This window comes from Crotalus tigris, unplaced genomic scaffold, assembly GCF_016545835.1.
Source record: "Crotalus tigris isolate CLP2741 ecotype Arizona unplaced genomic scaffold, ASM1654583v1 scf7180000020772.518028, whole genome shotgun sequence".
Lineage (NCBI taxonomy): Eukaryota > Metazoa > Chordata > Lepidosauria > Squamata > Viperidae > Crotalus > Crotalus tigris.
In genome coordinates, this window is record NW_024098172.1 from 95,140 (window position 1) to 221,252 (window position 126,113).

The following is a 126,113-nucleotide window of genomic DNA, read 5'->3' on the forward strand; positions in this document are numbered from 1 at the left end:
CTCTTGAAAATATTTGGAGAGACAACTGTAAAGCGCACACCAAAAACACAGTTCAATGCCGAGTCCACGTCACTCAACACACCTCCTTTAATTCATGGGTCTTCTCCATCATCACGCAACCGGAAAAGGGATCAGCCGCTAACATGTCTCCACCCCGACAGCAGCTGGATTGTCGACCCAACAAAGCGCAGAGGTTCAGGAATTCATCACTACAATTTATTATCTACATGGAGATTTTCAAAACTGTTTCTCCCTCTAGCAAGAGATATTTCGACCCGATCGTAATAGCTTTGTTCCCTATGCCACCGTCGCTTCGTTTTCGCCATGCACATTACATCACCCGAACTAAACGGGTTGTTTCTCTGTGTCATATTAATACAGGGGTCTCCAACCCCCAGTCAGGCACTGGACCGGGCCGCGGCATGCCTAGCAACGGAGGCCGACAAAACAAGCAAAGCCCATCCGTTGGGATGCAGGCACACACAAAACAACTCACCTCCGGTCTGCCAGAAAAAAACGATCTCCATATAACCCAGAGGGTAGGCCACCTTGGCTCTTTTATGACGTGTGGACTTCAACTCCCAGAATTCCTGAGCCAGCCATGCTGAGGGGAAAGGGAGAGGTTTCCAAGCTCAGCCATGCTGGCTGAGGAATTCTGGGAGTTGAAGTCTACGAGTCATAAAGGAGCCAAGGTTGAAGACCCCTGATATAGGGCAAGAGTGGGGAACCTTGGCTCTTTTATGACTGGTGGACTTCAACTCCCAGAATTCCTGAGCCAGCATGGCTCAGCATGGCAACCTCTCCCTTTCCCCTCAGTATGGCTGGCTCAGGAATTCTGGGAATTGAAGTCCACGAGTCATAAAAGAGCTAAGGTTGCCTACCTCTGGCCTATATCAGGGATCTTCAACCTTGGCAACTTTATGACTTGTGGACTTCAACTCCCAGCATTCCTGAGCCAGCATGGCTCAGCTTGGAAACTCTCCCTTTCCCCTCAGCATGCCTGGCTCAGGAATTCTGGGAGTTGAAGTCCACGAATCATAAAAGAGCCAAGGTTGCCTACCCCTGACATAGGACCACAATCAAGCCAAAACTGTCCATTACTAGGCAAGTTGTTAAGTGAATTTGGCCCCGTTTTATGACCTTTCTCGCCACAGCTATTGTGAATCACCGCAGCTGTTAAGTTAGCAACATGGCTCTGAACCGTCGTAAATACGAGGCAGCGGCTAAGTGTCTGCATTTTGATCACACAACCCCAGGGATGCTGCAACAGTCCCAAGTGTGAAAAACAGACAGAAGTTACTTTTTTCAGCACCGCTGTAACTTCAAACGGTCACTAAACGAATGATTGTTAACTCGAGGACTGTCTGTCTTCCAATTCCATTCCCAGCTGCTGAACGGACAGTGTTCTGAATCGGCACAAGATTTTAAATCCTAAATCACCCTACGCATCCAGCGATGGAAAATTACCTGGGCTAGTATTAGCCAACCTTTGTTGTGCAGCTAATGCATCCACAAGAGTTTTCAACCCACTTAATTGTGTTGCAGACAACACGGAGAGTTGTACGTGAGGGACGCTTTGGCAACCCAGTGTGTCTCACACACACACAGGAATGTGCTCAGAGTAAACGGAGGCCAAATGACATCATACTGCAATCTGCCGGAACTGGTTCTCCGAGCTGGTTGGGAATGGAGCCGGCTGACAATCAAGCAGTCAGCTTCGCCGATTGACAACAAAAAAAATCTGTTGTGATGGTTAAGTCGAGGCCTACCAGTACATTTTGCACAGATTGGCATCACTTCTTAGCACTCCTTTCATTGGTGGCTGAGACTAGACTCACAAAAAAGGCTCGACTACGCAAAGTCATTTGAGGAGCCACAAATTCGGCTACTGTGAAAACTGAAACGCCTAGGAAAAGTTAAGCCTAGTCGAGACAAATGGTCAATTCGTCATCGCCACCAATTCCCGGGCCGAGTCACTATCCCAGCCTCCAATCTCTTTTAATTATTACCCAGGATAGTTTTCCATAGGTCTTAGCAGGTGAGGCTGCTCTGGGCTCATCGGATTAAAGAGGAATCAATGGATTAAATTGCTCAGCTTATTCTGAAATGATCCAGTCTCCACCTTTTGGCTGCACGTACTCAAGATGTATTACTTTAATCCTTAGAATAGAATAGAGCTGGAAGGGACCTTGGAGGTCTTCTAGTCCAGCCTCCTGCTCAAGCAGGAGACCCTATACCATTTGAGACAAATGGCTGTCCAGTCTCTTAATAATAATAATAATAATAATTAAATAAATAAATAAACTGCTCTGGGACTTCAGAATTCAAACAGACAAGCACCTGCAACATAACACCCCAGACTTAACAATTGTCGATAAGAAAGACAAAAAAGTCTGGATAGTGCACGTGGCAGTGCCTGGAGATAGCAGAATAGAAGAGAAAGAACTGGAGAAGATAACAAAATACAAAGACCTACAAATAGAAATAGAAAGACTGTGGCAAAAGCAAGCAAGGGTAGTACCAATAGTCATAGGCTCCTTGAGTGCAATCCCAAAACAACTGGAGCACCACTTGAACACCATTGGCATTGACAAATTCGCTATTATCAGTTGCAAAAGGCGGCCTTATTAGGAACTGCTTCCATCCTGCGACGATATCTGTAATACCATCAAACATCCATATCTGCCTATCCCAGGTCCTGGGTAAGGACTCGATAGGTAGACAAAATGCCAAATCCAGTCTGAACATCTGGCTGACTGTGCGATGAGCAATAATAATAATAATAATAATAATAATAATAATAATAATAATAATAATAATAGTACAAATTTGCTATTAGTCAATTGCAAAAGGCGGCCTTATTAGGAACTGCTTCCATCCTGCGACGATACCTGTAATACCATCAAACATCCACATCTGCCTACCCCAGGTCCTGGGTAAGGACTCGATAGGTAGACAAAATGCCAAATCCAGTCTGAACATCTGGCTGACTGTGCGATGATCCATAATAATAAAATTGAAAGGGACCTTGGAGGTCATCTAGTCCAACCCCCTGCTCAGGCAGGAAACCCTATACCATTTCGGACAAATGGCTGTCCAGTCTCTTCTTAAAAACCTCCGGTGTTGGAGCATTCACCACTTCTGGAGGCAGGGGGTTCCACTGGTTAATTGTTCTAACTGTCAGGAAGTTTCTCCTTAGTTCTAGGTTGCTTGTCTCTTTGGTTAGTTTCCATCCATTGCTTCTTGTCCTGCCTTCAGGCACTTTGGAGAAGAGCTTGACTCCCTCTTCTTTGGGGCAACCCCTGAGATATTGGAAGATTGCTATTAAGGCCCCCCTTGTCCTTCTCTTCATTAAACTAGACACACCCAATTCCAGCCACCGTTCCTTATATGTTTTAGCCTCTGGTCCCCTAATCATCTTTGTTGCTCTTCTCTGCACTCTTTCTAGAGTCTCAACATCTTTTTAAGCAGTTCCACTGGTTAATTGTCCTCACTGTGAGGAAGTTTCGCCTCAATTTCAGATTGCTTCTTTCTTTGATTAGTTTCCAGTCATCCTAAAGGTAAAGAATCTACATTCCCAAAAGCCATACAAACCCAACATTTGCCTTATCGATCCATTTATTTATTTGAACCCCACCTTTATTTTTTTTTTTAGAAATAACTCAGTGGCAAACATAGAGCCAGTTTGTTCTAGTGGTTAAAGGAGCAGGCTAAAAACCAGGAGACGGTGAGTTCTAGTACCATCTTCAGCATGAAAGTCGACTGGGTGGCTTGGGCCAATCACCAGAAGATAGTGAGATCTAGTCCAGCCTTAGGTCTGAAAGCTAGCTGGATTATTTTGCAACGATCGCCCAGAGATGGTGAGTTCTAGTCCTGCTTTAAGCATGAAAGCCAGTTGAATGACTTTGGGACAATCACGAGGAGACGGTGAGTTCTAGTCCTGCTTTAAGCATGAAAGCCAGTTGGATGACTTTGGGACAACCACTAGGAGACGGTGAGTTCTAGTCCTGCTTTAAGCATGAAAGCCAGTTGGATGACTTTGGGACAATCACTAGGAGACCGTGAGGAAGGTATATTGGAAAAGTTCACCCACTTGACCAATTTGTTAAATGAATAAGGGCGGGAGGCAAATAAACAAACAAAATTAAAGCATGACCACCCAGGCAAATCAGTGAGGTCAATGGTTAACATCAGCATGAAGCAGCTCCTGTTGTCTTTTGCTTGTCATCACAGCTGCATTTAGGCCCCAGAGAAATAGCCTCTGGCCTTTCAGCCCCTTTGACCTCCAGGAACTAGTTCACCCTATCCTGGCCAGAAGGATTCAAGCTGCATCAGACGTGGGTGACTGGAGAAGACAAGCTCCTCGCAAATAAATGAATCCATTCTATTCTGCCTGCAATATTGCAAAAAAAAAGCTACCGAACTGAATAAATCCCTCCTGTCCATTTTTGATAGGCTCCTCGCAACGTTTTTGCAAGACATTTTTAGGTCCAGTGTGCTGTGTGTTTTTTGTGGAGTCCTGGGTGTTCTCTGAGCTGGGTGGCTTTCTTGCAGATGTTTCGTGACCCACCTAGGTAACATCATCAGTGCTACAAGGGAGGGGGGCTTGAGGAGGAGGAGGACTGTGGGGTCCTTGATGCTCTCTCTCTGCTCTCCCTTGGTGGTTTTCTTGCAGACGTTTCATTACCAAACTAGGTAACATCCTCAGTGCTACAAGGGAGGAGGAGGAGGAGGAGGAAGAAGAAGAAGAAGAAAGAAAGAGAGAAAGAGGTCTTTTGGGTTTTTGGTGCTTTCTGACCTTGGTGGTTTTCTTGCAGACGTATCATTGCCAAACTAGGTAACGCCATCAGTGCTGGAAGGGAGTGGGTTTTATGGAGAGGAGGAGGAGGGGGGGGAGGAGGAGGAGGAGGAGGAGGAGGAGGAGGAGGAGGAGGAGGAGGAGGAAAAAGACTGTGGGCTCCTTGGTGCTCTCTGAGCTCGGTGGTTTTCTTGCAGACGTTTCATTACCCAACTACGTTACATCATCAGTGCTACAAGAGGAGGCGCTGGCTCTCTCTTTATGTACAAGGGGCTTCCCTGTCAATATGGATGAGACTATTGTTTTTTTTTTCTTAGTAGTTCTGTTGTTTACTATTTGTCTCAATTGGTAGTTCCTTCATTGGGTTGTGGGGTTTTTGTTTGTTTGTTTGTTTTTGCAGCTCAGTTGTTGGTCTAGTGTTAATCTCGGGGTTAATTTCTGCTTCTGGTTTTTTGTTTTGTTTTCCCTCTCTCCCCAAAATATAAGTGAAGAGGCCAACCCCTCAGCGCACTTAAAGGAGTCCCTTTTGCCCCTCAACTGGATTAGTGCCACTGACGTCAAGGGCTGCTAGGCCAGATTAAATGGACTGCAGATCACAGTGGAAAGTTTGACTTTTCCGGTCTTTTCCCGGTTGGGGGGGGGATGCATAACCCAGGCCCAGTCCTTTCCCCCCCCCCCCACACACACCCCAGAAGAAGAAAAAGGCTGGGGAAATATGGAAACAATGTCCTGGACTTTAAGGCTGGATTTGAAGGAGGAGAGGTCTGTCCAGTTGAAGCAAGAAATCAGTTGAAGCCATTTGGCTTTGGCCCTTGAGAAGCAGACGTTAGAATTCAGCCCAGAGCTGAAAATTAGGGTGAGTTTTTGCAGAAGCATTGGTCAAAGGCAGGGCTGAGTAAAGAGAATTAAGGGTGTATTTTGGGGATTTGAGGGGAACAGGGAGGGAGGGAGGAGGGAAGGAAAAGGAGGGAAGGAGGGAGAAGTGGAGAGGAAGGAAGGAAGGGAAAGAGAAGGAAGGAAGGGATGGAAGGAGGAAGGGAAGGAGGAAGCAATGGAGAGGAAGGAAGGAAGGTGAAGTGAAGAAGGAAGGGACAAAAGAAAGGAAGAGAGGAGTGGAAGGATGAATGGAAGAAAGAAAGAAAGAAAGAAAGAAAGAAAGGGAGGGAAGGAAGGAGGGAAAGAGAAGGAAGGGATGGAAGGATGAAGGGAAGGAAGAAGCAGTGGAGAGGAAGGAAGGAAGGTGAAGTGAAGAAGGAAGGGACGAAAGGAAGGAAAAGAAGGGAGGGGTGGAAGGATGAATGGAAGAAAGAAAGAAATGAAGGAAGGAAGGGAAAGAGAAGGAAGGAAGGGATGGAAGGATGAAAGGAAGGAGGAAGCACTGAAGAGGAAGGGATGGAAGGATGAAGGGAAGGAAGAAGCAGTGAAGAGGGAGGGACGGAAGGAGGAAGGGAAGGAGGAAGCAGTGGAGAGGAAGGAAGGAAGGTGAAGTGAAGAAGGGAGGACAAAAGGAAGAAAGGAAAGAAAAGAAGGGAGTGATGGAAGGATGGATGGAAGAAAGAAAGAAAGAAAAAGAAAGAAAGAAAGAAGAAAGAAAAAAATAGGAAGGAAGGAAGGAAGGAAGGAAGGAAGGAAGGAAGGAAGGAAGGAAGGAGAGAAAGGAAGGAGAGAAGACAGCTGGAAGAGGCACACGGTTGCCACTCTTTGTGGAGACTGATCATCACGTGAATGCAGAGAGCATCTGACTTGGCTCGGCCTCAGCCCATCCCACAGCTGCCCACATCAGCTGCAGAGGTCCAGTCTGCCCTCTCTGGGCCATGGCCCCCCTCCAGCAGCTGTTCGGGAAGCTCCAGATGTGCCCGGCTTGCAGCACCCAGGGCCAGCCGGGAAGCTCTTCAGCGGCCTTGGCTGCTCGGATCTGCAGGGGCTGCGGGCCTGGCCGGGCCCTCCCCTTGGGTCAGTTATCAAGGTCCGCCGATGGAACCGCACATTAATCCTTTCCCTGTGATCCCGTTAAGCCCCTTGTGCAATCTGCCCTTTCCAGCAGATGGAGAGTGGTGGGAATGGAAAAGTCCCAGCTGGCCATCGGATGCTCCCGGTCCTGATTGTCTCCCTCTTTGGCTTCCCTTCTGAGTCTCAACAGCGAGCAGGGCAGGGCAAGGCCAAAGCATTGGCTTGATTGCCAAATAAATGGACAGTCCTTTCCTTCCCTTCCTTCCTTCCTTTCCTTCCTTCCTCCTTTCTCTTCCTCCTCCATCCTCCCTTTCCTTTCTTCCTGTCTCATTCCTTCTTTCCCTCCTTCTTCCCTCACCCTTCCTTCCTTCCTTCCTTCCTCCTTCTCCCTTCCTCTCTCTCCTTCCTCCCTTCCTTTCCTTTCTTCCTGTCTCCTTCTTTCCATCCTTCTTCCCTCACCCTCCCTTCCTTCCCTTCTTCTCCCTTTCTCTCTCTCCTCCCTCCCTCCTTTTTTCCTGTCCTTCCTTCTTTCCCTCCTTCCCTCATCCTTCCTTCCTCCCTCCCTCCTTTCCTCCCTCCCTTTCCTTTTTTCCTGTCTCCATCCTCCTTCCCTCGCCCTTCCTTCCTTCCTTCCTCCCTCCTTCTCCCTTCCTCTCTCTCCTTCCTCCCTTCCTTTCCTTTCTTCCTGTCTCCTTCTTTCCATCCTTCTTCCCTCACCCTCCCTTCCTTCCCTTCTTCTCCCTTCCTCTCTCTCCTCCCTCCCCTTCCTTTTTTCCTGTCTCCATCCTTCTTCCCTCACCCTTCCTTCCTTCCTTCCTTCCTCCCTCCCTCCTTTCCTTCCTCCTTCTCCCTTCCTCTCTCTCCTTCCTCCCTTCCTTTCCTTTCTTCCTGTCTCCTTCCTTCTTTCCCTCCTTCCCTCATCCTTCCTTCCTTCCTCCCTCCCTCCTTTCCTTCCTCCTTTTCTCTCTCCTTCCTTCCTCCCTTCCTTTCCTTTCTTCTTGTCTCCTTTTCTTCCTTCTCCCTCCCTCCCTTCCTTCTTTCCTTCCCTTCTCCCTTTCTCTCCTTCCTTCCTTCCTCCCTTCCTTTCCTTTCTGTCTCCTACCTTCTTTTTTTCCTTCCTTCTTTCCCTACCTCACTCACCCTTTCTCCCTCCCTCCCTCCCTTCTTCCTTTTCCCTTTCTCCCTTTCTCTCTCTCTCCTTCCTCCCTTCCTTTCTTCCTGCCTCCTTTCTTTATTCCTATCTCCCTCACCTTCCCTCCCTTCCTTTCTTCCTCTCTCCTTCCAAACAGTTCAAATAACATTCCATAACAAAACACATCTGAGCCCAGGGATTTCCAGCACAGGTCGTCCTTGACTTAACAACCATTTAGTGATCTTTGAAAGTTACAACGGCTACTGAAAAAAAAAGGGAGATGATTGGGTTTTTTTTTTTTCAGCTTGTACTCAGTAAGTAAGTCAACGGCTACCTGTATTTGCAAAAGAAGCTTTTTTCCCCCTGAATTGTTTTGAGAGGTTGATTCACTCTCTCTCTCTCTCTCTCTCTTAACCAATTTGTTTGTTTTCTTCATTCACTCATTCTGTTATCAGTGAATTAACAGTGCTTAACGTGTTCCCTGTGTGTGTGTGTGTGTGTGTGTGTGTGTGTGTGAGTGTGTGTTGGTTGTCACATTTCCCTGAACTGAGAATGGAAAAAAGAAAGTTTGCTTAATCGCAAACCGGTTGGCTTCTCTGTGTGTCAAGCACTTGCAAAAGAATCTTTTAATATTGAAACTGTGGGCGTTTGAACTCTGGATGTATTACCATGGACGCTTTAGTGGGAATGTTTTGGTCTTGCAAATCAGCAGAGAGCATAAATGCGCCAACCGATGTTACACCATGCACACCGGCAGTCCTCGACTTACGACAGTTCATTTAGTGGGAAAAAAGTGACTTAGGACCATTTTTCACACTTAACGACCGTCGCAGTATCCCCTCCCCCCATGGTCACGTGATTTGGGGTTAAAATACATTTATGGCTGGAGAAGATGACGAAAAAACAAGTAGACCAGTGGTTCTCAACCTTTTTAATGCCGCGACCCCCAACTGGTCGTAAGTCAAGGACTACTCAACCGGTCGTAAGTCAAGGACTACTCAACTGGTGCAGCACCGTTTGCAGAATGGGACTTTTGGCGGGCTCAGCAGGGCAGAGACATCCTGGACAATTCCTATTGGCTTTTGAAAGCCAATAGAATTAGACTCTATTCAAGAGAGTCTATTCTATTGGCTTTCAAAAGCCAATAGAATAAAAGGGATTAGCACAGCTAAGGAAAAGGGGGAAAAAATGGCGGACTGCGTTGTTTGGCGACCCCCGTGAAATGGTCTGACCCCAAATGGGGTCCCGACCCAAAGGTTGAGAACCACCGAAGTAGACTTTAAACCAGAATTGTTTTTCTTAGGAATAATAGGAGCCAATTACGAGAAAGATTGCAGATATCTAACACTACACATATTAACAGCAGCAAGAATTGTATTTGCCCAACGTTGGAAAAATGAAAACTTACCAGCTGAAGAAGTACTAATGAAGAAAATTCTAGAGTGTGCAGAAATGGATCTATTGACTTTAAAAATGAAAGAGAAAAAAGACTCCATGTACTTTAGAACATGGGATAATTTCTCTCAATGTCTAGAAAGACAAATTAGAGAGAAAGAAACGTGGTATGTAATTTTGAATATATATTAGTAAGAAAGGCTATTGAGTGAGTAATTAACATATTGTTTATGATCATTAACTATATCTATTACTGTTTGTTAAATACATGTACCCAGACACTATGCTGTTTGCTAAATATTGAAAATGTTAGATAGACTGTGCAGAAATGGATAGATTAACATTAGAGATGAAGGAGAAAGAGGATTCAATCTTCCATAAAACCTGGGGAAAATTTTATCAGTGGGTTGAAACACGTTAGAATAAGAAGAGATTTTAGAGCTTTATTATATTAAGTATTAAGCTTGATGATTGGAAATAGTTGCTATGCTATTAACATAGTTAATATTTAAAGGAATATTACTGTTTTACCAAATGTCAGTTGTAACTATACCGATTTATTCTTATAAATGTCTAGTATTATATAAACAATAATACTCAGTATGAAGACCCAGACGACAGCTTGTTCACTGAATCACGCATTTACTGTAGTTAGCCACACCCTGTCCCCTTTATCCCAATTTCCCTGTACCTACCCCGACCCCACCTTTTCCCTACCCATATAAAATCTAATAAAATATATTTTAAAAAAAGAAAATGTTATTTAGGAAAACCCCAACCCCAACCCTAACTCAAATCCCAATCCTAATCCTATCCCCACTTTATCCCCAACCCTATAAAAACTAATAAAATCTATACATTTGGGTGCTTGGCAACCAACTCACATTTATGACGGTCGCCGTCTTCCCGTGATTCCGACGCGCAAAATCAGTGGGGGAAATCAGATTCACTGCACAACTGGGTTACTAAGTAACAGTCGCAGCGATTTACTTAACACCGGTGGCAAGAAAAGTTGTAAAATGGGGCAAAGATCCCTTAACCAATGTCTCACTTAACAACATAAATGTTGGGCTCAGTTGTCAGAAGCCGAGGACTACCGGTATAAAAATGTTCCATTAGTTCAGTAATAATAATATTTGTCCAGAATGGTATAGGATGTCCTGCTTCAGCAGGGGGCTGGACTAGAAGACCTCCAAGGCCCCTTTAACCCCGTTATTCTAGGTTTTAAGTTTTAAGAATCTAACAAACGTCACAAGTCAAAGCCTTGTCACCATTAGATCCTAAACTCTGTGCAATAACCAGATCCAAAGGACGAGGGGAGACATGATAGCAGTCTTCCAATATCTGAGGGGCTGCCCCAAAGAAGAGGGAGTCAAGCTATTCTCCAAAGCATCTGAAGCACTGGAGGTTTTTAAGAAGAGACTGGACAGTCACTTGTTTGAGATGGTATAGGTTCTCCTGCTTGAGCAGGGGGCTGGACTAGAAGACCTTCAAGGTCCCTTCCAGCTCTATTCTATTCTATTCTATTCTATTCTATTCTATTCTATTCTATTCTATTCTATTCTATTCCATTCCATTCCACTCCATCTATTCTATTCTATTCTATTCTATTCTATTCTTCTTATTCTCTATTCTATTCTATTCCATTCTATTCTATTCTCTATTCTATCCTAGTTTTAATTCTATTCTATTCTATTCTATTTATTTCTATTTCTATTCTAATCATTATTCTATTCTATTCTATTCTATTCTATTCTATTCTATTCTATTCTATTCTATTCTATTCTATTCTATTCTATTCTATTCTATTCTTCTTATTCTCTATTCTATTCTATTCCATTCTATTCTATTCTCTATTCTATCCTAGTTTTAATTCTATTCTATTCTATTTATTTCTATTTCTATTCTAATCATTATTCTATTCTATTCTATTCTATTCTATCATTATTCTATTCTATTCTATTCTATTCTATTCTATTCTATTCTGTTCTGTTCTGTTCTGTTCTGTTCTATTCTATTCTATTCTGTTCTATCATTATTCCATTCTATCATTATTCTATTCTATTCTGTTCTGTTGTGTTCTGTTCTGTTCTGTTCTATCATTATTCTATTCTATTCTATTCTATTCTATTCTATTCTATTCTACTCTATTCTATTCCATTCCACTCCATTCTATCATTATTCTATTTTATTCTATTCTATTCGGCAGGACAAGAAACAACGGATGGAAACTAATCAAGGAGAGAACCAACCTAGAACTAAAGAAGAATTTCCTGATAGGACAGTTTATCAGTGGGAACATCCTGCTCCATCACTGGAGCTTTTTTTTGGGAAGACATTGGGCAGCCTTTTATGCAGAAAAATATAGGGTCTCCTGCTTCTGCAGGGGGTTGGACTAGAAGACCTCCAAGGTCCCTTCCAACTCTGTTATTCTGTTAGTCCCTTGCATTACACTCCTGTAAGAGGTAGGGGAAAAAAAAACACAGCTTGATAATATTAAAAGAGTTACCATTTTAACAGGAGGCTACTGAAAAGGGGAAGTAAATGGCTTCTGCTCTGGAACAGCTACTTGGCTTTAGAGTTCATTGCAGGTGAAGTCTGAAGGTTCATCTGAAACAAAGATGCAAGGAGACACAAAGATTGGAATGTGACTGGAACTGAAAGTCTCCTACACATACACACACACACACACACACATACACAGAGTTCTCGAAAACAGAAAAACTGGGAACATGCTCTGTTATAAGGCAGCACAATTTGTTCCTGAGAAAATAGTTAGCAAAGTGAGATGTAGGTCTCCTCCGAAACTAGCAGATTGCTAGCTTTTTTTTTTCTTTTTTCTTTTCTTATTTTACCCAATTTTTGCAGCTTGACTTAAAAAGACAGTCTGGATTGGTCTGAGCTGGGAAAAAAAATGTTGAAGCTGCAATGTACAGCTTGTAGGTAAGAAATACCTGTACTTCAAATTTAGTAGATGGGTTGCTGCATTTTGGATCTCTGTCTGTCTGTCTGTCTGTCTGTCTGTCTGTCTCTCTCTCTCTCTCTCTCTATCTATCTATCTCTATATCGGTCTGTCTCTCTATCTACCTCTATCTATCTATCTATCTATCTATCTATCTATCTATCTATCTATCTATCTATCTATCTATCTACCTCTCTATCTATCTATATCTATATCTGTCTATCTACCTCTCTATCTACCTCTCTATCTCTATCTACGTCTATCTATCTACCTCTCTATCTATCTATCTACCTCTCTATCTGCCTACCTATCCATCTATTTATTTCTCGTAAAATTGGAAGTGTCTTGGCGACGTTTCGACGAAGTCCCATTCGTCATCTTCAGGCTGGTGTTTTCAGCTTCGTGCTTCGAGCAGCAATGTGTGGTCTTAGCTGTTTCTTCCTTCCCACTGGCAGTTAAAAGGAAGAAACAGCTAAGACCACACATTGCTGCTCGAAGCACAAAGCTGAAAACACCAGCCTGAAGATGACGAATGGGACTTTGTCGAAACGTCGCCAAGACACTTCCAATTTTGCGCGGGAGAAAACCCGAACAACCAAAGACCTACATATATACATATCTATCTATCTATCTATCTATCTATCTATCTATCTATCTATCTATCTATCTATCTATCTATCTATCTATCTATCTATCCATCTATCCATCTATCTATCTATATCACCTAGCATTCTAACTCTGACGATGTCAGTAGTTTGGCTGATGAAAGCTCAGTAAGTAACTTTTTTACTCACAGGCTTGTTTATATTAAACAGTCCTGTTTATTTTTATCCTGGTGTTCCTTTTTCTTATATTTTTATTGATATGCCCAGGATTCCCATTTTTAATGATATTAAGGATATATATATATATATATTTTTCTGAGGTTTTCACGGGTATTTGTATGTAGGTCTTTGGTTGTTCGGGTTTTCTCCCGCGTAAAATTGGAAGTGTCTTGGCGACGTTTCGACGAAGTCCCATTTGTCATCTTCAGGCTGGTGTTTTCAGCTTCGTGCTTTGAGCAGCAAATATATATATGATATTATATATATATAATATCATCTATCTATCTGTCTGGCTGTCTATCTATTTATCTATCTCCCATCTTTATTATTTTTACGAATAATACGAGGCAAACATACATAATGCTCCTACTTATATTCCCCACAACAACCCTTTGAGGTAGGTTGGGCTGACAAAAAGGGACTGGACCAAGATCACCCAGCTGGCTTTCATATCTAAGACGGCACTGAACACCCAAAGTCACCCACCCAGCTGACTTTCATGCCTAAGGCAAGACTAGAACTCATTGCCTCCTGGTCATTGGCCCAAAATCACCCAGATGGCTTTAATGCTTGAAGCAGAACTAGAATTCACCATCTTCTGGTGGTTAGCCCAAAGTCACCCAGCTGGAATAGAATAGAATAGAATAGAATAGAATAGAATAGAATAGAATAGAATAGAATAGAATATGGAATGGAATAGAATAGAATAGAATATGGAATGGAATGGAATGGAATGGAATGGAATGGAATGGAATAGAATAGAATAGAATAGAATAGAATAGAATAGAATAGAATAGAATAGAATAGAATAGAATAGAATAGAATATAGAATGGAATATGGAATATGGAAAAGAATAGAATAGAATAGAATATAGAATGGAATATGGAATAGAATAGAATAGAATAGAATAGAATAGAATATAGAATGGAATATGGAATAGAATAGAATATAGAATGGAATATGGAATATGTAATAGAATAGAATAGAATATGATAGAATAGAATAGAATATAGAATGGAATATGGAATAGAATAGAATATAGAATGGAATATGGAATATGGAATAGAATAGAAGAGAAGAGAATGGAAAAACAATAGAATAGAACAGAACAGAACAGAATAGAATAGAATAGAATAGAATAGAATAGAATAGAATAGAATAGAATAGAATAGAATGAGTTAGAAGGGACCTTGTGGGTCATCTAGTCCAACCCCCTGCCCAAGCAAGAGATCATACACCATTTCTGACAGATGGCAGTCCAGTCTCTTCTCCAGTTTTGTGGAATTACTATAGCTTTACTCTCCTTTGCTGAATTGTAAACTTCCTTGAGCGCAGGCGCCGTGCCCATTTCTGCAGAGAGAAATACGTGCATTAAAAAGGTTGATTGCCTCTCCGATAGAAGCCTAGGCAGGCTTCCCCAACCTGGCGCCCTCCTGGTCTGTTGGAGGGCACCAGGTCAGGGAAGGGCCTTTGCTCCCTAAATAAACGCGTTCATCGAACGCATGAAAAACAAAAAACCAAAAAAAAGCGACTTTGGATGGTCGAAGTTTAAAAAAAAAAAATTAAAAAAAAATTCCAAACTTCCATTCAGTCAGCAAAACTCGCCCTCGCGCCTGCGCACTGGAAAGGACGAAGCCGTCGGCTTGCCCGTCTCCGGCCGGAGTCAAGGGCGGGTCGGAGAGAGGCACGACTGAAGAGGAGGGGCGGAGCGGTTTACATCCGGGAACTTTTCCCTGCCGTGTCGGGTCTGAGTTGGCGGCGTCCTCGAGCCGAGCGCTGTAAAGCGGCATTGGAACGTTCGCGGCGCCTCAGTGCTCTTCCGCCGGCGCAGGAGCTGGAGCATCTTTTGCAGGTAAGGAGTCCCTCCGGCGGCCCCCTCCCCGGTTTTTCTTTTTAGGGGGGGGCAGGGAGAGGCTTTGCGCCGAGCCCCGCTTGCTTCATTGCGGGGGGGGGGAACCCTTCGGTGCACGCGTGCAAAACTGCCAAGGGAGCCTCGATTCATTGCCCAGACCTTCGCCTTGCGAGAGAAAACGGGGTGAGTGGCCCCGTTTTGGGGAGGGGGGAGGTCGAGAGAAAGGAATTGCGGTGGCTGATCGGCCCCTCCGGCGAGGGGCGTCTTCTCTTTAGGATGGACTGCAATGCCCATCATCCGCGGCTGCTGGTGCTGGTTTTTCCCCCCCCTTCCCTCTTCTTCCTCTGGATTGCGTGGCTGAAGGAGAGGATCAAATTGGTTGGGGGGGGCTTCTTGCAGGGGAAGATGGGAGTTGTAGTCCCACCTGGTGCTGGGGAGAAGGAGGGGTGGGTGCCCAACCTGAAGATAGTTTTAGGGGGCTGGAAGGAAGGATAAAAGTAAGGGAAAGGATCTGTTTTTCTCCTCTCCCCCAAAATCAGAACAAGAGCTGGAAGGGAGGGACCTTGGAGGTCATCTAGTCCAGCCCCCTGCTCCAGCGGGAGACCCTAGAGCCCTAGACCATTTCAGACAGGTGGATGTCCAGTCTCTTCTTTTAAAAAAAAACCTCCGGGGATGAAACACCGGCAACCTTTCTGCCTTTGGGGTAAGGGGATTAGGATGGAAGGGGAGGAGAGCTGGGGGGGGGGGTCTCCTAGCAATTTGGGGCTGATCTTGGCAATTGCAAGGAGGGAGTGGGGGGGGGGGGTCCGTCCGGCTTGCCTTCCAGCCTGAGGTGGCTGAGAAAATGCCCCTAAACTGGACAGCTCTCAGACCACAAAGACTCTCTCCTCCCCCTGTCAAGATGGGGCAGAGGCTGTTTGGCTCCAGGACTTCATAAAATGGATTTCCCCCCCCCCATGACCCCATTGAGGTAGGGTCCCTCTTCTGCTAGGAGAGCAGGAGATGGGGGGGGGGGAGAAGACGCAGCAGATCCGTGTTCTCCTCTGCCCCCTGGAACGATCTTGGCTTGCTTTCTTGGGCGATCTTTCCAAGTGCACCCCATTTCAGGGGTCCCTGGATCTACTGGTGGAGTTGGGGTACCGGGATGATTCCCCCCCCTGCTGGGGGACTTTCCTTTTCTTTAGTTGTACTTTCTTTAGTTGCCTCCGTAGGATCACCGCATTGGCACCTGCTCCGTCAAGTCCCGGACTTGCCTTTTGCCTCTGGGATCTGGCTAGGAAAACGGGGGGGGGGGAGGGAGGAGGGGTCCTTCCAGAGCAATGAGGTGCATCACCCCCACCGGGTCTTTTGGGCAGTGGGGATATCCCAGAAGCTGCGAAAGTGTGGATAGGTTCATTGAAAAGGTGGCTGCGTTGTACTTTTGCAATGCCATGGCTCGCTGTTTTGTCTTGGCTGGGATGTTTTGTAGGGAGGGGCTGCCTTCCCCCTTTCCTTGCCTGGGGAGGGGGGGGTGGACAGGAGAAAGGGAGGGGGAGGGCAGCTCCCCATGGTACTGCCCTAATTTCTAATTCAGTCCTTGCTATTTCATTTGGCTGTTATCCGAGCGTGCTGCCCGTTCAGCTCTGGTTTATATTGATCCGGCCTCTAGAGCGAGAAAGCAACTCAGAGAAAAAAATTCTCCCCCCCCCCACACACACACTTGAAATTCCAAGAGATCTTGTTCTCTTTCCCTCTGTCTGGGCTTCAGAAGTCTTAAAGCAGACCACCCAGCTGTGCGTCTTTCAAAACCTGCTGGAGGAAAGCTTTGGCCACGCAATCTCCTGGCTTTGGGCAAGGGGGGTCAGACACGAAGTGTCCCTTGTGTGTCTGGACACCGAGGAGGCCAGGCGTTGGCGTGGCAGAAGGCATCCACTTTTCTTGCAAAAAAGGAAAGGGAGGGAGGGAGGGAAGGAGGAAAGGGAAAGAAAGTAAAAGAGAGAGAGAGAGAAGGAAAGATGATTAGGGGACTGGAGGCTAAAACATATAAGGAACGGTTGCTAGAATTGGGTATGTCTAGTTTAACGAAGAGAAGGACAAGGGGGGACATGATAGCAGTATTCCAATATCTCAGGGGCTGCCATAAAGAAGAGGGAATTAAACTATTCTCCAAAGCACCTGAGAGCAGGACAAGAAGCAACGGATGGAAACTAATCAAGGAGAGAAGCAACCTAGAATTAAGGAGAAACTTCCTGACAGTGAGAACAATTAATCAGTGGAACAGCCTGCCTCCAGAAGCAGTAAATGCTCCAACACTGGAAGTTTTTAAGAAGAGACTGGACAGCCATTGTCCGAAATGGTGTAGGGTTTCCTGCCTGAGCAGGGGGTTGGACTAGATGACCTCCAAGGTCCCTTCCAACTTTACTACTATTACTAGAAAGAAAGAGGAAAGAGAAAGAGAAAGAAAGAAAGAAAAAGAAAGAGAAAGAAAGAAAGAGAAAGATGAGAGAGAAGGAAAGGAAGGAAAAGCAAGAAAGAAAAAGAAAAAAGTGGAAAGAAAGAAGAGAGAAGGAAAGAAACGGGAGAGAGGAAGGAAAGGAGAGGAAAAGTGAGAGAGAAGGAAGGAAGAAAGAAAAAGAAAGGAAAAGGAACAAAAAAAGAGAAGAGAAGGAAGGAAAGGGGAGAGAGAGAAGGAAAGAACGAAAGGGGGAGAGAGAGACAGACAGGAAAGAAGGAAGAAATAAAAAATGAAATGAAATGAAAGCCGCAGGCCTGGCTGAGAGAGGGAGCTTTAAAATTGCAGCTGGAGAAGAGCTTAGCAGAACAACTGGTTTTGCTCATGGATGTTTGTGCCTCTGGCTGGTGTGGTCCACTCACTCCTTGAGTTGACTCCCTGCTCGTCCTTGTGCAAATACCCAGGGTCCCGTCGCTCATGTTGCGTGCGTTGTGGTGTGTGGATGTGTGAAAAGAACCCGTGGCAAGATTTGGCGATGGCGGGATGCCCTTCCTGCCTTCCTCCCTTTTTTCATCTGCCCTTCCGAAATCCTGCCCAAAACTTTGCTTAACAACCCGCGGGAACACCTTTGGGGGGGGGGGTTACCTGGTGCAGGATCCCTGCTAAATGCTGAGCTTTAGGATCTTAATTCTTGATTATTATTATTATTTGGGGACTTCTGAAGCCGCGTTGCCAGACAGCTCTCCTTCTTTACCTCTTCTGTTTGCTTTGCTCTGCCTTTCTCATTTGTCAGGCTAGTCCAGGGGTAGGCAACCTTGGCTCTTTTATGACTCGTGGACTTCAACTCCCAGAATTCCTGAGTCAGCCATGCTGAGGGGAAAGGGAGTGGTTTCCAAGCTGAGCCATGCTGGCTCAGGAATTCTGGGAGTTGAAGTCCACGAGTCATAAAGCGGCCTAGGCCTAGGCCAGGGGTAGGCAACCTTGGCTCTTTTATGACTCGTGGACTTCAGCTCCCAGAATTCCTGAGCCAGCCTGGCTCAGCTTGGAAACTCTCCTTTCCCCTCAGCATGGCTGGCTCAGGAATTCTGGGAGTTGAAGTCCATAAGTCAGAAAGCGGCCTAGGCCTAGTCCAGGGGTAGGGCAACCTTGGCTCTTTTATGACTCGTGGACTTCAACTCCCAGAATTCCTGAGCCAGCCATGCTGAGGGGAAAGGGAGAGGTTTCCAAGCTGAGCCATGCTGGCTGAGGAATTCTGGGAGTTGAAGTCCACGAGTCATAAAAGAGCCAAGGTTGCCGACCCCTGGCCTAGTCTCTGAACAGAAAAGGCTTTGAACAGGGCTGTCCCAGTAAATTCTGTTTCATCTTTTCCGAGATTTTGCATGTCATGGTTTACTTATTTATCTATTTATGCCAGAGCAAATGTATTTTAATCGTTTTCCAAGATGATCCCTTGGGGCGTGTCATTTATTTATTTATTTATGAGTGGCATGATTGTGCCGGAATATTCCACTTCAGAAGGAATTGATTTCCTTTCCCTTCGCTCTTCCTTCCCCTTCCCTTTTCTTCCCTTCTTCCTTCTCTCTCCCTTTCCTTCCCTTCCCTCTCATTTCCCTTTCCTCTTTCCTTCCCTTCTTTCCTCCTTCCCTTCCCTTCTCGCTTCCTTCCCTTCCCTTCTTCCTTCTCACTCCCTTTCCTTCCCTTCCCTTCTCTCCTTTTCTTTCCTTCCCTTCCCTTCCCTCTTTCTTCCCTTCCCTTCTTCCTTCTCACTCCCTTCCCTTCTCTCCTTTTCTTTCCTTCCCTTCCCTTCTCCTTCCCTTCTTCCTTCTCTCTCCCTTCCCTCTTCCTTCCCTTCCCTTCTTCCTTCTCACTCCCTTCCCTTCTCTCCTTTTCTTTCCTTCCCTTCTCCTTCCCTTCTTCCTTCTCTCTCCCTTCCCTCTTCCTTCCCTTTCCTTCCCTTCCCTCTTCCTTCCCTTCCCTTCTCTCTTCCTTCCCTTCCCTTCTTCCTTCTCACTCCTTTTCCTTCCCTTCCCTTCTCTCCTTTTCTTTCCTTCCCTTCCCTTCCCTCTTTCTTCCCTTCCCTTCTTCCTTCTCACTCCCTTCCCTTCTCTCCTTTTCTTTCCTTCCCTTCCCTTCTCCTTCCCTTCTTCCTTCTCTCTCCCTTCCTCTTCCTTCCCTTCCTTCTTCTTCTCACTCCCTTCCTTCTCTCCTTTCTTTCCTTCCCTTCTCCTTCCCTTCTTCCTTCTCTCTCCCTTCCCTCTTCCTTCCCTTTCCTTCCCTTCCCTCTTCCTTCCCTTCCCTTCTCTCTTCCTTCCCTTCCCTTCTTCCTTCTCACTCCTTTTCCTTCCCTTCCCTTCTCTCCTTTTCTTTCCTTCCCTTCCCTTCCCTCTTCCTTCCCTTCTTCCTTCCCTCTCCCTTCCCTTCCCTTCTCTTCCCTCTTCCTTACTTTCCTTTCCCCCTCTCTGTCTCTCCTTCCTTCCTTCCTTCCTCTCCTCTTCCTGTTGTCATCCCTGTAGGGAGTTTACCTCACACCCCTTTTTCCTGCCTTATTCATAGGATGTTTTCTGCACATATTGAGGACGGGATGTTTTCTTGGAATTAAACATTAATAAGTGGTATATGAAGTAGATGTGTAGCTCTTTTAACAGGGCCCGGTGGGTTAATTTTCAAACTTCTTCCCCACCTCTGGACTGCCCCGTAAATTTACTTCTTCTTCCAAAAGAAAAACTCATTAGAAAAGAGTAATGATAAAGCCAACCAGGCACAGTCTCCAGAGTAGAGCTGTTGTATCCTAGTGATAGGAAGATAATAGCCATACAGGGAGTCCTTGACTTACAACAATTTGTTTAGTGACCGATCGGAATTACAACGGCACTGGAAAAAAAGCGACTCGTGGACCATCTTTTCACACTTACGGCCGTTGCCACATGCCCATGGTCACATGATCAAAATTCAGATGCTTGGCAGCCGGTTCATAAATATTTATGACTGTTGCCGTGTTCCCCCGGACTCACGCGACCCCTTTCTGCGACCTTCGGACAAACAGAATCAACCGGGAAGCCAGAGTCACTTAAACAACCGTGTTGCTAACTTAACAATTGCAGTGATGGGCTTAAAAGGTCGTGAAATGGGGCAAAACTCGCTTAACAATCGCCTCGCTTAGCAGCAGAAATGTTGGGCTCGGTTGTGGCCGTAAGTTGAGGACTGCCTGTAGAATGAACCAGTGGAACAGCTTGCCACCAGAAATTGTGGGCGCTCCATCGCTGGAGGTTCTTAAAAAGAGACTGGACAATCATCTGTCTGAGATGGTGTAGGTTCTCTTGCTTGAGTGAGGGGCTGGATTAGAAGACCTCCAGGGTCCCATTCTATTCTATTCTATTCTATTCTATATTCTATATTCTATATTCTATATTCTATATCCTTTTCTGTTTTCTATATTCTATTCTCTATTCTGTCATTTCGTATTTTATTCTATATTCTATTTTCTATTCTGTCTTTTTGGATTCTTTATTCTCTATTTTCTCTTCTATATTCTATATTTTCTGTTTTCTATATTCTATTCTCTATTCTGTCTTTTCGTATTCTGTTCTATATTCTATATTCCATTCTATTTTCTATTCTATTCTATATTCGATTTCTATTCCTATTTCATTTCTATTCTATTCTATATTCCATTCTATTCTATATTCTATATTCTTTTTTGTTTTCTATATTCTATTCTCTATTCTGTCATTTCGTATTTTATTCTATATTCTATTTTCTATTCTGTCATTTCGTATTTTATTCTATATTCTATTTTCTATTCTGTCTTTTCGTATTCTTTATTCTCTATTTTCTATTCTATATTCTATATTCTTTTCTGTTTTCTATATTCTATTCTATTCTCTATTCTGTCTTCTCGTATTCTGTTCTATATTCTATGTTCCATTCTATTTTCTATTCTATTCTATTCTATTCTATTTTATTCTATATTCTATTCCTATTCCATTCCATTCCATTCTATTCTATTTTCTATTCTATTCTATTTTCTATTCTATTCTATTTTCTATTCTATTCTATATTCTATTCCTATTCCTATTCCATTTCTATTCCATTTCTATTCTATTCTATTCTATTCTATTCTATTCTATTCTATTCTATTCTATATTCTATTCCTATTCCTATTCCATTTCTATTCCATTCCATTCCATTCTATTCTATATTCTATTCCTATTCCTATTCCATTTCTATTCCATTCCATTCCATTCCATTCTATTCTATTTTCTATTCTATTCTATTTTCTATTCTATTCTATTTTCTATTCTATTCTATATTCTATTCCTATTCCTATTCCATTTCTATTCCATTTCTATTCTATTCTATTCTATTCTATTCTATTCTATTCTATTCTATTCTATTCTATTCTATTCTATTCTATTCTATTCTCTATAGGGATCTTGCCTCTCTGCCCCAAACTCATTAAAATGCTTTAGACAAGCTGCTTATTCCCAGCTATGTGTAACCAGTGACTCATCTGAGGTGATTGCAGGGATGGGCAATATTTTTATGGCTGGGCACATCACTTCATTTCCCAGCAGGGAAGAATTGTATTGATGGCACGACACTGCCAGAATATTCTGCCTCAGTAGGGATCAATTCGAGGGGACGTTTTTTGTTTTTAAAAAAGAAAGAATTAAGCTTATCCTAGTGCTTACACTACAATTTTATTATATTCCCCTCTCTAAAACTGGAGAAACTCTCCTGCCGATTTTTGTCAGCAAAACAGTAGTGCGAAGGCTTCATCCTTGCGCTCTAGGCCTGTTCACCTGGGACAGGGGTCTTCAAACTTGGCAACTGTAAGACTTGTGGAAGTCCACCAGTCTTAACGTTGCCAAGTTTTTTAACCTGGGATCATCCAGATATTTTTAGCTCACCGATCTCAGAATTTTCCCATAAGCGGGAGCTGGTTGTAAAACATTGGAATTGTAGTCCTCGACTGCCCCATTTCCTTTGCTGGTTAGAAGAAGGTAGCCAGAGGGGAGCCAGGACACACGGCAACCGTCATGAATGCGAGTCGGTTGCCAGGCGTCCGAATTTTGATCACGCGACCGTGGGGCTGGGTGCAAGTGGTTCCAAAGTGCAAAAAAGTCATGTCACTTTTTTCAGGGCGGTTGCAAGTTTGAACGGTCGCTAAACGAACTGCCGTAAGTCGAGGACTGCCTGTACGGCAGCTCCCAAGGGCCCAGATTTGGAAAGCTGCATGTCACGAACTGAAGTTTGGAGAAGGAAAAAGTTTTCATTATTTTCCTGGAAAGAACGGCTTTACATCAGTGGTTCTCAACCTTTTTAATGCCGCGACCCCCAACCGGTCGTAAGTCGGGGACTACTCAACCGGTCGTAAGTCAAGGACTACTCAACTGGTGCAGCACCGTTTGCAGAATGGGACTTTTGGCGGGCTCAGCAGGGCAGAGACAGCCTGGACAATTCCTATTGGCTTTGGAAAGAATAAAAGGGAGTAGCACAGCTAAGGAAAAGGAAAAAAATGGCGGACTGCGTTGCTTGGCAACCCCCGTGAAATGGTCGTTCGACCCCAAATGGGGTCCCGACCCACAGGTTGAGAACCACTGTTTTACATGGAGGAATTATTTTGAAGGGAAGCACTTGCCAAACTTCGTACCTCAGTCCTGGCAGGACTTAATATTTTATCATCTACTTTCCACTCTCCGCAATTGACATAAGTGGATATGGGTATCGCATAACTATTTTAGAGGGCGCTTATGTGTCCATTTCTGTTGCCTGGCAGCGCGAGGGCGAGCTAAACTGGGGGGATAATGCACAGACGCCTTTCAGACAATACACTCAACCCCAACTCTGGATTTGCACAATGGGTAAATTAACCCAAGGGACCAGATTCGACCCACAGCTGAAGAAAAGAATTATCCCAGGCCTGTGAATTGCTCTGCTGAAGTGCGTTGCCTTTAGTTCTGTACATCCAAATTTAATTTTAGTTGCTGTATTGTGACAGAATCCCTTCCGCCCTAATTCTTAGATGAGGGGTAGGGAACTGTGGCCCCTTTATGATCTGGGGACTTCAACTCCCAGAATTCCTGCGCCAGCCATGCCATGCCACAAGTGATAAAGGGCCATGCCGTGCCATGCCATAAAGGGCCATGGCCATGCCATGCCATGCCACAAGTGATAAAGGGGCCAGAATTCGCCATGCTGGCTCAGGAATTCTGGGAGTTGAAGTCCACGAGTCATAGAGGGGCCATCGTTCCCCCCATTTTGGCTCAGGAATTCTGGGAGTTGAAGTCCACAAGGCATAAAAGGGCCTTAGTTCCCCATGCTGGCTCAAGAATTCTGGGAATTGAAGTCTGTATTCACCAGGCCGAAAACTATAAAGATGGGTGGATGCTGACCAGGGGATTCTGGGAATTGAAATCTATCCATCGTAAAGTTGCCAAGGTTGAGAAACACTCTAGATCTTAAGTGGGCCTGATTAGATCTTAAGTCTTGGTATATAGCAGAGGTGAGGAACAATCACCCCTTTATGACTTGTGGACTTCAACTCCCAGAATTCCTGCGCCAGCATGGGGAACTAAGGCCCTTTTATGACTTGTAGACTTCAATTCCCAGAATTCCTGAGCCAGCATGGGGAACTAAGGCCCTTTTATAATAATAATAATAAAGTTGGAAGGTATCTTGGAGGTCATCTAGTCCAACCTCCTGCTCAGGCAGGAAACCCAATACCATTTCGGACAAATGGCTGTCCAGTCTTTTCTTAAAAACTTCCAGTGTTGTAGCATTCACCGCTTCTGAAGGCAGGTTGTTCCACTGGTTAATTTTTCTCACTGTTAGGAAGCTTCTCCTTAGTTCTAGGTTGCTTTTCTCTTTAATTAGTTTCCATCCATTGCTTCTTGTCCTGCCTTCAGGCGCTTTGGAGAATAGCTTGACTCCCTCTTTGGGACAGCCCCTGAGATACTGGAAGACTGCTATCATGTCCTCCCTCATCCTTCTCTTCATTAAACTAGACATCCCCAATTCCAGCCACTGTTCTTTATATGCTTTAGTCTCCAGTCCCCTGATCATCTTTGTGGCTCTTCTCTGCACTCTTTCTACAGTCTCAACATCTTTTTTACATCGTGGTGACTAAAACTGGATGCTGGATTCCCAGTGTGGCCTTACCAAGGCATTATACAGGATGACCTGTATTACCGCTTCTTCTCTTCCGATAGCATTTGACATGTTCCTTTTTCAAATAAAGTTTTGCAGTTGACTTAATTCATTACCTGACAGATGAGAAACGTCCATTGCTGGTTTGCTGTCACATTAAAGATTAACCATGCCCTCTGACTTCTTGACAGAATTGAAAGTTTAGTTACAATCTGGGATTTGTAATGCAAAGAGTTGTTGCCCAATTTTGTTTTTAATTTCCAAGGAGAATGGGATTGCAGAGACCGGGAGATGAGCAACTAATGAATGTAATAATAATAATAATAATAATAATAATAATAATAATAATAATAATAATAATAATAATAATAATAATAATAATAATAAAGTTGGAAGGGACCTTGGAGGTCCTCTAGTCCAACCCCCTGCTCAGGCAAGAAACCCTATACCAGGGGTAGGCAACCCAAAACACTCAAAGAGCCACTTGGACCCGTTTCCCACCAAAAACAAAACACTGGGAGCCGTAAAACCCTGTTGATATCTAAAATGAAGATAACACTGCATATATCCTTTTTTACCTTTATTATAGGTGTGTGTATGTGTATGTGTGTGTGTGTATGTGTATGTGTATATATATATACACACACACACACACACACACAGAGACACACACACACATATACACATTAAAAATAAAAGTAAAAATATGACTCTTGGGAATATCCATACTATTAAAACAATGATCACCAAGAGAATGCTTTAAGAGAATAAAATTACATATACACAAAGGTAAAAAAAAGGATATATGCAGTGTTATCTTCATTTTAGATGTCAAAAGGGTCTCTCTCTCCCTCCCTCTCTATCTACCCTTGGTCTGCCACTCCTCTTCCCCCAGTCTCTCTCTCTCTCTTTCTCCCCCCCCTCCTATCTGCTGCTCACCTGGCAAGCTTCAAGTTGTTCTCCAACAACCTCCGGGGTAGGCAACCTCGTCTCTTTTATGACTCATGGACTTCAACTCCCAGAATTCCTGAGTCAGCCTAGCTGGGCTAGCTAGCTCTCTCCTGCCCTTCCTGCTTCCTTCAGAGACGCAGCAAAGGGAGGAGCTCCGCCCAGTAAGCTTTTCAGCTCCTCAGAGAACACACACACACACACACACACACACACACACACAGAGAGAGAGAGAGAGAGAGAGAGAGAGAGAGAGAGAGAGAGAGAGAGAGGCAGGGAAGCGCAATTGCCTCTCTCTGTCTCTGTCTCTCTCTGCAAAGGCAGAGGAGGCTGGGAGCCACAGGGGAAGGCTCAAAGAGCCGCATGCGGCTCCGGAGCCGCAGGTTGCCGACCTGTGCCCTATACCATTTCAGACAAATGGCTGTCTAGTATCTTCTTGTTAAGGGAATCTCTGTAGTTGTTAAGTTAGTCACACGGTTGTTAAGTGAATTGGGCTTCCCCACTGACTGTGTCAGAAGGTCGCAAAAGGAGGATCACATGACCCCGGGACCCTGCGACCGTCATAAATACGAATCAATTGCCAAGCATGCTAATTTTGAGCACATGACCCTGGGGATGCTGCAATGGCTGTAAGTGTCAACAATGGTCATAAGTCCCTTTCTTTCCAGTGCCGTTGCAACTTTGAACGGTCACTAAATGAACTGTTGTAAGTCAAGGACTATCTGCAATTGCTCTGTGGGTAGACACAAGGTACCTAATACCTTTTTTTGTGAATGTAGCATAAACGCTGATGTCCTAATATTAAGCATACTTACAGCCTTTCCAATTTTCCCAGTATATCCCTTTGTGTGTGTGTGTGTGTGTGTGTGTATTTATTGCTTGTAATTTTATTGTTTTATTATTGAGATCACCAACCTAGGGAATGCTGAGGTTTGCATACACAACCATTAGGAAAATATAGAGGTTGTCATACAATCACAATTGAACTGAAAATCTCCATTGCTGAGTAAGTTCAGTGAGGTTTTTGCCTCATTTTATGTCCTTTTTTGCCACAGTTGTTAAGTGCATAATGCAGTTCTTAAATGAATCACATGAGAGTTCCACATGCTGGCCGGGGAATTCTGCGAGTAGAAATTCACAACTCTTAAAGTTGTCAAGTTTGGAGACTTCTGCTTTAGAGAATTACTATTAGTGATCTGTTTGGTCAAAGGCAGAGGTGGGGAATTCTGGCCCCTTTATGACTTGTGGCCTTCAACTCCCAGAATTCCTCAGCCAGCAAGGGGAACTGTGGCCCCTTTATGACTTGTGGACTTCAATTCCCAGAATTCCTCAGCCAACAAGGGGAACTGTGGCCCCTTTATGACTTGTGGCCTTCAACTCCCAGAATTCCTCAGCCAACAAGGGGAACTGTGGCCCCTTTATGACTTGTGGACTTCAACTCCCAGAATTCCTGAGCCAGCATGGGGAACTATGATTGCTTTATGACTTGTGGACTTCAACTCCCAGAATTCCTGAGCCGTCATGGCTGGCTGAGGAATTCTGGGAGGTGAAGTCCACAAATCATAAAAGGGCCATCGTTCCCTACTCCTTCTCTACTGATCTACTGTAGTTTCGAAGAGCAATCTCTCTCCGGTTGAATTTTTCTCAACATGGCAAGAAGGAAAAACTCGGGACTCATAAGTCACTTATTTCTGTCAAGCTTGATCTTAAGAAAACAATTAAATCCATATGATCCCCGCGTTTTCACTGGGAAGTGGGTGATGGAGAAGATTCCTGATTTGTCTTGGAGAAACCCAGCACAACAGATGCTTCTCTTCCAATCTTCTCCAGATGTTAGTTCTGGACCACCATATCTTCCCCAGCTGTTTAATCACGTTCCAGCCAGACATGTTGAAAGTTTGAAACACGTCCAGTTGAGTCAAAATTTATTTTACTTGTCTCTCTGTCTCACAGTTCCAGGTAGTCCTCAACTTCATTCGTTGAGTGACCGTCACTGAAAAAAGGAACATTTTTCACACTTAAGACCGGTCACATGATTAGGATTCAGACTCTTGGCAACTGACTCGTATTTATGACGGTTGCAGTGTGCCTGGGGTCACGTGATCCCCTTTTGCGACCTTCTGACAAGCAAAATCAACCGGGAAGCTGGATTCACTTAGCAACTTCACAACTGCAGTGATTCCTTTAACAACCGTGGCCAGAAAATTCGTAAAAGTCACTTAACAAATGCGCAAAACTCATTTAACAGATGTCTCGCTTAGCAACGAAATATTTTGGGCTCAGTCGCAGTCGTAAGTCGAGGACTACCTGTACAAGACTCAGAGGGGTGTGTAAAGTTGACCTCTTGGTATATCCCTGGGGACTGTGAACGGAAGTTCTCCTTGTGACTGGTGTCCACGTTGGATGATGCCTTTTGTAGATATTTCTCCCGTGGTTAGTTATAACCTTTGTTGGTCATCGTTAAGGCAAACCCATGGGGTCATGGATGGTTCAGCTGACCCTGTGGCCTCCTCCTCCTTCAAACTGCTGAGGTCAGTTGTGTGTCAACAAAGCCTGGACTGGGAACGTTTCCAGGGTTTCACCATTCTGGTCAGCAATTGGGACCTTGAACTTCGCCCCCATAGTTGTTCAGTAGGGTTGACACGTACGGCTTTGCCCTGCAGGAGAAGCCAAGAAGCATCAGGGATGGGAAGGCGAGAAGAGAGGACTTTGGGTTTTAACTTTGCTGTCACAGAACCTGTCAACTATTTTTCCTTTCCTATATGTCATGTATGACAGGTCAGCTGCGTTGCAAAGAGATGTACGAGCTTATAAACGAAGCCAATGCTACCTGGGGAATTGTGGAAGTACACACACACACACACACACACACACACACACACACACACATCATATATAGATTAGATGCATATATAGAGATATAGGAAGGTTGGAGGAAAGATAGAGATGGATGGATGGATGGATGGATGGATGGATAGATAGATAGATAGATAGATAGATAGATAGATAGATAGATAGAGGAAAGTCGAAGACTGGATGGATGATGACAGAGATAATGGACAGTGAGATAGAAGAGACACAAGATGATAGGTAGGTAGGTAGGTAGGTAGGTAGGTAGGTAGATAGATAGATAGATAGATAGATAGATAGATAGATAGATAGATAGAAGGAAGTCAGGATGGATGGATGGATAGATAGATAACACAGAGAGAGATGGACAGTGAGGTAGAAGAGACAGACAGACAAGATAGACAGAAAGATAGATGGACAAAGATAGATAGGATAGATAAATAGATACAGTGGGGCAAAAAAGTATTTAGTCAGCCACCAAAATTCTTTCCAAATCAGACAATGTGATTGTCTGGATTTGTTTTCTCATTTTGTCTCTCATAGTTGAGGTCTACCTATGATGACAATTACAGGCCTCTCTCATCTTTTTAAGTGGGAGAACTTGCACAATTGGTGGCTGACTAAATACTTTTTTGCCCCACTGTAGATATATAGATAGACAGACAGACAGACAGACAAAGTCGGAGACTGGATGGATGGATGGATGGATGGATGGATGGATGGATGGATGGATGGATGGATGGATGGATAGATAGATAGATAGATAGATAGATAGATAGATAGATAGATAGATAGATAGATAGATAGATAGGCAGGATATGGACAGATAGGATAGACAGACAGACAGATGTAGATGTACATATAGATTCCTGTTGAAGGAGGCATTAAATACAACAGCCTTCTCTGTATTAATTCCAGCGAAGGAAATGAACCATGTAAACCTATTACGGTATTGCAGTGGTTTTGATGCAGCTCACATCCTGTGTGGAGATAAGCGCATTAAAGCAAGCAGATCATAAAATTTGAGAAATGAACCGGTTGCTTTGTCTTTATTAACTTATCAAAGGTCTTGGGCAATTGATGGGCTGATGGTATAATATGCACCACATAGAAATTAACTATCTTCCGTAGCTCCAGGGAAGCAGAGGATTGGTAAAGAATCCGAGGCGTGCAAGATCACAGTTCTATCGAATACGTCAATAAAATAACTCCTGCGGCATTCTTAAAAAAAACCCAAACCGTGGATTTACAGAATAACAGAGTTGGAAGGGACCCTGGAGGTCTTCTAGTCCAGCCCTAGCACAAGCGGGAGACTCTATACCAGGGGTAGGCAACCTTGGCTCTTTTATGACTCGTGGACTTCAACTCCCAGAATTCCTGAGCCAGCATGGCTCAGCTTGGAAACCTCTCCCTTTCCCCTCAGCATGGCTGGCTCAGGAATTCTGGGAGTTGAAGTCCACGAATCATAAAAGAGCCAAGGTTACCTATCTCTGGCCTAGGCCTAGGCCGCTTTATGACTCGTAGACTTCAACTCCCAGAATTCCTGAGCCAGCATGGCTCAGCTTGGAAACCTTTCCCTTTCCCCTCAGCATGGCTGGCTGAGGAATTCTGGGAGTTGAAGTCCACGAGTCATAAAAGAGCCAAGGTTGCCTACTCCTGATCTATACCATGTCAGACAAGTGGCCGTCCAGTCTCTTCGTAAAAACCTCCAGTGATGGAGCACCCACAGCTTCTGGTGGCAAGCTGTTCCACTGGTTGATTGTCCTCTCTATCAGGAAATTTCTCCTTAATTCCAGGTTGCTTCTCTCTTTCATACACTACTTCTTCTCCTGTCCTCAGGTTCTTTGGAGAATAGGGTGACCCCTTCTTGTTTCTGACAGCTCCTCAAGTCCTGGAAGACAGCTTATCGTGTCTCATCCCTAGTTATTGAGGCTGAGAAAGTCTGCTGTAGAATATCGTTCAACATGGATGCCTTCTTGATAAGGGGACTTCAACTCCCAGAATTCCCCACCAAGATTCGGGCTGTTGCTAAGAATTCTGGGAGTGGAGCTGCACATCTCTGGATGATACTCAGAGGCTAAAGAGAGAAATCAGATAAGACAGTCATTTGTCTGAGATGGTTTGGTTCTCTTGCTTGAGCAGGGGGCTGGACTAGAAGACCTCCAAGGTCCCTTCCAGCTCTGCTCTAATTCTATTTTATTTTATTTTATTTTACTCCACTCCACTCCACTCCATTCTTTATTCTATTCTGTTCCACTCCGCTCCGCTCCATTCTTATTTCTACTCCACTGCACTCCATTCAATTCTTAATTCTATTCCATTCCATTCCATTTTTTCTTTCTTTTTTTTATTAAAAATATTTTTTATTGAATAACAAAAATTAAAAACATTGAACATGGTAAATCAGATTTGACATACATCTCAGTTCATATTCACAATTAATTACTAATATAAAAAAACCCATTACAATTACATCACTCTAATCTCAATCTTAACTTATCTCATTACAATGACTTCCATATTTTTTCCCCCACCATCTATAAAATTTGTTCCAAATTTGGTAAAAATCCGTCTTTTAGTTAACCTATCTAATTCTGTGCAGTGCATAATTTTATGAATTAAGAATTCCTCACTAGGTATAGCCGTAGCTTTCCAATTTTGAGCGAATACAATTCTTGCCGCTGTAACCGCATGAGTGAATAAATACATATCTTCTTTACTAACATTATTTTCAAGAACTCCTAACAACAATGTCTCAGGTTTATACTGGATATTTTGTATACTCATTTCTGTTACCCATTCCCAAACCATATGCCAATATCTCTGTGCTTCCTTACATAACCACCAAACATGAAAATATGTGCCCCTTTCTTTAAAAAAAAAACATTCCATTTTTTTCTATTCTATTCTAGTCTAGTCTATTCTATTCTATTCCATTCCACTCCACTCCACTCCACTCCACATTCTATTCTATTCTGTTGTGCTTGGCTCCGCTCAGCTCTGCTCCATTCTTATTTCTACTCCACTCCACTCCACTCCATTCAGTTCTTAATTCTATTCCATTCCATTTTTTCTATTCTATTCCTATTCCATTCCATTTTTTCTATTCTATTCCTATTCCATTCCATTTTTTCTATTCTATGCTATGCTATGCTATGCTATGCTATGCTATGCTATTCTATTCTATATTCCAATATCTATTCTATTCTATTCTATTCTATTTCTATTCTATTCTCAGAGCTTGAACTGGGCAGGAATGGTATAGCGGGCAAAGGTGGGCGAACCGCGGGTGTCGAGAAGCGAGAACTCCTCAACCATGCTCTGTATTATTTTAAATAAGAATAGCTCAAACTGTTGGGTGGAAGTGCTCCAAAATATTGACATTAGCCTCGAAGTCAAGAAACATGGAAATCGGAACTTCGCTCTTAGCCAAATAGCAGCAGGGAATCTGGAAACGCGGCGAAGATCCAGACTTTCTAAAAACCATCTTAACAAAAGCGGAGCGGTTGGCTTGGGTCAGCATCACAGGAGTTGTGAGGTACCTTAAAAGGAAGTGTGGTTATAACAGGTGCTCACAACCTTTGCATGACCCCCTCCCCATGTTCCAATTTGCTCCCAATTCCTAAAAGCCAAACCTGGAAGACATGATTGACATATCTCTCCTTATACCAGGGGTCCTCAAACGTGGGCACTTTAAGATGGGTGGACTTCAACTCCCAGAATTCCTCAGTCAGCCCCGTTTGAAGACCCCTGGTGTAGAGTCTCCTGCTTGAGCTGGGGGGGGGGGTTGGACTAGATGACCTGCAAGGTCCCTTCCAACTCATGTTATTCTATTATTCTATCTCTCCTTATACCAGGGGTCCTAAAACTTGGGCACTTTAAGACGGGTGGACTTCAACTCCCAGAATTCCCCATGGCTGGCTGAGGAATTCTGGGAGTTGAAGTCCACCTGTCTTAAAGCGGCCATCTTTGAGGACCCCTGCCTCATACAGATGATCCTTGACGTACGACCCCAATAAGAGGGAGTAGGACAGCTAGGGAAAAGGGAAAAAAAATGGCGGACAGCGTGGTTTGGCGACCCCCATGAAATGGTCGTTCGACCCCAAATGGGGTCCCGACCCACAGGTTGAAAACCGCTGCTTTACGACTTTCCTTGCTACTGTTGTTGAGTGAGTCACTGCAGTTGTTAAGTGAGTAACATGGTTGTTAAACAAATCTGGTTTCCCCCTTTGACTTTGCCTGTGAGAAGGTCGCAGAAGGGGATCACGTGACCCGCCAGGGACACTGCAGCCGTCGTAAAAATGAGTCAATTGCCAAGGGTCTGAATTTCGATGAGGTAAATCGTGGGGCGGGAGGAAGTGTAAAAAATGGTCATAAAGTCACTTTTCCCCTTCCGTGCCGTTGCAATGTCAAAAGGTCGCTAAACGAATGCTTGTCAATAGAGTACTAGCTGTATGTGGTACAGGTACATAACCCACCACCTTTGCATGTTTCCTCCCCGTATATTTCATCGCTTGCCTCTTTCATAGACGCCATGGGGTTTGTAGTCACGATGGGCCTGTGAGTTGTCCAGGAAATTGAGTTGTGTAAACCATGATTCAGCAAATCATGGGTAAAAGGGTTGGGAAAACTGAGCTTGCAACTAAGCAGGAAACTGTTAGTAATTTAGGTGTTGCCATGAGGGCTGGGGATTATGGAACCATCTAGTGAGCACATCTTCGGGAAGGCTGGATGATGAACAGTGGCCTGAACATAGATAACAGATGTCAAGGTTTTATATCTTGGCTGATCTTGAAACCAGCTAAGCAGAATCAGACTTCCTGGATACGTGGGTGGGAGACCACCGTGGAAATTTAAAAAAGGAAGGCGTGCCAAACCACTTCTATATTGCTGCCAAAAAAATATTCTCTACGTGGAGGGGTCCCATGATGTCCCAGGAAAGAAGCGGGAGTAATTTTTTTTTTCCTTTTAAACCAAGGCCACCTTGATTTTATTCATCTGGGTATCTTAGTTTGAAAAGTTGCAAAATTATCTTTTAAAAAAACCAGGTTTCCCCCTTCTTTGGGGAGAAAAAACCTTTACAGCTGGATCAGCTGCAACACAAACTCAGTTTGAGTGGATATTTATTTATTTAAATCCTGCCTTTATGATATACTGTGTGTGTGTTGGTGTGTGTGTATGTGTACACACACACACACACAAACAAAACTCAAGGTGGTGAATATACGCAATACTCCTATCTGCCTGCCTGCCTGCCTGTACCTCTGTGCCTATCTTTCTGTCTGCCTATCTACCTGCCATGTCTGTCTGTCTGTCTGTCTGTCTGTCTATCTACGTATCTATCTATCTGCTGTCTATATCTATCTATCTATCTTATCCATCCATCCATCCATCTATCTATCTATCAATCAATCTGCGTATCTATGTATCTGTCTATATATCTATCTATCTGTCTATGTATCTGTCTATCTGTGTCTATCTATCTGTCTGTCTGTCTATCTACGTATCTGTGTCTATATATCTATCTGTCTATCTATGCATCTATGCATTCTGTATCGATTATCGGTATCTATCTATCATCTATTGGTATCTATCTATTTATCTACGTATCTATGTATCTATCTGTCTATATATCTATCTGTCTGTCTATCTATCATCTATCTGTATTTATCGCTATCTATCGGTACTATCTATCATCTATCGGTATCTAGCTAGCTAGCTAGCTAGCTAGCTAGCTAGCTATCTACGTATCTATGTATCTGTCTGTCTGTCTATATATCTGTGTCTGTCTGTCTATATATCTGTATCTGTCTGTCTGTATGTCTATATATCTATCTGTCTATCTGTATCTATCTGTCTAATCCAGTGTTTCTCAACTTTGACAATTTTAAGGCAGGTGGACTTCAACTCCCAGAATTCCACAGCCAGCATTGCTGGCTGTGGAATTCTGGGAGTTGAAGTCCACCTGCCTTAAAATTGTCAAGGTTGAGAAACACTGGCTCTAATCCGTGTCCACTCAGCCGGCTCCAGTTCTCCTGGAACAGATGTGCCCGTCAGTTATCCTGGATTTGCTTTGTCAGGTTTCTTACGAGTGGTATTAATTTCCACGGCCGTTGCCTGGCCCCAGTTACGCTCACGCGGCCAGTGGGGTTGGGGGAGGTTAGTGGAACTGTGTCTCAGCTCCCAGCTCGGTGGTGTCGTCTGGCGAGGTGGCCCCGCCGTAGCTTGGACCATCACAGATGTCCATCTCCATGCAAATGACCAACTTGTTGTAAGTCTTGCTCGGTGCTTTATCCTCTCTCCCCCCCCCCCCCAGAGTCGATGGAACAAACTGGTGGGATGGTAAAAAATTAAACTCAGTGCTTGGATGGGTGAGCGAAGTCACTTGCCACCCCATTCTTTAAACTGGGGGGGGGGGAGAGAAAAAATGTGTGCAAAGGCAAAAGTTACTTTTGCTGTTTCGTGAATTCGTTTGCAAAGAAACAGTTTTGGAAAGGAGAAAAGTCAGATTTAACCACTAGGCAAGGGAGTGGATAGTGGTAAATTCGGCGCGTTTTTCTTTTTAATATATTTTATTGATTTTTTAACATAATCAACCTTAATATTTGGTAAAGAGTGCGTTGTCTGGGATTATATTTATAAAAACAATAACAGTTAGTTTCTATAATTCTATAGTCCACCTAGTAGCTTTGCTTGATTTTTCTCCTCTTCCCATAGTATCTTCTTTTGGCCCGCATGAGGAAAAAAAGACTTAAATACTTAAGTGTAATTAACTTGGAGAAAATCTTAAATCAGTGTTTCTCAACCTTGACCATTTTAAGGCATGTAGACTTCAACTCCCAGAATTCCACAGCCAGCAATGCTGGCTGTGGAATTCTGGGAGTTGAAGTCCACATGCCTTAAAATGGTCATGGTTGAGAAACACTGTCTTAAATGGTAAGAATGTTTTGAGCATTGTGGGAAAACAAATTTAAATAAGGATTTTGTAAACAGGATCCATGACGAGGCCATTGAGATGATCGGTTAGAAAAGATGTTGATGTGGTTATTACTTGCAGAAATATTTTTTAAAAAGTCTATATTTAATTGTTTATCAAAATAAGAAGAATCGTATTAATTCAAGGTCGGTTTTCTTTGTTACCGAATGGACATACCTATGACCTTAACTGGATTCCCAGTACGGCGTTGTTCTGTCGTTGGTATTTTCTTAATCTGGCTGTTGTGATATTGTGTCCGTCGGAAGCAAGGAGCTAACAAAAGGGTCTCACCTTTTTTTCTGCAGACCACGAATATGGCTGTGGCTTTAAACAATGATTTTAATGTTCTTTCCATTTCGCCTCGTTAAAATTCCATTTAAATTTTAAGGAAAGTTAAAAGTCCTGTAATATTTGGTGCCTCGTTGTTACTCGCAGTCTTACTCAACAAAGCAGTACCGATAGCTGGTCACATAGTTGCTAAGTGAATCGGGCTTCCCCATTGACTTTGCTTGTCCAAAGACTGCAAACGTCACACACACACACACACACACACACACACACACACACACACACACCCAGGACACTGCAACCATCATAAATACGAGTCGTTTGCCAGACGCCTGAACTTTGACCACAGGGATGGCTACAGCAGTCGTAAGTGTGAAAAACGATCACAAGTCCCTTTGTTTGCAGTTCCGACATAACTCTGAACAGTCGCTAAATGAACCGCTGTAAGTCAAGGACTGCCTTTGTCGGCTAAACGATTTTCACATCATAAACACTTTGGAGAAGGAGGAATAACCTGCAGCTTCTTTACAGGCTTGATGTGTTGAAGAATTTGGGGGCTTCTGGGGTAGAATAACTTTGCGCAGTTAGGACTGGGGCACTCAGACTGAATTGGGTGTGTGGGTCTGGATGCTCGGCTGATTCTGCAGTTTCGGTGTGTCACTCTTTCCATTGATTCGTAACCTACTGGATTCGGGTTTGTGTGTGTGTGTGTATTTGACGGCGTGCCATCTATTGTGCTGAAGCACAGACAGGTAGACGTGTGACTGGTTTTGTGCATTCAGCTCAGCTATTGAATTGTGTAGAATGGACTAGAAATTTGCCAGGCTTGTCGTTTGTCTTTCTGTGATGCCTTTTACCTGCATACGGAGGAGCGATGTGTTACTGGATTGCTTGTCCTTTTTGCAGGGCACGTAAAACTTTGCTTCTTAACTCTTGCGATTGCAAAACCTCGCTGCACAAAAAAAAAAAAAAAGAAACTCAAATTGAACCGCTAAGTTCTTCTTTCAAGCACCCTGACCCTTCTTTAGGGCATTTAACTTATTTATAAACATTGTTGTTTTTTTAAATATCGCTTTCCTTATTAAAAGAATTGCAAAAGAATTGCAATCTATGTATTCTTACATAGATTTGTCCTCCTTCTCATTTTTATTTGATTTTTTAAAAAAAAAATAATAATGCAATATTTCTGCATTCAGTCTCTTCTCCAGAAAGATAACTTTTAATAAAATATGAACTAAGAGAGGTCCCCAACCTGTGGGCCGCAGCCCATTGCCACCGGGCTGCGGAACCCCGAGTCGCGCTAACGCTACCGCCGCCACAAAAACATGGTGCCGCACAGCAAAAATAGGGCGGTGCTAGTGTCCACGTGGCAAAAACGGGGCAGTGCTAGCGAGTGTCACGTGGGCCTTTGCACCACCCCGTTTGTGTCACACGTGTTTGCAGCCTTGTTTGTGTGCACACCCACGTGTAAAGTGCTTCCCCCTCCCTTTCCCTCCGGTCTGCCAACCGAGAAAGATTGGAGACCTCTGAACTAAGGAGGTATAAATAGGAACCGTCAAGTGTCCCCTTCACCGAGATACAGATCCTAAAACCTTGGTTAACTTCCAGGAGTTGGCCACTTTCTGATGTCCTCAAATTTCCTCGGATAGCAGGGTCTTCCCAAAAGGCTGATGGGCAGACGGATCCTGCTTAGATGTGGGGCATCCAGGTGCTACCTTGCAGGTGGCTGGAGTCCATCCCAGAGACCTTATTCTTTACTTTTGTTTCTTCTTTGTTTTTTTTATTAGCTTATAGTATAGTATAAAATGCAGGAATACAAAAGCAAGTTGTAGGAAGCAAAGGGAAAGAGAAGGGGAAAATAACCATATCCTGTAAGTCTCTGTCTGTCTGTCTGTCTGTCTCTCTCTCTTTTTCTCTCTTTCTCTTTTTCTGTTTCTCTCTTTCTCTCTCTTTCTCTTTTTCTCTTTCTCTCTTTTTCTCTTTCTCTCTCTCTCTCTCTTTCTCTTTCTCCTCTTTCTGTTTCTCTTTCTCTTTCTCTCTCTCCTCTCAAAATATAGAATTGTGTTAGGGTGGAGAAAACCCTGGGGGTTTTTTTGTTTGTGGTTGTTGCTGGTTTTTTTTTTTTTAAACCATCCGACTTGTTTGTCTTGTTTGATTTTATTTCTGGCTGTCACAATCTTAGCTCCGCCGCCCAGGATGTGTTCACCAGCACGGGGTGTGTTGCTTTTCTTTTTTTTTCTTTTTTAAAAATAATATACACACAAAGCAAGGCGTGACGATCTTCAGCAGGGAGGCGTTCGCTGAAGCGCATGAGAAGTCATAATCTAATATCGGAGCTTCCCGATGCCGGGTTATTTTTAGCCACCCTCGTTCCACCAGTTGAAGAACTATGTAGAACATGCCAGGCGCAGCAATGTGGGGCTGATTTCTCCTCCTGTACATTGCCCCAGAGAGGAGCGACCGGGTGATGGTCGTTCCCAACACTGCAGGAACAGGGATGCTGCTGTTTGCTCAGCTAATTCAGTCTGATGGTTAAGAAACCAGGAGACGGTGAGTTCTAGTTCCATCTTAGCCATGAAAGCTGGCTGGTTGACTTTGAGCCAATCACCAGGAGATGGTGAGTTCTAGTTCCACCTTAGCCATGAAAGCTGGCTGGGTGACTTTGGGCCAATCATTAGGAGGCTGTGAGTTCTAGTTCCACCTTAGGTATGAAAACTGGCCGCTGACTTTGTGTCAGTCACCAGGAGGCTGTGAGTTCTAGTTCCACCTTAGCCATGAAAACTGGCTGGGTGACTTTGGGCCAATCACCAGGAGACGGTGAATTCTAGTTCTACCTTAGCCATGAAAGCTAGCTGGGTGACTTTGTGCCAATTAGTAGGAGGCTCTGAGTTCTAGTTCCACCTTAGGTATGAAAATTGGCCAGTTGGTATTCATCTTTCTTTCTTTCTTTCTTTCTTTCTTTCTTTCTTTCTTTCTTTCTTTCTTTCTTTTTTTCTTTCTTTCACATCCATCCTTCCTTCCTTCCTCTTTCTTTCTTTTCTTTCTTTCTTTCTTTTACACCCTTCCTCTTTCTTTCTTTCTTTCTTTCTTTCTTTCTTTCTTTCTTTCTTTCTCATCCTTCCTTCCTTCCTCTTTCTTTCTTTCCTTTCTTTTTCTTTCTTTCACACCTTCCTTCCTCTTTCTTTCTTTCTTTCTCTCACACCCTTCCTTCCTTCCTTTCTTTCCTTCTTTCCTTCATTTTAAAAAAAAACAAATCAATAAAATTTGGGAAAATTGGCCAGTTGGCGTCCTTTGGTGCAAGGCTTCCATCACAGGCAGCCGAAGTCCAGCCCATTTGCAAGAAATCACCCCCCCCCCCAATTGAGAAGGCTGGGGTGTCATAGAGTAGACACTCTTGGGTTACAACCTGACTCAGTTTCCCTAATCCATCCTGACCTTTTGAGAGTAATCTCTCTTGTCCTGCCCCTTGGTTGTCTCCAGTGGGCAATATCATTCCATTTTGGAGCATTTCGAGGTTCCGGTTACATGAAATACACCTGCCCCCCCCCCCAAGGACTCCGGGTGTCAATCCTACTAGGAGCCAAATGGGTCTCCTCTTACAAGGCTTGCAGGCTTGTGATTGGGTTGAGTTTCCCAAAGTTGAAAAACTTGAGTCAAATATTACTCAATCGGTTTAATTTTAACAAGCTGGATTTGAGTTTCCTCCCCTTAGCTGGAGGGAAGAGGGACCGACTTGACTTGCAGGCAAAAGGAAAAAAATAAATACATCTATTTCATTATCAGTTTAATCCTGATTTGTGGATCAGCAGCCAGCGGGTTGAAGTGATCCGTTTGCTCCCCACCCCTGAAAGCCACCAATCAGAGCCCTGGAAAATACACAGAAATGCACCTTGGCAGATCTGCTCCAGTTAGGTGTAAATTCATCCAGTTGTTTCTTTCTGATTCCTTCTTCCAAGCAGCACTGCTATGAGTTATTCCTCTACTGGTTGCAGTAAACATGAAGTATCCTATGCAGGGTATTTCCAGGTACGGTTACCTATGATTTATTGCAAGGTTTGTTTGTTTGTTTTTTAATAGCCACGGGCTTCTGCTGCTGATTTATTTAGTTTTTATTTTTCGAGTCCAGAACACCGTACATTAAAAAAGAGAAAACACGCTCTTTAAAATCCATATAACAATCTAGCTCAGTGGTTCTCAACCTTTTTAATGCCGCGACCCCCAACCGGTCGTAAGTTGAGGACTACTCAACCGGTCGTAAGTCAAGGACTACTCAACTGGTGCAGCACTGTTTGCAGAATGGGACTTTTGGCGGGCTCAGCAGGGCAGAGGCAGCCTGGACAATTCCTATTGGCTTTTGAAAGCCAATAGAATTAGACTCTATTCAAGAGAGTCTATTCTATTGGCTTTCAAAAGCCAATAGAATAAAAGGGAGTAGCACAGCTAAGGAAAAGGGGGAAAAATGGCGGACTGCGTTGTTTGGCGACCCCCGTGAAATGGTCGTTCGACCCCAAATGGGGTCCCGACCCACAGGTTGAGAACCGCCGATCTAGCTAAAGAAAACGTTGAATAAACTGCGCGTATAAAAATTTAAACACAGAATTAAAACCACCTTGCTGATCAACTAAGCAGACATTCCAGAGGACCGAAACAGTGTTAGGAACATGGTTGTTAAGCGAATCGAGCTTCCCCGTTGACTTTGCTAGTCGGAAAGTCACAAAAACGGATCACACGACCCCGGGACGCTGCAACCGTCACAAGTACATGCCAGTTGCATGTACTTGCATGAATTTTGCATAAATTTTGATTACGTGACCGTGGGGAATGCTGCAACGGCTGTAAGTGTGGAAAACGGTCGTAAGTCACTTTTTTGGAGTGCCGTTGTAACTTCAGACTGTCACTAAACAAATGGCTATAAGTTCAAGGACTACCTGTACACACCAATCTTTGTGTAGCGATCTTCCCAAGAAATTCTCCCTGGATTTCCGCCACACGCTTTAGAAGGAAGGCGAATTATTTTGCAGTCGCTATTCTTAAAAGTTTGCGAAATATTATATTACGCTTCCTTACTACCGTAATAGCGATTTCTCAGGAAATCCGTGTTTTGCAGTGCTGGGTGTTGTTGCGTAATCGGACACAATACTTCCCTTCCCTTTCTCTTCTATCAGAGTTGGCTGTGGTGTGTTCCTTTCCCCTGTATTTTAATTTCAACCTTCGGGGAATTATCAGCATATAGATCAGTGGTTCTCAACCTTTTTAATGCCGCGATCCCCCAACCGGTCGTAAGTCGAGGGCTACTCAACCGGTCGTAAGTTGAGGACTACTCAACTGGTGCAGCACCGTTTGCAGAATGGGGCTTTTGGCGGGCTCAGCAGGGCAGAGACAGCCTGGACAATTCCTATTGGCTTTTGAAAGCCAATAGAATTAGACTCTATTCAAGAGAGTCTATTCTATTGGCTTTCAAAAGCCAATAGAATAAAAGGGAATAGCACAGCTAAGGAGAAGGGGGGGGGAAATGGCGGACTGCGTTGTTTGGCGACCCCCGTGAAATGGTCGTTCGACCCCAAATGGGGTCCTGACCCACAGGTTGAGAATCGCTGGTATAGATAAATGTAAGAACAGCCTTAACAGTCTGCTGAAGTCTAGGAGATGAGATTTAACAATTTTCTGCCCTCTCCCTTGCCACTTCTCATGACTGTGAAGAAGTTCTTGGTTTTTAGCCTCCAGGGGGAATGAATGAAAAAGCCAACCATGAACATCTCAGCCTAAAACCTTTGAGATATTGATCAGACGCGGCTCAGACAGTTTCAAGCGTGTCTCGGCTTGCCAGGATGCTCTCTGGATGCTGATATCCTGCATTTTATAGGCTCGCTGTCTCTCTGCAGAATTTCAATGGACAAGTCAATGCACAGCCCGTGAAATAGTAGGTGGAATTTCAGAAAGAAGAGAATATTTGTGGCTCAGAGTTGAATAATAGAGTTGGAAGGGACCTTGGAGGTCATCTAGTCCAACCCCCTGCTCAAGCAGGAAACCCTATACCATTTCAGACAAATGGTTGTCCAATCTCTTCTTGAAAACCTCCAGTGTTGGAGCACCCACAACTTCTGAAGACAAGTCGTTCCACTGGTTAATTGTTCTCACTGTTTGAAGTTTCCCCTTAGTTCCAGGTTGCTTCTCTCCTTGATTAGTTTTCATCTGTTGCTTCTTATCCTGCCTTCAGCGGCTTTGGAGAATAGCTTGACTCCCTCTCCTTTGTGGAAGCCATTAAAATATTGGAACTCTGCTATCCAGTCACCCCTAGTCCTTCTTTTCTCTAGACTAGCCTTACCAATTCCTTGCCAACATTCTTCATGTATTTTAGTTTCCAGGCCCTTAATCATCTTAGTTGTTTTACTCTGCTCGCTTTCCAACATCTTTTTTATAAGGTGGTGACCAAACCAAATTGTGGGGTCCTGGGCGCTGTCTGTGCTCCGTGGCTTCCTTGCAGACGTTTCATTGCCAAACTAACGTCAACAGTGCGAGGTGGAAGTCTGCTTACACACTAGTACTGATAACGTCACCTAGTTTGGTAATGAAACGTCTGCAAGAAAACCACTGACTTCGGAGAGCATCCAGGACCTCATAGGGTGGAAGTTCTGCAGTACTATCAGCAGCAGAAATATCTGTGGTTTCCTGAGAATTTAGATCGAGGAACTTGTGAAATGCCTCCTTTTCATTTGAAAAACTGATTTTTCAACCGAATTTTTCCCTCCGTGCCATTTTGCTGTATCTGCAGATTTCAGTCAGAGTTGGGGTTGAAATTGGTCAAAAAAGGAGTTGGCTGGGAAGGTCTTGAAGCATCTCCTTCCAAGGAGACTCACGTTTGGCATTAACCGCATGGACTTCAATTCCCAGAATTCCTGAGCCAGCCATGCTGAGGGGAAAGGGAGAGGTTTCCAAGCTGAGCCATGCTGGCTGAGGAATTCTGGGAGTTGAAGTCCACCAGTCATAAAAGAGCCAAGGTTGCCTACCTCTGGCCTAGGCCTAGGCCACTTTATGACTCGTGGACTTCAGCTCCCAGAATTCCTGAGCCAGCATGGCTCAGCTTGGAAACCTCCCTTTCCCTCAGCATGGCTGGCTCAGGAATTCTGGGAGTTGAAGTCCACGAATCATAAAGTGGCCTAGGCCTAGGCCAGAGGTAGGCAACCTTGGTTCTTTTATGATTCGTGGACTTCAACTCCCAGAATTCCTGAGCCAGCCATGCTGAGGGGACAGGGAGAGGTTTCCAAGCTGAGCCATGCTGGCTGAGGAATTCTGGGAGTTGAAGTCCACAAGTTATAAAGGGGCCACATTTCCCCATGCTGGCTCAGGAATTCTGGGAGTTGAAGTCCACAAGTCATAACGGGGCCACAGAATTCCCCAGCCATGCTGAGCTTTCCAAGCTGAGCCATGCTGGCTGAGGAATTCTGGGAGTTGAAGTCCACAAGTTATAAAGGGGCCACATTTCCCCATGCTGGCTCAGGAATTCTGGGAGTTGAAGTCCACAAGTCATAACGGGGCCACAGTTCCCCATGCTGGCTCAGGAATTCTGGGAGTTGAAGTCCACGAATCATAAAAGAGCCAAGGTTGCCTACCCGACATTAACCATTGGCCTACATATGGTCCTTGACTGACCACCACAATGGAGCTTTTGCCCCATTTTATGATCTTTCATGCCTCAGTTGTTAAGGAAGTCACTCCAGTTGTGAACTTAGTAATCTGGTTGTTGGGTGGCTTCCCCGTTGATTTTGTTGTCAGAAGGTCGCAAAAGGGGATCATCACATGATCCTGGGACACTGCAAACCGTCATATATACGAGTCAGTTGCCAAGCACCCAAATTTTGACTACAGGATGCTGCAACTCTCTCTTACGTGTTTAAAACATTTATAAATCACTTTTTTCAGCGCCTTGTAACTTTGAACAGTCACCAAATGAATGGTTATAATTCGAGGGCTACAATCCCTTTTCCTTATGTGTGTCAGTGACGCCACATCAAAATGGTATTAAATGCCTTCTTTCAGCCAACCTGATACCTTTTGGGTGGATTGCACTACAAGTCCCATTTTCCTCCACCTCTGGTATTAATGATAGAGGTTGTAGTCTGTCCCATATGTGTGTGTGTGTGTGTATGTGTATAGATAGATATAGATAGATATATAGATATTTGTTTTCTGAGGTTATAGATATTTGTTTTCTGGTGTTTTCGGCTTCGTGCTCCTAGAAGCACGAAGCCGAAAACACCAGCCTGAAGGTGACGAATGGGACTTCGTCGAAACGTCGCCAAGACACTTCCAATTTTACGCGGGAGAAAACCCGAATAACCAAAGACCTACATAAATAGATATAGATATATAATGCTGTAATATCTGATTACTCTCTGATTACTTTGATTGCAAGCCCGTTGGAATCAATAGACTTGTTCCTTTTATATGGAGAGACAGGATTAATTTGTTTTTTTGGGGGGGGGAAAGGAAGAGAGTGTACCAAGGAAATCACAGTTGTGTAGCCTGCTAACCGGAAGGAGGTGAATTTGGGATTCAGCCAATGGGGGATGGGATAGGAATGGGCCTGCCTGGGCAATTCCCAGTATAAGTATCAATTGTAATTTATTATAAATGACGTGAGCAGTTTAGTGGCGGCTTGCCGGGCAGTGGCGAAGTGAAAGTACAACACAGCTGGAGAAATTGCCTTTCCCCTCACCTGTCAGCAAAAGAAAGAAATGGAAAGTGGAACAAGGCAAGGGAGGGGTAGAGAGGAGGAGGAAGACGACGACTGCAGGGTCCTTGGTGCTCTCTCAGCTTGTTCGTTTTCTTGCAGACGTTTCATGACCCAACTAGACAACATCACCAGTGCTAGAAGGGAGGAAATTTGCAGGGAGGAGGAGGAGGAGGAGGAGGAGGAGGAGGAGGACGACGACTGTGGGGTCCTTGGTGCTCTCTCAGCTTGTTCGTTTTCTTGCAGACGTTTCATGACCCAACTAGACAACATCACCAGTGCTAGAAGAGAGGAAATTTGCAGGGAGGAGGAGGAGGAGGAGGAGGACGACTGCAGGGTCCTTGGTGCTTTCTGAGCTTGTTCGTTTTCTTGCAGACTGGGTTTGAGGAGGGAGGGAGAAAGATCCATCCATCATCCAGAGATAGAAGGAAGGAGATAGTTGAGGGAGGAAAGGAAAGGAAGGAAGGAAAAAGGAAAAGAGACAAAGGAAATGAAGAAAAGAGACAGAGGAAAGGAAGGAAGGAGATGGGGAGAGAGGGGAGGAAGGCAGGAAGGAGGAGAAGGAAGGAAAGAAAAGGGAAGGTGGGAAAGAGGAGGAAAAAGGAAGGAAGGAGAAGGGAAGGAGGGAGGGTGGAAGGGAAGAGGACGGAAGGAAGGAAGGAAAAAAAGGAAAGAAGGAATACAATGGGTGGTTGGATGGGGAAGGAAGGAAGGAAAAAAGAAAAGACAAGGAAAGGAAGAAAAGAGACAGAGGAAAGGAAAAGGGAGTGGGAAGGAGGGAGAGAGGGAAGGAAGGAAAGAGGAGAAGGCAGGAAAGAAGGGAAGGTGGGAGAGAGGAGGAAAAAGGCAGGAAAGAGACGGAAAGGAGGGAGGGTGGAAGGGAAGAGGACAGGGAAGGAAGGAAGGAAGAAGAAAAGGAAGGAAAGAATACAATGGGTGGTTGGATGGGGAAGGAAGGAAAGAAAAAAGAAAGAAAAGGAAGAAAAGAGACAGGAAAGGAAATGAAGGAAGGAGATGGGAAGGAGGGAAGGAGAAGGAAGGAAAGAAAAGGGAAGGTGGGAGAGAGGAGAAAAGGAAGGAAAGAAGGAAAGGAAGGAGGGAGAGAAAGAGGAGGGAGGGTGGAAGGGAAGAGGACAGGGAAGGAATACAATGGGTGGTTGGATGGGGAAGGAAGGCATACATCTCTTTCTTCAAACAGAATCATGTTTTAGTTCTGGAGAACAACTAAAAAACACAGCTGCACATACAATCTTTTTCTCCCATTCTTTCTGTTTGATCTTTTGCTTGTTAGCCTTAAACACCAGCTTATTGCCCCAAATCCTCTTACTTTTCCCATTAAAGACCCAATTCCCTTTAAAGAAACTTCCCCATCCACAACACCAAGACCTCTGCAAAAGCCCCCAATGGATAGATTTCTTGTTTAATCTTTACTCTCCCACAATCCTCTCCCCTCCTCTCACTTTCGGTATTTCAAGAACCAAAATAAACACGAGAGGGGCCACCTTTGTTATTCTCCCCTCCCCTCCGCTGAAATCATGAATAGCCTCATTAGTACTATTAGTACTAATTGTTAGTACAACCACATTGGAGTCCTAGTGGACACTCACCTAAATAGGAGCCAGCCGTGTGCTGCAGCTGCCAAAAAGGCCAACACAGTACTAGGCTGCATTAACAGAGGGATAGAATCAAGATCAGGTGAAGTGTTAATACCGCTTTACAATGCCTTGGTAAGGCCACACTTGGAATACGGCATCCAGTTTTGGTCACCACGATGTAAAAAAGATGTTGAGACTCTAGAAAGAGTACAGAGAAGAGCAACAAAGATGATCAGGGGACTGGAGGCTAAAACATATAAGGAACAGTTGCTGGAATTGGGGATGTCTAGTTTAATGAAGAGAAGGACGAGGGGGGACATGTTAGCCGGGTTCCCATTTTTGAGAGGCTGCCACAAAGAAGAGTGGGGGGGGGTGTCAACCTATTTTCCAAAGCACCTTTTCCTTTGTGTGATTGACACCTTTAGTTGCATTTTGGTGGGGTAGAGCTTCCCAATTGCTTCAGTAGCAGTTGGAGAAACCTTTTGGACCCCCTCCTCTTTGTGGCAGCCCCTCAACTATTGGAACACTGCTATCATGTCTCCCGTAGATCTTTTCTAGTGAAAACAAGGAGTAGGGGGGACAGGATAGCAGTCTTCCAGTATCACAGGGCTGCCCCAAAGAAGAGGGAGTCAAGCTATTCTCCAAAGCGCCTGAAAGTAGGACAAGAAGCAACGGATAGAAACTAATAAAGGAGAGAAGCAACCTAGAACTAAGGAGAAACTTCCTGACAGTCAGAACAATTAACCAGTGGAACAACCTGCCTCCAGAAGTGCTGAATGCTCCAACACTGAAGGTTTTGAAGAAGAGACAAGGACAGCCACTTGTGTGAAATGCTATTGGGTCTCCTGCTTGAGCAGGGGGTTGGACTAGATGACCTCTAGGGTCCCTTCCAACCCAGTGTTCTGTGTTTGCTGACAATAGAATGGAGTTTGCCAATAAGCACATGACTGAGAATCTTAGCCGATCCGGGATTGACTGTTCCTAATTCCATATATATTTCTTTTTTTAAAAAAATTAAAATAGATCGATAAGTTCTGTTGCTGGCAGCTTTGCCTGCTGCTTTAACCGGCCTGAGTTATAAACCGAAGATTTACTCCACTGCCGGGATCCAAGTCAAGTCTTTCACTGCTGTTTTGCCTCTGCCCTTCCTGGCCAGCGACAGTTGCCAAGTTAAAAAATAGCAGACGTTGAAATTGCAATCAGCCGAAGCTGCAGAGTTGAACTTTCCCCTTCTTTAAACAACACCCACCAGCATTCCTGGGCCTTTCGGTCACCCATTTTGGAAAGAAGAGACTCTACACCCTCTTTCCGCCTTCTGCTTTGCAGCTTCCCTCTTCCCTTCTCTCCGTTCTGTTGACATCCCTGTAGGGAGTTTACCTCACACCCCTTTTTCCTTGTCTCATTTATAGGATGTTTTCTGCACGTATTCCTCCTTTCCCTCTCTCCTTTATTCCTCTCTTCTCTTCTCTTCTCTTCCTGTTATCATCCCTGTACGGAGTTTACCTCACACCCCTTTTTCCTTGCCTCATTTATATGATGTTTTCTGCACGTATTCCTCCTTTCCCTCTCTCCTTTATTCCTCTCCTCTCTTCCTTTCTTTCTCTTCCTCTTCTCTTCCCCCTTTTTGTCTCTCCTTTCTCCTCTTCTCTTCTCTTCTCTTCTCTTCCTGTTATCATCCCTGTACGGAGTTTACCTCACATCCCTTTTTCTTGCCTCATTTATAGGATGTTTTCTGCACACATTCCTCCTTTCCCTCTCTCCTTTCTTCCTTTCTCCCTTTCTCTTCTCTTTCCCCTTTCTCTTCTCTTCTCTTCTCTTCCTGTTATCTTACCTGTACGGGGTTTACCTCACATCCCTTTTTCTTACCTCATTTATAGGATGTTTTCTGCACATATTCCTTCTTTCCCTCTCTCCTTTCTTTTTCTCTCTCTTCTCTTCCCCCTTTCTCTCCTTTCTTTCTTTCTTTCTTTCTTTCTTTCTTTCTTTCTTTCTTTCTTTCTTTCTTTCTTTCTTTCTTTCTCCTCTTCCTGTTGTCATCCCTGTAGGGAGTTTACCTCACATCCCTTATTCTTGCCTCTCTTCTCTTTTCTTCCTGTTGTCATCGCTGTAGGGAGTTTACCTCACATCCCTTATTCTTGCCTCTTCTCTTCTCTTCTTTTCTCTTCTCTTCTCTTTCTGTTATCTTACCTGTACGGAGTTTACCTCACATCCCTTTTTCTTACCTCATTTATAGGATGTTTTCTGCACATATTCCTTCTTTCCCTCCTTTCTTTTTTTCTCTCTTCTCTTCGTTTCTCTTCTCTTCCCCCTTTCTCTCCTTTCTTTCTTTCTTTCTCCTCTTTCTGTTGTCATCTCTGTAGGAAGTTTACCTCACACCCCTTTTTCTTACCTTCTTCCTTCCTCTCTTTCTCTTCTCTTCTCTTCTCTTCTCTTCTCTTCTCTTCTCTTCCTGTTGTCATCCCTGTAGGGAGTTTACCTCACATCCCTTATTCTCTTCTCTTCTCTTCTCTTCTCTTCCTGTTGTCATCCCTGTAGGGAGTTTACACCTCCTTTCTTCCTCTCTATTTGGCCTTTATTTCATGAGCCTTATTTAATTTAATTTAATTTGAGGAATGTGCTGGTGCCTACCTGTGTTTCCTCTCTATACAACCCAGGATAGGAGAATTTCAGCTCTGAAAGAAATAGAAATTATTCACAACAAATAACCAAAAGGACATTTTCTTCTTGCAAAAATCCCTTACATAGCTGGCCCTGTTTTCCTAACACCCTCTTTCTGGCACCATCCAAGGGAGCCCTAAGCGATGGGAGACATTTGCTGGAAACCCTTTGGAATTTTTTCCAAAGAAACGGTTTCTGGTGAAAATCTGTTGGAAATTTCCATTCATTTCTACTGTGGGATTTTCTCTCTGGGTTACAGTTCCTCTTTTGCTGAGTGTCATGTTTCTCTAGATTTTGGCTAACAAAAGTGGTTTCCTAATCCAGTGTTTCTCCAGCTTGGCAATTTTGTAATGGATGGACTTCAACTCCCAGAATTCTCTGGCCAGCATGCTGGCTGGGGAATTCTGGGACTTAAAAGCCACACATGTTGGCTGGGGAATTCTGGAAGTCCAGATGTGCTGGCTGGGGGGATTCTGGGATTTGAAGTCTATTGCCCTAATTCAGGGGTAGGCAACCTTGGCTCTTTTATGACTCGTGGACTTCAGCTCCCAGAATTCCTGAGCCAGCCATGCTGAGGGGAAAAGAGAGGCTTCCATGCTAAGCCATGCTGGCCCAGGAATTCTGGGAGTTGAAGTCCACGAGTCATAAAAGAGCCAAGGTTGCCTACCCCTGCCCTAATTCATCCTGCTTGCTCTCTTCCTTAATAGAAATTTTGATGACGAACATTTTTTTGCTAAAGGGGAAAATAGACGAAAACTGGTGAATATAAAGGCCAAACACAAGCCAAAAACTGGAGGAAACCTCCCAGAAGAGGCCCTTTGAGTGCACTGGATGCCAAATATGGATTTTTAATGGCCCTGGAGCTGCTTCACAGACCAGTTCTTCCCGTTCCATCATTAGACACGGAAAAAGGCTTTCGAGGCCAAAGGATCCCAAATTCAACTTTCACATTTCCAGTATAATGCTACAAAAAGGAAGATTGTCTATTGTGTCAGGCGCTTAATTGATGTAAGCCTTGTTCTGCATTCTTGAACCTAAATAGAAAAGCAGCCCCTTTGCAAAATTCTCTGGGCTTGGCATCGAAGTAGAGGCAGTCATGCAAGGTTCTTGGATAGAAAACCCAACAGGGATTTTCAGGATTGTAGGAAATTGGAAAAATATTTTGGAAAAAGCAATGAAATTGTTTCTGCATTGCTCCCCAGAAGACTGTCTGGACAGATCCATGTTCTCATTAGAATTTTCCTTTCCTTTCTTTCCCCTTTCCTTTCCTTTCCTCCCTCTCTTTTCTAACATCCTTTCCTTCCCCCTTTCTTTTCATTTTCCTTTCCTCTCTCTCTTCTTTCCCTTTCCTCTTTCCTTTTCTTTCTTTCCTCCCTCTTTCCTTTCTTTTCCTCCCTCTCTTCTTCCTTTCCTTTCCTTAATTATGGATGGTTACAAACCAACAGTAAACAAGAGCATGTGCAGAGTGAACACGCCTACCAAATCTTCCACTAACCTACATTTTATAAGCAGACTCTTTATTCATAACTTGTCTAACTTTGTCATCATTAGCAACAGCCATGTGAGAAGTACAGTGGTGCATGACGCACACACACAGGCATCTCCTGGTGTTAACCCACCTCTTGTCAAAGTCCTTGGCTGGTCTCCAAAGTCCTAGCCCCCCCTCCCCCACGCGCCTTTTTTCTTCCCACAATAGGGTCCACGTGGCTCGACCATCCATTTGCAGAACCCACGGCTTTCCCCAGCTTTTTTTTTTTTTTGCTCTGGATTCAATCCAAAACATTAGCAACAGAGATATATTTGGTTCCTCGCTAATCGGGATTTATATATATTATAATAATAATAATAATAATAATAATAATAATAATAATAATAATAATAATAATAATAATAATAATAATAATAATAATAAACTCCCCAAACAGCAGAGATACCCAGTTGCAAACTTTGGGAATGGCCTAGAAAACATGGGAGAATAATCTTAGAAACGCAGCGGGTGTATCTTTGTGATGGAACAAAACAAATAAAAAACACTGCTGCTTCTTATCAGTCGAAAATGAAACTCTCAGAAGTTTATTGTGTTTGCAGTTTCTCACAGCTGTTTGGAGCTTAGCTATCTGAGAATCAGATTAGAAGGGAGCTCAAAGGCCACCTAGTCCAACCCCCAGCTCAGGGCAGGATCTGCAAAAACAAGGGATGGAAACTAACCAAGGAGAGAAGGAACCTAGAACAAAGGAGAAATTTCCTGACGGCTAGAACAATTAACCAGTGCAACAACCTGAAGTTGTGAATGCTCCAACACTGCAAGTTTTTAAGAAGAAATTGAACAACCATTTGTCTGAAATGGCATAGGGTTTCCTGCCTGAGCAGGGGGGTGGACTAGAAGACCTCCAAGGTCCCTTCCAACTCTGTTGTTCTCTTCTATCCCTCCAGGAACATACCCACATGTTACCTGGCAGAGCTTTCTTGTGCGTTATTTACTAACTAAGTTGTATTTATCATGCTTACTTCATTCCTTCTCCTCCTCCTCGCCTTAAGCCTCTTGGCTTTCAAACCCGACATTTGTTCCCAAATGTAAAACTAGCTCAGCTTGGAATTTGGGTTGGCTCCAGATTCTGACATAATATCTCCTTCCAGGTGCTTCTGTGTTTGAAACCGTGTGCAAAACTGCTAATAAGCAACAAAGAGTATTTTCCCCCCCTGTTCCTGCTATTAAAACTTTTAAAACTTGCATGAGTTCGAAAGACATAAGTATATAAATTTTTGCATACGCATTCCTGCTCCTAGTCAAGCCGCTTTTGTGCCAAACACTGAATCTGATTTATGATCCTTTAAGTTTAGGAACTAGGGAGAAAAACGCAGTTTATTTCTACCAGATGTTTGGGCAATATGTCTGGGCAGTCCTTGAATTATGGCCGCAACTGAGCCCCAACTTTCCACCGCTAAGCAAGGCAGTATTTTAAGTGAGTTTCACCCCATTTTATGACCTTTCTTGCCACAGTTGTTAAGTGAATCACTGCAGTTTTTAAGCCAGTAACACGGTTGTTAAGTGAAACCGTCTCCCCCCCATTGACTTTGCTTGTCAGAAGGTCACAAAAGAGGATCACACGAACCCGGGATACCACGACTGTCGTACGTATGAGTCAGTTGCCGAGTAAGTGGGAAAAACGATCTTAAATCACTTTTTTCAGTGCCGTTGTAACTTTGAATGGTCACTAAACAAAGCTGTTATAAGTCGAGGACTACTTGCAAATCCTTGTTCGTTTTCATCTCCGGCCTGAGACGAACCACTTCAGTTAGAGCAGTGTGTGCAGTTCTTCTACAAAAAAATAAGAGAGGTGTTTTCATGGGCTTAAAAAATACAAAACTGGTTAAAACTGCAAGTAATGTTAGCCACACAGATGTTTGTGAGGGTCAGATGGCTTTGCACCTGACTAAAGCAATAGTGGCCTGTGAATGTGTGGTGCGTATGTGTGTATATTTGTATAGGTCAGGAGTAAGCAACCTTGGCTCTTTTATGACTCGTGGACTTCAACTCCCAGAATTCCTGAGCCACCCATGCTGAGAGGGAGAGGTTTCCAAGCTGAGCCATGCTGGCTCAGGAATTCTGGGAGTTGAAGTCCACGAGTCATAAAAGAGCCAAGGTTGTCTACCTCTGGCCTAGGCCTAGGCCGCTTTATGACTCGTGGACTTCAACTCCCAGAATTCCTGAGCCGGCATGGCTCAGCTTGGAAACTCTCCCTTTCCCCTCAGCATGGCTGGCTCAGGAATTCTGGGAGTTGAAGTCCATGAGTCATAAAGCGGCCTAGGCCAGAGGTAGACAACCTTGGCTCTTTTATGATTCGTGGACTTCAACTCCCAGAATTCCTGAGCCACCCATGCTGAGGGGAAAGGGAGAGGTTTCCAAGCTGAGCCATGCTGGCTGAGGAATTCTGGGAGTTGAAGTCCACGAGTCAGAAAGCGGCCTAGGCCTAGGCCAGAGGTAGGCAATCTTGGCTCTTTTATGACTCCCAGAATTCCTGAGCCAGCCATGCTGAGGGGAAAGCGAGAGGTTTCAAGCTGAGCCATGCTGGCTCAGGAATTCTGGGAGTTGAAGTCCGGGAGTCATAAAAGAGCCAAGGTTGCCTACCCCTAGTATAGGTGCCCATACATCCACAACCGTCCACTTAGCTTTGTGTTGGTTTGTTCCGTTCAATTAATTTTCTGTGTCAAAATTGTTCCCTCCTCCTGTTGCCGATAAGATGGGAAATATTACAGAGAGAGCTGTACTCAAATCTTTTGTGGCAAATTATCAAATTGAACCGCCCGTGGAGCAGCGGATACTCATAATTATAATTTAAAACGCCACTAAATCAAAAGCAGGATTAAAACAGACCGAAGATCCTGCGACAAATAAAACAGAATAAAACATGAAGGCAAATTCTCAGGGCCGGTTTAAAAAGATGCACCTGGGCGCATTTTGTGAAGGGGAAATGAGACCCCCGTGCAGTTTCTTTTCTTTTTTTCTTTTATTAGTTTATAATATAAAATACAAAAATGTAAAAGAAAATAAGAGGAAAAATGGGGGAGGGAAAAGGGAAAGGAAAAGTGTGGAAAAGAGGGGAAAAAGAAAAGGCATTGACTTTTTGACTTCCTTTGCTTGCAGTAGAATAAGATAGTAACATCAACCTCAAAGGAAGAAAGGAAGGGAGGGAGGGAGGAAAAAGAAAGAAAGAAAGAAAAAGAAAGAAAGAAAGAAAGAAAGAAAGAAAGAAAGAAAGGGAAAAGGAAAGGAAAAGGAAGGAAGAGAAAGAAAGAAAGAAAGAAAAGAAAGAAAGAAAGAAAGAAAGAAAGAAAGAAAGAAAGAAAGAAAGAAAGAAAAAATTACCCAGACACGGTTGTTTCTGCAAGGCCACACAATTCAACACTCCCCACAACAAATTGTTTTAATCCTTGCACCATATCTTAGATTGTGCTTCCACGAAGAGTCAGTCGGTCCAATGCTTTTCTAGACAGGAAGTCTGTGTAAACACTAAGGATGATGTTGTTGTGGGTGTGGGCGTGTGAGTGTGTTACTTCCACATTTCCTGGAATTTGCCACTAGGCCAGGCTGTCAGCCTTTCTCCTTTGTTTTCCTGCGGCCTCTTCCGTTTCCTTCTCGGGTGGCGCAAAATATGTGTTGAGTAAGGAAGGTGACCATACTGCTTCATGGTGACTGTAGTCACCTTCCCCCTGAAAACCTTTTCCCCCCACGTTACACACACACACACACACACACATACACACACACACACACACACACAATCCTAGATTGCATTAACAGAGGGATAGAACCAAGATCACATGAGGTAATAGTACCGCTTTATAAAGACTTAGTAAGGCCACACTTGGAATACTGCATCCAGTTTTGGTCGCCACGATATAAAAAAGATGTTGAGACTTTGGAAAAAGTGCAAAGAAGAGCAACTAAGATGATTAAAGGCCTGGAGACGAAAACCTATGAAGGACGGCTGCAGGAATTAGGTATGTCTAGTCTAGTGAAAAGAAGGACTGGTGTGTGTGTGTGTGTGTGTGTGTGTGTGTGTGACTTGATAGCAGTCTTTCAATATTTGAGGGGCTGCCCCAAAAGAAGAGGGAATCAAGCTATTCTCCAAAGCTGCTGAAGGCAGGACAAGAAGCGACGGATGGAAACCAATCAAGGAGAGAAGCAACCTGGAACTAAGGAGTAAAATTCCTAATGGTTACAGCAATCAATCAGGTGGAATAGCTTGAAGTTGTGGCTGCTCCATCCAACACTGTTATTCTGTTCTGTTCACATTTTGTATAAGGACAACAAAAAATTCCTCTCCTATGAGGCGAGCCACATTTATTTTATTTTATTTTATTTTATTTTATGCTGTGGGTGAGTTCCTTGGTCTTGCAAGCGACGCCTCGGGACGATGTCGCCTCTTTCGTTCTTTCTTACATCCTAATTTTACTTTTCTTCGGGCGGAAATAATTTTTCGCCACGTTGTTTTCTCTTTGAACCGTGTGGGAAACTCCGTAGATCTGCTCCTAGATCGATAGGAAATGAGGGGAGGCTGAGGAGCAGCTGGTGGTGATCCTTTTCACCACAAAAAGAGAGAAGCAACTTAAAAAACTAAGGAGAAATTTCCTGACAGTTAGAACAATTAACCAGTGGAACAACTGCCTCCAGAAGCGGTGAATGCTCCAACACTGGAAGTTTTTAAGAAGAGACTGGACAGCCATTGGTCTGAAATGATCTAGGGTTTCCTGCCTGAGCAGGGGGTTGGACTGGATGACCTCCAAGCTCCCTTCCAACTCTTATTATTGCTGTTGTTATGATGTTGTTGCTTCTCCCAAGCTGACTCGATCTGTCTGTCTATCTCCCTCTCTACATTATAAAATCAAGTCTCCATGGCTGGCTGGGGAATTCTGGGAGTTGAAGGCCACCCGTCTTAAAATTGCCAGGGCTGGAAACCCCGGCTCTAAGATGCTAGATATCAATAGGATAGAAAAACCTGTGGGATCGGCATCCCCGTGGGAGTTCGTTCAGAAACGTCTTTGCAGCGGTGTGCGTTGTGTGTTCCCAGCCCCTGGCATCCATGAAGCCGATCTGGGCATCCAAACCGTATCATATTTCCCGGGTCCTACTAGTCCACGTCTTCTGCTTCCCTCAAGCAAGGCAGGACATTGGGGTGGTGAAGATGGAGACTGGTCAGAGGGGAGCGTTCTGCACCGACCCCCCAGTTTATCCTGTTCGGGGGCTGAATAAGGAATTCAGTCTAAAAGCTGCTGAGCAACTGTGTTGGGGAAGGCAGGCGCCCTGCGGGATAAAAGTCTATTTTTAGGGTGGTTTGGAAATTTCCTCTGGCTACTTCACCATGTCCAGTGGAACGCTCCTCTCCTCTTTCCTGCTTTCCTTTCCTCCTCCTCCTCCTCCTCCTTCTCCCTCCTCCTGCAAACAGCACATAGCCAGGGCCACAAATGGGGAGACCACGCCTAGCAAAGACAGGAATGCTCGCAGCTTCTCGGAGGGAAACTCAGCCAAGTTAAGGAGCTCATTCAGAAGGGGACAGCCAGTTGGGGAACAGCCAGCCCAAAACAGCCGAAAGCACACTCGGGAGGGTGGTGTTTCTCGACCGGATGCAAAGCTGTTCCCTTGCCACGCTGACAAGAACCGTGTCGTGCTGCTGCTCCTGCTGCTGCTTTGCTGGAAAAGGCACTTTCCCTGGAGCTTTGCAGAAAAAGCCACTTTTGCCGGAGCTTTGCAGGAAAAGCCACTTTCTCCGGAGCTTTGCAGGAAAAGCCACTTTTGCACCGTTCCCGGTCTTGGCGAAAAATTGCTGGTTGGGTCCCGGGCACCATGCCGCACAACATGTGAGTGTCTTAACTGGTTTTCGGCACCTGCGGGCAGCCTTGCCAACGAGGTGATGGTGTCGCTTCCCCCCGAAGGGGAGCTGGCCTACGTGACAGGTGGCCCAAGGCTGCCGCTCGGGGTCGGCCTGTGCTGGGTTCGAGCGATGCTGGCTGCCTGCAGGTTCCCGCGTTGGGCTGCCACCTTCAGAGCAAGGTCGACGAGATCGGTTTTCCCTTTTGGCGTGCCCTTCTTAGAGGGGCGGGCAACTCGGGTAGTTTTGATGGCCTGGGGACTTCAACTCCCAGAATTCTATGCGCGCTCAGGAATTCTGGGAGTTGAAGTCCGCAGGTTGTCAAGGGGTTATAGTTGCCCAACCCTGCTCTACTTTGGGGTTCATATTGGGGGGTGGGGGGTGAAGGATAGGAGGCCTGGGGAAGCTAGGGGGAAGCCCATGAGTCTGGGACATGTTTGGTATGCTGTGTGTGGGTTCTGGAGTCCTTTGATTTGATTTGATTCCTTTCCTTTCATCTTTCCTCTCCTTCCCTTCCTTCCTTCCTTCCTTCTTTCTTTCTTTCTTTCTTTCTTTCTTTCTTTCTTTCTTTCTTTCTTTCCCTTTTCTCTCCTCTCCTCCCCTCCCCTTCCCTTCCTTTCCCTATATACTATTACAAACTTTAATCAAACCAAAATAATAACACCTGTTACAGAAATGGCTTTTCTTTATTAAAAATGTAAAGTAAAATGCTGAGGCTGTAACTGTAATTTTGTACTTTACCTCACCAAAAAAAAAAAAAAAAAAAATTGTAAGTCTTTCTTCTCTTTTTCTGTTTTACCCTGAATTCTTCATTTCCTTCCCCTTCTGATCTTTATTTCTATTTGTATTTTATGTTACCATAAATTCTAATTTAAAACAAAAACCTTAAAAAAAAAGAGCTGAGGCGTGAAAGAGGTCATGTTAACAATCCCTTTCTCCCACGCACCTGGTGTTGTTTCCCCTAACAAGTGTGTATCTCTTTTTCGTCTGTCACAATCCGACACAATTTCTATCTCCATTCACTATCTTGGTGCACCCATCCCTGTCCTTTCTTAAAAACGATGTTCAGTTTTTCAGAAACAGAATCAACCCTGTCTCCTAGTCTTTCATTGTGGCCTTTGTGTAGTTGTGCGTACCTCTTTCTGTTGTGATGCACATGCTCTTCTGTGTCCGCTTTCATTTTCAGCCTTGTGCATGTGTGTGTGTGTGTGTGTCCGTGACTTACAACCAAACTGAGCTCAAAATTTCCCTTGCTAAGCGAGACAGTTGTTAAAGTGAGTTTTGCCCCATTTGTACGACCTCGGGCGTAAAGCGAACCCCTGAAGTTGTTAAGTTAGTGACACGGTTGTGAAATGAATCCCTCTTTCCCCATTGACTTTGCTCGTCAGAAAGTCGCAAAAGAGGATCACATGACCTCGGGACATTGCAACCGTCCTAAGTACATGCCAGTTGCCGAGCCTCTGAATTTTGAACACCTTTTCACACTTTTACGACTGCAACGGTCGTTAAGTGTGAAAACTGGTCCTACATCACTTTTCCCAGTGCCATTGTAACTTCGAATAGTCCTAAGTGTGAAAAAAACCGTCCCAAATCCCTGACACCGCGACCGTCATAAGTATGAGTCAGCTGCTGCGTGTCTGAATTTGGATCACGTGACTGCGGGCATGCTGCAACGGTCGTAAGTGGGGAAAATGATCTTAAATAGATTTTTTCAGTGCTGTCGTAACTACGAATCGGTCGCTAAACAAACGGTTGTAAATCGAGGACTACCTGTACCCTGTTTTTTTATTATTATTATTGTTTTGTTTTTCTCCTTAAGAATGATTGAGCTGCGTTAAATGTTGGGATGTTAAACTCCCAACAGAGAAGACACAGAATACTATGTAACATGGAACAAGTGGTATGACTGGTTGGAGACTAGAAATAATAGAGGAGAATAAATATGGAAAGGTCAAAAGTGAAAATATGTGTATAATAATGTATAATATGAATTATGCTTAGTAAGAAGTAGAATATGAAGGAAGAAAAATGTAAATAAGAAACAACAGGGCAATAAGGACCAATATTCTAAAGAAGAATAAGGGGGGAAATGTAAATAATAGAAGATTACTGTTACGTAATCGCTGTTAAAAAAAAAGGGAGAGGAGTATATACTGTGTGTGTATGTGTGTTATGTTTTGCTTTGTTTTGTTTTGTTTTGTTGGTTAAAAAATAAATAAAACAAAAAATAAAAAAAATAAACTTCCAACAGAGAAGGGAGTCGTGGATTCTCACCATGTGGTGTTTCCCCCCCCCTCTTTTTGTGGTTTCTCCACAGACCATCCATGAGCTCAGATTTCCAGCATTACAGTTTCAGGATGCCAAACATTGGATTCCAGAACCTGCCTCTCAACATATACATCGTGGTCTTCGGCACCGCAATTTTTGTCTTCATCCTCAGCTTACTTTTCTGCTGCTATTTGATAAGGTAAGAAACAAACACACACCCCTTTTCCCTTTTTTGTGGAGAAAAAAAATTATTATTATTTTTAGTTTACTCAAAGGAAGTTAAGCACGGGTAAAGATTTTAAGGCTGTAAGTAGATGTAGTAGTTCAACCACTTCGAGTTCTTTCTCCCTCTTTCGCAAGGCGTGAGAAACTTGACGTTGTTAGATTATATTGATCAGCATTCAGTTGGCGAGAACGTTGTTACGTGTTAGGCTTCTCTTTTTTTATACGGTACTTGAGAGTTCAGGAACTTTAATAGGTTTGAAAAGTTTGGCTCAGCTTATTCATCCTTCACATTCTTGGGGGGTGAGTGAACACTTGTTCAAATTCTTCAACCTACTCAGGACAATTGATTGTTCTGAGAAAAATGGCAAAATGGAAACAAACGATCTAATCCAAACCGTAGATGTAATGGCGAAGTTAGTCTTGGGTCTAATTGCAAAACTGCAAAGTTAGTCTGGAGTCTGATCCAAGACCTGGGTCTAATCGCAAGGCTAGTTTTAGATCCAATTGCATAATTGTAAAGTTAATCTTGGGTCTCATTGCAAAATTGCCAAGTTCTTCTTCGCTCTAATCCTAGAACTAGGTCTAATGGCAAAGTTAGTCTTGGGTCTAATTGCAAAACGGCCAAGTTAGTCTTGAGTCGGATGCAAAACCTGGGTTTAATTGCAAGACTAGTTTTAGGTTTAACTGCAAAACTGTAAAGTTTAATCTTGGGTCTAATGGCAAAATTGCCAAGTTATGAACGATTGCTGGAATTGGGTATGTCTAGTTTAATGAAGAGAAGGACGAGAGGGGACAGGATAGCAGTCTTCCAGTATCTCAGGGGCTGCCCCAAAGAAGAGGGAGTCAAGCTATTCTCCAAAGCACCTGAAGGCAGGACAAGAAGCAACAGATGGAAACTAATCAAGGAGAGAAGCAGCTTAGAACTAAGGAGAAACTTCCTGACAGTGAGAACCAGTGGAACAGCTGGCCACCAGAAATTGTGAATGCTCCAACACTGGAGATTTTCAAGAAGAGACTGGATAGCCATTTGTCTGAAATGGTATAGGGTTTCCTGCCTGAGCAGGGGGTTGGACTAGAAGACCTCCAAAGTCTCTTCCATCATCATCATCATCATCATCATCATTATTATTATTATTAATTGTTTGCTCTAATCCCAGAGGTAGGTCTAACGGCAAAGTTACTCTTGGGCCTAATTGCAAAATTGCAAATTAGTTTTAGGATCTAATCCAGTGGTTCTCAACCTTTGTAATGCCGCGACCCCATAAGACAGTTCCCCATGTTGTGGTGACCCCCAACCACTTATACATCACCGGGTGCCAGGGGCGTGGCCAAAGGGGAAAAAAATGGCGGACAGCCTTGTTTGGCGACCCCCGTGAAATGGTCATTCGACCCCAAATGGGGTCCCGACCCACAGGTTGAGAACCACTGATCTAATCCAAATCCGATCCCACCTGCGCAGGGCAATTGGATCATTGCTTTGCGAAAAATGGCCAAGTCAGTTTTGGGTTAATCTGAGCTTGGTCTTAAGAGGGAATGCAGATGGGTGATGGGGGGGGGCAGGATTTTAGCAGGGATCCCACTGAAATTGTTGGTCTGCAAAGTGATTGGGTCACTTACATTTTTGCCTCTGGCTTGCCAAGTCCCATGTTTGGTGTTTCAAAGAAGAGGGGATTAAGCAAGTGTTGTGCTTGCTAAGTGTGCGACTGCACAACGGGGGACCAAGGTAAAGCAAAGCAAGCGGCGGCCCATGGTGGAACAGATGGGGAAGTATAAAAGAAAGCCTTTATACTTAGCAGGTACAACAGAAAAAAAAAAAAATGCACGTTTCATTGCATTCTAATCCAGATGGTCTTCGGGTCCCTGGGGTCTTGGGACATTGTAGACCCTGCCTGTTCTGGAAAACCCAAGAGAGACAATTTATTTATTTATTTATTTATGAGGCTTATATACCGCTTTAAGTGCAAGCACTCTCTAAGCGGTGTACACCAGTAAGCAATGTATATATATATATATATTTACATTGCCCCCAACAATCTGGGTCCTCATTTTACCTACCCCGGAAGGATGGAAGGCTGAGTCAACCTTGAGCCGGTGAGATTTGAACCGCTGAGCTGCTGAACACAGTCAGCTAAAGTGGCCTGCAGCACTGCACTCTAACTGCTGCGCCAGTGGAGTCCTCTTCCCCAAATGGATGCCGGCTCCGGGCCCCCCAGGAACGAGCCTTTTTGGAGTTGACCCATCTCTTCAAAGCCATCTTGGAGATAAGGATGGGCTTTCTCCATTAGAACGTTGGAAAGCCGCAAAGGCCAGCTTGTTAGGAAGAAGTCAAACATGAGCTGTTCTCCTGGAAGGTTGTAGGACGTGTTAGTGAGAGGATGGTTGCTGATCCTGGGAGGTTAGGGTTTTTAATCTTCGCTATGGTAGAGTTTTGGAAGCTTCTTGGAATTGATGGGAGGAGCACTGAAACAGAAGTGGGCAGAAAAAGAGAAGAAGATGGAGATGAGATGGAGAGGAAGTTGAGAGGGAGGAGAGGTTGAAGGAGGTGATGGAGGTGAGAAGGGGAGGGAGAGGGAAATGAAGGAGGTGGTGATAGAGAAGGAGATAGAGATGAAGGAGAAGGTGATGGAGGTGAGAAGGTGATGGAGGATGAGGAGAAGGAGATGGAGATGAGATGGAGGATGAGAAAGAGATGGAGATGAAGGAAAAGGAGAGGGAGATGGAGATAAAGGAGAAGGTGATGAGATGGAGGATGAGGAGATGGAGAAGGAGGGAGATGAAGGAGGAGATGGAGAGAGATGAAGGAGAAGGTGATGGAGATGAGATGAAGGATGAGAAGGAGAGGGAGATGAAGGAGAAGGAGATAGAGATGAAGGAGAAGGTGATGGAAATGAAATGGAGGATGAGGAGATGGAGGAGGAGAGGGAGATGAAGGAGGAGAAGGAGATAGAGATGGAGGAGGAGGAGATGGAGATGAAGGAGGAGATGGAGAAGGAGATAGAGATGACGGAGAAGGTGATGGAGATGAGAAGGTGATGGAGATGGAGATGAGATGGAGAATGAGGAGAAGGAAATGAAGAAGGAGATGGAGATGAAGGAGAAGCTGATGGAGATGAGATGGAGGATGAGGAGAAGGAGACGAAGAAAGAGAAGGAGAAGGGAAGACAGTTGGTTTTGCTCATGGGGTTCGTATCTAGAATTTGGAAGGGCCCAGTCCCAAAGCTTCAGCTTCAACGCATGCTGTTGCTGCTTAACAAGATCTAGGACAGAGGGAATCTTTCAAAAACAAATTCAGATCCAACCGAGACGGTCCAATTTTGTCCGTTCCGTTGCAAATGGCCCCGCACACCTATAACTGCAACCTGTCTCTCTTTTAATGAGTCTGAAGCTTCTTCAGCTATTTATAAGAGCCGGCTCCTGTGGTATTTCATCACGAATCTCTGCCCGAAGGAGCATGTTCTGTTGTTGTTGTTGTTGTTTTTTTAAAATACATAATTGAATTCCGTGTTTAGGGTGTGAAAGAAGACAAGCGCAAAAGTCACCGACTCGGGAGGCTTTTATTTTATTTTTTAATTTAAAGATTTTAAAAAAAACACTCTTTACCTATTATCTCAACCTTCGTAGCCTCTTTGTACTCTGTGGTACTCCAAAGCCCATTATACTTATTATTCACTTTTTTTTGCATCTTTCAGTCAGGCTGACGCTTTCTTCTTTATCCTTTTCCTTAAAACAAAGCCCAGTGACTCACACAATTACTTAGTGAAATCTTTCTCTATTGTTCTCCAAGGTGATGTCTGCGTTGCACAGGTGCAGGAAACGTTTGATGTTCCAGGCATGGCCCTTTGTCCTGAAGAGCGTGCAGTTTTTGGCAGGGTGCGCGCGTGCGTTTTTATTCGTGCAAGGGGAAAACCGGAGCCATACATTCCATTTACACTTAACGCTGAGTTTCACGGATCGGACCGTGCCCCCCCCCCAAAATGGTCCCTTATCTTTTGAGGGAAACCTTCTGCCTCCCCACCAGCGCCTCAACCGCGGTTATATTTTCTCTCTCAGGAAGAACTGGTACATTTTGAGGGCCAGAAGCTTTTGGTATCTCATTGGGTCACCTGGAACCTGAGATCAGAAAGTTAGGAGGTCCTTGGTGCTCTCTGAGCTGGGTGGTTTTCTTGCAGGCGTTTCATGACCCAACTAGGGAACATCATCAGTGCAAGAAGGGAGTGGGGATTGAGGAGAGGAGGGGGAGGAGGAGGAGGATCTTTGGTGCTCTCTGAGCTTGGCAATTTTCTTCTTCTTCTTCTTCTTCTTCTTCTTCTTCTTCTTCTTCTTCTTCTTCTTCTTCTTCTTCTTCTTCTTCTTCTTCTTCTCCTCCTCCTCCTCCTCCTCCTCCTCCTCCTCCTCCTTTCTTCTTCTTCTTCTTCTTCTCCTCCTTCCCTTCCTCCTCCTCCTCCTCCTCCTCCTCCTCTTTCTTCTTCTTCTTCTTCTTCTTCTTCTTCTTCTTCTTCTTCTTCTTCTTCTTCTTCTTCTTCTTCTTCTTCTTCTTCTTCTTCTTCTTCTTCTCCTCCTCCTCCTCCTCCTCCTCCTCCTCCTCCTTCTTCTTCTTCCATATCTGTTATCGGATATTGGTGATCCTGTTTTTATCAGCAGCTGCACAAAAAAGTGCTGCTGATTTTTCTCCAACCCAGTCCCTTCGATTTTGAAGCCACGATGTTCTTCTTCTGCCTGGACCTCGTTTGCCTTCAATCCTTCCCTGGAGGATTAAATGGAGTGTGCCGCATTTTTCTGGGTGTCGCATATTCTTGCAGATGTTTAATTACCAAACTAGATAACATCATCAGTGCTAGAAGAGAGTGGGGAGTTTGAAGGAGGAGGAGGAGGAGGAGGAAGAGGAGAACTGTGAGGTCCTTGGTGCTCTCTGAGCTTGGTGGGTTTCTTGCAGACGTTTCATGACCCAACTAGGTAACATCATCAGTGCTAGAAGGGAGGGGAGGAGGAGGAGGAGGATTGTGGGGTCCTTGATGCTCTCTGAGCTGGGTGGTTTTCTTGCAGACATTTCATTATCTAACTAGGTAACATCATCAGTGCTAGAAGGGAATGGCGTTTGTACAAATGGGTTGCCATGTCGGTATTAATGGGAGTTTTCCTGGTGGCCTCTTGATTAGACTGTTGTTTACTGTTTGATTATTTGTGTAGTATTAATCCTGATGTTAATCTCCGCTGAGTTGGGTGCTGATAGCTGGCCAGGAGGTGTTTTATCTTTTTGATGGTCTCTTTTAAATGGCACATAAATGTTGTTTATCTCTATGTGCTTGTCGATGACCGATTTGTCTGAATACCAAACTTCCAGGAATTCTCTATTGTTTGGAGACTTGGTTTCATATAGGATGCTCGGTTTCCCAGTTGAAGGAATCCCCCCCCCCCAAGACCACTCCCAGGGCAAGCCATGAGCAAGTTATGCTAAACCAGGGGTAGGCAACCTCGGCTCTTTTATGACTCGTGGACTTCAACTCCCAGAATTCCTGAGCCAGCATGGCTCAGCTTAGAACCTCTCCCTTTCCCCTCAGCATGGCTGGCTCAGGAATTCTGGGAGTTGAAGTCCACGGATCATAAAAGAACCAAGGTTGCCTATTCTGGCCTAGGCTTAGGCCGCTTTATGACTTGTGGACTTCAACTCCCAGAATTCCTGAGCCAGCCTGGCTCAGCTTGGAAACCTCTCCCTTTCCCCTCAGCATGGCTGGCTCAGGAATTCTGGGAGTTGAAGTCCACAAGTCATAAAAGAGCCAAGGTTGCCCATCCCTGTGCTAAACCAAGAGTTGCTTTGAATGAATGTGGGTGAACCCATCTCTTCTCTCCTTCAGCCAGGAGGAAGAATTCCAACCCCCCCCCCCCGTTCTTTTTCTTAACATGTCCACATCTTGCTGCCTACAGCAACAAACTGTGGCCAATAATGATGGCTAGTTACACTGATGACACATTTGGAAGATTGAGTTCTAGCTGTGGTTGCAACCACAGACCCACCTCACTGATTTTGGGGGAAATTGTGCTCAGAGGAGATTCAGAGGGACGAGACCAAGATGAGCTGTTAACGTTTTTCTCGTTTCCAGTGTGCTTTTTTTGTGTGTGTATGCGTGGCTGTGTGCGTGTGTGTCTCCTTTTGCATATATATATGTATATTTGTTTTTGCTTTCCAGATTAAGACATCAAGCCCATAAAGAGCTTTACGCCTACAAACAGGTGAGCCCGGGGTCCCTTTCCCTTATCCAAGTAATTTACAGTAATTTCTCATTATTTGTGGCAGTTATGTTCTCTTGGCTTGGTATAAGATCGCATTTGGAATATGGCATCCAGTTTTGGTCACCACAATGTCAAAAAGATGTTGAGAGTCTAGAAAGAGTGCAGAGAAGAGCAACAAAGATGATCAGGGGACTGGAGGCCAAAACATATAAGGAATGGCTGCTGGAATTGGGTATGTCCAGTTTAATGAAGCGAAGGACGAGGGGGGACAGGACAGCAGTCTTCCAGTATCTCTTGGGCTGCCCCAAAGAAGAGGGAGTCAAGCTATTCTCCAAAGCCCCTGAAGGCAGGAGAAGAAGCAACGGATGGAAACTAACCAAGGAGAGAAGCAACCTTGAACTAAGGAGAAACTTCCTGACAGAACAATTAACCAGTGGAACAACCTGCCTCCAGAAGCCGTGGATGCTCCAACACTGGAAGTTTTAAAGAAGAGACTGGACAACCAGTTGTCTGAAATGGTATAGGGTTTCCTGCCTGAGCAGTGGGTTGGACTAGATGACCTCTTAAGGTCCCTTCCAGCCCTAGGATTCTATGATTCATTTCTCTCCGGCAAGGAGAGAACCACTGGATGACTCTGCATTTCTCTTGAATAAGCAAGAAGGCCTCAGTGAGGGAGCCACATCCATCTGCCACCAGATTCTAAATTTTAAAACCTCTTTCATTTAGTCAACCCTGGATTTCAATTCCCAGAATTCCTCAGCCCAACATCACTGTTGCTGGGAATTCTGGGAGTTGGTCCACATGTCTGGAGATAGACTTTCTGCTTAGGGAAAGTTTGTTTAAAGACTTTGGAAAATTCCGGGCTTGTATTCTGGGTTTTTTGTTTTGTTTTGTTTTGTTTTGCAATGCTAGCATTGCACCTCCACCAACATATTATTCTTTTATTTTCAGGTTATCCTAAAGGAAAAGGTCAAAGAACTCAATTTGCACGAGGTAAGCTGGTGTTTCGGTTGCTTAAACTACCATTGATTAAGATCTCAGCATTGCAGGCTAAACCGTACAGTAAATGATTGAGAGAAATAGATACATGTCTAGTCTAACAAGAAGGCCGGAGGGGGGGGGGGGTGACAGGATAGCAGTCTTCCAATATTTTGAAGGGATGCCCCAAAGACAAGGGGGCCAACCTGTTCTCCAAAGTGCCTGAAGGCAGGACAAGAAGCAACTGGATGGAAACTAACCAAGGAGAGAAGCAACCTAGAACTAAGGAGAAACTTCCTGACAGTGAGAACAATTAACCAGTGGAACAACCTGCCTTCAGAAGCGGTGAATGCTCCAACACTGGAAGTTTTTAAGAAGAGATTCAGCAACCATTTGTTTGGAATGATATAGGGTGTCCTGCTTGAACAGGGAGTTGGACTAGATAACCTCCAAGGTCCCTTCCAACCCTATTATTCTATGTTCTTGTTCTATTTTGTTATAAGTCAAGTTGCACCTCAGTTGTCACGTCCAAATCTTCATTGTAATTTAGCCTGCATTTGGAGTCCGTCTGTCTATCATGTAATCTATCTCTATCATTTATCTGTCTGTTTATCTCTCATCTATCATCTACCTAATCTATTTATATCTATCTATCTATCTATCTGTATATCTACCTACCTACCTACCTACCTACCTACCTACCTAATCTACCTACCATCAATATATCTACCTAACTTTTCCACCTACCTACCTCTACCTACCTACCTACCTACGTAGCTACCTACCTACATCCATCCATCCATCCATCCATCCATCCATCCATCCATCCATCTAATCTACTTACCATCAATATATCTACCTAACCTACCTACCTACATCTATCTACCTACATCTATCTATCTATCTATCTATCTATCCATCCATCTATCCATCCATCCATCCATCCATCCATCCATCCATCCATCCATCCATCCATCCAATCTACTTACCATCAATATATCTACCTAACCTACCTACCTATATCTATCTACCGATCTACCTACATCTGTCTGTCTGTCTGTCTGTCTGTCGGTCTGTCTGTCTGTCTATCTACCTATCTACCTACCTACCTACATCTATCTATCTATCTATCTATCTATCTATCTATCTATCTATCTATCTATCTATCTATCTATCTCTATCATGTCTCTCACCTCTCTGTCTATCATCTGTCTATCACGTCTGTCCTGTCTACCTGGCTGTCAAACGTAGGAACCCACCATCTTATTCCCCATAGCAAAACAATGGAGAATTCCTGCCCCCAAACCAGTCGGACTGGGTCTCCATCAAAGCAGGCTTTAATCCTAGTTTATGGGGAGATGTCGTCACCCAGCTGACCTTGGGTCACCTTGAAAAAGGAGGGTTTGATCTGGGGCGTACTCAGACAGGAAGCCCATGAGTAAAATCCAGAGTTGGAAACAAGATAGCGAGAAGTTGGAAAAAAAAACATTGTCCAATGACTTCTGGACGATACTCCTGGCCAAAACAACACAGTTCAACTACAGGCTGGTTTTCCGTTTTACTCCAACTCCGTAGCAATGCCCAGAAACACTTTTAAAAGTAGGATTACGAATTTGAGAAAATTCCCAGCCAGTTTAAAAATAAAAATAATTAAAAAACAACCATGAATAATTTTTCCTCAGAAGCTGGGGGGAAACCCTTGTACCTAAAATGTAATTTTAATGAGTTTTTCCAAGACTTTTCGATCATATGCCCGGTAGGTGTTTTCATTGTGCACAAAAAAGAAAGCAAGTTTCCGAAAAGAGATATCTTTTTATAGATGCAGGGAGAATTTCCTCCAAAGCCGGCTTACTGGAATTATTTATTATTTTTCCAGAAAATTCCTTTCGGCTATTTTATTAACATCCCTCATCCCTTCTTGTCCCATTTCTGTGCTTTTGACATGCCCTTGCAAACTCTGGTTGTCAGTGAAATCATAAAAAGACAAGATTGATTTTAAAAAGAAAACAAAGGGGGGAAAGGAAAGAAGAAAGAAAGAAAGAAAGAAGGAAAGAAAGAAAGAAAGAAAGAAAGAAAGAAAGAAAGAAAGAAAGAAAGGAAGGAAAGGAAAGGAGGGAAGAGAAGAGAAGGTAAGAAAGGAAGGAAAAGGAAAGAAAAAGAAAGAAAGAAAGAAAGAAGAAAGGAAAGGAGGGAAGAGAACAGAAGGTAAGAAAGGAAGGAAAAGGAAAGAAAAAGAAAGAAAGAAAGAAAGAAAGAAAGAAAGAAAGAAAGAAAGAAAGAAAGAAAGAAAGAAAGAAAAAGGTTGAATGAAGGAAAAGAAAGAAGGGAAGGGAAGAGAACGGAAGGTCAGGAAGGAAGGAAAGAAAAAGGAAAGAGAGAAAGAAAGAAAGAGAAAGAAAGAAAGAAAAAAAGGTTGAAGGAAGGAAAGGGAAGAAGGGAAGGTCAGGAAGGAAGGAAAAAGGAAAGAGAAAGAAAGAAAAAGAAAGAAAGAAAGAAAGAAAGAAAGAAAAAGAAAGAAAGAAAGAAAGAAAGAAAGGTTGAAGGAAGGAAAGGGAAGAAGGGAAGGTCAGGAAGGAAGGAAAGAAAAAGGAAAGAGAAAGAAAGAAAGAAAGAGAAAAGGTCAAAGGAAGGAAGGAGAAGGAAAAAAAAAACTGTCTCCTATTACAGGTAGTCCTCCTTACAAACACAATGGAGCTCAATATTTCTGCTGCTAAGCGAGACAGTTGTTAAGTGAGTCCTGCCCCATTTTACGACCTATATTGCCACAATAATTAAGCGAACCACTGCAGTTGCTTAGCGACATCGTTGTTCAATAAATCCGGCTTCCCCATTGACTTTGCTTGTGCGAAGGTCGCAAAGGTTCCTCACGTGACCCCCGGGGACACTGCGACCGTCACAAGTAGGAGTCAGTGGCCAAGCGTCCGGATTTTGATCCCCCTGACTGCAGGGATGCTGCAGCGGTCATAAAGTGTGAGTCATTTCAGGGCCGTTGGAATTTCGGTCATTAAACAAAACCGTTGTAAGTCGAGGACTACCTGTATCTTTGGATATTTCATGACTTCCCAACCTGGCCTATAAATCCTGAGATTTCTCATTCCGTTGAGAACCAGACCTGACCCTGCTTAGCTTCCACCTCAGACACAAGGCAGGCGTTTCTTGTTGCCGTGTTGGCCATCTTGTGATGTCCCCTCAGATGTCCCCATATATCTCCTCAAAATGGCTTTTAAAAAACGTTTCTTTTGCTTATTTTTTTTTTCCAGATCTGTGCGGTTTGTTTAGAAGAATTCAGACCCAAAGATGAACTGGGAATTTGTCCCTGCAAGCATGCGTTCCATAGAAAGTAAGTTCTGATCGGCTAGGATTTCCAAATCTGGCAACTTTTAAGACTTGTGGACTTCAACTCCCAGCATTCCTCAGTCAGCCATGCTCAGACAGTCAATCATTTCAGCCAGGGGTCTCCAAATTTGGCAACGTTTAAGACTTGTGGACTTCAACTCCCAGAATTCCCCAGCCAGCCGTGCTCAGGCTGTCAGTCATTTAAGGCAGGGGCCTCCAATTTGGCAACTTTTAAGACTTGTGGACTCCAACTCCCAGAATTCCCCAGCCAACATGTGACCACAGGGATGTTCAGAATTCGGGCACTGGCACGTATTTATGACAGTTGCAGTATCCCATGGTTGTGTGATCACTATTTGTAACCTTCCTGGGTGATTTCTGACAAGCAGAGTCAATGGGGGGGGGAGAGGGACACTGAATTCGCTTAACGACTGTATGATTCACTTAATGACTGCAGTGATTCGCTTAACTGTGGCCAAAAGGCCGTAAAATGGGGCAAAAGTCACTTAGCAACCTCTTTGCCTAACAATGAAAATGTGGGGCTCAATTTTCATCCTAAGTCAAGGACTATCTGTATTCCACCTTTATTATTTTTATAGTTAACTCAAGGTAATGAACCCATCCACATTAAACCCCCCCCCCAAATTATCCTGTGGTAAGATTGGCGGCCAATAAATTTAATAAGTAAATAAAATATCCAACATGACCCCACCTCCTTTTTTTTCCTGCAACCCGCCACGTTCAGATAACACTTGCCACGTTTTCCAGCGGACCCTTTTGTCCGTTCATCCCTCTTTCCTAAAGTGGCACGTTTAGGATAAAAATCTCTCTCTAATCTACCACCGAATGGCTTTGCTTGCGATTGCTCCCCATCCAGATTCCAAATTACAGGTAGTCCTCGACTTACAACGGTTCGTTTAGTGACCGTTCAGAGTTGCAACGGCCCTGGCAAAAAGCGACTGAGGGCCGTGTTTTAGATGCTGCGGCCGCGGCAGAATCCCCAGGGGTCACAGGATTCAAACTGACCCGCTGACTCGTATTTACGACGGTTGCAATGTGCCGGGTCCTCCTTTTGCGACCTTCTAACAAAGTCCCTTAAGCACCGGGTTGCTGACTTAACCGCGAGGATTTATTTAATGGAGTGTGGCAAGGAAGGTGGTAAAATGGGGCCGAATCGACTGGACGGATGCGGAAATATGGGGCTCTGTCGTGGTTGTAAGGCGAGGATTATCCGTAAAGCATTTCTCAATCTCTCTCTCTCTCTCTCTCTCACTCTCTCTCTTCTGACAGATGTCTCATTAAATGGTTGGAGGTCCGGAAAGTTTGCCCCCTGTGCAACATGGCAGTCCTGCAGCTGGCCCAGCTCCACAGCAAGCCGGATCACCCTGGACCCCCCCAGGAACCTCTGCCTGGGACGGCCAACCTCGTATAGCTCCCTCCTGGCTCCCCCCTTGTCCTCCCGAACGGACTCCAATTCCCGCAGAGACTTGTTACTCTCGGTCCCTGCTACTCACGGTCTCGGAGCATTTTCCCGGACCCCCTTTATCTCATGAAACACGCCCGGGATGCACCGAAGGGCAACAGATGCTCCAACGAGGGAAACATCAACAAGACGGAGCTTGCAAGGACGCAGGAACGCCGGCGAGGCTCCCGTTTTGTTTGTCTCTTAATTTTTTTTTTTTTTTCCCTTTTTTTTTTAATACATGCACTTTACCCAGGTCAGCTGCCGGGCTTGGATTCAAATCAGGCGGCCGACAAGAAAAAGAGAGAGAAAAAGACTCCAAAGATAAGGAGACTGCCCTGGGGAGCAAGCATCCATCTCCACAGAGAGGGGGGGGGGGAATTGTGGTTTTGGATTCCAGCAGTTGCGATGATCTTTTTTCAGCAAATTGCTTCGTGGGTCCCAGAGCCGAAATGCAGCAAGAGAATCCTCGCCGGAAGAGGAGACGGGATAGGAAACCATTCCGTGCAGTTTGTTGCAATTCCCGCCATCTCTGAATCGGTTAAAGGAATACCTTCAGAGGAACACGGTGTTGGTTAAAAACGAGAATGGGGAGGGTAGTCTGCCCTGAATTGTGACTTGTGGACGGGGGGCCGCATTGCCGGTCCATCCACGCCTCGGTGGAAAAGGGAAGGAAGTAAGGAAGAGGTTCTCGCCAACGTGGGCTACTCTAGGAAACCCGGAGGAACTGATGAGAATCCCCTTTAGCCGAAGTAAATTCTTTGGACTTTGCAGGGACGATGCGACAGGACGCAACCTTTGTCTCGTTCCCCTAATGTGAATCCTTTTCGAGCGGTTTGCCAGCACAGATCGGCGTCTGCCGGATTGGTGTGGATTTGATTTTCTTTTCCCAATGTAACGCGAGATCTATTTTGGGCCCCAGACTGCATGTTTTAACGGATTTTGCAAGAGTGAACAGGCAGATTTGGGTGGGAGGGTCTCACGAAGTCTAGAGCAATGGTGGTTAAAAAAATCTTTCCAGCTCAGCCTTAGGTTGCACACGCTGGTCAATCACGATGGAAAATAAATAAAAGGAGTGAAAGCCAGTGGAATTGTGAACACGCCCTTGTTGTGCCTGAAATCGGGCGATGTTGCTAAGGATTACGTTCCCCTCTTGGGCAAAAATCAGCCAGAACTTGTCAGATTTTAGCAAAACATTTTGTTCGAATTGGGTGAGCAAGAAGTTGGGGTGACTTCTTCCCGTCGCACTTATATCCCCCAATCTGGGGATTGCCTGGCGTGGGACTACAGCTCCCAAAATCCCCAGCCAGCCTGGCCCTTCTGAAACTGAGAATTCTGGGAACAGCAGCCCCCAAACATCTGGAGGGCAGCTTAGAATGACAAGCTACCGAAACATGGACGCTTCCTGTTCAAATTTTTTTTTTTTAATTTTCGCTCACAAAAATCTGGACTTCCATCCGACTTACGCACTTTTTTGTTCTTTTGTTAGAAGGAGGTCAGTCCAGACAAGACTGATGGAGAATTGACCTTAGCAAAATTGGACTTCTTGAAAATACCTGCGTGTGTTAGAATGAGCACGTTTCTAGACCTCATTGTCCCTGTGAAAATGTGGAGGCTGCTCCGTCAGGTGCATTTCATACAACCGAGGCAGGAAGCGACCTCTTTAGTTTGATCCCCTCTTTTTTTTGCAGGGAGGTGTTATTATTTGTCAATTGTTTCAAATTGTTCGGAGGACGCAAGCAGGGGCTCCTTATCCAGTATTGCAACCATCAGTGTAGTTTTTCTAATATTGGTATATAGACCATCGGCGTCCAACCTTGGCAGCTTTTAAGACCTGCGGACTTCAACTCCCAGAATTCCCCAACCAGCTATGGTGAGTGGGGAATTCTGGGAGTTGAAGTCCCCAAGTCTTCCTTGTTGCCGTGTTTGGACACCCTGACATAGACTGTTCCTTCAAGCCCACACATATAATAAGATAACTTCCTGATTTCTGGCAGAAATTTTGTGGTGCTGGCGATAACGGCTGAGGTTTACAGATTTCTTGAGAAGATCCAAGTTCAGTTGTACCCCCTTCTGTTTTTTTTCCTCCCCCCCATTATTTTGTAAATTGTGTGACTCTTGAGAGTTTATGAACCTTAGGGATCCGACCTGGATTCATAGACGCACTTGTACACTAATATATATATATGTGTGTATGTATGTACGTACATACGTACATACGTACATATACCATATATATGTGTGTATACACACATATACGTGTGTGTATGTATATATGTATATGTGTGTCTATATATATATATACACGTATATATACACACACATATATATATATAAATTCTGCAGCAGAATTTTTTTTTTAAAAGAAAAGGACAAAACAAGTCGCTGGGGTTTTATTTTATAAGCTCTATTTTTGTATATTTAATTGCTGTTTTAAAATTCTAATGCATCTTTTTTGCTAATCACACTCTTCTTAAAAAAAACAACAATGGGGCGGGGCGGGCGTTCGCATGTGATTTGACTTGAATTGTAAATAAAAAGCAAATTTTGGACATCATGCAGTTGCCGAATCTGTACAGCAAAGCCGCTTTGGATAATCCGCTAGGGATAATCTTCCTCCGGTTGTGGAAAAGAGAAGAGGTGGGAGGGTTGCTGCACGCGGATTTCCCGACCAAAACAAGGGTTTCCCAGATTTCCCAATTTAGTAACAATCGTATTGGGGGGGGGGGAAGAGGAGGGGAATTCTGCTCACAAACGTAGTAGTACCTCGGTCATTTTCCTAGCGTCATTCCCGCTTTATGGCAGCGTCGGCTTGTTGGCAAAACTGTCTCCAATGAAGGAGAATATCTGTGGCTCAGGATTGAAATGAGGGATGCTGGGTGCTCTCTGAGCTGGGTGGTTTCCTTGCAGACGTTTCATGACCCAACTAGGTAACATCATCAGTGCTAGAAGGGAGTGGGGTGTGCGGGGACGAGGAGGAGGACGACTGTGGAGTCCTTGGTGCTCTCTGAGCTGGGTGGTTTTCTTGCAGACGTCTCATGACCCAACTAGATAACATCATCAGTGCTAGAAGGGTGTGGGATTGAGAGGAGGAGGACTATGGGGTCTTTGGTGCGCTCTGAGTTGGGTGGTTTTCTTGCAGATGTTTCATGACCCAACTAGGGAACATCATCAGTGCTAGAAGGGAGAGAATTTGCAGGAAGGAGGCAGAAAAAGGTCGGAGTCCTTGGTGTGCTCTGAGCTTGCTTGTTTTCTTGCAGACGTCTCATGACCCAACTAGGTAACATCATCAGTGTCAGTAAGGAGTGCTGTTTGCTGTCGGTTTACATTAATGTGTACATAGACATTAACAACATCTATAGACTATGCAAAAGAGACAATCAACAAGTTCCAAAGTGAAAAAGACTCCAGCATCTCCCCACCAGCAATCAACACCCAGATCAGCATAGATTAACTCCAAGGTTAACTTCAGACCAACACAGTCATTAGTAAGCAGCCTAAGCAGAGAATCCCTAAGACTGCCCCCCCACACACACACAGAGACAGGCCAGACACTAGAATATAAACAGACAGCAAACTGCACTGATGAGGTTATCTAGTTGGGTGATGAAACGTCTTCAAGAAAACACGCAAGCTCAGAGAGCACCAAGGACCCCTCAAAGCTGTGTCCGTTTGGGTCGATCCGGGGCGTCTCCAGGGCTGATGCTCACGTATTTCGTGTCCTTGATGCAGTCCATCCACCTTTCCTTGGGTCTGCCATGAGGGGTCGCTGGCCATCGGGATCCAGATGCGTGGCTGTCTTTAACACCGGGTCTTCTTTACTGCGTAGAACAGTGGTTCTCAACCTTTTTAATGCCGCGACCCCCCAACCGGTCGTAAGTCGAGGACTACTCAACCGGTCGTTAAGTCGAGGACTACTCAACGGGTGCAGCACCGTTTGCAGAATGGGACTTTTGGCGGGCTCAGCAGGGCAGAGACAGCCTGGACAATTCCTATTGGCTTTTGAAAGCCAATAGAATTAGATTCTATTCAACAGAGTCTATTCTATTGGCTTTCAAAAGCCAATAGAATAAAAGGGAGTAGCACAGCTAAGGAAAAGGGGGGGGGGGGAAATGGCGGACTGCATTGTTTGGCGACCCCTGTGAAATGGTCGTTCGACCCCAAATGGGGTCCCGACCCACCGGTGGAGAACCACTGGCGTAGAATGTCTCTGTGCCATTCCTTCCCACATTTTTGCTACAATTGGCATGAGCCCTAATCGACGTCGGATATTGTCATTCATAGTCTGGTTGAATCGCCATCAGAGCGTTCGCATGTCCATTGCATGTTGTGCTGTCCCGCTCGCTCACACGCACATGTTAATGGTGGCTCAGTGGGCTTATTAATATTCCCCAGCAATTCCCTTTCCTCAAAAACCAAGAACTGTCCCAATTAAGTCCGGCCAAAAGCGGACCGAGGCTAGTCCACAGAGCAACGGCCCATGGGTCCACAAGGACCCTGAAAGTTTCCCAAATGAGATAAACCCACCAGGCAAAATGAAATCCACAACGTAAGAGGGTTCACGAGGAGGAAAGAAAAGTTCAGAGTTCACAAGGCACGGTCCAAGTCAAGGCACGGTGTCAATCCAAAGCAAGGCAAGCATCACAACAAGCAGAAAACACCCAGCTAGGAAATGAACACATTGTTCCCAGCATCGCCTCCGTCTGCCTGCTGTGCTAAAGAGCCAGCTTCTGGTGCAGCCCATCAAGAAGGGCGAGGCCTTCTCCTCCTGCGTAATCTGGCTGACCTTCTCTGCTCCGGCCTTTTCTCTGCCTGTTCTTGAATCAGGTGCAGCAGGCAGTTCCTCTTCCTCATCACTGGCCGGTGGCAGCTGCATGCCTTCCCTACCTGAAGCCTCAGGGCTGTCCTGCTGTGGCTGTGTTTGAGCCAAATCCCTCTCAGATGGCTGCTCGGAGCCATTCACCAACTCCCCTCCAGACGTTCCTGGAACCGGTTCATCCTCCTCTGAACTGACATCTGGAGAGGTATCTGGGGAAGCGTCCGAGGGAGTCATCACACATGTATGGCCTGCTCCTGCTTTGCCATTGCTGGCCAGCACTCCAATCCACAGTATCATAGCTGTACCTCGGTACTCATTGTTAATTGCTTCTGGGAGGCATGGTGAGTACCAAAAACAGTAAGCAACAAATCAATTTTTCCTAGAAGGAATAATATACAGTATTGGCCAAAATTGTGGAAACCTTTTGGGAAAAGTGTACAGTAGAAATGCCAGCTTTGATTAAGTTTCCACCCATTTTTCTTCTCATTTCTTTGTAACTGTAGCCTTGTTCACCTAATAATACTATTTTACATTGCTTTCTGGGCAACCAGTCAACTCTTTGCACCATGACTTTAATTTTATTACGTTTTACAAGCTCACTAAATAAAAGAACACAAAAAACCCCAGCCAACCTGATAGCAATCATATAACACACTGACAAATGTCCTCCTCTCAGCTTCAATACAAGACATCAATCACTGAATCCTACTGTGATCTGATTGGCTCATGGCCAAAACAAGATGACACCTGATTGGCTCTCTAAACACTCATGCTCATTGGCTACAATCAGATGAAGGAAAGCTACCTGATATCAATTTGAGCAAGTTGTGCTTCCTTTTTCTGGTTCTTTGGCTGTAACGTTTCATAGAATACAGTACAGATAAATGAACCAACTTTGTTGCATTATGTTCTTGATTAAATTATCTTTCCGTCGATATGTAATTTTATGGTACTACTCCAAAAATAAGTGGTGTTATTAGCCATCAAACCTCACAAATACACTTTTCCAAAAGGTTTCCACAATTTTGGCCACTGCTGTAGCGAGCCGCAAGGAAGCCAACAGCGACAAGTTGTAGCTTGTGCGTTAAGTACCAAACAAACAACGAGGACGGGACAAAATTTTTGTCTCAAAATGTGTTGAGTGCTAAATTCGATGAGTTTCAAAGCAGTTGAGTGCCAAGCATTTGGAATCAAGACTGTTTTTTATTTCCTTAACAATGTCTGCAGACCATCTCAACTGTAAGGCCAGGATAGAAAGCAATAAACTTGCAATAAGCAAGCAAAAACGACAACGTGGAATTCAGGCAGTCCTTGACCGACAAACACAGTTGAGCCCCAGGTTTCCACTGCTAAGCAAAGCTGTCGCTAAGTGAGTTTTGCCCCATTTTAAGACCTTTCTTGCCACCGTTAATTAAATCATTGCCATTGTTAAGTTAGTAACCCGGTTGTTAAGTGAATCCAGCTTTCCCATTGACTTTGTCAGAAGGGTCACAAATGCGGATCACGTGACTCCAGGCCACGGCGACCGTCGTAAATGTGAGTCAGCTGCCAAGCGTCTGAATTCTGATCAGGTGACCCAAGGGTCGTAAAAGTGAAAAACGGTCGCAAGTCACTTCTTTCCGTCCCGTTGTAACTTCGAACGGTCACTAAACAAACGGTTGTAAGACGAGCGTTACCTGTATGTTGTCCCAATCCAGCACATCGCTTTAATTCAGTAACCAGTTAAGCCCATGGTGTGAATCCTGCCAAAGCCAGCATCAAAAGCAGATGTCTTTTTTTTTATTAAAACTTTTTTTCTTTCCTTTTTATATTATTATAAATTTTGTTATTATTAACCCTGTATTCTGCTCTGGGAAGTGAAGGGAGGGGAGTTGGGGGTGGGAGGAGGGCAAGGGGGGGGTAAAGGTAGTATAGACAATGGTTGCTTATGAATTTATTATACTTTAAAAATTTTATTGTATTTTTATAATATTTGTATGTTAAAAAAGCAGATGTCTTTGATTTCGTTCCGTTTCCCTTCCCGGCTGGGGTTTTTCCGTATCCGTCCATTCCTTGCACAAGGGTGTTCCAAGTGCATTTACTTGGGGGGGGAAAAAAAACTTGCAAATACTTGCAAAAAAACCCAGAATTAACTGCAAAAGGAGGCTGGCGGTTGAAAGAACCTGGAAATCTTTCCAAGTCTGGAGCGAGGAGACAAGCCATGTTTATGCTCTCCCATCGCTGGAACACCTTGCTAGCGGAGTACTTTGTCCTTCTCCCGCACGTACCTTGCACAGAACTGTCGATCAGGCAAGTACAAAAGGTTTCCTACACCTCTCCCACACGCAGCCAAGGGCAATTCCTGGAACACAGGTGGTCCTCGACTTAGGGTTCCAATTCAGCCTAAATTTTCCCTTGCTGGGCAAGACAACCGTGTTGCCCCATTTTACGATTTTTCTTCCCACGGTTGCTAAGTGAATCGCTGCAGGTGTTGAGTTAGCAACACGCTTGTTAAAAGGAATCTGGCTTCTCCATTGACTTCGCTTCTCGGAAGGTCGCTGAAGGGGATCGTAGGACCCCGGGGCGGGGGGGGGACACTGCAACCGTCGTAAGTACATACCCAGCGTGCCAATATTGATCACATGACCCCCGGGATGTTGCGGCCGTTATAAACGTCAGTAGCCAAGCGTCCGAATTTTGATCAAGTGACCACGAGGATACTGCAACAGTCATAAGCATGAAAAACGGTCGTTAACTCGCTTTTTTTCAGTGCTGTAACTTTGAACGGTCACTAAACAGTCGTTAAGTCGAGGACTATGTGTTATCCATAATGCAGGTAGCGACAAAACTGGTTACCGATTGTGGCCTGGACAGGATTTCCAAGGAACGTCCTGTAAGCTGCTGGTACAGTCGCCTAGAGTTTTAAAACCGACCTTTGGGCCAACTAGTTTTGTAATACAGGTGGTCCTCAACTTATAACGGTTCATTTAGTGACGGTTCAAAGTTACAACGGCACCAAAGAAAATAACTTATGACCGTTTTTCACGCAACTTTTGCAACATCCTCGTGCTCACTTAATCAAAATTCGGACGCTTGGGCAACTGACTCATATTTACGACGGTCGCAGCATCCCGGGGTCACGTGATCCCCCTTTTGCGACCTTCGCTCACCAAAGCCGAGGGGGGGATTCACTTGATGACCCACACTTACGACCGTTGCAGCATTCCCCATAGGCAATTTACATTCGGATGCTTTGCAACCGACTCGTATTTACGACGGTCGCAGTGTCCCGGGGTCATGTGATCCCCTTTTTTTCGACCTTCTGACGAGCAAAGTCAAGGGGGAAAGCAGGTTCACTTAACAACCGTGTTACTAACTTAAGAACTGCGGTGATTCGCTTAACAACGCTGAGAAGAAAAGTCGTAAAATGGGGCAAAACTCACTTATCATCTGTCTCGCTTAGCGACAAATGTTGGGCTCCCCTTGTAGTCGTTAAGTCGAATACTTCTTTCGAATAATCTTTCTATTAATATTTGAACTATTTAAAATAAATGAAAGGGGGGGGGGTGTATTTAGGGACCAAGAACTCCTAGTCAAGGCTGTTGGGAAAGAACTAGCCTGCCCCCTACAGGCCATGGATGAAAAGTATTGAGATCCACAAGTGATGGAATCGCTTTAAGCCGCGCATAAACTTTACGTTGCTGTTCATTCTAGCACAGTGGTTCTCAACCTGTGGGTCGGGACCCCATTTGGGGTCGAACAACCATTTCACGGGGGTCGCCAAACAACGCAGTCCGCCATTTTTTTCCCCCTTTTCCTTAGCTGTGCTACTCCCTTTTATTCTATTGGCTTTTGAAAGCCAATAGAATAGACTCTCTTGAATAGAGTTTAATTCTATTGGCTTTCAAAAGCCAATAGGAATTGTCCAGACTGTCTCTGCCCTGCTGAGCCCGTCAAAAGCCCCATTCTGCAAACGGTGCTGCACCAGTTGAGTAGTCCTCGACTTACAACCGGTTGAGTAGTCCTCGACTTACGACCGGTTGGGGGTCACGGCATTAAAAAGGTTGAGAACCACTGTGCTAGCAGGACAGCCCACCTTCTTTCAAAATACAAATTGGATTAAATATCAAACTTAAACCCTCCGCTCTGATGAAACAGTCGAGGCATTTGGTTACAGGAAGTCCTTGATTTACAACCGTCCATTTAGTGACCGTTCAAAAGGGCACGACAGCACTGTAAAAAAATTTATGGCTGTTTTTTCAGCCAACCGTTGCAACGTCCCCATGGCCACGTGATCGAAATTCGGACGCTTGGCAACTGACTCGTATTTATGACGGTTGCGGCCTCCTGGGGTGGTGCGATCTCCTCTTGTGCGACCTGCTGACAAGTGAAGCCAAGGGGGAAAACTAGATTCGCTTAACCGCCAGGTTAGTGAGCCGTGGTGGCGCAGTGGTTAGTGTGCAGTACTCCAGGCTACTTCTGTGCTGACGGCCAGCAGTTTGACTCTCTCCAGGCTCAAGGTTGACTCAGCCTTCCGTCCTTCCGAGGTCGGTAAAATGAGGACTCAGATCATTGGGGGGCAACAGGCTGACTCTGTAAACTGCTTAGACGGCTGTAAAGCACTGTGAGGCGGTAAATAAGTCTAAGTGCTATTTCTGCTACTAACTTATCAACTACACTTTACTGTGGCAAAAAAACGACAAATACTCTCTATTCTATTTTCCATTCCATATTCTATTCTATTCTATTCTATTCTATTCTATTCTATTCTATTCCACATTTTTTATTCTATTCTGTTCTATTCTATTCTATTCTATTCTATTCCACATTTTCTTTTCTATTCTATTCTTTTTTTCTATTCCACATTTTTTCTATTCTAGTCTATTCTATTCCATTTTTTCTATTCTATTCCACATTTTTTTTATTCTGTTCTATTCTATTCTATTCCACATTTTCTATTCTATTCTATCTATTCCACATTTTCTTTTCTATTCTATTCTTTTTTTCTATTCCACATTTTTTCTATTCTAGTCTATTCCATTCCATTTTTTCTATTCTATTCCACATTTTTTTTATTCTATTCTATTCTATTCTATTCTATTCTATTCTATTCTATTCTATTCTATTCTATTCTATTCTATTGTCTATTCCAGTGATGGCGAACCTTTTGGAGATCGAGTGCCCAAACTGCAACCCAAAACTCACTTATGCATCGTCGAGTGCCGGGTGGGTGTGGCCCATTGGCTGGGTATTGCCCATTGGGTGGGCATGGCTGCAGTGGTAACGGCAGACTGGGTGGGACTAAAACATTCAATCAACCAATTCCAACTTTACAAGACCTTTTCTTTCCCCGCAAGAAGTTGAAATTGACTGATTGAACCTTTTTTTTTTTTTTTTGCACATAGCGGCAGAGGCCTAAAGCAAAAAAGTTTTATAAAACCCAGCTGAAGGCCTAGGACTGGGGCGATGGCGCGCGTGCCCACAGAGAGGACTCTGAGTGCCGCCTCTGGCACCCGTGCCATAGGTTCGCCACCACTGCTCTATTCTCTATTCCATTCCACAAACTTTCTTGTTGGCTACAGTGGTTTCTGTGGTCAGTTTTGGTCTATGGTGAAGAACATAAGCGCCAAAACATTTAATCATCCCCTCGGTTTTTGGTAGGAGAAAACTCATAGTTCGCTGTAGCATTGTAAACAAAACTGTGAACCCATGGTTCATTTCCTTTTTTTCTTTTCTCTCCTCTCTCGCTTCCCAATTCTTTGGCCAGGGTTTGTGACCTGAAGACCAAGGCCTGTCGCTCGCAATCAAGGGACGAGAACTGCTCTTTGTAAGAAAACAGATTTAATATTGTAGGTGGGCTTCCACATCCTGACACATCCTGACGCCCTGATGAAAAGGCAAGCCAGCCCTTCCAGAGTCCATACAAAATAGAACAACCCTTAAAATAATTCCGAGAAGAGCACGAACTTGTCTTACGTGACAGCTGCAGCCGTTTCCAAGTCCCCGAAAGAGACGCGGCTTAACACACGAGCGGGAGCAAACGCACATCTTAACGTTTGAGATCTGTGCACTTGCACACGGTTTCATACACAAAGAAGTGTTCCAACCCACTAGCCTACTTTGTTACCTCTGAGAACAAAAAAAAACCTCCTCCGTTTGTTCTTCTCGGCAAAGACGGGTGACGTCGTTCGCAATCCCTTTGTTCCGGCTGTTAATAAGCAGTTGTTTTTGCACATGAAATCCACGTGAGCCTAGAATGTTCCGCCTTAGCTAGAAATCCCCCGTTTGAACCCCGGAGTCCCGACTCTGAAGGGATTCAGGAAGTCTCCAAAAGCTCAAGGAGTGCTCCCACTGCTCCGAAATATCCCTGTTTTAAAAGAACAACAACAAAAGTAAATGATTAAATGCATCATTTTAAAAAAAATGCTACATTTCATGCTATCTTCTCCCAACAAAAGTCACTCTTGGAGCGGGGAAACGGACAGCGTTAAAAATGTAACAAATAATAAAACAACAACGATAATAGTAATAACGACTCTTCTCCTGTCTTTATCGCTCTCCTGAGAACCCTCACTAAATTGCAAAACTTTCAGGAGACAGTTAAAGGATATAAATCCATCTATCCATCTAATCTATTATTTACCTATGATCTATCAAGTCCATCCATCCATCTTTCCATCCATCCATCCATCATCTATCTATTCATCCATCTATCCATCCATCATCTATCCATCCATCTGTCCGTCTATCTATCTATCCATCCATCCATCCATCTTCTATCTATCCATCCATCTATCCACCCATCATCTATCCATCATCTATCTATCTACCCATCCATCCATCTATCATCTATCTATCTATCTATCTATCTATCTATCTATCCATCCATCTATCATCTATCTATCCATCATCTATCCACCCATCCATCCATCTATCCATCCGTCCGTCCATCCATCATCTATCTATCCATCTATCATCTATCCATCCATCATCTAGCCATCCATCTATCATCTATCTAGCCATCCATCCATCATCTATCTATCCATCCATCATCTATTTATCCACCCATCTATCTATCCATCCGTCCATCCATCTATCCATCCATCATCCATCCATCATCTATCTATCTATCTATCCATCCATCCATCCATCCATCCATCCATCCATCCATCATCTATCTATCCATCCATCATCTATCCATGCCTCCATCATCTATCCATGCCTCCATCATCTATCTATCCATGCATCCATCCATAATTTATCTACCCATCTATCCTTTATCTATCTATCTTTCTATCTATCTATCTATCCATCCATCTATCCACCTTTATTGTTTTTCCATAAACAACTCAAGGAGGCAAACACACCCAATCTACCTTCCTCCTCCAAATTTCCCCACAACTCTGTCAGGTAGGTTGGGCTAAGAGAGACAGACTGGCCAAAACTCACCCAGACACCTTTTCATAACTAAGGCGGGACTAGAACTCACCATTTCCTGGTGACAAGTCAAAATCACCCAAATCACTATTCATGCCTAAGGCAGAACTAGAACTCATGGTGTCCTGGTGATTGGCCCAAGTTACCAAAGCCACCATTCGTGCCTAAGGTAGAACTAGAACTCACAGTCTCCTGGTGACTGGCCCAGTCACTCAGCCAGCTTTCACCCCTAAGTCACAACTAGAACTCACAATCTCCCAGTTTCTCGCCTGGTGCCTTAACCACTAGATCAAACTGGCCCTCTTAGTACAAGAACTAGGATGCAAGTTTTAAGTTTATTGCCTCGTCCAAGTTGTATTATCAAAACGAAAACGGGGGGGGGAAAAATAGGCTTTTTTTTTAAGAGAAAAGGAAGAAAAAGAAGTCTCTCTGTGTGTGTGTGTCTGTGAGAGAAAGAGAGAGACTTTACCTCATGTTCCAGGAAAAGAGCCTTCAGTTGTCCCTTTGACCAGTAATCCAAAGCGTAGGCCAGAAACTTCATGGAGATGGTGTTGATTCGCAAGAAGTTCCCCACAAAAACCACTTTATTAATGTTCTGCAAAAAAGAGGGGGGGGGAATTAGAAGCCGATGCTATTGAAGAATAAATTAGGGACCGGCTGTTCATTTAGGTCAAAAAGAAGAGGACAAGCCACAGCAAGATGGATGGATCCGATTACAACAGCTGGAAGACCTGAAGCAGCTGCAGGTCACATCCATCCTGCAGAAAATCTGCCTCAGTCAGGGGTAGGCAACCTTGGCTCTTTTACAACTCGTGGACTTCAACTCCCAGAATTCCTGAGCCAACCACGCTGAGGGGAAAGGGAGAGTTTCCAAGCTGAACCATGCTGGCTCAGGAATTCTGGGAGTTGAAGTCCACCAGTCATAAAAGAGGCAAGGTTGCCTACCCCTGGCCTAGGTGGTTATTAAAAGTGGACGCCAATTTGATGGCATCTAATCCATCAGGCTAGTGCCAGCACGAGTGGGGGTGAGCGTGCGCTGGCCAGCATTTACGCAGCCCAGTGGCCAAGAGGCCACGGCCTGGTACTGGCCCGCGGCCCATAGGTTGGGGACCTCTCGGTTAGTTAGAGAAACGGAATCTCTCCAGTTCTACGGAAGCTTGCCGAGAGTCGGCAGCCTGGAACCCTTTCAAGGACATTCTAGCAGGTGTGAAGAAGAGAGCAGACGGTTCCCATAACAAAGAGAACTTGTTTGCAGGAGCTCGGTGGCCATCTGGGTGGGTTTGGCTGGGAAAGTCACTGTTATATGCTGTGGTCTAACGCCTTGGGATTTTATAGTTTCGCCTTTATCAGGCCACGTATTCAATAAAACAGGAAGCTTTTCAGAAATGAAAACAATCCTGGACTTTTCTTGCGGGATACTTGAGCTGGAGGTTGACACGGACGAGCACGGAAACAGTGACGGGACGGAGACGATGGGCTTGGGTTCTTTCATAGCCCTGTACAATGCTGCTTGACATGGTTGCAACAAGGCAGCACTGTAAAGAAGCTGGAAGCACCCAGCTGAATGCCCACCCTGCAAACAGGCGCGGGGACTTCCTGCTGTCCTAATAGACCTCAACTTACGACAGCAATTGGGACCGGAAGTTCTGCCTCTAAGGGATGTGATCGTAAAACGAGAGGCACCAGTCGGGAAGGGGATCCCAAAGACTGGCCGTAACTCCTGGTTCAGCACCATCGCAATTTCAAAGAGCGGCCGCGTGGATGGTTGTTAAGCCGAGGACTGCTTAGTACATACCTTGTCCTCAGCTTGGCGTATCAGCCCTGTCCCCTTCTGGATCGAAAGATGCAATTTACTTTTTTTTTTTTTAAATAAAACAAGCAAACAAACAAAACGGAAGTGAACTTACATCCCACCTATCTGTTCTGTCCCAGCCTACGAACGTCCTTGTTACTTCACAAAGACAACCCCTCTTTTAACAGTAGACTGGAAAATAAACCCTTCTTATTTGAGTTACAGACCTGATAACTCTCCCAGAAAAACCAAAGCAACAGAACACTTTTCCAACGGGAGACCTTGTCCAAAAGCAAAACGGAGCACGAGTCAAACAGGCAAAATAGACAGACCATGATCTCTTGACACTGAAGTTCTTTGCAAACGGCTGCCTCCAGCAAACAGCCCTGCCCACACATTCCCTTTTTGTTGCACGGGCCCCCAAGGCGTGGCTTCTCACTGCTTTCTCCTCTTCCTCTGGAGTCGCCCCATTGCCTCCCTCTGGCCTACTCGTGTGACCTGCTTACGTTTACGAGCGTCTCTGAGGTCTTCCAGCTGTGCTTCCTCTGAGTCCGACTCAGCTTCCCAGCACAGCTGGCTTCCAGCTTGATCACGAGTGGAAGGACCAGCCTTTTTATTAGTTTGTATGTCCTGCAGCTCATCAGAGCCTCCCTCCGACTCTGTGATGGCTCTACAGGCCCCTCCTCCTCTTCCTCCTCCTCTGATTCCCCAGACTCAACTACTAGGAACACAGGCTGGCACGGAATCACAACATTATCGACCGTCAAGCTATGTCAGCAAAAAAAAAAATGGGGTTGAGGTACTCACAACCATGATTACACTAAGCTCAGAGAGCACTTAGGACCCTACAGTCCTCTTCCTCCTCCTCGTCCTCTCTACAAACCTCACTTCCTTCCAGCCCTGATGATGTTCCCCAGTTGGGCAATGAAACGTCTGCAAGAAAAGCACCCAGCTCAGAGCGCACCAAGGACCACAGCTCAGCCCTGAGCTACAGAGATCCTGTACCTCGTTTAGGGCGCACATCCGCGCGATGGAGCCAATGTTGTTGGTGATGGTGATCAAGGCTGCCCGGGCCAGGTCTTCTTTACTAGCTGCGTCTCGCTTCTCTTTGCTCATCATGTTGCCAAAGCTGGATGGGAGAAGGGAGCAACAGGCAGTTTTTGGGAGAAGAGTTGAGCCACACCATGTCCAACACACCCACATCCACACGCAAACACAGCCACACCGTCAAAGCACAAAGGCAACTCCGGCTGAAGCTTTTTAAAGCAGAGGTCCCTGACCTTTTGGGCACCAGGGACTGGACCCCCCCCCGTTTTAAAGACTCACTAATTAGAAGGGCTTGATGCTGGGAAAGATGGAGGGCAAGAGAAGAAGGGGACGACAGAGAAGGAGGTGGCTGGATGGAGTCCCTGAAGCAGGAGGCATGAGCTTAAGTGGATTCCAGAAGATGGCAGAGGACAGGAAGGCCTGGGGGAACATTGTCCGTGGGCTCGTGATGGGTCAGACACGGACTTCACAACTAACAACAAGAACAAATCAGAAGAAGCTAATGCAGCTGTCAACGCTGCTAACATCAGATGTTTTCGCTTCGACAACAGATGGAGATGTAGCCATTTTCTTCATTTCGCTTTTAGAGTTAGAAATTTCAGTGTTTCTCAACCTTGACAATTTTAAGGCATGTGGACTTCAACTCCCAGAATTCCACAGCCAGCACTGAGTTAGATGATGCTGGGGAAGGGAGGGGAATGTACATGAGAGTCCAGCTAGACATAACAACGCTGAACCTAGCATGAGAATCAAGGTTGCTGAAATAAGAGATGATAAGAATTGGCGAGCTGGAGGGAACGCCTGCGCTTCAAACTAATTGAGGAATGTGATTTATGACTGTTAATTGGAGGAGGGAATTGTGCTTTGATACTATATGCTCAGGGGAGGGGAATTCAATTTTTGGCTTCGGCTGTGTTAGTGCTGATGCTATGCTTCTTGAATAAAGATTCTTTAAGGTAAACAATGCCTCGAAGTTCTTTGAAGAGTTTCATCTATCGGAACCATGACACCAGCCATGAGGCTGGCTGGGAGAGTGCTACACCTGCCTCTGCTCGGAATCAATCTAAAACAATCACTGCAAAGATTTCTGGATAAAATGGCGCCACCGCTGAACTCAAAACGTCAAGGGAAAAATGAAAAGTACGGGACTCCTTCGAACCCCAATTTGAGAAGCAGAAAAAGGTCAGAGCTAAAGCCTGCAAAAAAAATGCCAGGAAGAGTCTAGGCCAGGGGTAGGCAACCTTGGTGGACTTCAACTCCCAGAATTCCTGAGCCAGCCACGCTGAGGGGAAAGGGAGAGGTTTCCAAGCTGAGCCGTGCTGGCTCAGGAATTCTGGGAGTTGAAGTCCACAAGTAATCAAGGAGCCAAGGTTGCCTACCACTGATCTACATAATTTTTTTTGTACACAGATAGTCCTTATAGCCATTCATTTAGCAACCATCATTTAACGGCCATGGCAAAAAAAGTTCATAACATTGGATGCACCTCACTTAGCAACAGAATTTCTGGTCCAATTGTGGTTGTAAGTCAGGCCTATTTATTATTATTATAATAATAATAATAGTAATAATAATGCCAAATCCAGTCTGAACATCTTGCTGACTATGCGATGATCCATCATCATCATCATCATAATAATAATGTGGGAAGAGACCTTGGAGGTCATCTAGTCCAACCCCCTGCTCAGGCAGGAAACCCTACACCATTTCAGATAAATGGCTGTCCAGTCTCTTCTTAAAAACCTCCAGTATTGGAGCATTCATCGCTTCTGGAGGCAGATTGTTCCACTAGTTAATTGTTCTAACTGTCAGGAAGTTTCTCCTTATTTCTAGGTTGCTTCTCTCTTTGATGAGTTTCCATCCGTTGCTTCTTCTCTTGCCTTCAGGCGCTTTGGAGAATAGCTTGACTCCCTCTTCTTTGGGGCAGCCCCTGAGATACTGGAAGACTGCTACCATATCCCCCCTCGTCCTTCTCTTCATTAAACTAGACATTCCCAATTCCTGTAACCGTTCCTTGTGCATGTATCCACATAACTGTTCAGCCAAACAAAGGGAAAATAACTTTTTTTTAAAAAATCATATTACGTTAAGCATCAAGCACTAGGAAATGCCTGGCTGAGGAATTCTGGGAATTGGTCCACAAGTCATAAAAGGGCCAGGTTTGAAGACCCCTGGTCTAGACTCACAACCCACAGGATTGCCCGGATGTGTGATGCTCTCAACTTAACAATCTTCAGAGGGCTTACCTGGATGCTATGGTCCAGCCGGGCAGCCCAAAGCGCTCGTAGTCCCCTCCGTAAATATCCCGCACTAGTTTGTCCACTTTCGTGCTGTCTCCGCGGGATGCCATGTCGAGAGCCTCTTCAAAGGTGGAGCAGCCCGTCAGCAGACAGCAGAGGCCGAAAAAAGTTCCTCCCCCAAGGCTAGCAAAGAAGACATACCCATCAAGGCTGGTGAACACAGCAAGGGGACGTGAGGGAGAAGAATCTGCATTTGTTTTATTGATGAAATTTACTTGCTGCCCGTCGTGCGGTTCAGGCCACTTATGTAGCTGCCGCTTAGTCCTCATTAGCTAATTCTGGATATCGTGATAGCTGCTGCACATCTACCTAGTTCAGTGTTTCTCAACCTTGACAATTTTAAGGCATGTGGACTTCAACTCCCAGAATTCCATAGCCAGCATTGCTGGCTGTGGAATTCTGGGAGTTGAAGTCCACATGCCTTAAAATTGTCAAGGTTGAGAAACACTGACCTAGTCAGCTTTGCACGAGGTGATGTGGACAGGAACAAACCTGTTCTTGCAATTTCATCTCAAAAAGCAGGCCAGGAAATAATTCACACTCTTTTAACAAGTTCATTTTTTTTTTAAAGTTAAGTCCCATTACAGAAAAGGTAGCTTATTCCTACGTGTGCTCCTGATTTATACCCTGCCTTTGCTACATTTTAATAAGTAATCCCGTCCCAGCGAATGCACACAATACTTCTTCCTGTTTCCCCCACAACACAATCCTGTGAGGTGCACGGGGCTGAGAGAGAGGGGGGGGACTGACTCAAAGTCACCCAGCTGACCTTCATGGGTAAGGCGGGATTAGAACTCACCGTCTCCTGGTAACTGATCCAAAGTCAACCAGCTGGCTTTCATGCCCAAGGCGGGACTAGAACTCGCCGTCTCCTGGTGATTGGCCCAAATCACCCAGTCAGCTTTCATGCCTAAGGCGGAACTAGAACTCACCGTCTCCTGGTGATTGGCCCAAATCACCCAGTCAGCTTTCATGCCTAAGGCAGGACTAGAACACGCCGTGTCCTGGTGATTGGCCCCAAATCACCCAGTCAGCTTTCATGCCTAAGATGGGACTAGAACTCACCATCTCCTGGTGATTGGCCCCAAATCACCCAGTCAGTTTTCATGCTTAAAATGGGACTAGAACTCACTGTCTCCCGGTGATTGGTCCAAAGTTACCCAGTCAGCTTTCATGCCTAAGGCAGGACTAGAACTCGCCATCTCCTGGTGATTGGCCCCAAATCCCCCAGTCAGCTTTCATGCCTAAGGCGGGACCAGAACTCACCATCTCCTGGTCATTGGCCCCAAATCCCCCAGTCTGCTTTCACTAAGATGGGACTAGAACTCACTGTCTCCTGGTGATTGGCCCAAATCACCCTGTCAGCTTTCATGCCTAAGGCGGGACTAGAACTCATTCTCTCCTGGTGATTAGGCTAAAGTTACCCAACCAGCTTCCACACCTGAGGCGGGACTAGAACTCTCTGTCTTCTGGTTTTTAGCACGGGGCCTTAACTACTAGACCAGTTTATCAAGTCATCAGTACCGTGTACCATCTACACCCAATCAGCGCTCTTCAACTACTGAAATTTCTGAATCCAACATCAAACATTCAGGGGCGGGACTAGCTGATTCCAACTAAAAGCATTGCATTAGAATTAGTATGGAATAGAATAGAGCTGGAAGGGACCCTGGAGGTCTTCTAGTCCAGCCCCACGCTTAAGCAGGAGAACCTACACCATCTCAGACAAATGACTGTCCAGTCTCTTCTTAAAGATCTCCAGTGATGGAGCACCCACGATTTCTGGTGGCAAGCTGTTCCACTGGTTGATTGTCCTCACTGTTAGGTTCTCCTTAGTTCCAGGCTGCTTCTCTCTTTGATCAAATTCCAACTATTGTTTCTCATCCTTCCCTCTGGTGCTTTGGTGAACAACCTGGCCCCCTCTGCCTTGTGGCAGCCCCTCAGATACTGAAACACTGCTATCATGTCTCCTCTATTTCTTCTTCTCTTCAGACTAGCCCAGGGGTAGGCAACCTTGGCTCTTTTATGACTGGTGGACTTCAACTCCCAGAATTCCTGAGCCAGTCATGCTGAGGGGAAAGGGAGAGGTTTCCAAGCTGAGTCATGCTGGCTGAGGAATTCTGGGAGTTGAAGTCCACAAGTCATGAAGGGACCATAATTCCTCCATGCTGGCTGAGGAATTCTGGGAGTTGAAGTCCACCAGTCATAAAAGAGCCAAGGTTGCCTATCTCTGGCCTAGGCCTAGGCCGCTTTATGACTCATGGGCTTCAACTCCCAGAATTCCTGAGCCAGCCTGGCTCAGCTTGGAAACCTCTCCCTTTCCCCTCAGCGTGGCTGGCTCAGGAATTCTGGGAATTGAAGTCCACCAGTCATAAAAGAGCCAAGGTTGCCTACCCCTAGACTAGCCAAACCCGGGCTGTTGAGCCTCACCTGGTTCCCGTCACCCGCTTGTAATTGTCTTCGGAATAGACGGCCAGGATGCTGACCCCGGAGCCGATGTTCACCAGAAGGAGAGGGTAGGGGTTCTCCAAGTTGAAGGGGACCTTCTGGCATTTTTCGGGATCTGTGGGGTTTTCACAATAGTAGCACTCCGAGTGTCCGTTGAACCCCACCGAATCAATGTAGAGCACGCCCTTGATAAGGCAGTCAAGTTCGTCCATTTTGCGTAGCTGAAGGTCGCCCACCTGTTCGGAGAGACAAGCTTTGAAGAGAGCGAGAGAGAAAACACTGGAGGGGGCGGGGGGCTCATTGGGGGGGGGGAGAAAATTTTTCTCTAATAAACAGATCTACCGGATAGATTCCAATTCTACAAATACCACAGCCTGTGCCTTCCCCACTACTATGTCTACCAATAGAAACTGTTTATATTCATCTCTATTCATTTGGGTCAGTATGAACTACAGAGGCCCACTGATCGCGATCCGGTCTGCGGACAGATGTTTTTCTACTAGAGTTGGAAGGGACCTTGGAGGTCTTCTATTCCTACCCCCTGCTCAGGCAGGAAACCCTACACCAGGGTGTCACAACGTATCGCGACTTTTTTTCCCGTGGCCAGCAATGGGGTGGGCACGGTTTCCACACGATGCGTCCGGCCCGCGGGCCGGCAGTTTGACACCCCTGCCCTATACCATTTCAGACAAATGGCTGTCCAGTCTCTTCTTAAAAACCTCCAGTGTTGGAGCATTCACTGCTTCTGGAGGCAGGTTGTTCCACTGGTTAATTGTTCTGACTGTCAGGAAGTTTCTCCTTAGTTCTAGGTTGCTTCTCTCCTTGATTAGTTTCCGTCTGTTGCTTCTTCTCCAGTCTTCAGGAGCTTTGGAGAAGAGCTTGACTCCCTCTTCTTTGGGGAAGCCCCTGAGATACTGGAAGACTGCTATCATGTCCCCCCTAGTCCTTCTTTTCATTAAACCAAACATCTCCAATCCCAGCAACCGTTCCTTATATGCTTTAGCCTCCAGTCCCCTAATCCTCTTTGTTGCTCTTCTCTGCACTCTTTCTAGTCTCAACATCTTTTTTTTTATCATGATGACCACAACTGGATGCACTATTCCAAGGGTGGCCTTACCAAGGCCTTATGAAGTGGCACTAATACTTCATGTGTTCATGTATAACTGCATCCCTGTCTGGTTTGGTGGCAGCAGTGCCCCTTTTCATTGGGCTAGACTAGGGTAGCAATCTTGGCTCTTATCAAAGACTTGTGGACTTCAATTCCCACAATTCCTGAGTCAGCATGGCTGGTTCAGGAATTCTGGGTATTGAAGTCCACAAGTCATAAAAGAGCCAAGGTTGCCTACCCCTGGGCTAGACCTACCCAATTCCTGTAACCGTTCTTCGTACGTTATCGTACGTTTTTTCCGGCCCCTAATCATTTTGATCGTATTTTCTCTGCATTCGTTCTAGAGTGCCAACATCTTTTTTTGTGTTGTGGTGACCAAACCTGGATGATCAACAGCACTGCCCTTTAACCCCTGTGCAACGCACTCTGACTGCATGACATCCTTGGCAAAAGAATGAGATGCCTTCATTGCCTAACGCAAACATCTATTGTTTTCAGGATAACAAGGAGAAAAGCTCGGGAACCCGAGCAGCTGGAAAGGCCCAAGGACTAGCTAGCCCAGACACTAGGACACAGCTGGATGCACATCAAAAACGAGGATTCACAAAGCAAATCTGCCCAGCTCAGGGGAAGGCAACCTTGGCTCTTTTATGTCTGGTAGACTTCAACTCCCAGAATTCCTGAGCCAGCCATGCTGAGGGGAAAGGGAGGTTTCCAAGCTGAGCCATGCTGGCTCAGGAATTCTGGGAGTTGAAGTCCACGAGTCAGAAAGCGACCTAGGCCTAGGCCAGAGGCAGGCAACCTTGACCCTTTTATGACTCGTGGACTTCAACTCCCAGAATTCCTGAGCCAGCATGGCTCAGCTTGGAAACCTCTCCCTTTCCCCTCAGCATGGCTGGCTCAGGAATTCTGGGAGTTGAAGTCCACCAGTCATAAAAGAGCCAAGGTTGCCTGCCTCTGGCCTAGGCCTAGATCGCTTTCTGTCTCGTGGACTTCAATTCCCAGAATTCCTGAGCCAGCCATGCTGAGGGGAAAGGGAGAGTTTCCAAGCTGAGCCATGCTGGCTCAGGAATTCTGGGAATTGAAGTCCACGAGTCATAAAGAGTCCTAGGCGTAGGCCAGAGGCAGGCAATCCTGGCTCCTTTATGACTGGTGGACTTCAACTCCCAGAATTCCTGAGCCAGCCATGCTGAGGGGAAAGGGAGAGGTTTCCAAGCTGAGCCATGCTGGCTCAGGAATTCTGGGAGTTGAAGTCCACGAGTCATAAAAGAGCCGAGGTTGCCTACCCCTGGTTTAGCATAACTTGCTCATGGTTACTACCTATGTTAAGACACACATTCAGTATTGGATTTTTCCCAAAACGTGAACAAGCTCCCGTTCGCCTAGTTTAAGGGGGATATAAGGCAAAATGTTGCATACTGTGCGAAAGTCCTGCTCAAATTTATACGCTCCCCCTCCAGTGGCACATAAAGTAGTGTGAAGGCTCGAGAAATGTTTTTCACTGCCCATCTGAATAAAAGCGGGCATGTCATGAGTAGGAAAGCGAATAAAGTGCAGATTGCCTTTACGTCCACACAGCGTAAGGTCCCTTAGCTCCAAGTGGACGTCGCGGATGCCGGTGGATCCGTAGGCGGTGTTCGAGGTCAGGTATTTGCGGATGCTCTTTAGGTTCTCTACTTCCTCCTCCTCCTCCTCCGCGGTGATGTCTTTGGGTTCAAAATAAACCAGCTTCACCAAAGTCCCTCCAATGTCCAGACCAAACCAAGGAAAAGCTAAAGAAGCAAGGGGGAAACAAACAAACAAACAAAGGGATTTAAAACATGGTACAGATGTATTTATCGCAACCCAGCGCCCCCCCCCCCAAAAAAAATTTCTGTCACTGAGCAAGGCGAGGTTTGCTCCATTTTACGACCTTATGGACCACCCTTGTGAAGGGAATTGCTGCGGTTATCAAGTTAGCAACGCAACCGTTGAAATCCACCAGTCATAAAAGGGCCAAGGTTGCCTACCTCTGGCCTAGGCCGCTTTATGACTCGTGGACTTCAATTCCCAGAATTCCTGAGCCAGCCATGCTGAGGGGAAAGGGAGTGGTTTCCAAGCTGAGCCATGCTGGCTCAGGAATTCTGGGAGTTGAAGTCCAGGAGTCATAAAGCGGCCTAGGCCTAGGCCAGAGGTAGGCAACCTTGGCTCTTTTATGACTCCTGGACTTCAACTCCCAGAATTCCTGAGCCAGCCACGCTGAGGGAAAGGGAGAGGTTTCCAAGCTGAGCCATGCTGGCTCAGGAATTCTGGGAGTTGAAGTCCATGAGTCATAAAAGAGCCAAGGTTGCCTACCTCTGGCCTAGGCCTAGGCCGCTTTATGACTCGTGGACTTCAACTCCCAGAATTCCTCAGCCAGCATGGCTCAGCTTGGAAACCTCTCCCTTTCCCCTCAGCGTGGCTGGCTCAGGAATTCTGGGAGTTGAAGTCCACCAGTCATAAAAGAGCCAAGGTTGCCTACCTCTGGCCTAGGCCTAGGCCTCTTTATGACTCATGGACTTCAACTCCCAGAATTCCTGAGCCAGCATGGCTCAGCTTGGAAACCTCTCCCTTTCCCCTCAGCATGGCTGGCTCAGGAATTCTGGGAGTTGAAGTCCACGAGTCAAATCTGAGGCAGATTTTCTGTAGGATGGATCTGACTTGCACTGCTTCAGCTCTTCCAGCTGTTGTAATCGGATCCATCCATCCTGCTGTGGCTTGTCCTCTTCTTTTTGACCTAAATGAACAGCTGGTCCCTAATTAATTCTTCAATAGCATCAGCTTCTAATCCCCCCCTCTTTTTTGCAGAACATTAATAAAGTGGTTTTTGTGGGTTATCAAGTTAGCAACGCAACCGTTAAGGGATTCGGGCGTCCCCGTTGACTTTGCTCATTGGAACGTCACAAAAAGGGGGGGTCACGTAACCCCCGGGACACGGTGACCGTCACAAACAGGAGTCAGCTGCTGTGTGAAATTGGATCCCATGACCGTGGGGATGCTGCAATGGTCGTCTTAAGAAAGTGGTCGTAAGTCAGTTTTTTCTTCAGCACCATTGTACATTTGAATGGTCACTAAACAAATGGTCGTTAAGCTGAAGACAAAGCTGCACCGGGAGTAGAGAACAACGAGGAGGCTAGCTCGTTTTATTAACACGGTAGTGATTTTATGTTGCACCCACCACGTGCTCCCAAAATCCCATGTGGCCTCAATCCATAGAATGTCCTACTGCTGATCTACTGAAAAATGGAACAATAATATAAGCTCTCTATTTCAACCATAAATCACCCCCACATTTTAATGCAGCTATTTCAACACTTCAAAATGCACAGACAGAAGAAAATGGAGGATAGGGATAAGGATAGGATAGGATAGGATAGGATAGACCAGACTAGACTAGACTAGACTAGACTAGACTAGAGAATAGAATAGAATAGAACAGAACAGAACAGAATAGAGTCGAGTCCATCTTGTATGGACTTGATTGATTACACTGGGGTGGGCAATGAGAGATAGTGTGGGGGGGGGGAAGTAGAACTTAGGGATTTTGGCCTGTGATTTTCAGTTCTGGCTCTTCAATGATGCAATACACTTGATCTCTAATAAAACTATACCTTTCTCAACAAATGGAGCCAAGGATCATTTTTATTGAGAGGTTCAAGTTGTGGGCAGTCTGACAATAAATACATGAAACCATGCAACTAAGGAGCAATTTATGATACCAATTTCTTCAAACCTCTAAGATAGATAGATAGAAAATTATAGATACATGGCAGACGATAGTTAGATAGATAATGATGAATGGATAGCTAGATGGAAAGACAAATATAGATACATGAGAGACGGAAAGATATAGCTAAATGGCTAGATGGATAGACAGACAGATAATGAATGAATGGATGGCTAGATGGAAAGACAAATATAGATATAGCTAGATAGATAGACAGACAGATAGACAGGACAGATAATGATGGACGGCTGGATGGCTAGATGGCAAGACAAATATTGATAGATGATAAGATGGAAAGATATAGCTAGATAGGCAAATAGACAGACAGGACAGATAATGATGGATGGCTAGATGGAAAGAATAATATAGATGAAAAGATGGACAGATATAGCTAGATAGACGAACAGGACAGACAATGAATGAATAGATGGATGGATGGCTAGATGGAAACAGATAGATAGATAGATAGATAGATAGATAGATAGATAGATAGATAGATAGATAGACAGATAGACAGCAGCAGATGATAGATATATTAGATAGATAGCAGAAGATAGATAGCTAGATAGCTAGATAGCTAGATAGATACAGACAGCAGTAGATGAGATATATTAGATAGATAGCAGAAGATAGATAGATAGATAATAGATAGATAGATAGACAGATAGACAGCAGCAGATGATAGATATATTAGATAGATAGCAGAAGATAGATAGATAGATAGATACAGACAGCAGTAGATGAGATATATTAGATAGATAGCAGAAGATAGATAGATAGATGATATAGATAGATAGATAGATAGATAGATAGATAGATAGATAGATAGATAGATAGATAGATAGATAGATAGATAGATAGAGGGGTACACAGATAGATAATGATGGATAGATGGACAGTTGCTCCAAATTACTAGTCCATGTAAAAAAAAGTCTAAAAACAAATATGCTAGTCAGGGCAAATCTTGCATGTATACACACGCACACACATACATGCATACCGAACACCACACTCCCTTCTGGGATAAATAGCACTTTGCAGAAAGCAGGAAAGGCATAAACACTAATTAGCTAAAAGAAAGTAAAGGCATAAAGCAGAAGGCGGGTCTCTTACTCTGACATCTAACTCATCAGGGTCAGCATCAGAAGAGAGCGAGCCTACCTGGCAGGATTGTTGTGAGTTCCAATGAGGAAGAACCTTATCACCCCACCAGGCCCCGGCCTTCTGCGCCCTGAGGCCGCAGAAGCCTGGAGGACACTTTGGAGGAAGGAGCCCCGAATCTCGCATTGAACCCCATGATTTTTGCCGCTTGAACCCCATTTGAACTGCAGCTTGAAAGATTTCAAAAAATGCACGACGGCTCCGCCCCTTCCCCTCCTGCCCCGCCCCTTCCCCTCCTGCCCCGCCCACTCGAGCGGTCCCGCCCGCGCCCTCTAGCGGCCACTCACGGGGGCGGCTCTTGCGGTGGGAATCGAGGCGAGGCCGAGGGGCGGGGCCGACGCGCTCTTTCTCGCGGCCCGCGGCGGCCTCCGCCCTGCTGGGCCCGCCTCCGCGCCGACGGCCGCCTGGGGCCGGTATCCGCCGCCGCCGTTCCTCCGGGGATCCTCCGGCTTCGCTTCCCATCTCCATGGCCGGCGGCGGCTCCTCGTCGGCTTGCCGCTTGCCGCTTCCATTCTGCAGCGGCTCCATCCGCCGCGGCGACAGCAGCCAAAGCCGGCACTGCGCCTGCGCCGAAGTCTTTTCCTCGCCTTTCCTTTCCTCCTTCAGAGTACGGGGGGGCCCCTTCAGAAACGGTCCAATCAGAAGCATTCGCCTTTGCGGCAACAGATAAAGTAGCCAATAAGAATTAGCAAAGCGCGCGGGGCTGGGATGAAAGAGAAACCCTTCCAATGAGCATCCGTCTGCTTTAGTTGAGCGACAAAAGCCAAAAAAAAAAAAAAAGTCCTCGCGCGCAAAGATGTAGTGCAGTGGGTTAGACCTGAAGGGGCGGGGTGAATAACGGAATCGCCGTAGCCAACCCGCTGCTCCGCGGGGAAGACTGACAAGTCTATCTGCCCAATGAAAAGGAAGAATGGTGATAGAGGCTGGACTTAAGGAGATGATGGCCAGGCCAGGTTTCCATGACTACCTAGCAGGGATGGCAGAAATAAATGCTGATTATTTCTGTTATTACTATTAGAAAATAAATGCAAACATATTAATTGATGTCCAAATACATACATATCCCTCTGGGCCTGTATGCCATACATTTATTAGTCCTATTTTTTTTCCACTCTGCTCCTTGATTTTTATTACTAGACCTTGCAAATCCTTTGCAGCTTCACCTATCAAAAGTATCAGCCTGACTGATATTTAAGATAACCTTTATTGTCATTTTCTTACTATGGGCACAACGGCACACATCAAAAATGAAATTTAGTTGCCTGTTCTCAAAGTGAAACACATACATGACACACACCTAAACATACTACATTTCTTCCTCCAGTTTTAAAATTATGCTCACCTTCTTCTAATCCGGCTCCCATTAATATACATCCAGCATGTGAATTGAATTAAATAAGGGGAAAGTAAACAGAACAGGCCTCAGAACAGGGAGTCCTCAAGACCACAACTGAGCCCAAAATTTAGGTGGCTAAGTGAAACACTTGTGAAGTGAGTTTGTTCCATTTTATGACTTTTCTCGCCGTAGTTGTTAAGTGAATCGCTGCATTTGTTAAGTCACTAAGCGGGTGGTTAAATGCTTCTGGCCTCTCCAGATTGATTTTGCTGATTAGAAGGGGGTCAACGTGACCCTGGGACGCCGCAACCGTCATAAATGTGAGTCCGTCGCCAAGCGTCTGAATTTTGATCACGTGACCCTGGGGAGGCGGCAACGGTCGTTGTGTAAAAACTGTCCTAAGTCAAATTATTTCAGTGCTGTCGTAACTTTGAACGGTCACTAAATGAACTGTTGTAAGTTGAGGATTAATTGTAACTTTGCAACCAGCTTTGCATTGATAAGCATTTGCAGATCTTCAGAGTAAAGAAATCCGTCAGTCCTATTTTAAGCATACTTGAAGCTTCCCTCAGCAGCGGCTTCACTTAACAACCCAATTGCAGTACATGCTGATTGCCAAGCATCCAAATTTTGATCACGTGACCTCTAAGACATGCTGTGGCGGTCATACGTGCGAGGACTGATTGTAACACATTTTTTGCAGTGCCACTGTCACTTCAAACATGTCGCTAAACGAGAAATTGGAAGTCAAGGACTTCAGTACCTCTAGGCAAGTGAAGATTTTCACACGTCAAGTGGTGACTGACTAAAAATCTGGCAACGTATAGCTAGTCCTCAACGTACGGCCACAATGGAGGCCTAAAACTATGTTGCTAAGTGAGAAACTCGTTAAGTGAATTTTGCCCCATTTTATTACTTTTTTGTTAAGTGAATCACTGTAGTTAAGGGAGTCACGTTAAGTGGATTGGGCTTGTCAGGTCACAACAGGATCACGTGACCCCAGGATGCTGCAACCGTCATAAATGTGAGTCGGTTGTCAAGCATCCAAATGTAAATCACATGACCTTGGGTCCTAAGTGCAAAAAATGGTCATAAGTCGTTTTTTTTCAGTGCCGTTGCAACTTCAAACAGCCACTAAGCGAACTACTGTAAGTCGAGGACTACCTGTATTTTATCAGACTTGGTTTCCAACTTTTCCAACAATTCTGACATTCAAGGGTTAACTGCCAGAATAATTAGCTTGACTCCACAGCAAAGTGACTCTTATTACTTCACCGAACTTCCCCTTTGAGTGTTTTAACTTTCAAATCCTTATTTGGGGGGGGAATTTGCACAAAACCATTTTCCTGCCGATGCATCTTGGCCACCTCCCCCTGGATAAAATGCCCTGAAAAACATGCAAACTTCTTTTCCAGGCCAACGAAAATCAAAATATGCGAGAAGGGACGTCCTGTGGTTTACAAAATGGCAGAAGTGCGTGCAGTGCCTTACTTCAAAACACAACAAAATAAAACAGGAAGCCGCAAGGATTGAAGACACCATGCAGTTCAAATCACTGCAACATGCTGTGACTTACAGCGACTCATTTAGGGACGATTCCAAGTTACAACAGCAGTGGAAAAAAGGGACTTATGACCGTTTTTCACACGATCGTCGCAGCATCTCCGTGGTCACGTGATCAAAATTCAGATGCTTGGCAACTGGCATGTACTTGTGACGGTTGCAGTGTTGGGACAAAATTCACTTAACAAATGTTCGCTCGCCCCTGGACTACATCAAAACAAAGTCTGAAGTTTCTCTGAAAAATTGCTACTCAGATATAAATCTGAAGCATTGGAGAGTCTTGCTCCCACCCACCCAAAATTTAAATTGGAGAGTCTTGCTCCCACCCACCCAAAATTTATCTTATGCAACAGCTTGTGGTCACAAGCAAAATTAAGTAATCTGGAAATTCAACTAGGGTGAATGAAGTAACGACACATTTTTTTTTTCAACCAATAACTTTTAATCAGCATGTGAAAGAGTTTGGTGAGCAGGAATTCCCAGGTTTTGTCAAGGGATGTATAATTTTGCCAGGGACTCTATCATTCTAGAGCCTAGTATAGTTTGAAGTGAATAAAAATGAAACATCTGAGCATATTTTTCTACGCGACACTCGGTATTTGAAAACTATTTTCTTCCCTTCGTTCTTTCTGCTGGCTAATGGCCGTGAGAAAGTTGATTCGATTCGGGAGTCTCCGTGGTTTAATTTTCCCCCAACTGAAAGAAATAATATAAAGGAACTTGGAACCTGGTTTGACGATCTATCAGAAGTAGATAGAAAACACGATTTTTTTTTAAATAGGGAACAAAATCAGTGAGTCAACACATGTACGCAAGTCATGTGAATTGATGCACCTGGATTAATTCCTGGGGAGATGGAGCATAGGGAGATACACACAACACACTAAATCGGTGTTTCTTAAACTTGGCAACTTTAAGACATGTTGGCACTCAGTTCCCAGAATTCCCGAGCCAGCATGCTTCTTCTTTCAAGAAGAAGGCAAGAAACTAAGTCTTCGTGTCCCCCCAAATTCTCAGTAGGATGGAAAGACGGCCCTCTTGGGGTGCCAGGCAGTCCTCGACTTATAACCGTTTAACCAAGGGACACCGCAGCAGCCCATCATCCCAGCCCATCACCCTTCATTACAGTTGTAAATTGAGGATTCCCTGTCATTTAATGGCTGGGAACAGACGACTTTCCAAAGATCACACTCCTTAATCTCCTCTGCAGGAAAACAACAACAACAAAAAACCAGAACGAAGAAATTCCGTTTCCACGGACATCAATGGATAAAATTTCCAAAGGCAGCAATCCGAGTTACAGGCTTCTCCTGTAATAAGCACTGATCTACAACACAGTTGTAAACAGTGCTTCCACTGTTGTAAACTGGAGCCCGGGAGCTCTGCCTGATTCTTAGGCAATTCCAAATCCCTGACCAGGTTGTTTAGTTCAGGGGCTCCCAACCTTTTGGGGGTTGGCGGCCCAGTGGGAAAGGGAGGGGTGGGCACCTTTACGCACACATGCGCACCCATGCAAATGTGGCTGCATGCGTGCGAATGGAGGCGTGAGCATGCATGCTCTGCAAATGGGGTTGCTAGCGCCGGTGCACAGTGCACGGCTCAGCTAGCACCAGCACACAACTCAACTAGCGCTGGCACGCGATTCAGCTAGCACCGGCATGCTCGGCTAGCGACAGCGAGGCTCAGCTAGTGCCAGTGAAAGCCTTGCACCTCAGCTAGCGCTGGCACACAGCTCGCAGCTCAGCTAGTGCGAGGCTCGGAGCTCAGCTACCGCTGGCACAAGGGGGCGGGTGGGCATGCATGCCGGGGCCATGAGCATGCACGCTTTGCAAATGGGGTTGCTAGCGCCTGTGAGCAGCACACAGCTCCAGTAGTGCCAGCACACAGTTGTTTTTATCTCGGAGGTCGATTTGTAGACCAGTGAAATCGAAGAACGAACAAACTTCCTTTTGATTTTGAACGCCCAATTCTCTCCTTCTTTCCAAGAAATGGACAAGGAAGAACAAGGGTTCACAAAGTCCACAGCTTTTCCCCAAATTCCATTAAGCAGACATCAATTCCAGAAAACTTCCAGAGCTGGAGAACGGGATGCTCATTCTAAGGATTCAGCATATTCATATTTAGTCTCCAACTAAAGATGCCACTTGCTTCTTCCTTTTCTAAGCCACAATCCAAGAGATCTACTCCCCACTGGAACCAGGAAGCCAGTCACTTGTCCATATCAGCCAACATATTTTTTTGCGATGTGACCTTTTTTTAAAAAAATAAAAATGAAAATGAAAAACCGCCGAGATCCCGCCATTTCCCTTGCCGGCTATGTGAAAGCGAGCTTTCCAGTTTTTGCTTTCCTGGCAAGTTCTCAGAATAAGTCTGAGCCACTTGGCTATTTGGGGGAGGAGGACGCTGAACTGACCGATCTGAAATAGCCTGGGTCAAAAAACGTCACTGGTGACCCCGAAAGCAGACTAGAGGAAATTAAGCAAGCCTTGTGTCAACGCTGCTAACATTGGATGTTTTTGCATTGACAACAGATGGAAATGTAGCCATCTTTTCCCCTTTCGCTTTTAGAGTTAGATGATGCTGGGAGGGGGAAGGGATGTGAACGAGAGTCCGGCTACACATAACAACACTAAACCTAGCAGGAGAATCAAGGTTATTGTAACCAGAGCTGATAAAGAATTGACCGAGCTGAAGAGGAAGCCCATGCTTCAAGCTAATTGGGGAATGTGATTTATGACTGTTAATTGGAGGAGGGAATTGTGCTTTGATACTAGGTGTCCCGGGGAGGGGAATTCAGTTTTTTGGTTTCGATTAGGTAAGTGCCGATATTATGCTACTCGAATAAAAGATCCTTTAAGGTAAACAATGCCTCAAAGTTCTTTTGAAGAGTTTCATCTGTCGGAACCATGACAGCTTGTTTTTGAGGATAGAGTTCGGCACTGCTGGGAGCGTCACGCACCAGTGGCAGAAAGCAATCTAAAGTAAGCAAGTCCCTACTGCGTCCCTTCCGTTGAGTTATGGAGCATCGGTAGGAAGAGGTGGTGGCTGGACGTGAATTTCAGCGGTCCACAACTGCTCGGCGACTCCAGTGTCTTATTTCTTCTTATACAGCGCAAAAGCCGCAGCTGCCACAGATGCCAGAACAAACCCGGCCAAAAGCAGCCAAAAATTATCTAAAGAACTTTCAACTTCAACCTTGGCTTTCTCATCTGGGAGACAAGGCCCAGCCTGGTTCTTGGCTTCGTTCTTTGGTTGACCGCCGGATGTTGAATCTGGGAAGGCCCGGGGAGACGGCCGCGAGGAGGCCACATCCAAAGGGACCCCCGTCAGATCCACACTTCGGTTCTCCTCCACTCGCACGTGGTGGCTCCTGAGGGACGTGTCTTCTTCATCAGGGTCCACCTCGGGTGGAAGAGAAGCATCGAGAGGCTCGCCCGCCCGGCTGCTTCCCCCAGCGGTGCTCGGGGTCAAATTGCCGGCTGAGGTGCTATTACTCACCAAAATGGGGTCGCTGCTGCTCACGCTCCCCAAAATGGAGTCGCTGTCGCTCATGCGTAATCTTTCCGATGAGCCAGAATACAACTTGCTGGCCTCTCCAGTGTCATCTAAGTGGAGTTTGCTGGGCTCTGAAGTATTTTCTGAAGACAGAACGCCTGGCTTGGAAGGCATATGGTCCTCACCACAGTTGCTGTAAAAGATGTGACTGTATCTCTGACAGTCCCGGATAGCTGAGGGCCGACTCTCCATCCCCTACAGGAAACAGAAAAAAGAGGTCAAATAAATGCCCCTGTTCATTGTCTAAGTCAGGGGTAGGCAACCTTGGCTCTTTTATGACTCAAGGACTTCAACTCCCAGAATTCCTGAGCCAGCCATGCTGAGGGGAAATGGAGGTTTCCAAGCTGAGCCATGCTGGCTCGGGAATTCTGGGAGTTGAGGTCCACGAGTCATAAAGCGGCCTAGGCCTAGGCCAGAGGTAGGCAACCTTGTCTCTTTTATGACTCGTGGACTTCAACTCCCAGAATTCCTGAGCCAGCATGGCTCAGCTTGGAAACCTCTCCATTTCCCCTCAGCATGGCTGGCTCAGGAATTCTGGGAGTTGAAGTCCACGAGTCATAAAAGAGCCAAGGTTGCCTACCTCTGGCCTAGACCTAGGCCGCTTTCTGACTCGTGGACTTCAACTCCCAGAATTCCTGAGCCAGCATAGCTCAGCTTGGAAACCTCTCCCTTTCCCTCAGCATGGCTGGCTCAGGAATTCTAGGAGTTGAAGTTCACGAGTCAGAAAGCGGCCTAGGCCTAGGCCAGAGGTAGGCAACCTTGGCTCTTTTATGACTGGTGGACTTCAACTCCCAGAATTCCTGAGCCGGCATGGGGGAAACTATGGCCCCTTCATGACTTGTGGACTTCAACTCCCAGAATACCTGAGCCAGCCATGCTGAGGGGAAAGGGAGAGATTTCCAAGCTGAGCCAGGCTGGTGCAGGAATTCTGGGAGTTGAAGTCCACCAGTCATAAAAGAGCCAAGGTTGCCTACCCCTGGTCTAGTGGTTAAAGTGCTGGTTTAGAAAGCAGGAGATGGGGAATTCTAGTCCCACCTTAGGCATGAGAGCCAGCTGGATGACTTTGGGCTAATCACCAGGAGATGGCGAGTCTTAATCCCATCTTAAGGTAGGAAAGCCAGCTGGGTGACTCTATGCCAGGGGTAGGCAACCTTGGCTCTTTTACGATTTGTGGACTTCAACTCCCAGAATTCCTGAGTCAACATGGCTGGTTCAGGAATTCTGGGGATTGAAGTCCACAAGTCATCGAAGAGCCAAGGTTGCCTACCCCTGCATTCTATGCCAATCACCAAAAGATGATGAGTTCTAGTCCCGCCTTAGGCATGAAAGCTGACTGGGTAGGCCAATCACCAGAAGATGGAGAGTTCTAGTCACACCTTAGGCATGAAAGCCGGCTGGGTGACTTTGGGCCTATCCCCAGGAGACTGTGAGTTCTAGCCCCACTTTAGCATGAAAGCCAGCTGGGTGACTTTGGGCCAATCACCAGTTGATCTGAGTTCTAGTTCTGCCTTAGGCATGAAAGACGGCTGGGTGACTTTGGGCCAATCTCTAAAAGGGATGGTGATTCTTAGTCCTGCCTTAGGTCTGAAAGCTGGCTGGGCTAACCACCAGGAGAAGCAAATTCTAGAAATCTTGTTTTGCTGCAATCACGGCAATCGTTAAGCTGGTTCAACTTTTGCCATTGACTTGGTCGATGGGAAGCTGGCTGAGAAGATTGCCCAGGACGATCACGTAACTCCGGGACGCTGCAACCGTCGCCAATACTTGCTGGTTGGCAAGTGTTCCAATTTTGACATGGCCATGAGGCTGTTGCCACAGGTACAAACGCAAACACCCCTTTCTCAGAGCTGTTGTAACTCTGAATCGTCGCTAAATCAATGTTTGTAAGTTGAGAACTACTTGTCGCTCCCTACATCCTGGTCTTGACCATCCTGCGGATGTCCCCTTGCTGTTCTCCTGGGGCACCGTCAGTGCCCCCTGCCCCCCGTTTCTTGCTCCCGAACCTACCTCCTGAGGCCGCCCTGCCACGGCACTGGGGACAGTGGTTTGTCCCCAAGATCTTTTCTCTTCCACGGGAAGTTTAACGTCATCTGAGGACCTCTCGCCTTCGGCTGAAAGCTCCACGCAAGGCTTCGGTGGCTTTGTTTCGACGGAAGAGGAAACGTTCAAAACTGAAGGCGGAAGACGAATTGGATGTTCGGACATAGGGCTGGGGACGGGGCGGCGAGGCTTAGCTCCCGTCTGAGTAAAGGATGGCTGGGCGCCGTTCGCTGGAGAGCTGCAAGATGAAGAATCCGTGAAGACTCGCGTCTGGTCTTCTGCTGACCTAGGGGAAGCTGCACAGAAACAACAGGGCGACACAATTTATTTACACACCAGTCACACACTACGTAATAATAATAATAATAATAATAATAATAGTAGTAGTAGTAGTAGTAGTAGTAGTAGTAGTAGTAGTAGTAGTAGTAGTAGAAAATGATAAAATTAAACTGCTCTGGGACTTCAGAATTCAAACAGACAAGCACCTGCAACATAACACCCCAGACTTAACAATTGTCGGTAAGAAAGACAAATAAAGTCTGGATAGTGGACGTGGCAGTGCCTGGAGAATAGACGAGAAAGAACTGGAGAAGATAACAAAATACAAAGACCTACAAATAGAAATAGAAAGACTGTAGCAAAAGCAAGCAAGGGTAGTACCAATAGTAATAGGCGCCTTGGGTGCAATCCCAAAACAACTGGAGCACCACTTGAACACCATCGGCATTGACAAATTCGCTATTAGTCAATTGCAAAAGGCGGCCTTACTAGGAACTGCTTCCATCCTGCGACGATATCTGTAATACCATCAAACATCCCCATCTGCCTATCCCAGGTCTTGGGTAAGGACTCGATAGGCAGACAAAATGCCAAATCCAATCTGAACATCTGGCTGACTGTGCAATGATCCATAATAATAATAATAATAATAATAATAATAATAATAATAATAATAATAATAATAATAATAAAGTTGGGAAGGATCTTGGAGGTCACAGCGATTGGCTTAACAACCCATGTCAAAACGGGTCGTAAGCGGAGGACTATACTGATGTTACAGCATTTTTAAAAAATATATTTTATTTTAGATTTAGGATTTAAGTCCACTGTGACTGGACGATGCCCTGGGGGTAGGAAGCCGTGTTACGAATCAAATGTCGGTTTGTTTGTCCCGGTGAAGAATATCTAGGGGCCAGAACTGAATTTTGGGTTATTTGGGCTCTCTGAGCTTGGTGATTTTTCCTGAAGACATTTTAGAATCAAACTAGGGAATGTCATCAGTGCTAGTAGGCAGAAGGGTTAGATCAGGAGTCTTCAAACTCAGACCTTTTATGACTTGTGGACTTCAACTCCCAGAATTCCTCAGCCAGCGTACCTGGCTAAGGAATTCTGGGAGTTGAAGTCCACAAGTCATAAAAGGGCCAAGTTTGAAGACCCCTGCTATAGACTTTAAGAGGAGTGGACTTCAACTCCCAGAATTCCTCAGCCAGCGTGCCTGGCTGAGCAATTCTGGGAGTTGAAGTCCACAAGTCATCAAAGGGCCGAGTTTAAAGACCCCTGGTCTATGTGAACCTCCCCTTTGGGGGTTCGCGCCCAGTTTTTCACCTGGCAGATTTTTCTCCTGTTTGTCCAGGTGACGGTCCACAACCAGCCGGTTTTCTTGCTTCCGATCTCCTCGGAGAACGTGGACCTGGCGTTCTTCCACCAAATCCTCTCTCTGATTGGCCAAAGGTAACAAGACACTATCGCTCGAATAATCATCCTCTTCGGGTTGATTACCAGAAGCGCCAGCGGGCAACGTTGAAACTGTCCCGCCATTGTCTGGGTGGTGCACGTTCCCAAAACGTCCGTTTTTCACCGTCACCGGGCGGTGTTGGCGCCCGTCCCACTTCTGCTCCACGGGACCCCCCGCAGCTGATGTTGAAGTGGTTGGGGGACGAAGCGGCCTCCTTCCCACGGGACCTTGGAACGGAAGAGACTGTTCTTCTGCAAGACATAGATCTTGAGACTCAGGGGCTCTGTCCCTTCCGGCAGTCGCTCCGATGTCAGATGCCGAATGGCCGTCGGAAGTCGAGGAAAAACCAGCCTCTCCTTTGTCTGCGCTCTGCAAAGGAGGAAGGGATGAATGCTAATTTAATTTTACAGATTGTGCGTGTGTCTGCGTGTGTGTTTATATATAATTTACGTTATATAAAAATATTGATACCGATATTGATATATATAAAAATATAAGAAAAAGGAACACCAGGATAAAAATAATATAAACAAGCCTGTGAGTAAAAAAAGTTACCTTGCTGAGCTTTCATCAGCCAAACTACTGACATCATCAGAGTTAGAATGCTAGCTGATTAGGGAGCTTGCCTATATACCAGTGGTTCTCAACCTTTTTAATGCCGTGAGCCCCAACCGGTCATAAGTCGAGGACTACTCAACTGGTGCAGCACCATTTGCAGAATGGGATTTTTGGTGGGCTCAGCAGGGCAGAGACAGCCTGGACAATTCCTATTAGCTTTTGAAAGCCAATAGAATTAGACTCTATTCAAGAGAGTCTATTCTATTGGCTTTCAAAAGCCAATAGAATAAAAGGGAGTAGCACAGCTAAGGAAAAGGGGGGAAAAAATGGAGGACTGCGTTGTTTGGCGACCCCCGTGAAATGGTCGTTCAACCCCAAATGGGGTCCCAACCCACAGGTTGAGAACCACTGGTTTAATATAAACAAGCCTGTGAGTAAAAAAGTTACCTTGCTGAGCTTTCATCAGCCAAACTACTGACGTCATCAGAGTTAGAATGCTAGCTAATTAGGGAGCTTGCCTATATACAGCTGCCTGTCTCCGCGCCCAGCTCCTCCAGCGCGTCATCAGCCCATTAGCTATGTTACTTTGCAATGTGTTAAATTGATTCTCATCCGGCAGCCTGTTGGTGGATCTGATGATTGTAGTTCCCTCTCCCTGATCCTGCAAAGAACAACTATTCAGATGTTCCTGCTTCATACCCCTCCTTTTTTTTTGTCTCTCCTTCCAAGCCGTTCGTCGTCTCCTCCCATAGCAGCTCCTGCCACCTCACCTGCAGCCCTGTCACTCCAGTCCTGCCAGTTGCTATCTCGTTGTGGTGTCACCCGGGCCCCCCTTCTCTTTTGCCAGTTCGCTGTCCTCTCTGGGGATCGCAGCTTCCCCATTTGTAGAGCCATTGTCTTGCTTTTGCACCGTATGGGATAGCGATCTACTCTGTGGATTACCATGTTGTTTCTCCCATCTTCTGAGCGTCTGGTATGCTGGTAGGAGGTCTATGTGCCGGGTGATGGAATCTATCTATCTATCTATCTATCTATCTATCTATCTATCTATCTATCTATCTATCTATCTATCTATCTATCTATCTCTATCTCTATATATCTATCTATCTATCTCTATTTTATCTGTCTCTCTCTCACTATCCATCTATCTATCAATCTATCTATCATCTATCTGTCTCTGTCTCTCTCTCACTATCTATCTATCTATCTATCTATCTATCTATCTATCTATCTCTATGTCTATGTCTCTCTCACTATCTATCTATCTATCTATCTATCTATCTATCTATCATCTATCTCTATCTCTATGTCTCTCTCTCACTATCTATCTATCTATCTATCTCTATCTCTCTCTCTCTCTCTCTCTCTATCTCTCTATCTATCATCTATCTATCATCTATCTCTATGTCTATGTCTCTCTCTCACTATCTATCTATCTATCTATCTATCTATCTATCTATCTATCTATCTATCTATCTATCTATCTCCTGGCTTTTAAACCGGGAGCCCGAAAAGCAAAGAGCAAGCTGGGGAGCAAACAAATGTACAAAATGAAGAAATAAATTACAATTAATATATATTAAATATAAAATGGTAAAATAAAATAAAAATAATAAAAATAAAATAAATGTATACATACCTCAGGATGTACAGCTGACTTGCTCTTTCCGGCTGGATGGCTGTTTTCTTGAACGGGAGTCCGGTAATCTCCGGTATCCTGGGGGGGCGGATTGGCAGGTGAAGCAGCCAGTTGTGAGGGAAAGATAGGACGGGCTTCGGGAATAAACACAGGAGACCTGGGAGGCGGAGCTGAAGGCCGATTGACAGCCACGGGTGCTGAAGCTGCTGGAGGGGTCCTTGGCGAGGCTGAGGGAGGACGTCGTTGCACGCAGAAGGACATTAAATGTGGAAGAGAGAGAGGGAAAGGATAGAGTGTCAGCCCTACTAGGCAGACCAGACAGGAAATTGCCACCAGATGACCTAATTCCACTTTACAGACAGTCCTCGACTTACAACCATTCCGTTTAGTGACCATTCGAAGTTACAACAGGAAAACTGAAAAACAAATTTGGCTTAGGATGGTTTTTCACACTTACGACCGTTGCAGCATCCTCATGGTCACATGATCAGAATTCGGCTGCTTAGGAATTGGCTCATATTTACGACGGTCGCAGTGTCCACGGGGGTCACTGATTCCCCTTTTGCGACCTCCTGACGAGCAAAGTCAACGGGGGGAGTCAAATTCGCTGAACGACCGTGTGACTAACTTAACATCTGCAGTGATTCGCTTAACAACGGTGGGAAGGCAGGCCGTAAAAAGGGGGCAAAACTCCCTTAACCGCTGTCTCATTTAGCCAAGAGAAATGTTGAGCTCAATTGTGATCGTTAAGCCGAGGACCATCTTGTACTGTAAAATTATCCAGCTCAGGGCTATGCTCCCTATCAGAGCGTGCACAATCTTAATTGCGCTGAGATAACCCAGGAGTAAACACAGTAAACAGTGGTTTGTATTAAATGGTGGTTTATCTTACACCGTCTACAATCTCAATACCCTGCTTGCTCTTAAGGAGACATAGAACCTGCTTGCTCTTAAAGAGACACAGACCCAGCTGGCTCTTAAAGAGACACAGATCCTTCTTGCTCTTAAAGTGACACAGACCCAGCTGGCTCTTAAAGGGCACAGACCCTGCTGAGTCATTCCCATCATTACATCTTACAGCTGGTTGGCTTTTAAATCATTACATTGACACTCCCTCTTATCTGACTGTAGCCTAGCTAGGTATATCTTGGTTCTGTCTCCCAAAACCTTTCCCACATACAAGCAGTCCCTAACTTACGACCATTCATTGAGCCCACAGCTAACCAAACTTGGCAACATTTGATACTTGTCGACTTCAACTCCCAGAGCCCCTCAGCAGGACCGGCTGAAGAATTCTGGAAGTTGAAGTCCGCAAGTCTTCAAAGTTGCCAGGTTTGGAGCCCCCCTGATTTAGCCATTGTTCAGTTAACCACGGCCTTGAAAAAAGGGACATGATTGGTTCTCGCCATTTATAGCCAGGGCAGCGTCTCCACGGTCACATGCTCCTAATTCAGGAGCTTGGCAACCCGCATCTCAGCATCCCAGGGTCACGTGATCCTCTTTTGCGACCTTCAAAGGGGGAAGGCAGGTTCACTTAACAGCCCATACGATTCACTTCACAAAACTCACTGATCCTCGAACGAGAGACTGTCTCTTAGGGAGAGAACCAACCTAAAACTAAGGAGAAATTTCCCGACAGTGAGAACAATTAACCAGCGGAACTGTCTGCCTCCAGAAGTTGTGGGTGCTCCAACACTGGAGGTGTTTAAGAAGAGATCGAACAACCCCGTCTGAAATGGTATAGGGCAGTGATGGCGAACCTTTTAGAGACCGAGTGCCCAAACTGTAACCCAAAACCCACTTATTTATCGTTGGGTGCCAGGTGGGCGTGGCCCCCTGGGTGGTCATGGCTGTGGTGGTCATGGCAGACTGGGTGGGTGTGGCCAAGGTGGGAGTGCGTGGAGAGGGACTCCTGTGAAGGCCAGGCAGGGTTGGGGGAGATCCAGGGGGTCTCTGGCAGGTGGGACGGTGGGCAGGCTAATCCTGCGGGGTGAGGCGAGGCAAAGCGAGGCACGGTGGGGGTCCCATTGTCGCAGGGCAAGGCAAGGCACCATCAGCCCCCACACACAGATGCCAGTGAGTACATGGGGGCTGACAGCATCCTTCAGTAGCCACAGCCTGCCGGCCCCTCAACCGGCGCACTCTGGGGCTCCGCAGCCCGCCACCAGCAGTTCAGAGAAGCCGCCTGAGCTGGATGGCTGGCCAACAGCTGAGGAAGCGATGCAGTGAGTCGCGCCCGGGAAAAGGAGAGCGTGAGAGGCCAGGAGGGATGGGACGGGGGGGGGAGAGAAACCAGCCGTGCTGGGATGCATCCGGCCACGTGGGACCTCGGTGAGTTAGCGGCCAGCTGATTGAAGAGGGACAGTTGCCATCTCCAGGGCATGGCGCGTGTGCCCACAGAGAGGGCTCTGAGTGCCGCCTCTGGCACACGTGCCATAGGTTCGCCACCACTGGTATAAGGTCTCCTGCCTGAGCAAGGGGCTGGACTAGAGGACCTCCAAGGTCCTTTCCCACCCTTTGCTATTCTTAACAACTGTGGCAAAAAAAACATATGATTGTAAAATGGGATTCAACTCACTTAACAACTGCCTCACTTAGCAACGGAAATTCTGCTCCCAACTGTGGTCGTAAGTCAAGGACTACCTGTATAGCAGGGTTGGCTACCGGAGAAGACAAATATTTTAGGCAGGGATGAACAAATCCATTCTACCCAAGCCCTTGCTTCTTTATTTGAGACCTCCAAATCCTTCCAGACCTTCTTTTTGAGGGGGGGCAGTTGGCTTGGGTGGAGGGGGGTGGTCCCAAGGATTGCAAAACCTCACAAAGCCCAGCTTTTCACCCCCCCCCCAGGAGCCCAATCCACCTGATTTGCAACAGAAGAAAAAAGCAGCTTACGGAGGAGGTTAGCGCGATACACGCTTTCCAGCTTGTCAGCCAAGTCGCCCATGTTCTGCTCACGGAGAGCCTCCACGAACTGCGGCACCCAGCCATCCCGGCAGCACAAGCATTGAAAGAAATCGAACGTGGTCATGTTGTTTCCCTCGTTGGTGCAGGTCGCTCGGATCTTTTGCTATGAAAGAGAAAGAACAAAAGGTAAGATCGGGATAGGTTCCTCCCATCCAGTCGTACCGTCTCCGCTTCTTCACTGAGGGAGCCGGCGTTAGTCCGAAGACACTTCCGTGGGTCGTATCGTCGACACGACGGTGCGCCGAGACTCGCAGAAGGCCGTTACCTTCCCAATGAAGTGGCACCTATTTGTCTACTCGCATTCGCATGCTGTTATGATTCCTTGTCAGCCTGTGTTCCTGGTAATTGAGTCTGGGGAATCAGAGGAGGAGGAGGGGCCTGGAGAGCCATCAGAGTCGGAGGGAGGCTCTGATGAGCTGCAGGACATACAAACTAATGAAGAGGCTGGTCCTTCCACTCGTGATCAAGCTGAGAGCCAGCTGTGCTGGGAAGCTGAGTCGGATTCGGAGGAAGCACAGCTGGAAGCCCTCAGAGACGCTCATAAACGTAAGCATGTCACACGAGTAGGACAGAGGGAGGCAAATGGGGCGACTCCAGGGGAAGAGGAGAAAGCAATGAGAAGCCACGCCTTGGGGGCCCCGTTAACAAAAAGGGAATGTGTGGGCAGGTCTGGCTGCTGGAGGCAACGGTTTGCAAAGAACTTCAGTGTCAAGAGATCATGGTCTGTCTGTTTTGCCTGTGAGTTATTGCCTGTTTGACTCGTACTCCGTTTTGCTTTTGGACAAGGTCTCCCGTTGGAAAAGTGTTCTGTTGCTTTGGTTTTTCTGGGACAGTTATCAGGTCTGTAACTCAAATAAAAAGGGTTTATTTTCCAGTCTACTGTTAAAAGAGGGGTTGTCTTTGTGAAGTAACAAGGACGTACGTAGGCTGGGACAGAACACATGCTTTCGAACAGCTAGGTGGACAGGTGCTAGGGCAAATACCGGTGGTCTCGACTTAAAAAACAGTTCATATACTGGGAAATCGAAACTGGGTCGGGTACCGGGACCAAAATTTTATTCTTCCAAGCTTTCTGACTCATGCTGGGAATTTCCCTCTACTGGAATATGTGCTTTGGGCTGTTCAGACTCGTGTTTATGTATGCGCGGGTTTGTTTACTGACTGTTCAAAGTTAAAATGGCACTGAAAAAAGTGTGGACTCAGTGTGTTGTGTGATGGCTATCAAGTTGGCGGGGTTTTTTTGTGTTCTTTCATTTAGTGAGCTTGCAAAACGCAATAAAATTAAAGTAATGGTGGCAAAGAGTTGACCGGTCGCCCAGAAAGCGATGTAAAATAGTGTTATTAAGTGAACAAGGCTACAGTTATAAAGAAATTAGAAGAAAAATGGGTGGAAACTTAACCAAAGGTGGCATTTTAATAATAATAATAAAGTTGGAAGGGACCTTGGAGATCATCTAGTCCAACCCTCTGCTCAGGCAGGAAACCCTATACCATTTCAGATAAATGGCTACCCAGTCTCTTATTGAAAATTTCCAGTGTTGGAGCAGTCACCGCTTCTGGAGGCAGGTGGTTCCACTGGTTAATTGTTTTCACTGTCAGGAAGTTTCTCCTTAGTTCTAGGTTGCTTCTCTCCTTGGTTAGTTTCCCTCCCTTGCTTCTTGTCCTGCCTTCAGGCGCTTTGGAGAATAGCTTGACTCCCTCTTCTTTGGGGTAGCCCCACACTGTACACTTTTCCCAAAAGATTTCCACAATTTTGGCCACTACTGTACGTAAGCTATCAATATCAAAAACTCAAAAAATCTTGACCAGCGGCACTAATTTTTTACACAAGGGATCCTGAGTTGAAAACAATCCTGTAATTACCCTGTCTGTCTCCGTCAAACAACGCAAGTGGATCATTTGGCTGAATCGGACGCGATGGAACATGGCTAGATTGCGGTATACATATTTCTTCACCTCGTCTTCAGCAAATCCGCTTCCCCGGACAGACATCTTGAGTTAGTAACTAGGAAAAAGAACAGTAATAGCTTAATTTAAGATGACAGGCAGTTCTCGACTTACAACAGTTCATTTAGTGATAGATTCAAAGTTACAACAGCACTGAAAAAAGTGACTTGTGACTATCACACTTGCAACCGTTGCCAGCATCCCCGTGGACATATAATCAAAAGTCAGGCCCTTGGCAACTGACTCATATTTATGACGGTCGCAGTGTCCCGGGGTCACATGATCTGCTTTTGCGACCTTCCGACAAGCAAAGTTAATGGGCAAACCAGATTCAACTGAAATAATGCATCCTGGTTAGAATGTGTTTGTCCCCAGGCAGAATAATATTACACACCGTTTCAATATTACTGACATTAAAAAAAAAATTAAATAGAGGCTAGGATTTTTCAGGATGCAGGAGAAAAAGCCTTCGACAAGTGGAATGGCTTTTAAGAAAATTGGCTGCAGTTCACGTTTTCTGGCAAGGATTCCTCAATTTATTTTTAGTGGTCTTAGAACCCGGAATTAAATTAGCAAAGCAAGAACATAAATTGAAATAATTTGCTGGTGACACTGTGCTCACAATTATTCAGCCAAAGATCCGGAACTGATAGCAGTTTTTCCAATTAACAAACTTTTCAAAAAAATCAGATTTATCTCCAAGAAAGCAAAAACGATTGAACTGAAAAAAAAATTTGACTTGTTTAGATCTATTTTTTTCTTTCAAATTTGGCGGCTTTAAGGCATGTGGACTCAGCTCCCAGAATTCCCTAGCCTGGGAGTTGAAGTCCACACATCTTAATAGTTATCTGGTTTCAGAAACACTTGTTTAAGATTGAAAAGCAGAGAAGTATGTTGCGGTATGGAAAAAAATGGATAGATTTTATACAACATAAGTTGGATATAAAAAAATATTACTTAGTTTTTTAACAATTTATATTTAAAATGGAATGTTTTGTTTTTTTTTCTTTTTTTGTTCTTTTTTCCTTTTTTTAAATTCTTTTCCTTTCTAAACATTTATTTTTTGTATTCATGTTTTTTTTATATATATATACTATTGTTAATTATTTTATAATTTTTCTAATTAATGTATTTAGATTTCTAACTAATGTTAGATTCATTTATGGTTTATATCTTTTTTAAGATTTTTTGATGAAATTTTAATTAAGCCTATATTCAGCTCTGGGAAGGTCGGGGGAGGGAATGGGAGGGTTGGGGAGGTTGGGGGGAAGATTGTTTTGTTTTTGTAAAATTTCAAAAATTTAATAAAAATTATCTTTGAAAAAAAAAAGATTGAAAAGCTAAATGTCTCTTGGCTGGGAAGAATTCAATTATTAAAAACAAGCATCCTATCAAGAATTTTCTTTTTTGAATGATTCTAGTGCAGATAGACAAATAGATGAGCGGCATAAACAAATATTAAAATACGTACACACCTGTAAAGAAATATAATAAAAGCTTAGCAGAAAATGGGTGCAAAAAAGGATATTTAAAGGTTGAAGTCCTTGACTTACGACAACAATGGAGCCCAATATGTCTGTTGCTAAGCGAGACAGTTGTTAAGTGAGTTTTGCCCCATTTTACCACCTTCGCAGGGACACTGCGATGATCATAAATACGAACCGGTTGCCATGGGGATGCTGCCACGGTCATTAAGTGTGAAAACTGATCGTGAAGTCACTTTTTTCAACGCTCTTTCTAATTTTGAGCATTCTCTGAACGAATGGCCGCTAAGTCTAAGACTGTATTTGAAATATAAAATGCTTTTTAATGCTGGGTGCTCTTTGTCAGTTATAAGTCTTTGCAGCATTCTCTTTCCATTAAATAATGTTATTATCTTTCTTGTGCAATGAAAAAGTCACAACTGCTTTCAGAAACCGATAAGGACTTGGCACTTCCTAAGAAAGGCGTTTGATGGTCATTCAACTGCCACTTTTAAAAGGGCATTCGGTTGCAGGCTGTTTGCACACTTGTGTTGCCAACATACAAACAGCAGCCGGCAAAGATGCCATTTTGCAAAGCTAACTGTCCCTTCCTTGGTATCTCCTCGGTGGACTCCCAGTTCTTGAGATTATCTGAGCTGCCCATAAACCTGCTGGCACAGGGCTCTCCAACTTGGATAACTTTTAAGACTTGTGGACTTCAATTCCCAGAATTCCTCAGCCACCCATACCACTGAAGCCTGGGAGTTGAAGTCCACGAGTCTTGAAAGTTGCCAAGGTTGGAGAACTCTGTGGGTAGCAGACCTCCCGCCATTTACCTCCGTGTAGGCCAATGTTTCCACATAAAACACTAAAGATTAACTTCCAGAAAGTTTGAGAAAGAGAACAAGGTGGACTAGCGGCTCCAAATTTCAAATTTGTTAGTGCTTAATACGGGTCTCCATTATGGATCAGTTTACTTCAGGGGTAGTCAATCTTGGTTCTTTTATGACTCCTGGACTTCAACTCCCAGAATTCCTGGGCCAGCCATGCTGAGGGGAAAGGGCGGTTTTCAAGCTGAGCCCTGCTGGCTCAGGAATTCTGGGAGTTGAAGTCCATGAGTCAGAAAGCAGCCTAGGCCTAGGCCAGAGTAGGCAACCTTGGCTCTTTTATGACTCGTGGACTTCAACTCCCAGAATTCCTGAGCCAGCCATGCTGAGGGGAAAGGGAGAGGTTTCCAAGCTGAGCCATGCTGGCTCAGGAATTCTGGGAGTTGAAGTCCACGAGTCATAAAAGAGCCAAGGTTGACTACCCCTGGTTTACTTCAACCAGAGCAGGACTTCTAAACAATAGGCAGAAAGATCGTTGGGCTGAGGCAAAGAGGAAAAAAAAGTTTATTAAGAAGTCATAAGAGAGCCAGTTTGGCTTAGTGGTTAAGGCTGCAGGCTGGAAAATGGGAGACAGTGAGTTCTAGTTCTGCCTTTGGAACAAAAGGTGGCTGGGTGACTTTGGGCCAATCACCAGGAGACTATGAATTCTAGTCCCGCCTTAGGCATGAAAGCCAGCTGGCTGACTTTGGGCCTGTCACCAGAAATGGTGAGTTCTAGTTCTGCCTTAGGCATGAAAGCCGGCTGGGTGACTTTGGGCCAATCACCAGGAGACAGTGAGTTCTAGTCCCGCATTAAGCATGAAAGCGGGCTGGGTGACTTTGGGCCAATCACCAGGAGACTATGAATTCTAGTCCCGCCTTAGGCATGAAAGCCAGCTGGGTGACTTTGGGCCAATCACCAGGAGACTGTGAATTCTAGTCCCACCTTAGGTATGAAAGCTGGCTGGGTGACTTTGGGCCTATCACTAGGAGACGGTAAGTTCTAGTCCCACCTCAGACATGAAAGCCTACTGGGTGATTTGGGGGCCAATCCACCAGGAGACGATGAGTTCTAGTCCTGCCTTAGGCACGGAAACTAGCTGAACCACTAGGTCAATCATTCTCGCTCTGCCCAACCCACTTTACAGTGGGGAAAATAAGAGGAAGAAGCGATATTCTGCTGCCTTGTTTTTTTAATAAAAACAATTCAGAAAGGCGGGACGTAAACTAAATAAATAAACGGATGTTATGCTGAATGTCTGGGACAATCACACAGAAAGATTAAGTGCAGATTTTTCTCCCGTTACATGATTATTAAATGTCTATTTTCATGATTATTAAATGTCTATTTTCATGACGTGGAAAATAATCAGGAATGCTCTCTCACTGGAAAGTTAATAAGCTCATTCAGGACAGAAGATTTATTTGTAACAAGACAAAGATAAAATCTGCCGAGACTCTCTTGGGTTTATTTACTTTGGTTTACCTACCTCATGGAGAGACATGACTGCATTTCCAAATCTCATAACACACAAATTCCAACGTCTTATTTATAAAATGTTGGGGAAATACAATTTAGAACAGGGGTCTTCAAACTTGGCCCTTTTAGGACTTGTGGACTTCAACGCCCAGAATTCCTCAGCCAGCTTGCCTGGCTGAGGAATTCTGGGAATTGAAGTCACAAGTCATCAAAGGCCCAAGTTTGAAGACCCCTGATATAGACTTTAAGAGGAGTGGACTTCAACTCCCAGAATTCCTCAGGGGAATTCCCCCGGAATTCTCCTCTCCTTTGAGAGAAAATTGCAAAAGCAAATTCTTTTGGAGCTACGTCAACAATTTGTTAAGAACCTTGCTGGAATCCCAGCATCAGTGGATCTCACAACAACTTCAGCAGGTATCAAAATAGAAGGGGGGGAGGAGGAAGGAGAGAGAGAAAGAGAGATAAGAGAGAAAAAGAGAAAGAAAGAATGAGAGAAAAGGACAATGAAAGAGGCAGTGACGGAGATGAGAAAAAAGAAAGAAGAGAGAAGAGCGAAGGAGAAAGAAAGAACAAAAGAGAAGAGAAAGAACGAAAGGAAAGGAAGGGAGAAGGGAGAAGAAAGGAAAGGAAGAGGGAAGGGAAAGGTTATTGTTACTGGGAAAACAGAAAGAACAAAAGGAAAGAAAAGGAAAGGAGAGGAGAGGGGAGGGGAGGAAAGGAAGAGGGAAGAGAAAGGAAAGGAAGAGGGAAGAGAAAAAAAGAGAAGGAAAGAAAGAGGGAAAGGAAAGGAAGAGGGAAAGGAAAGGAAAGGAAGAGAGAAGGGAGAAGAAAGGAAAGGAAAGGAAGAGGGAAGAGAAAGGAAAGGAAGAGAGAAGGGAGAAGAAAGGAAAGGAAGAGGGAAGAGAAAGGAAAGGAAGAGAGAAGGGAGAAGAAAGGAAAGGAAGAGGGAAGAGAAAGGAAAGGAAAGGAAAGGAAGAGAGAAGGGAGAAGAAAGGAAAGGAAGAGGGAAGAGAAAGGAAAGGAAAGGAAGAGAGAAGGGAGAAGAAAGGAAAGGAAGAGGGAAGAGAAAGGAAAGGAAAGGAAGAGAGAAGGGAGAAGAAAGGAAAGGAAGAGGGAAGAGAAAGGAAAGGAAAGGAAGAGAGAAGGGAGAAGAAAGGAAAGGAAGAGGGAAGAGAAAGGAAAGGAAAGGAAGAGAGAAAGGGAGAAGAAAGGAAAGGAAGAGGGAAGAGAAAGGAAAGGAAAGGAAGAGAGAAGGGAGAAGAAAGGAAAGGAAGAGGGAAGAGAAAGGAAAGGAAAGGAAGAGAGAAGGGAGAAGAAAGGAAAGGAAAGGAAGAGGAAAGAGAAAGGAAAGGAAAGGAAGAGAGAAGGGAGAAGAAAGGAAAGGAAGAGGGAAGGGAAGGGAAAGGTTATCGTTACTGGGAAAACAGAAAGAACAAAAGGAAAGGAAAGGAAAGGAAAAGAAAAGAAAGGGTTACTGGGAAAACAGAAGGGGGGAAGAACTATTGGGTACCTCCACCAGCTTTGTGTTGCTTATTTTAAAAAGTAATAAAGGCAAGATAGTATCTCCTCAATATTTTTTTTCAGAAAAATCATTTGAGCTTGAAATTCTGGGATTTGGGTTTTTTTCCCTTTTTTAAAAAAAACCCTGATCTCCAGATTGATGGGGGGGGGGGGGAGGAACTGAACTTCAGGCAGCCAATTTCTAGACCAGGGGTGTCAAACTCAATTTCATTGAGGGCCGCATCAGCATTGCAGTTGCCCTGGGGGGGGGGGGGTTGGCCAAGGCGGGTGTGGCCTACTGGGTGGGCGTGGCTGGAGTGGGTGTGGCCTACTGGGTGGGCGTGGCCAGCTCTACATCGTTCGCATCAAGGGGGCCTGTGGGGGCCTGGGCAGGAGTGGGACAGATCTGGGGGTCTCTGGCAGAAGGGGGTTTGGACCGGGGCAGAGCCCATCAAGCCGGATAGGTGAAGCAGGCGAGGGCCATTTGCTGGCCACTTCCAGGCGATGGTGCATTTCTTCATTCCTCACAAAGGGGGACCCCTCCCCAGCATGCACCCAGGGGACGGGGGGCGACGCGGCAGGGGCTGGTTCCTCGCTGTTTCCAGACGGCCTTGTGGAGCTAAGACTGAACGCTTTTCAGCATAGATGGCCACCACAAAATTGTACATTGGCTCCCGGCCGGCCTGGGCCAGGGCCAAGGCAGCAGGGGCCGTTCCCTCACTGTTTCCAGGATGGCTTCACGGGCCACATGAAACCACTTCACGGGCCGCATCCGTCCCCCCGGACTTGTGTTTGACATGTCTGGTCTAGATTTTTGAGCAGCTCTGGAAACTGTTGCCTCCTCCACCTTCTCCTCTTCCTCTTTTCCTCCTCTGGGCGTTTGCAAACCTCGTGTTTCCTTTTTGGGAAGACCTTGACCGCTAACAGCAAGCAGCAAAGAAAAAAAAAAACCAAGCCAATTTCTCTCCAGCTCATTTCAGGGACTTTCCTGGCCTTCGGTCCTTTCAGCAAAAGAGCCCCCCCCCCCAAAAAAAACAAGCCAGGATGGTTTTCCCTGCTGCAATCCTGGTTAAAGTGCAAACTTGCAATAATAATAATAATAATAATGCGATGATCCATCATCATCATCAATAAATAAACCCAAACGCTTCTCGTTAACAACGGAAGCCTTTCTTTTTTCTTTTTTTTTTTTTTTGCAGCTTTTAAACCTAGATCGGTGGGAAATAAAACGACGGCGGTGGGGGGGGGGGAGAGAGCGGGGGAGGACTTTCCAAGTCCGGAAGTTCAGCCTCTAAGCCAGCAAAATCAGGGCCGATTTCCAGATGACGATTAAGAGTTGGTCCACCAGTGCAAAATAAATAAATAAATAAATCCCTCTCTTTGCAAAACAGAAAAAAAAAGGACCGTTCCGACAACGGATCGGTTACGTAGACTCGAGTCCTGCATTTCTGCAGGGTTTGGGGTTCCCCCCCCCCCAGTCTCTGCCTCCGCTCGTGTGATTCACACGTGACGGCCTCGCCTCCAGCCAGGCGCGGAGAGAGAGCCCGCGGCAACTGGGCGGCTGGCGCGTTTTAATGAACCCGCGTTAACTGAAACGCACCCTAGCTGGTCGAGGGCTAACACTCGCGCGCCTGATCGTGTGAACGCCCCCCCCTTTAACCTCCCTTTGCTTCTTCTTCTTCTTCCCCCGCCTCCCCCCCCCCAAACTCCCGGGTCACTTTTGCAAAGTTCACACGCGACCGTGCTGCACCCGTTTTGCAGGCGCCACGGGGGACGCCGAGCAAGAACAACTAGGAGGGGGCGAGGAAGGAAAAGCGGGGTTATTCCGGGGTAAACCCTTCTGCGACCTTTTTTTTTTGCAAGCGGTGGAGGGCGGGTGGCTGCCGCTGGATGCGCGACTTTCCCCCTTCTCCGGGTCTCTGGCCCCCTTGTTTTTACCTGCTCCGGAGGCCTCGGGGGAGATTCTAGTCGGACTAGGCCGGCGGCTGCAAACGGCGGAAAGTCTGCCTTTTCCAGGGGAAGGTTCTCAGCCCGCCCCCTGCCCGCCTCCCATTGGCTACGGCGTTTCCGCTCGGCCCGTTTGGAACGTTGGGTTACCAATGGCCAGGAGGCGAGGAGAGGGAGGGAGGGAGGGAGAGAGAGAGAGAGAGAGAGAAGAGGAAAGAGGGAGAGGTTGGAAGGGAAGAGGGAGGGAGAGGGAAGGGGAGAGAAAAAGGGAGGGAGAGGAAGGAGAAAGGGGGAAGGGAGAGAGAGGGATGAAGATAAGGGGAGGGGAAGAGGGAGAGAAGGAGAGAGAGAAGGGGAGGGTGGAAGTAGGAAGGGGCGAGGGAGAGAGGGATGGAGGTAAGGGGAGAGGGAGAGAAGGAGGGGAGAGGGAGGAGGAGAGAGAAGGGGAGGGTGGAAGTAGGAAGGGGCGAGGGAGAGAGGGATGGAGGTAAGGGGAGAGGGAGAGAAGGAGGGGAGAGGGAGGAGGAGAGAGAAGGGGAGGGTGGAAGTAGGAAGGGGCGAGGGAGAGAGGGATGGAGGAAAGGGGAGAGGGAGAGAAAGAGGAGGGGAGAGAAGGAGGGGAGACGGGGAGAGGGAAGAGGAGAGAAAAGGAGAGAAAGAGAAGGGGTGGAAGTAGGAAGGGGCAAGGGAGAGAGGGATGGAGGTAATGGGAGAGGGAGAGAAGGAGGGGAGACGGGGAGAGGGAAGAGGAGAGAAAAGGAGAGAAAGAGAAGGGGTGGAAGTAGGAAGGGGCAAGGGAGAGAGGGATGGAGGTAACGGGAGAGGGAGAGGAGGAGGGGAGAGAAGGAGGGGAGACGGGGAGAGGGAGGAGGAGAGAGAGAAGGAGAGAAAGAAGGGGAGGGTGGAAGTAGGAAGGGGCGAGGGAGAGAGGGATGGAGGTAAGGGGAGAGGGAGAGAAGGAGGGGAGAGGGAGGAGGAGAGAGAAGGGGAGGGTGGAAGTAGGAAGGGGCGAGGGAGAGAGGGATGGAGGTAAGGGGAGAGGGAGAGAAAGAGGAGGGAGAGAGGGATGGAGGTAAGGGGAGAGGGAGAGAAAGAGGAGGGGAGAGAAGGAGGGGAGACGGGGAGAGGGAAGAGGAGAGAAAAGGAGAGAAAGAGAAGGGGTGGAAGTAGGAAGGGGCAAGGGAGAGAGGGATGGAGGTAATGGGAGAGGGAGAGAAGGAGGGGAGACGGGGAGAGGGAAGAGAGAAAAGGAGAGAAAGAGAAGGGGTGGAAGTAGGAAGGGGCAAGGGAGAGAGGGATGGAGGTAACGGGAGAGGGAGAGGAGGAGGGGAGAGAAGGAGGGGAGACGGGGAGAGGGAGGAGGAGAGAGAAGGAGAGAAAGAAGGGGAGGGTGGAAGTAGGAAGGGGCAAGGGAGAGAGGGATGGAGGTAAGGGGAGACGGGGAGAGGGAGGTGGAAGGGAGAGAGAAGGGGAGAAAGAGAAGGGGAAGGTGGAAGTAGGAAGGGAGGAGTCTCTCTCCCTCCCCCCACCTCACAGGGTTGTTGTGGGGAAAAGAGAAGGAGGAAGGTGTGTTGGATATCTTCACCGTCTTGAATTATTTGTAAAAACAATAAGGGCAGGATATAAGTCAATAAAAAACAATTTCATATTCCCAAATGGCACAAAGGGAGATCCCATGGATATTTCCTTCGTCTGAAAATAGCACCATCCTTCTGGATCCTTTTTGAAATCATGGAACGGAGTTGGATCTTCGTTGATCTTTTGTTCTGGGCTTCAGTTAAACCACAACTTCCTTTGCTTCGATCCATTGATTGAGTGGCATCCAGTCAGCTTTGATTCTTGGCCGCCACAAAGATTTTCTCCACGAAGATCCGTCCTTAAGCTGCACCACACCTGGAATGCGGCAACCAATTTTGGTCACTATACCACAAAAAAGATGTTGAGAGTTTGGAAAAAATTCAGAGAAGAGCAACTAAGAGGATCCAAGGCCTAGAGACAAAAACATACGAAGAACGGCTACGGGACTTGGGTTTGGCTGATCTAAAGAAAAGAAGAAATAGGGAAAACATGATAGCAGTGTTCCAGTATCTGAGGGGCTGCCCCAAAGAAGACAGAGTCAAGCTATTCTCCAAAGGGCCTGAAGGCAGGATGAGAAGCAATGGATACAAACTGATCAAAGAGAGAAGCAATCTGTAGTTAACTTCCTAACAGCGAGGACAATTAACCAATGGAACAGCTTGGCTTCAGAAATTGTGGGTGCTCCATCACTGGAAGTTTTTAACAAGAGACTAGACCAGTGGTTCTCAACCTTTTTAATGCCACGACCCCCAACCGGTCGTAAGTCGAGGACTACTCAACCGGTCGTAAGTCGAGGACTACTCAACTGGTGCAGCACCGTTTGCAGAATGGGACTTTTGGCGGTCTCAGCAGGGCAGAGACAGCCTGGACAATTCCTATTGGCTTTCGAAAGCCAATAGAATGAGACTCTATTCAAGAGAGTCTATTCTATTGGCTTTCCAAAGCCAATAGAATAAAAGGGAGTAGCACAGCTAAGGAAAAAGGGGAAAAAATGGCAGACTGCGTTGTTTGGCGACCCCCGTGAAATGGCCGTTTGACCCCAAATGGGGTCCCGACCCACAGGTTGAGAACTACTGGACTAGACAGTCACGTGTCTGAAAATGGTATAGGTTCTCCTGCTTGAGCAGGGGGCTGGACTAGAAGACCTCCAAGGTCCCTTCTAGCTGTATTCTATTCTATCCTGAACTTCCCTCATTGCTCATGTAAACCAAGTCCATCCACGCTGATTGTCCTCCTCTTCTCTTTCCTTCCACCTTTTGCAGCCTTAGAGTCTTGACCATCCAGTCTCCAGTCTGTGGCTTGATTTAATTTGGAATTGCACCCAAATTTGCCTCAGGTCCTCAAGAGGGATGAAAGATTAACTCCATGGAAACTTAAAAAGACACCCTACACAAGGAACTGCCATGCTACTCCATATGTGCCTGTAATTCTTCATTGCGTCACTAGATGGCACAACAGGGTCAAAACATTCTGAATTTTTCTCCAGAGGAAATGAATCTTCCATCAAGGGTCTTCAAACTTGGTTCTTTTATGACTCGTGGACTTTAACTCCCAGAATTCCTCAGCCAGGCATGCTGGCTGAGGAATTCTGGGAGTTGAAATCTACTCCTCTTAAAGTCTATATCAGGGGTCTTCAAACTTGGCCCTTTGATGACTTGTGGACTGCAACTCCCAGAATTCCTCAGCCAAGCACGCTGGCTGAGGAATTCTGGGAATTGAAGTCCACAAGTCATTAAAGGGCCAGATTTGAAGACCCCTGATCTCCAAGCTAGTTGTCGACTTAAACAGCAGTTCATTTAGTGACCATTCAAAGTTACAACAGCACAGAAAAAAAGGGACTCAGGACCATTTGTCACACTTATGACCTATAGTCATGTGATCAACATTCAGATGCTTGGCGACTGACTCATATTTATGACGGTTTGCAGTGTCCCGGGATCACGCTATCCCCTTTTACGACCTTCTGAGAAGCAAAATTGATGGGAGAAGCCAGATTCACTTAACAACCGTATTCCTCACTTAACGACTGCAGTGATTCACTTAACAACCGTAGCAAGAGAGGTCGTAAAACGGGGCAGGACTCTCTTAACAAATGTCTTATTTAGCAACAGAAATTTTGGGCTCCCTTGTGGTCCTAAGTTGAGGACTACCTGTAAAGGCGGGATAGAAAAATAAATGTGTTTCACTTTTTTATTTTTTGGCTTTTTGTATTATATTGTGTAAAGTCACCCCCCCCCAGAGAAGGAAATATTAAAAGGGCAGAAAAATATATTTCCTCAAAGGATCTTAAAGAAGCAGAAAAGCATGCCCAGTTTTTCTTAATAGCCCCAGGTCTCTCTCCCACAAGCAGAAACCAGCTCTGTATAAATGCAGGTGAAAACCATTCAGGAAGCTTGAAGCTAGAAGATTAAGAAGACAAAGACACCAAAAATCTACACACCCCACCCAAACTCTAAGACAGGACATAATAGGATTAACCCCCAGATACCAAAGGGCACACTCAGACTCAGGTCAAAGTTCATGCCACAGGAACAACTCCAAACAGAAGGCTCCAGAGGGTATAAAAACCCACTCCCTACATGTGCTCTCTCTTCCTTTCTTCCAGAGCCATCTCTCCGTCTGGCTCTCCTCTCCAAAAAACTGCAACCTTCTTTCTAAAGCAGTCGCCATGTTGTTTATTCCCAGCTTGGACTGAACCATGATGAAGACTTTTCCTTCAACAATATGTTGCATATAAACTTTACGCTGATACGTGAGCCTGGTCACTATTAATGGGGGGGGGGAGAAAATAAATTGAGAAGAGCAGGAGATGATCGGAAGAAACACGCATTTTGCTGAGCTCCTGAAAACATTAATGCTGGTGTTAGAAGTAAGTCTTCATCCTGGTTTATCTAAGCCGGAATAAATAAGCAACATGGCGACTGCTTTGGGAAGAAGGCTGCAGTTTATTGAAGAAGCAGAAAGATGGTCCTTGCAAGAAAGAGCAGAGGAGAGGAAAGAGCAGTTGAGCACAGGGGCAGTAGGTTTTTATACCCCCTCTAGCCTTGTTTGGAATAGTTTCCTGTTCCTGTGGCATGAACCTTGAGGCTATTTCTGAGTGTTTTTCTAAGCCTTGATATCTGTGGTTTAATCCTATTATCATATCCTGCTTCCCAGGTGATGGAGCTAATGACTCCTAGAGTTTGGGTGGGGCATGCAGATCTTCTCTTTGTCTTCTTGATTGCTCTGGCTTCAATTCTCTGATGGCTTTACATCTGCATTTGTATGGAGCTTGCTCTTGCTTGGGGCAGAGGGATAGATTTTGGGCCAGGTTTGGTTTTAAAAAGTCCTTTTGAGGAAAAATATATTTTCTGCCCTTTTAATATTTCCTTCTCTGGGCTAACTTCCCTCACTGGTTTCGCCACGAAATGGCCAAAGGCTACTTTCAAAATCCAGGAAACTTTGCAAATATAGCACACCCTGCAGCCTTTTACCGAATCGTCCTAACTGACCATGTTAATTCAAGGTGGGTTATCGGTGGATGGAACTGGGGTTCGGCTGTAGAAATCCATCGTAGATTTGAGGTCACACCGTCTGGGGAAAATGGGATAAAAGGTCTTGTAGAAGGACGTCAGTAGTAAGGTAGGAGAAAAAGGAGGAGGAAGAGGAGGAATGTTGAAGGTTGGCCTTGCCACTCAGGAATGAGTGACTGAAAAAA

At 45.3% G+C, this 126,113-nt stretch overlaps 3 protein-coding genes across 10 annotated transcripts; 1 reads left to right on the forward strand and 2 right to left on the reverse strand.

Moving 5' to 3' along the window:
* Window positions 1-14,779: 14,779 nt before the first annotated feature.
* Window positions 14,780-72,964, forward strand: RNF24 (ring finger protein 24). 5 transcript variants are annotated; one of them, XM_039368385.1, is made up of 6 exons: window positions 14,780-14,914; window positions 58,228-58,377; window positions 64,589-64,631; window positions 65,583-65,624; window positions 68,870-68,949; window positions 70,236-72,964. In XM_039368385.1, exons 2-6 carry the CDS (start codon window positions 58,235-58,237, stop codon window positions 70,375-70,377), a joined length of 450 nt encoding a protein of 149 aa, XP_039224319.1. In that variant the 5' UTR covers window positions 14,780-14,914; window positions 58,228-58,234; the 3' UTR covers window positions 70,378-72,964. The 5 variants fall into 5 exon arrangements, with proteins under 5 accessions (XP_039224319.1, XP_039224316.1, XP_039224320.1 ...); XM_039368382.1 differs by lacking the exon at window positions 14,780-14,914 and adding an exon at window positions 34,328-34,563; XM_039368386.1 differs by lacking the exon at window positions 14,780-14,914 and adding an exon at window positions 36,873-38,106.
* Window positions 72,965-81,029: 8,065 nt separating this feature from the next.
* PANK2 (pantothenate kinase 2) lies at window positions 81,030-96,872 on the reverse strand. Of its 4 annotated transcripts, none has more exons than XM_039368396.1 (7): window positions 96,531-96,872; window positions 92,757-93,109; window positions 90,212-90,465; window positions 87,728-87,904; window positions 85,440-85,563; window positions 83,112-83,237; window positions 81,030-81,572 (listed from the first exon to the last, which is right to left on the reverse strand). In XM_039368396.1, the coding sequence occupies exons 1-7, from the start codon at window positions 96,769-96,771 to the stop codon at window positions 81,522-81,524; spliced, it is 1,326 nt and encodes a 441-aa protein (XP_039224330.1). In that variant the 5' UTR covers window positions 96,772-96,872; the 3' UTR covers window positions 81,030-81,521. The 4 variants fall into 4 exon arrangements, with proteins under 4 accessions (XP_039224330.1, XP_039224331.1, XP_039224333.1 ...); XM_039368397.1 differs by lacking the exon at window positions 96,531-96,872 and adding an exon at window positions 96,244-96,356; XM_039368399.1 differs by lacking the exon at window positions 96,531-96,872 and adding an exon at window positions 96,244-96,346 and having other exon boundaries at window positions 92,906-93,109.
* Window positions 96,873-101,930: 5,058 nt separating this feature from the next.
* Window positions 101,931-120,942, reverse strand: MAVS (mitochondrial antiviral signaling protein). Its single transcript, XM_039368407.1, has 7 exons — window positions 120,830-120,942; window positions 113,500-113,641; window positions 111,565-111,739; window positions 108,670-108,896; window positions 106,343-106,841; window positions 104,705-105,033; window positions 101,931-102,892 (listed from the first exon to the last, which is right to left on the reverse strand). Exons 2-7 carry the CDS (start codon window positions 113,626-113,628, stop codon window positions 102,236-102,238), a joined length of 2,016 nt encoding a protein of 671 aa, XP_039224341.1. The 5' UTR covers window positions 113,629-113,641; window positions 120,830-120,942; the 3' UTR covers window positions 101,931-102,235.
* Window positions 120,943-126,113: the final 5,171 nt, after the last annotated feature.

Coding starts and splice junctions, on each gene's coding strand:
- RNF24 (XM_039368382.1), top strand. CDS start 34,532: ATGTCCATCTCCATGCAAATGACCAACTTGTT. Junction 34,564..58,227: donor ATGCAAATGACCAACTTGTT/GTAAGTCTTGCT, acceptor GTTTCTCCACAG/ACCATCCATGAGCTCAGATT. Junction 65,625..68,869: donor AAGAACTCAATTTGCACGAG/GTAAGCTGGTGT, acceptor TTTTTTTTCCAG/ATCTGTGCGGTTTGTTTAGA.
- PANK2 (XM_039368396.1), bottom strand. CDS start 96,771: ATGGAGCCGCTGCAGAATGGAAGCGGCAAGCGGCAAGCCGACGAGGAG. Junction 90,466..92,756: donor TTGAGCAGGACTTTCGCACA/GTATGCAACATT, acceptor CTCTCCGAACAG/GTGGGCGACCTTCAGCTACG. Junction 83,238..85,439: donor GGATGTGCGCCCTAAACGAG/GTACAGGATCTC, acceptor TCTTTTTTGCAG/AACATTAATAAAGTGGTTTT.
- MAVS (XM_039368407.1), bottom strand. CDS start 113,628: ATGTCTGTCCGGGGAAGCGGATTTGCTGAAGACGAGGTGAAGAAATAT. Junction 111,740..113,499: donor GTTTGACGGAGACAGACAGG/GTAATTACAGGA, acceptor TCTCTTTCATAG/CAAAAGATCCGAGCGACCTG. Junction 108,897..111,564: donor GTATCGCGCTAACCTCCTCC/GTAAGCTGCTTT, acceptor GTCCTCCCTCAG/CCTCGCCAAGGACCCCTCCA.